Source organism: Anolis sagrei, chromosome Y (genome assembly GCF_037176765.1).
Source record: "Anolis sagrei isolate rAnoSag1 chromosome Y, rAnoSag1.mat, whole genome shotgun sequence".
In the NCBI taxonomy this organism is placed as follows: domain Eukaryota; kingdom Metazoa; phylum Chordata; class Lepidosauria; order Squamata; family Dactyloidae; genus Anolis; species Anolis sagrei.
Genome location: NC_090035.1, coordinates 81,832,901 through 81,963,009, shown reverse-complemented (window position 1 = coordinate 81,963,009; position 130,109 = coordinate 81,832,901). Strand labels below are relative to the sequence as shown.

The window sequence follows — 130,109 nt, the reverse complement described above, 5'->3', positions numbered from 1 at the left end:
CCAGGCCTTTGGGCACTCTGGCAATTAAATCAGACAACCAGGCGAGTAAGACCAATAGGATTGATGAAGTGGAACGTAAAACTAGATCTATGAGTAGCGAACGCTGACCATGGAAGAGGAGAAATTGGGTTTGTATTTGGTTTTATTGATTTTATTGATTTTATGGTTATAATGCATGAATTGTTGTCAACTGTGAATTGATGTAATTTTGTGTATGATTGTTTTATGATGCAGGCATCAAATTGTGCCTTTGCCTTTGTAAGCCGCCCTGAGTCCCCTTCGGGGTGAGAAGGGCGGGGTAAAAGAACCCCAAATAAATAAATAAATAAATAAATAGTCTGTTGGAGCTAGGTGTGAATGTTTGATTAGCATTTGATTGCCTGGCAGTGCCTGGAGCAATTTTTTGTTGAGAGGTGATTAGATGAAGTCAGCCATAGCAGAGCACCTGATGAACCAGCCTGGACACAGCATTTTATTGGAGAACACAGAAATGCTGGACCACTCTCACAACCACCATGTAAGACTACACAGAGAAGCCACTGAAATCCACAAGCATGTGGACAATTTCAACAGAAAGGAGGAAACCATGAAAATGAACAAAATCTGGCTCCCAGTATTAAAAAAAACTCTAAAATTAGAACAGCACAACAACAGAGAGGAAACAAACAAGGACATCAAATCACCTCTCAACAAAAGATTGCTCCAGGCACTGCCAGGCAATCAAATGCTAATCAAAGTGATCAGTTGAAACATTCACATTTAGCTCCAGCAGACAAGAGTCCTTTGTCCCACCCAGGTCATTCCACAGATATATAAACCCATTGTCCTACTTCCAACAGACCTCACTACCTCTGAGGATGCTTGCCATAGATGCAGGCGAAACGTCAGGAGAAAATGCCTCTAGAACATGGCCATATAGCGCGAAAAAAACCTACAACAACCCAGTGAAAGCCTTGGACAGTAGGTTGAATTGGTTGCAACTCAATGAGAGATTGAGTGAAAGCCTTGGACAGTAGGTTGAATTGGTTGCAACTCAATAGAGCAAAAGTGGGGTGTCCTGCAACAACAACGTTCTTGCAGTTCATGTTTTTATGGTAGAACCAATTAGGAAATGATATTTATAACCCAGGAGGAAAAATCGTCTTACATAGAGGCAGTGAAAATATTTCTGCGCTGACGAATTGCCTTCTGCACAGAAAATGCTGTTTTTGGAGGAAAAACCCACCACGCAAATTTTCTGCAGAATACGACCTGCACATTTTCTGCAGCAAACGTTCCCAAAGAAAGACTTTCTTGTTGTTCTTGATATTATTATTATTATTATTATTATTATTATTATTATTATTATGTTCACATAAAATGCAGTTTTTGGAGGAAAAACCCACTACGCAAATTTTCTGCAGAATACGACCTGAATTGCACATTTTCTGCAGGAAACGTTCCCAAAGAAAGACTTCCTTGTTTTTGGCATTGTTGTTGTTATTATTGTTGTTGTTGTTATTATTATTATTATTATTATTATTATCTGCACATAAAATGCAGTTTTTGGAGGAAAAACCCACCACGCAAATTTTCTGCAGAATACGACCTGCACATTTTCTGCAGCAAACGTTCCCAAAGAAAGACTTTCTTGTTGTTGTTGTTGTTGTTGTTGTTGTTGTTGTTGTTGTTATTTTCTTCACATAAAATGCAGTTTTTGGAGGAAAAACCCACCACGCAAATTTTCTGCAGAATACGACCTGCACATTTTCTGCAGCAAACGTTCCCAAAGAAATACTTTCTTGTTCTTGGTGGTGTTGTTGCTGTTGTTGTTGCTGTTGTTATTATTATTATTTTCTGCACATAAAATGCAGTTTTTGGAGGAAAAACCCACCACGCAAATTTTCCGCAGAATACGACCTGAATTGCACATTTTCTACAGCAAACGTTCCCAAAGAAAGATTTTCTTGTTTTTGGCATTGTTGTTGTTATTATTGTTGTTATTATTATTATTATCTGCACATAAAATTCAGTGTTTGGAGGAAAACCCCACCACGCAAATTTTCTGCAGAATACGTCCTGACTTGCACATTTGCTGCAGCAAATGTTCCCAAACAAAGACTTTCTTGTTTTTGGCATTGTTGTTGTTGTTATTGTTGTTGTTATTATTATTATTATTATTTTCTTCACATAAAATGCAGTTTTTGGAGGAAAAACACACCACGCAAATTTTCTGCAGAATACGACCTGAATTGCAAATTTTCTTCAGCAAACGTTCCCAAAGAAAGACTTTCTTGTTCTTGGTGTTGTTGTTGTTGTTGTTGTTATTTTCTGCACATAAAATGCAGTTTTTGGAGGAAAAACCCACCACGCAAACGTTCTGCAGAATACGACCTGAATTGCAAATTTTCTGCAGCAAACCTTCCCAAAGAAAGACTTTCTTGTTATATTTGGCCAGGACTTGATTGGAAAGGGAAGAGTGGGATGTCTTAATCTGGATTAGATCAACTCAAGTCTTTCTCCTTCCAGATTGCCACAAATGCCGTTTCCGCAACCTGCCCTGATCCTGGGTTCGAATTACCTCCAGTTCCCCCTCGGACGAATCTTCCGCGGCAGAAGGAGATGCCTTTGCCCAACCCAGACTATCAGGTGAGTTCAACCCTAGCCACAGCTGGCTCAATGCTGTGAAATCCTGGGAGTTGTAGTTTCACTAAGAGCACATCTACACGGATAGATTGACATGGCTTGAAATGCCATGGCACCATGCTATGGAATCCTGGGAGTGGGAGCATCTTTGGTCGAGAAGACCTTGTGAAACTACAACTCCCAGGATTCCCAGCATCAAACTGCATTCATTCTACATTGCGGATGCAGAATGAATTTTGGATGTGTATTGACAGTGATGTATCCTTCTTCAAGCCATGAGGCAGGGAAGAAATAGGGTATTATTATTATTATTATTATTATTATTATTAAACCTTGCAGGCGGGTAAAAATAATATTATTGTTATTGTTGTTGTTTTTATTCAACCTTGTTGGCAGGTTACAAATTATTATTATTATTATTATTATTATTAAACCTTACTGGTGGGTAACAAATGATGTCGTTGTTGTTATTGTTGTTGTTGTTATTCAACTTTGTTGGCAGGTTACAAATTATTATTATTATTATTATTATTATTATTATTATTATTAAACCTTGCAGGCAGGTAAAAATAATATTGTTATTGTTGTTGTTATTCAACCTTGTTGGCTAGTTACAAATTATTATTATTATTATTATTATTATTATTATTATTATTAGTATTATTAAACCTTGCTGATGGGTAACATATTATTATTATTATTATTATTATTATTATTATTATTATTATTATTATTCCTGGCTCGCTCCCATCCTCATATTATGCACCAAGTTTGCAAATCAAGCGAATGAAAGAGTTCAAGAAGCGTTAGTTTCAATTGCTCAACCATTTGCAGTGTTAGAAATTTGAGGAGGGATATATAGTTCAATGGGGGGAGGAAGAAGAATCCTAATTTAGAGCAGGAAGTCTCCCCTATTTGTTTATCTCCACTGCAAAATGGATGGAGTTTGGCATCACTTGAATCACCATGGCTGAAGGCTATGGGACCATGAGAGTTGTAGTTTGCACTAATTGGCCTTGCCAACTTACAATTCTGGGAAAAGGCCTCTGTCCCTCCCATAACATCATTTCTCATGCACCTGCTTTTCCTTTCCTTGTCTCTAAGGCCTCTATTCCTCCCATAACATCGTTTCTCATGCACCTGCTTTTCCTCTCCTTATCTCTAACCCTCTGGGAAAAGGCATCTGTTCCTCTCATAACATCGTTTCTCATGCACCTGCTTTTCCTTTCCTTATTTCTAACCCTCTGGGAAAAGGCCTCTATTCCTCCCATAACATTGTTTCTCATGCACCTGCTTTTCCTTTCCTTATTCCTAACCCTCTGGGAAAAGGCTTCTATTCCTCCCATAACATCATTTCCCATGCACCTGCTTTTCCTTTCCTTATCTCTAAGCCTCTGGGAAAAGGCCTCTGTCCCTCCCATAACATCATTCCCCATGCACCTGCTTTTCCTTTCGTTATCTCTAAGCCTCTGGGAAAAGGCCTCTATTCCTCCCATAACATCGTTTCTCATGCACCTGCTTTTCCTTTCCTTATCTCTAAGCCTCTGGGAAAAGGCATCTGTTCCTCTCATAACATCGTTTCTCATGCACCTGCTTTTCCTCTCCTTATCTCTAAGCCTCTGGGAAAAGGCTTCTATTCCTCCCATAACATCATTTCCCATGCACCTGCTTTTCCTTTCCTTATCTCTAAGCCTCTGGGAAAAGGCCTCTATTCCTCCCATAACATTGTTTATCATGCACCTGCTTTTCCTTTCCTTATCTCTAAGCCTCTGGGAAAAGTGAGTTGGTCTTTGTTGCATGCCCTGTCTCCACAACTCCAAGCACCTTGAATCGTAGAATCATAGAGTTGGAAGAGACCTGCCAAGAAGCGGGAAAATCATTCAAAGCACTCCCAACAGATAGCCATCCAGCCTCTGTTTAAAAGCCTCCAAAGAAGGAGCCCAGACAAACATTTGCTTCCCACATTTCCCGCAGCCGTCACTTCTGGCAGACTCTCATGGGAACTAATATTGCTTTCTCAAGTCTCTTTGGAAGCTTTTAAACAGAGGCTGGATGGCCATCTGTCAGGGGTGATTTGAATGCAATATTCCTGCTTCTTGGCAGAATGGGGTTGGACTGGATGATGGCCCAGGAGGTCTCTTCCAACTCTTTGATTCTTTGATTCTATGATTCTAACTGCCAGGAGATTCCAAAACAACTCCCTCCAGGCCACTTCTATCCTCCTCCGGGCCCTCCAACTCTATCCCATCATCCCCTTCCGAGCACTCAGAATCTAACCAGACTATAACATTGACTACTTCATTTCCTTTGTCCAGAGTGACCCTTCTTCCGACTGGATCCGGAGTCGTCCTTTGCCGCGGCTTCCCCCAGATGGTCCATCGACATCGGTCCCTTGGGATGCCCCAGGACCGTCCCCGCTTTTGGGGACTCAACAGGAACCCCAAAACCTGAGCCGATGAGAGACGGACAGGTGACACAGACAGGTGAGGGGTCCCTTTTTCCAATCCATTGAAGAATCATTGGATCAATGTGGACGAAAGAAGTGTTATGCCATCCATATTGGACATCCACACATTTGCCGAACTGGACTGACGTTTGGAAATGGAGTATTGGTTTATTCAGGACTGAGCTTCCCGTATCGACAAAGGGAACGAAACGATGATCGTCTCTATTCCTCCCATAACATCGTTTCCCGTGCACCTTTATCTCACCGTCTCTTGTTTCTTTATCTCGCCGTCTCCAGACTTCTGGATAATGAAGGATTTGGGGAAAACCGGGGAAATCCCAAAATCCCTTCCAAGGAATCCTGTGGAATATGAAGGACTTCCAGGCCAAGAGTCATGTTGGAGGACCTTGAAAGGGCTTAGGTTGTCGGAAGAACCGCATCGCAAGGAAGGCATGCATGTTGCAAGGATTGTTTTTAGGAAATACATGCATGGGTTTGGCAATTGGGATAACACCACCATTGCAATGAAGTAGAGTTCCTCTCCGGATGACACGTGCCGTCATGATTTCACTGTCCGCATTTTCACATTTTTGTGCAAAATAGAAAATATTATTATTATTATTTTCTGGAGCATAACAACTACTTTCAAAGTAAGCACCACACTATTAAAAAGGAAATAACACTTTCAAACCAGAAACAGAATATTATTCAGATTTTGTGACTTACTTTATTTACTTACTTAGGCGATCCTTCATTGTCCGAGGATGATGGTCCTCCAATTTCGGTGTCCTGGGGGTGGGTCCGAAAGTGACTGTGGATCTCTATTCTTGACCTGCATCTTCTCCCGCAGTGAGGGCATCGGTTTCCAGGTGGAAGGCGGTCCCGGTCGGGGTTGGTTTGACACGCCTTCCTCTTGGCATGTTTGTCTCTTTTGCCCTCCATTCGTGCTACAGCACTGCTACAGCACTGCTGGTCACAGCTGACCTCTGCATCTTCTCCCGTAGTGAGGACATAGGTTTCCAGGTGGAAGCCAGTCTCGGTTGGGGTTGGCTTGACGTGCCTTCCTCTTGGCACGTTTCTCTCTTTCGCCCTCCGTTTCTGCCTCTTCAAATTCTACAGCACTGCTGGTCACAGCTGACCTCCAGCTAGAGCCCTCAAGAGCCAGGGCTTCCCAGTTCTCAGTGTCTTATTTACTTAGGCGATCCCTCATTGTCCGAGTAAGATTGTTCTCCAATTTCGGTGTCCTGGTGGTGTGTCCATAGGTGACTGTGGAGCCCTATTCTTGACCTGCATCTTCTCCCGCAGTGAGGACATGGGTTTCCAGGTGGAAGGCGGTCCCGGTTGGGGTTGGTTTGACCTCCACCTTCCTCTTGGCATGCTTCTCTCTTTCGCCCTCCATTCGTGCCTCTTCAAATTCTGCAGCACTGCTGGTCACAGCTGACCTCCAACTGGAGCGCTAAAGGGCCAGGGCTTCCCAGTTCTCTGTCTATGCCAGAGTTTTTAAGGTTGGCTTTGAGCCCATCTTTCAATCTCTTTTCCTCTCCTCCAACATTCCGTTTTCCATTCTTGAATTCAGAGTAGAGCAACTACTTTGGGAGACAGTGGTCGGGCATCCAGACAACGTGGCTGGTCCAGTGGAGTTGATGGCGGAGGACCAACGCTTCAGTGGTGGTGGTCTTTGCTTCTTCTTCCAGCACACTGACATTTCCCTGCTTGTCTTCCCAAGAGATTTGTTTTTTTAGGTAATCCTTGATTCGGTGTTATCCAATAAGTAAGTCTGTCCATACTCATTCTTTCTAATATCTTGTATTGCAAATCTTCAAATGTAGGCCCTCCATTCATGCCTCTTCAAATTCTGCAGCACTGCTGGTCACAACTGACCTCCAGCTGGAGCACTCAAGGGCCAGGACTTCCCTGTTCTCGGTGTCTATGCCAGAGTTTTTAAAGGTTGGCTTTAAGCCCATTTCTTTTCCTGTACACCAACATTACGTTTTCCGTTCTTGAGTTCGGAGTAGAGCAACTGCTTTGGGAGACGGTGATCTTTGGGCATTCGGACAATGTGTCCGGTCCAGCGGACTTGGTGGCGGACGACCACCGACGACAATGCTGGTGGTCTTTGTTTTGTCCAGCATGCCAATATTTCTCTGCTTGTCTTCCCAAGAGATTTGCAGGTTTTTCCAGAGGCAGCGCTGATGGAATCGTTCCAGGAGTTAGTTGCATGTGACATCTGTAGACAGTCCATGTCTCGCAGGCATATAGCAGGGTTAGCAGGACAATTGCTTTATCAACAAGCCCCTTGGTCTCCCTACGGATGTCCCGGTCCTCAAATACTCTCTGCTTCATTTGGAAAAAATGCTGCACTCACAGAGCTCAGGCGGTGTTGCATTTCAGTCTCAATGTTGACATCTGTAGACAGTCCACGTTTTGCAGACATATAGCAGGGTTGGCAGGACAATTGCTTTATCAACAACCCCCTTGGTCTCCCTACGGATGTCCCGGTCCTCAAACACCCTCTGCTTCATTTGGAAGAATGCTGCACTCGCAGAGCTCAGGCGGTGTTGTATTTCAGTGTCAATGTTGACTTTGGTGGAGAGGTGGCTGCCAAGGGAGCCGAAATGGTCCACATTTTCTAATGTTACACCATTAAGCTGTATCTCCGGCATTGGAGAGGGACTGGCCGGTGACTGCTGGAAGAGCACTTTGGTTTTCTCAATGTTCTATGACAGGCCGAGCTTCTCGTATGCTTCTGTGAAGGTGTTTAGAGTGGCTTGTAGGTCTTCTTCTGAATGCGCACAGATGACTTTGTCATCAGCATATTGGAGTTCTATAACAGATGTTGTTGTAACCTTGGTTTTGGCTTTCAGTCTGCTGAGGTTGAATAGCTTGCCATCTGTCTGATAGATGATTTCCACTCCAGTGGGAAGCTTCCCATCAACAAGGTGAACTCTCATAGCGATGAAGATGGAGAATAAAGTTGGGGCAATAACACATCCCTGTTTGACACCTGATTCCACCTTAAATGGGTCACTTTGGGAGCCATTGCTGTCCAAGACTGTTGCCATCATGTCATCATGGAGGAGCCGCAGGATGTTCATAAATTCGTAAGGGCACCCGATTTTTTGGAGGATGGTCCAGAGAGCGCTGCGATTCACTGTGTTGAATGCCTTTGCAAGGTCAATGAATGCCATGGACAGAGGTTGGTTTGGTTCCCTGCATTTTTCTTGGAGCTGTCCTGCAGTGAAGATCATGTCCACGGTTCCTCTGGAGGGGCGGAAGCCATTCTGGGATTCTGGGAGTCAAAATAATTGTTACTAGCCATCCCCTACCATGCGTTGCTGTGGCCCACATGTGGGTTCTGTGTGGGAGGTTTGGCCCAATTCTATCGTTGGTGGGGTTCAGAATGCTCTGTGATTGTAGGTGAACTATAAATTCCAGCAACTACAACTCCCAAATGTCAAGATTCTATTTTCCCCAAACTCCACCAGTGTTTACATTTGGGCATATTGAGTCTTCTTATCGAGTTTGGTCCAGATCCATTGTTTGAGTCCACAGTGATCTCTGGATGGAGGTGAACTACAACTCCAAAACCAAAGGACATTGACCACCAAACCCTTCCAGTATTTTCTGTTGGTCATGGGAGAACTGTGTGCCAAGTTTGGTTCAATTCCATCGTTGGTGGGGATCAGAATGCTCTTTGATGGTCCGTGAACTATAAATCCCAGCAACTACAACTCCCAAATGACAATAAATATTTTTTTTGAGTGAAGAACATACATTGGGTTGTTAGGTGTCTTGTGTCCAAATTTGGTGTCAATTCGTCCAGTGGGTTGTGAGTTCTGTTAATCCCACAAACGAGCATTACATTTTTGTTTATATAGATAGACTAGCTGTGCCCTGCCACGCGTTGCTGTGGCCTATAGTAAAACTTATCAAAGTTGAGGTAGATATCTGGACTATTATGAAAGAGAGGTCCCTACCTATTCCTTACCCCCTTTTTCTTCCCCTTTCTCTCCTTTCTTCCTTCTCTCCCTCTTTCTTTCTTTCCTTCTTTCACTCCTTGGTTTCATCCTTCTCTCTTTCCTTCATTCCCTCCCCCTTTCTTCCTTTGCCTTTCTTCCCTCCCTGTTTGCTTCCTTCTTTCACTTTTTATTTCCTTTTATTTCACCACCATCATAACAATAACAATAATGCAATGCATTGCCTCTGGGACCTGACACCTCTCCCATTCCCCCTCAAAGGGTCTCAGAGGAAGAATAATAGCATCATCATCATAATAATAGAAATCACAACCTTTACCCGCCACGTGTTGCTGTGGCCAATCTTCCCTCTTTCTCTCCTTCTTTCCCTCCCTCCGTCCCTCCGTCCCTCCTTCCTTCCTTCCTTCCCATCTTTCCTTCTCCTCTCCTTTCTCTATCTCTTTCCTTCCTTCCCCCTTTTTCTTTCTCTTCTGCTGTCTCTCTTTTCTTTCCTTCCATCTTTCCTTTTCTTCTTCCTCTAACTTTCCTTCCTTCCCCCTTTTTCTTTACCTCCCTTTCTCTTTCTTCCTTCTTTCCTTCCTTCCTGTCTTTCCTAGATTTTGACAGGGCGGGAAGGGGCGGGGTGGGGTTTGGAGGTGGCCTGAAGTAAAAGGAGGTAAGATTGGGGCAGGGGAGTGATGGAGCGTGGGGTTGCGTGTGTGTGTGCGGCGGCGGGGGGAGTGATGGAGCCTGGGGTTGTGTGTGTGTGTGCGGCGGTGGGGGGAGTGGGGTTGCGTGTGTGTGTGCGGCGGCGGGGGGAGCGGGGTTGCGTGTGTGTGCGGCGGTGAGGGGAGTGATGGAGCGTGGGGTTGCGTGTGTGTGTGCGGCGGCGGGGGGAGTGATGGAGCGTGGGGTTGCGTGTGTGTGTGCGGCAGGGGGTGTGTGGAGTGGGCATGGTTTCCGCAGAGGGAACGTTGGCCGGAAGGCCATGTGCGCGCACGATGGAACTTGCGGCTGGGCGCCAATGCGCATGCTCAGTTGTTTTGCCGTTTTGTGAGTGTGTTGTGTTGTTTTTCATTTTGAGTAGATATGTTTGTACCTTGTGGGTTGTGTTATGGGCACAGGGATTTTGGTTAAGTTTCGTTGGGGGATTTTTGAGTTTTGTTGTTTTGCCGTTTTGTGAGTGTGTTGTTGTGTTGTTTTTCATTTTGAGTAGATATGTTTGTACCTTGTGGGTTGTGTTATGGGCATGGGAATTTTGGTTAAGTTTCGTTGGGGGGTTTTTGAGTTTTGTTTCCTTGTTGGATGCCCCTAACAAATTTATATATATAGATTTGTCCTCAATTAGATGAAGTTCTCGCTTTGACCTGCAGGTGGCGTTTGTGGTCCAGGAACTGAAGCTTCAAGTTCACATTTCCTCTCTAATTCCTCCCTTAAACTTGGAACCAAACAAATCAACCTGATTCCCTCTTGATGGTGATGATGGATGTTAATGAATGCAAGGGAGGGAGAGTTGAAAGTGTTGGGGCCCAAGCTAGGAGATGTCTGAAAAATTCATCCCTATGAAAAATTCATAAAGAAACACTTTTTTTTTTACATTATCTTCCAATAGGATCACTGTGTTCTTTTATGCAGACTTTGAAATATATTTTTTCTGTTTCTAAGGATTGCATAAAGTCCTTTCTGCATCCAGATTGAAAGGTGCAAGTCTCCCCAACGATCTCCCATCCTGCCCAGTTGGGAAAGGAAGCAAGACTAGAATGACGATCACATTACCCATCTTCGTTACTTACTTAGGGGATCCCTCATTGTCCGAGTAGGATAGTCTTCCAGGGTCGGTCAATAGGTGGCTGTGGAGCCATATTCTTGATCTGCATCTTCTCCCGCATTGAGGACATCGGTTTCCAGGCAGAAGGTGGTCCCAGTTGGGGTTGGCTTGACATGCCTTCCTCTTGGCACAGTTCTCTCTTTCGCCCTCCATTCGTGCCTCTTCAAATTCTGCAGCACTGCTGGTCACAGCTCACCTCCAGTTGGAGCGCTCAAAGGCCAGGGCTTCCCAGTTCTCAGTGTCTATGCCAGAGATTTTAAAGTTGGCTTTGAGCCCATCTTTCAATCTCTTTTCCTGCCCACCAGCATTCATTTTTCCATTCTTGAATTCAGAGTAGAGCAACTGCTTTGGGAGACGGTGGTCGGGGATCCGGACAACATGGCCGGTCCAGTGGAGTTGATGTTGGAGGACCATTGCTTCAATGCTGGTAGTCTTTGCTTCTTCCAGCACACTGATGTTTGTCCACTTGTCTTCCTAAGAGACTTGCAGGATTTTCCGGAAGCAGTGCTGATGGAATCGTTCCAGGAGTTGCATGTGACGTCTGTAGACAGTCCACGTCTCGCAGGCATATAGCAGGGTTAGGAGGACAATAGCTTTATAGACAAGCCCCTTGGTCTCCCTACGGATGTCCCAGTCCTCAAACACTCTCTGTTTCATTCGGAAAAATGCCGCACTTGCAGAGCTCAGGCGGTGTTGTATTTCAGTGTCAGTGTTGACATCTGTAGACAGTCCATGTTTTGCAGGCATAGAGCAGGGTTGGGAGGGGAATAGCTTTATAGACAAGCCCCTTGGTATCCCTACGGATGTCCCGGTCCTCAAACACTCTCTGCTTCATTCGGGAAAATGCCGCACTTGCAGAGCTCAGGCGGTGTTGTATTTCAGTGTCAATGTTGACTTTTGTGGAGAGGTGGCTGCCAAGGGAGCGGAAAGGGTCAACATTTTCTAATGTTATACCATTCAGCTGTATATCTGGCATTGGACAGGGGTTGGTTGGTGACTGCTGGAAGAGCACTTTGGTTTTCTCAGTGTTCAATGACAGGCTGAGCTTCTCGTATGCTTCTGCGAAGGTGTTGAGAGTGGCTTGTAGATCTTCTTCTGAATGCGCACAGATGACGTTGTCATCAGCATACTGGAGTTCTATAACAGATGTTGTTGTGACCTTGGTTTTGGCTTTCAGTCTGCTGAGGTTAAATATCTTGCCCTCTGCCCGATAGATGATTTTCACTCCGGTTACCCATCATCCACTAGTGCAGTGTTTCTCAATCTGGGGGTCAGGACCCCTGGGGAGGTTGCGAGGGATTTTTAGTGGGGCCGCCATAGACCATCAGAAAACATATATTTCTGATGGTCTTAGGAACCCCTTTGTCAGAGAAGGCTGAAGATCTCTCCGCCTTGTTAGAAGATGCAGGTACCTGATATACTTTCTATCCCCAATTATGGATGGAAGGAGCATCCAGAGCTCGGGGAAGCTATGGACTACACAACCCAAAATCCACTAAGCTTGAACTTCCAAAGCCTTTGGGAAAGGTGCCCTTTTTGGACTGTCCCTCCCAGAATCCCCCACATATTGGATTCCCATTCCCAGTATCCTCCTTATATTTATGTATTCAAACTATGGTCTCATTCCTCCCAGGACTTTGAAACCATTGGGAACAGCGTTTTTTTGGACTGCAACTCCCAGCATTCCCTATGCATTTTGGTAACCTTTACTCCCAAATGATGCGAGCGAGGACTTCCAGAGCAGGAGTGTCTCTTCCAGCTATGCTTCCCAGGGATTCTGGGAATGGCAGTCCAAAAGGATGGCCAAGGAATTTGGTTTCAGAGGAAGGGACCTCCATTGCTGAGTCTTCCCGGCCTAAGAAGTCCCTATGACATCCATGGAGTGGGTCCCATAAGTCAACATGAGAGCATTGATCGTTCCCGGAAGAGGAGCTGAGCTCAGCCGTCCTTCTGGAGCCACTTCTTTTCCCCAAAGGCAACAGATCAATACATTCCTCCATTCAATTAAGCATTACGCATCTTTGGGTGATAGGACAGCCGTGAACAGAAACCTGGCCCTATATGGCGTTGTGGGACATGGCGTGGTGGGTATGTTTTCAGAGGGGAATAGCTGGTTTTGGGTGCCTCTTTCAGGGTCTTCTCAAGGTGCGTTCCTCTTCTGCATTTCCCTAGGTCTTGTATATTATCCTTAACCTCAAGGATCTCACACCAGAAGCGACTTACAGTTTCTCAAGTCGCTCCTGACACGAGAAGAAAATCTCAAGGGGATTCTCTACTTTCCAAATGCATGTCCCTTCCTTTGAGCAACTGCTAGATGACCTCAAGGGGACCTCCACTTTCCAAATGGATGACCCTTCCTTAAACCACTGTAGATGACCTCAAGGGAACCCTCTACTTTCCAGATGAATAGCCACCTCAAGGGGACCCTCTACTTGCCAGATGAATGACCCTTCCTTTGATCCACTGCTAGATGACATCAAGGGGACCCTCTACTCTCCAAATGGACGACCCTTCCTTTGAACCACTGCTAGATGTCCTCAAGGGGACCCTCTACTTTCCTGATGAATGGCCCTTCCTTTGAACCACTGCTAGATGATCTCAAGGGGATCCTCCACTTTCCAAATGGATGCACCTTTCTTTGAGGCACTGCTAAATGACCTCAAGGGGACCCTCCACTTTCCAAATGGATGACCCCTCCTTGAACCACTGCTTGATGACCTCAAGAGGACTCCTATCTTCCAGATGAATGTCCCTTCCTTTGAGGAACTGCTAGATGACCTCAAGGAGACCCTCCACTTTCCAAATGAATGACCCTTCCTTTGAGCCATTACTAGATGACCTCTACTTTCCAAATGGACAACCCTTCCTTTGAACCACTGCTAGATGACCTCAAGGGGACCCTCCACTTTCCAAATGGACAAACCTTCCTTTGAACCACTGCTAGATCACCTCAAGGAGACCCTCTATTTTCAAGATGAGCCACTACTAGATGACCTCAAGGGGACCCTCTACTTTCCAGATGAATGGCCCTTCCTTTGAACCACTGCTAAATGACTTCAAGGGGACCCTCTATTTTCCAGATGAGCCGCTACTAGATGACCTCAAGGGGACCCTCTACTTTCCAGATGAATGACCCTTCCTTTGAACCACTGCTAGATGACCTCAAGGGAACCCTCTACTTTCCAAATGGACAACCCTTCCTTCAACCATATCTAAATGACCTCAAGGAAACCCTCTATTTTTCAGATGAATGGTCCATCCTTTCAGTCACTGCTAGATGGCCTCAAGGGTGCCCTCTACATTCCAAATGGACAACCCTTCCTTGAGCCACTGCTAGATGACCTCAAGAGGACTCCTATCTTCCAGATGAATGTCCCTTCCTTTGAGGAACTGCTAGATGACCTCAAGGAGACCCTCCACTTTCCAAATGAATGACCCTTCCTTTGAGCCATTACTAGATGACCTCTACTTTCCAAATGGACAACCCTTCCTTTGAACCACTGCTAGATGACCTCAAGGGGACCCTCCACTTTCCAAATGGACAAACCTTCCTTTGAACCACTGCTAGATCACCTCAAGGAGACCCTCTATTTTCAAGATGAGCCACTACTAGATGACCTCAAGGGGACCCTCTACTTTCCAGATGAATGGCCCTTCCTTTGAACCACTGCTAAATGACTTCAAGGGGACCCTCTATTTTCCAGATGAGCCGCTACTAGATGACCTCAAGGGGACCCTCTACTTTCCAGATGAATGACCCTTCCTTTGAACCACTGCTAGATGACCTCAAGGGAACCCTCTACTTTCCAAATGGACAACCCTTCCTTCAACCATATCTAAATGACCTCAAGGAAACCCTCTATTTTTCAGATGAATGGTCCATCCTTTCAGTCACTGCTAGATGGCCTCAAGGGTGCCCTCTACATTCCAAATGGACAACCCTTCCTTGAGCCACTGCTAGATGACCTCAAGAGGACTCCTACCTTCCAGATGAATGTCCCTTCCTTTGAGGAACTGCTAGATGACCTCAAGGAGACCCTCCACTTTCCAAATGAATGGCCCTTCCTTTGGACCACTGCTAGATGACCTCAACGGAACCCTCCACTTTCCAAATGGACGACCCTTCCTTGAACCACTGCTAGATGACCTCAAGGGGACCCTCCACTTTCCAAATGGACAACCCTTCCTTGAACCACTGCTAGATGACCTCAAGGAGACCATCTACTTTCCAGGTGGACAACCCTTCCTTGAACCACTGCTAGATGACCTCAAGAGGACCCTCCAATTTCCAAATGGACAACCCTTCCTTGAGCCACTGCTAGATGACCTCAAGAGGACTCCTACCTTCCAGATGAATATCCCTTCCTTTGAGGAACTGCTAAATTACTTCAAGGGAACCCTCTACCTTCCAAATGGACAACCCTTCCTTCAACCATATCCAAATGATCTCAAAAGAACCCTCTATTTTCCAGATGAATGGTCCATCCTTTGAGCCACTGCTAAATGACCTCAAGGGGACTCTCCACTTTCCAAATTGATGACCCTTCCTTGAACCACTGCTAGATGACCTCAAGGGACTCCTACTTTCCCATTAATTGTCTTTTTTTTTGAGCCATTGCTAGAGAGGGCCCCTCTCCTTTCCAAATCAATGGGCTTTGTTGACGTTATATATGGTTTTGCACATCTCCGTGAATCTTCTTCATGCGTAAAGAGGGTCCTTAGTGTATATACATAGTTCATAATACATAGAAAGAGGGTCCAATAGTGCTGAAAAAGGAGCAAGGCTCAAGGGCAAGGTCAACTCCCCCCAAGCCAAGAAATACACACACCCCCACCCCATTTTGCATGGCAGTTTTGGCCTCTTTCTGCCATGGCTTTGTTCAGATGTGGGCCAGGAGGAAGCAGGAGGAAGACGAGGATGCTTGTTTCCACGGCAACGGAGGAAGCCTTTTACTTGATGGGTTGGCAAAGGGGGTGGTGGCACTGCCTGGGGGTACGGCAACACCACACCGAGGAGAGTCACTGAGGGGGAAAGATGGGGTTTGACAGAATTAGGGGGCTAGTGAATAGGCAAAGGCTGCCATGCACAAAAGGCAGCCTGCGGCAGAGTGCCACTTCCAGCGCACACGCTTCCATGCGACCCCCATTGAGACCCCCACTGCCTTTCCCCACCCAGACCCCCTCGCTCTCTGCTTGCATCAAAATCATGCTGTGTTTGGACATATAAACAAATCCAGTTTGGTACCTGAACCTGTTCAGGACCTGGATCCGACAGGTGGGTTTCCTCAAGGGGTCCCTCTACTTTCCTAATGAATTACCCATTATTTGAGATACTGCTAGATGACCTCAAGGGGTCCCTCTACTGTCCATTATTTGAGATACTTCTAGATGACCTCAAGGGGTCCCTCTACTGTCCATTATTTGAGATACTTCTAGATGACCTCAAGGGGTCCCTCTACTGTCCATTATTTGAGATACTTCTAGATGACCTCAATGCGTCCCTCTACTGTCCATTATTTGAGATACTTCTAGATGACCTCAAGGGGTCCCTCTACTGTCCATTATTTGAGATACTGCTAGATGACCTCAAGGGGTCCCTCTACTGTCCATTATTTGAGATACTGCTAGATGACCTCAAGGGGTCCCTCTATTGTCCATTATTTGAGATACTGCTAGATGACCTCAATGGGTCCTTCTACTGTCCAAATAGATGGCTACTGTTAGATGACCCCAAGGGACCTCTCTACTTACAAAATGAATGGTTGAGCCACTTCTAGATGACCTCAATGCATCCCTCTACTGTCCATTATTTGAGATACTGCTAGATGACCTCAAGGGGTCCCTCTACTGTCCAAATAGATGGCCACTGTTAGATGACCCCAAGGGACCTCTCTATTTACAAATTGAATGGTCCTTCCTTTGAGCCACTACTAGATGACCTCAAGGGGTTCCTCTATTTTCCATTATTTGAGATACTGCTAGATGACCTCAAGGTATCCCTCTACTGTCCAAATAGATGGCCACTGTTAGATGACCCCAAGGGACCTCTCTATTTACAAATTGAATGGTCTTTCCTTTGAGCCACTACTAGATGACCTCAAGGGGTTCCTCTATTTTCCATTATTTGAGATACTGCTAGATGACCTCAAGGTATCCCTCTACTGTCCAAATAGATGGCCACTGTTAGATGACCCCAAGGGACCTCTCTATTTACAAATTGAATGGTCTTTCCTTTGAGCCACTACTAGATGACCTCAAGGGGTTCCTCTATTTACCATTATTTGAGATACTGCTAGATGACCTCAAGGTATCCCTCTACTGTCCAAATAGATGGCCACTGTTAGATGACCCCAAGGGACCTCTCTATTTACAAATTGAATGGTCCTTCCTTTGAACCACTACTAGATGACCTCAAGGGGTTCCTCTATTTACCATTATTTGAGATACTGCTAAATTATCTCAATGGGTCCCTCTACTGTCCAAATAGATGGCCACTGTTAGATGACCCCAAGGGACCCCTCTACTTACAAAATGAATGGTCCTTCCTTTGTTACACTGCTAGATGACCTCAAGGGGATCCTCTATTGTCCATTATTTGAGATATGGCTAGATGACCTCAATGGGTCCCTCTACTGTCCAAATAGATGGCCACTGTTAGATAACCTCAAGGGAACCCTCTACTTACAAAATGAATGGTTAAGCCACTACTAGATGACCTCAAGGGATCCCTCTATTGTGTATTATTTGAGATACTGCTAGATGACCTCAAGGGGTCTACTGTCCAAATAGATGGCCACAGTTAGATGACCCCAAGGGATCCCTCTATTTACAAAATGAACGGTCCTTCCTTTGAGCCACTACTAGATGACCTCAAGGGGTTCCTCTATTGTCCATTATTTGAGATACTGGTAGATGACCTCAATGGACCCCTCTACTGTCCAAATGGATGGCCACTGTTACATGACCCCAAGGGACCCCTCTACTTACGAAATGAATGGTCCTTCCTTTGAGCCACTACTAGATGACCTCAAGGGGTTCCTCTATTGTCCATTATTTGAGATACTGCTAGCTGACCTCAATGGGTCCCTCTACTGTCCAAATAGATGACCACTGTTAAATAACCACGAGGGACCCCTCTACTTACAAAATGTATGGTCCTTCCTTTGATCCACTACTAGATGACCTCAAGGGACCCCTCTAGTTTCTAAACCAGTGGTTCTCAACCTGGGGTCCCCAAATGTTTTTGGCCTACAACTCCCAGAAATCCTAACAATTGATAAACTGGCTGAGATTTCTGGGAGTTGTAGGCCAAAGACATCTGGGGACCCCAGGTTGAGAATCACTGTTCTAAACGAACGAGCCATTTCTAGATGACCTCTAGGGGTCCCTCTATTTTCCAAATGAATGGTCTCTCCTGTGAGCCACTACTAGATGACCTCAAGGGACCCTTCTAGGTTCTAAGCAAATGGGCTTTCTTTTGAGAGAGTTCTAGATGACCTCAAGGGGTCCCTCTATTTCCAAATGAATTGTCTTTTCTTTGAGCCACTACTAGATGACCTCAAGGGACCCTTCTAGGTTCTAAGCAAATGGGCTTTCTTTTGAGCCACTTCTAGATGACCTTGAGGGGTCCCTCTGTTTTCCAAATGAATTGCCATTATTTGAGATACTACTAGATGACCTCTACTGTCCAAATAGATGGCCACTGCTAGATAACCACGGGGGACCCCTCTACTATCAAAATGAATGGTCCCACCTTTGAGCCACTACTAGATGACCTCAAGGGACCCCTCTAGTTTCTAAATGAATAGCCTTTCTTTTGAACCACTACTAGATGACCTCAAGGGGACCCTCTATTTCCAAATGAATTGTGTTTTCTTTGAGCCACTTCTAGAAGATCTCAAGGGACCCCTGTAGTTTCTAAACAAATGGCCTTTCTTTGGAGCCACTTCTGGATGACCTTAAGAGGTCCCTCTATTTTCCAAATGAATGGTCCTACCTTTGAGCCACTACTAGATGACCTCAAGGGACCCCTCTACACAAATGGTCTTTCTTTTGAGCCACTTCTAGATGACCTCAAGGGACCCCTCTATTTTCCAAATGAATGGTGCTACCGTTGAGCCACTACTAGATGACCTCAAGGGACCCCCTCTAGTTTCTACATGAATGGTCTTTCTTTTGAGCCACTTCTAGATGACCTCAAGGGACCCCTCTATTTTCCAAATGAATGTTCCTTCCTTTGAGCCACTGCTACATGGCTTCAAGAGAGTGCTAGATGACCACAAGGAACCCTTCTACTTATAATAATAATAATAATAATAATAATAATAATAATAATAATAATAACTTTATTTTTTATACCCTGATTCCATCTCCCCGAAGGGACTCAGGGCAGCTTACAGATTTTCCAAATGAATTGTCCTTCCTTTGAGACACTGCTAGAGGACCTCAAGGGGCCCGTCTGGCTTCCAGGTGAATTGTCTTTCTTTCGAGTCAGTGTTAGATGACCACAAGGAATCCCTCTACTTTCCAAAGAAATGCCTCTTTCTTTAAGACACCGCTAGATAACATCAGAGGGCCCTTCTAGTTTCCAAATGAATGACCCTTCTTTTGAGTCAGTGCTAGATGACCTCAAGGGAACCTTCTACTTTCCAAATAAATTGACCTTTATTTGAGCCACTGCTAGATAACTTCAAGCGCCCCCTCCTGTTTCCAAAAGAAGGACCCTTCTTTTGAGCCACTGCCAGATGACCTCAAGGGTCCCCTCAAGATGAATGGTCCTTCCTTTGAGGCACTGCTAGATGACCTCAAGAGGTCCCTCTACTTTCCAAATGGATGGCCCTCCCTTCGAGCCACTGCTAGATGACCTCAAGGGTCCCCTCTAGTTTCAAGGTGAATGGTTCTTCCTTTGAGCCACTGCCAGATGACCTCAAGGGTCCCCTCTAGTTTCAAGATGAATGGTCCTCCCTTTGAGCCACTGCTAGATGACCTCAAGGGTCCCCTCTAGTTTCAAGATGAATGATCCTTCCTTTGAGCCACTGCCAGATGACCTCAAGGGTCCCCTCTAGTTTCAAGGTGAATGGTTCTTCCTTTGAGCCACTGCCAGATGACCTCAAGGGTCCCCTCTAGTTTCAAGGTGAATGGTTCTTCCTTTGAGCCACTGCCAGATGACCTCAAGGGTCCCCTCTAGTTTCAAAATGAATGGTCCTCCCTTTGAGCCACTGCTAGATGACCTCAAGGGTCCCCTCTAGTTTCAAGATGAATGATCCTTCCTTTGAGCCACTGCCAGATGACCTCAAGGGTCCCCTCTAGTTTCAAGATGAATGGTCCTTCCTTTGAGCCACTGCCAGATGACCTCAAGGGTCCCCTCTAGTTTCTAAACAAATGGCCTTTCTTTGGAGCCACTTCTGGATGACCTCAAGGGTCCCCTCTAGTTTCAAGATGAGTGGCCCTCCCTTCGAGCCACTGCTAGATGACCTCAAGGGTCCCCTCTAGTTTCAAGATGAATGGTCCTCTCTTCGAGCCACTGCTAGATGACCTCAAGGGTCCCCTCTACTTTCCAAATGAATGGTCTTTCCTTTGAGCCACTGCTAGATGACCTCAAGGGCCCCCTCTAGTTTCTAAATGAATTGCCTTTCTTTTGAGCTACTACTAGATGACCTCAAGGGGACCCTCTATTTCCAAATGAATTGTGTTTTCTTTGAGCCACTTCTAGAAGACCTCAAGGGACCCCTCTAGTTTCTACATGAATGGCCTTTCTTTGGAGCCACTTCTGGATGACCTCAAGGGACCCCTCTATTTTCCAAATGAGTCAATGCTAGATGACCACACGGGGCCTCTCTATTTCCCTAATAAATGGACATTCCGTAGCCAATGCTAGAGAACCTCAGGGGACACCTCTACTTTCCAAATGAATGGTCTTTCCTTTGAGCCACTGCTAGATGACCTCAAGGGTCCCCTCTCCTTTCCAAATAAATCCCTTTGAGTCACTGCTAATAATTTTTTTGCCATGTCAGGAGCGACTGCAAGTCGCTTCTGGTGTGAGAGAATTGGCGGTCTGCAAGGACGTTGCCTGGGGATGCCTGGATGTTTGATGTTTTTACCAGCCAGCAGAGATCACTCTGCTGGCTGTTGTATTGGATCACACGTCGGATACATCCATATTATTATTATTATTATTATTATTATTATTATTATTATTATTATTATGCCTTTCCACAGCAAGCTGGCTTCAGGAAAGGCAAAAGCTGCACATCGCAAATACTGAACCTGACTCAGCACATAGAAGATGGCTTTGAAAGGCAGCAGATCACAGGAGCTGTCTTCATAGACCTGTCAGCAGCGTATGTTACTGTGAACCACCGCTGCCTCCTCCTGAGAAAAATGTATAGTATCACAAAGGACAACCACCTCACCCGCCTCATAGGAAACCTGCTACAAAACAGGAGCTTCTTTGTTGAGTTCCAGGGCCAGAGAAGCAGATGGCGGAAACAGAAGAACGGCCTGCCTCAGGGGAGCGTGCTTGCTCCATCCATGTTCAACATCTACACAAATGACCAGTCACTGCCAGAAGGGACAGAGAGTTTCATCTATGCTGATGATCATGCCATCACCGCCCAAGCAGGGAGCTTTGAGATGGTTGAACAGAAGCTCTCCAAAGCTCTAGGTGCTCTAACTGCCTATTACAGGGAAAACCAGCTGATCCCTCATCCATCTAAAACACAGACATGTGCCTTTCACCTTCAGAACAGAATAATCCGAGCTCTGAGGATTATTACCTGGGAAGGAATCCCCCTGGAGCATTGCAGCACAACCAAATACCTGGGAGTCACTCTGGACTGTGCTCTGACCTACAAGAAGCACTGCCTGAACATCAAGCAAAAAGTGGGCACTAGAAACAATATCATACGAAAGCTGACTGGCACAACCTGGGGATCACAACCAGACACAATGAAGACATCTGCCTTTGCGCTATGCTACTTTGCTACTGAGTATGCATGCCTGGTGTGGAACACATCTCACCACGCTAAAACAGTGGATGTGGCTCTTGATGAGACATGCCGCATCGTCACGGGGTGTCTGCGCCCTACACCACTGGAGAAATTACACTGCTTAGCCGGTATTGCACCACCTGACATCCGCCGGGAAGTAGCAGCCAATAGTGAAAGGACCAAGGCAGAGACATCTCCAGCTCATCCCCTGTTTGGGTATCAGCCAGCACGTCAACGACTTAAATCAAGAAATAGTTTTCTAAGATCTACAGAGACACTCGCTGGAACACCCCAGCAAGCGAGAGTCCAAAAGTGGCAGGCTCAAACCCAGCACCTCAATCCATGGGTGATACCAAATGAGAGACTCCCCCCTGGGCACACAGAAGACTGGGCGACTTGGAAGGCGCTGAACAGACTGCGCTCTGGCACCACGAGATGCAGAGCCAACCTCAAGAAATGGGGCCACAAAGTGGAATCCTCGGCATGCAAGTGTGGAGAAGAGCAAACCACTGACCACCTGCTGCAGTGCATCCTGAGCCCTGCCACATGATGCACCAGGGAGGACCTTCTTGCGACAACACCAGAGGCACTCCAAGTGGCCAGAGACTGGTCAAAGGACATTTAATCAGCTACCAAGTTTGCAAAAAAAAAAAATTAAATCTATTTGTTTGTTTTGTTCTGTTAGAAATGTAATACAATGTTCTGGTTGCGGATGACACGATAAATAAATAAATAAATTTATTATTATTATTATTATTATTATTATTATTATTATTATTATTATTTTAATGTATATTTATTTATACCCTGCTTTTTCTCTCCCCCAGGAGAGAAATCCACAATTTGCAGCGTTGGGAAGCATTAAATAAATGCTCTCAATGCATGCAATCAAAACATCCATAGGGCTTGGCATTGCTTCCTCTGCACCCCAAACAGGAGCAGCCAGTTGCTAGGAAACTCCCGCTTGGAAGGAAAAGCCAGGCTCCAAAGGGAAGGAAATGCATCCAGCCCTTTCCGCCCCATAATAGAGCCAGGCCCAACTTTGGCACACAGCTGCCCTCGGACATTAGGAATAGCCAGCCTCTGGGGAGCCATGCGCGGCACACGCCCAATGCATGTAAAAATAAGCTTTTCGGGGTGCGTCTACACTGCAGGATTAAGGCAGTTTGACATCACAGTTTGGCATCAGGGTGACTTTCTTGACAGCGGAATGGACGACCGTAGTCTCTTCCTTTGGAGGTATTCCAAACTGAAGTTAGATGAGCCTCTCTCAGGATTGCTTCATTAAGGTCTCCCTTTATGACAGAATGAGGCTGGACTAGATGACCTTTGGAGGTCCCTTCCCACTCTAGCAGGTTATGGACTGCCTTGGAGGGCAATGGATTCTCCTTCTTTGGAAGTCTTTTAAACCAAGGTTAGATGGGCCTCTTTCCAGAGTGTATTATTATTATTATTATCATCATCATCATCATCATCATCATCATCATCATCATCACCATCATCCTTAGAGTCCGTTCCAACTAATGGACTATGGAGATCAATAGACTCTTCTTCTTTGGAGGTCTTTCCACCCAAGTTGGATGGGCCTCTTTCAAGAGTGCTTTACTGTGGACTAGATGACCTTTAGGGGTCCTTCCCACTCTAGCAGGTTATGAACTGCCTTGGAGGGCAATGGATTCTCCTTCTTTGGAAGTCTTTTAAACCAAGGTTAGATGGGCCTCTTTCCAGAGTGTATTATTATTATCATCATCATCATCATCATCATCACCATCATCCTTAGAGGCCTTTCCAACTAATGGACTATGGAGATCAATAGACTCTTCTTCTTTGGAGGTCTTTCCACCCAAGTTGGATGGGCCTCTTTCAGGAGTGCTTTACTGTGGACTAGATGACCTTTAGGGGTCCTTCCCACTCTAGCAGGTTATGAACTGCCTTGGAGGGCAATGGATTCTCCTTCTTTGGAAGTCTTTTAAACCAAGGTTAGATGGGCCTCTTTCCAGAGTGTATTATTATTATTATTATCATCATCATCATCATCATCATCATCATCATCATCACCATCATCCTTAGAGTCCGTTCCAACTAATGGACTATGGAGATCAATAGACTCTTCTTCTTTGGAGGTCTTTCCACCCAAGTTGGATGGGCCTCTTTCAAGAGTGCTTTACTGTGGACTAGATGACCTTTAGGGGTCCTTCCCACTCTAGCAGGTTATGAACTGCCTTGGAGGGCAATGGATTCTCCTTCTTTGGAAGTCTTTTAAACCAAGGTTAGATGGGCCTCTTTCCAGAGTGTATTATTATTATCATCATCATCATCATCATCATCACCATCATCCTTAGAGGCCTTTCCAACTAATGGACTATGGAGATCAATAGACTCTTCTTCTTTGGAGGTCTTTCCACCCAAGTTGGATGGGCCTCTTTCAGGAGTGCTTTACTGTGGACTAGATGACCTTTAGGGGTCCTTCCCACTCTAGCAGGTTATGAACTGCCTTGGAGGGCAATGGATTCTCCTTCTTTGGAAGTCTTTTAAACCAAGGTTAGATGGGCCTCTTTCCAGAGTGTACTATTATTATTATTATTATTATTATTATTATTATTATCGTCATCATCATCATCATCATCCTTAGAGTCCTTTCCAACTAATGGACTATGGAGATCAATAGACTCTTCTTCTTTGGAGGTCTATCCATCAAAATTGGATGGGCCTCTTTCAGGAGTGCTTTACTGTGGACTAGATGACCTTTAGGGGTCCTTCCCACTCTAGCAGGTTATGAACTGCCTTGGAGGGCAATTGATTCTCCTTCTTTGGAAGTCTTTCAAACCAAGGTTAGATGGGCCTCTTTCCAGAGTGTATTGTTATTATTATTATTATCATCATCATCATCATCATCATCGTATTATTATTATCATCATCCTTAGAGTCTGTTCCAACTAATGGACTATGGAGATCAATAGACTCTTCTTCTTTGGAGGTCTTTCCACCCAAGTTGGATGGGCCTCTTTCAAGAGTGCTTTACTGTGGACTAGATGACCTTCTGACTCTAGTGGATTGTGGACTCCCTTGGATGACAATGGACACTTCTTCTTTGAAGATGTCAGAAACCGAGGTTAGATGGGCCTCTTTCAGGAGTGCTTTTGTTATGTTTTCCAGCATTGAGTTGGACTTAATAAATATCGCAATAATAATAATAATAGACCCTTGGGATACCTACTCTAGTGGATTATGGATGGCAATAGATTCTCTTTCTTTGGAGACTTTTCAAATGGATGTTCGATGTGCCTCTTTTGAGAATGCTTTAGTTGTGGACCAGATGACCTTTGTGGGTCGTTTCTGACTCTAGTGAATTGGGAGGCAATGCACTCTCCTTTGCATGTCATTCAAACCCATGTTCAATGAGCCTATTTCCAGAGTGCTTTAGTTGTGGACTATATGACCTTTGGGGGTCCCTTCTGACTCTAGTGGATTATGGACTTCCTTGGAAAACAATGCACTCTCCTTTGAATATCTTTCAAATCCAGGTTAGATGAGCCTCTTTCTGGAGTGCTTTAGTTGTGGACTAAATGACCTTTGAGGGTCCCTTCCAACACTAGTGGATTATGGACTACCTTAGAAGGCAATGCACAATGAGCCTTTTTCTGGAGTGCTTTAGTTGTGGAGCAGATCACCTTTGGGGGACCTAACTAGTTTATTATGGACAACCTTGGAAAATAATGCACTCTCCTTTGCATGTCTTTCAAACCCAGGTTAGATGAGTCTCTTTCTGGAGTGCTTTAGCTGTGGACTAGATGACTTTTGGAGGACCCTTCTAACTAGTGGATTATGAACTACCTTGGAAAACAATGCACTCTTCTTTGAATGTCTTTCAAACCCATGTTAGATGAGCCTTTTTCTGGAGTGCTTTAGTTGTGAACTAGACAGAGGCGGCCCTAGGTAATTTTCAATGGTAAGCAAACAGTATTTTGCCCCCCCCCCCCCCCAACCAATCATTGATATATATTTTCTGTTCGTTGTGGAAGTTCTGTATGCCATATTTGGCTCAGTTCCATCATTGGTGGAGTTCAGAATGCTCTTTGATTGTAGGTGAACTATACATCCCAGTAACTACACTTGCCGCACTTGCTCCCTTGCCTGGCCCGCTTTGGGTCCGGAGGCGTGCCTGAAGACCCCGGCGTGTGCGCCAAAAGTCACCTCTTCTCCTGACTTTCTCCTCAGCCATTGGGACCAAGAGTGAGAGAGAGAGGTGGAGATGCCCACCTTTCCTGAAGGTAGGCGCAAAAACAAAGGAGGGAGCGGAGGTGGGAGATACCTCCAGCCGGAGGGGCTCTCTCTCTCTCTCTCTTCTCCTGACTTTCTCCTCAGCCATTGGGACCAAGAGTGAGAGAGAGAGGTGGAGATGTCCACCTTTCCTGAAGGTAGGCGCAAAAACAAAGGAGGGAGCGGAGGTGGGAGATACCTCCAGCCGGAGGGGCTCTCTCTCTCTCTCTCTTCTCCTGACTTTCTCCTCAGCCATTGGGACCAAGAGTGAGAGAGAGAGGTGGAGATGTCCACCTTTCCTGAAGGTAGGCGCAAAAACAAAGGAGGGAGCGGAGGTGGGAGATACCTCCAGCCGGAGGGGCTCTCTCTCTCTCTCTCTTCTCCTGACTTTCTCCTCAGCCATTGGGACCAAGAGTGAGAGAGAGAGGTGGAGATGTCCACCTTTCCTGAAGGTAGGCGCAAAAACAAAGGAGGGAGCGGAGGTGGGAGATACCTCCAGCCGGAGGGGCTCTCTCTCTCTCTCTCTTCTCCTGACTTTCTCCTCAGCCATTGGGACCAAGAGTGAGAGAGAGAGGTGGAGATGTCCACCTTTCCTGAAGGTAGGCGCAAAAACAAAGGAGGGAGCGGAGGTGGGAGATACCTCCAGCCGGAGGGGCTCTCTCTCTCTCTCTCTTCTCCTGACTTTCTCCTCAGCCATTGGGACCAAGAGTGAGAGAGAGAGGTGGAGATGCCCACCTTTCCTGAAGGTAGGCGCAAAAACAAAGGAGGGAGCGGAGGTGGGAGATACCTCCAGCCGGAGGGGCTCTCTCTCTCTCCTCCTGACTTTCTCCTCAGCCATTGGGACCAAGAGTGAGAGAGAGAGAGGTGGAGATGCCCACCTTTCCTGAAGGTAGGCGCAAAAACAAAGGAGGGAGCGGAGGTGGGAGATACCTCCAGACGGAGGGTCTCTCTCTCTCTCTCTCTCTCGGTCCCAATGGCTGAAGAGAAAGTCAGGAGAAGAGGCGACTTTAGGTGCACACGCTGGGGTCTTCAGACACGCCTCCGGACCCGGAGTGGGCCAAGCGCGGCGGCTCCGCCCCTTGGCCCACCCGCGGATTGGGGAGAGGAGAGGAGGCGGGTGGAGCGCAGGGGGATTGGGAAAGGGAGCCGGTCATGGGGAAGGGATCGAACACGGAGAACGATTGAGTGCCGGCTCTGCTCACGCACACGGTGGCCGGATGGGGCAGGAACGAGAGGGGCGAGGCGGGGTTCAAGGGTCCGGCCCCTTTGGGAAGAGGATCGCCCAGCAGCGAGGCAAGAAAGCCGAGGCACCCCCTGGACTGCTCGGGCTGTTGTGAGCCGAGGGGGCGCTCCTCACGTGGCGGTCAAGGGGCATTTACAGAGGCAATTTTGCGCCCCTGGCAAAAAAAAGTGTTCTGCGACCGCTTACTTCGCGTAATGGATGAGCCGCCCCTGGAACTAGATGACCTTTGGAGACACCCCCCCCCCCGCTTCCAACTGCTGCTTCTGTGCTCCTCTGTCTCCGACAAGGCCAATGCACCGAGTGGGATCTTTGCAGGGGGACTTCTCCTGCGTGGGTTGCTCCTTGTCTCCGCGCCGGCCTCCTCCTCGCTGCAGAGTGCGTCCTTTCCTTTGGGCCAAATGTGCCGAATCCTTGGCTGGAGTCCTGGGGCTGCACTCAGCACAAGGCGAGGCCGCGCTCGTTCTTTTGTGTCTTACATTTCCTAACAATCATCCGGGGAGCCGGAGCCTTGTAAATAATGCACAAACATTTATGATCTCGGCTTTCGCGGCGTTCAATAATGCAGCCGCTGTGTGTAATCTGCAATGTGAGACCTTATAAGTGAATATATATATATATGCACTCAAAAGGAAAAGAGCCAGACAGCGCTTGCCAGGAAACAAGTGTGAAAACTTCAGAGTTCTTTTCCCAGGAGGAAATGCAAAGCCAAGGATGGAGATGCAGGGAAATGGACAGGATGATGCTGAACGGCTTGTCTTCGACGCTGTGGTTGCACTTGAACTCCTATGGCTCAAGGCTATGGAATCCCAGGATATGTAGTTTAGCCTCTTAGCAAAGTACAACTCACAGGAAGTCATAGCATCGAACCAAGGCCGTTGAAGTGGTGCCAAGCGGCATTGATTCTGCAGTGTGGAATGGATGCAACAAAAGACATTGGATCACCTTGGACACATATAGGTCTCCTTCTTGAGACTGATATCATTAGGCCTTGAAAGCTAAGCAGGGACAGCCCTGGTTGGCGTTTGGATGGGAGACCGCAAGGGATACCATCACATATTTCAGAGGAAGAAACTGCAAAAATCATATTTTTATATAGTTCTGGCCATCTCGGAGAGCTCTTTCCATGCCATTGCTAAACCTGGAATGGATTCTCCATCCCACTGAAACAAGCTAAGCAGGGACAGCCCTGGTTGGCATTTGGATGGGAGACTACAAGGGATGCCATGCCATATTTCAGAGGAAGAAACTGGCAAAAATCTTGGTTCTATATACTTTCGGCCACCTCGGAGAGCTCTTTCCGTGCCATTCCTAAACCTGGAATGGATTCTCCATCCCACTGAAACAAGCTAAGCAGGGACAACCCTGGTTGGCATTTGGATGGGAGACTGCAAGGGATGCCATGCCATATTTCAGAGGAAGAAACTGGCAAAAATCGTATTTCTATATAGTTTGGGCCACCTCAGAGAGTTCTTTCCGAGCCATTCCTAAATCTGGGATTCTCCGTCCCGCTGGAACCAGCTAAGCAGGGACAGCCCTGGTTGGCATTTGGATGGGAGACTGCAAAGGATACCATTCCATATTTCAGAGGAAGAAACTGGCAAAAATCTTATTTCTATATAATTTCGGCCACCTCAGAGAGCTCTTTCCAAGCCATTCCTAAACCTGGAACGGATTCTCGGTCTTACTCAAACACGCTAAGCAGGGACAGCCCTGGTTGGCATTTGGATGAGAGACGGCAAGGAATACCATGCCATATTTCGGAAGAAGAAACTTCAAAAATCTTATTTCTATATACTTTCGGCCACCTCAGAGAGCTCTTTCCGAGCCATTCCTAAACCTGGAAAGGATTCTCTGTCCCACTGAAACGTGCTAAGCAGGGACAGCCCTGGTTGGCATTAGGATGGGAGACCACAAGGGATCCCATGCCATATTTCAGAGAAAGACACTGGCAAAAATCCTATTTCTATATAGTTTCAGCCACCTCGGAGAGCTCTTTCCAAGCCATTCCTAAACCTGGAACGGGTTCTCCATCCCACTGAAACAAGCTAAGCAGGGACAGCCCTGGTCGGCATTTGGATGGGAGACCGCAAGGGATACCATCCCATATTTCAGAGGAAGAAACAGAACGGAATATACCGCTTGCCTTTTTGTACTTAACGGCGCAGGATGCCAGGTGAAGGAGCAAGTTGGCCACTTTACGTCATGGGGAAGAAATAGCAACGCAGCTGCTGGGATGACTCAACCCAACCAGAGAGGGGCGTTGGGCCCATTTTGGAGGAAATGTTGAAGGATGCCGTGATTCATAAAAGTTTCCAAAAGGAAGTCTTGTAATTGGGAACTTCCGGAAAGGGATCTGCAAAGGATGGGAAAGGGAGAGACCGAGGCATGGAGGGTTTGAGATTCCCCAGCTTTTCCAAAAAATAAAGGCAAATGCAACATGGGGTGTGTTTGCACCAGGCGTGTGCCAACTTGGGCCTTCCTCCAGATGTTTTGGAGGTCAACTTGAGTCCTCCAGATGTTTTGGACTCCAACTCTCACCATTCCTAACAGCCCCAGGCCCTTCCTTTTCCCCCTCAGCCACTTAGGTAAGAACACCTCAGCAAGCAAGAGTCCAAAAGTGGCAGGCAAACTTGGGCCTGCCCTCCAGGTGTTTTGGACTCCAACTCCCACCATTCCTAACAGCCCCAGGCCCCTTTCTTTCCCCCCTCAGCCGCTTAGGCAGGAACACCTCAGCAAGCAAGAGTCCAAAAGTGGCAGGCAAACTTGGGCCCTCTCTCTGGGTGTTTTGGACTCCAACTCCCACCATTCCTAACAGCCCCAGGCCCCTTTCTTTCCCCCCTCAGCCGCTTAGGCAGGAACACCTCAGCAAGCAAGAGTTCAAAAGTGGCAGGCAAACTTGGGCCCTCCCTCTGGGTGTTTTGGACTCCAACTCCCACCATTCCTAACAGCCCCAGACCCCTTTCTTTCCCCCCTCAGCCACTTAGGCAGGAACACCTCAGCAAGCAAGGGAGTCCAAAAGTGGCAGGCAAACTTGGGCCTGCCCTCCGGGTGTTTTGGACTCCAACTCCCACCATTCCTAACAGCCTCAGGCCCCTTCCTTTCTCCCCTCAGCCACTTAGGCAGGGACACCTCAGCAAGCAAGAGTCCAAAATTGGCAGGCAAACTTGGGCCCTCCATCCGGGTGTTTTGGACTCCAACTCCCACCATTCCTAACAGACTCAGGCCCCTTCCTTTCCGCCCTCCGCCACTTAGGCAGGAACACCTCAGCATGCAAGAGTCCAAAAGTGGCAGGCAAACTTGGGCCCGCCCTCCGGGTGTTTTGGACTCCAAGAACTCCCAATTGCTCCAAATGGAGAGCGGATAGAAATAGATTTATTTTGATCTCAAAATCCCGAGCAATTATATATATATATATATATATATATATATATATATATATATATTCTGGAAAGGAGAGAATCAAATAATCCTAGAGTTGGAAGAGACCTGCCTTTTCCTTCCTCCGAAATTTGGCATGGTATCTCTTGCGGTCTCCCATCCAAATGCCAACCAGGGATGTCCCTGCTTAACTTGTTTCAGTGGGATGGAAAATCCATTCCAGGTTTAGGAATGGCTCGGAAAGAGCTCTCCGCGGTGGCCAAAACTATATAGAAATAAGATTTTTGCAGTTTCTTTCTCTGAAATAAGGCATGGTATTCCTTGCGGTCTCCCATCCAAATGCCAACCAGGGCTGTCCCTGCTTAGCATATTTGAGTAAGACAGAGAATCCATTCCAGGTTTAGGAATGGCTTGGAAAGAGCTCTCTGAGGTGGCCGAAACTATACAGAAATATGATTTTTGCCAGTTTCTTCATCTGAAATATGGCATGGTATCCCTTGCGGTCTCCCATCCAAATGCCAACCAGGGCGGTCCCTGCTTAGCTTGTTTCAGCGGGACGGAGAATCCGTTCCAGGTTTAGGAATGGCTTGGAAAGAGCTCTCTGAGGTGGCCGAAACTATATAGAAATAAGATTTTTGCAGTTTCTTTCTCTGAAATAAGGCATGGTTATTCCTTGCAGTCTCCTATCCAAATGCCAACCAGGGATGTCCCTGCTTAGCTTGTTTCAGTGGGACGGAGAATCTGTTCCAGGTTTAGGAATGGCTCGGAAAGAGCTCTCTGACGTGGCCGAAACTATATAGAAATAAGATTTTTGCCAGTTCCTTCCTCTGAAATATGGCATGGTATTCCTTGTGGTCTCCCATCCAAATGCCAACCAGGGGTGTCCCTGCTTAGCATGTTTCAAAGGGACGGAGAATCCGTTCCAGGTTTAGGAATGGCTCGGAAACAGCTCTCTGAGGTGACCGAAACCATATAGAAATAAGATTTTTGCAGGTTTCTTCCTCTGAAATATGGCATGGTATTCCTTGCGGTTTCCCATCCAAATGCCAACCAGGGCTGTCCCTGCTTAGCATGTTTCAAAGGTACGGAGAATCCGTTCCAGGTTTAGGAATAGCTCGGAAACAGCTCTCCAATGTGGCCGAAACCATATTAATTCAACAGTATAGAATGCACCCAGAATGGACCATCCTTTGGACGTTAGGACTACATTTCTTGGTTTTGCAAATTTAATTCCTTGGTTTTGCAAATTCTGCAAATCCAGCAGGCTGGGCGAACGGAGGGCCAAAAATAGGTCCCATCGTAAAAGACGGGAGCCGGCTTTCTGACTACCTTGTAAGGCTAAAAACGAAATATGCAAGCAAAATAAAAATAAATGGGAAACGGAGCCAAGTCTTCTCCAAGTTTCCTTTCCCAAGAAGAAAGAATGCGGGAACATCTGCAAAAATATCCGATGCTAAAAGGAGATGTTTTGGTTGCACTTACACTGCAGAACGAATGCTGTTTGGCACGGCTTGAACTGTCAAAGGCTCCGTGCGATGGTAATCCTGGGAGTTCTAGTTTTCCAACGTCTCGAAGCTTTGCTGCTGAAGAGTGCAAACTTACTTATTTACTTACTTGGACGATCCCTCGTTGTCCGAATAGGATAATCCTCCAGGGTGTTTCCATAAGTGACTGTGGAGCCCTCTTCTTGACCTGCATCTTCTCCCACAGTGAGGGCATTGGTTTCCAGGTGGAAGGCGGTCTCAGTCGGGGTTGGCTTGATGCGCCTTCCTCTTGGCATGTTTCTCTCTTTCACCCTCCATTCATACCTCTTCAAATTCTGCAGCACTGCTGGTCACAGCTGACCTCCAGCTGGAGAGCTCAAGGGCCAGGGCTTCCCAGTTCTCAGTGCCTATGCCAGAGATTTCAAGGTTGGCTTTGAGCCCATCTTTCAATCTCTTTTCCTTCCCACCAACATTCTGTTTTCCCTTCTTGAGTTCGGAGTAGAGCAACTGCTTTGGGAGACGGTGGTCGGGCATACGGACAACGTGGCCGGTCCAGCGGAGTTGATGGCGGAGGAGCATCGCTTCAATGCTGGTGGTCTTTGCTTCTTCCAGCACGCTGACATTTGTCTGCCTGTCAAGAGATTTGCAGGATTTTCTGGAGGTAGCGCTGATGGAATCGTTCCAGGAGTTGCATGTGATGTCTGTAGACAGTCCACGTTTCGCAGGCATATAGCAGGCTTGGGAGGGCAATAGCTTTATCAGCAAGCCCCACTTGGTCTCCCTACAAATGTCCCAGTCCTCAAACACTCTGTTTCATTCAGAAAAGCTGCACTCACAGAGCTCAGGCGGTCAGTATTTCAGTGTCAGTGTTGACGTCTGTAGACAGTCCACGTTTCGCAGGCATATAACAGGGTTGGGAGGAGAATAGCTTTATAGACAAGCACCTTGTTCTCTCTACGGATGTCCCAGTCCTCAAACACTCTGTTTCATTCAAAAAAGCTGCATTCGCAGAGCTCAGGCAGTGTTGTATTTCAGTGTCAGTGCGGACATCTGTAGACAGTCCACGTTTCGCAGGCATGTAGCAGAGTTGGGAGGGGAATGGTTTTATCAACAAGCCCCTTGGTCTCCCTATGGATATCCCGATCCTCAAACACTCTCTGTTTCATTCGGAAAAGCTGCACTCACAGAGCTCAGGCGGTGTTGTATTTTCAGTGTCAGTGTTGACCTCTGTAGACAGTCCATGTTTTGCAGGTGTATAACAGGGTTGGGAGGACAATAGCTTTATAAACAAGCCCCTTGGTCTCCCTACGGATGTCCTGGTCCTCAAACACTCTCTGCTTCATTCGGAGAAATGCTGCACTCACAGAGCTCAGGCGGTGTTGTATTTCAGTGTCAATGCTGAGTGTGGAGAAGTGGCTGCCAAGGGAGCGGAAATGGTCCACATTTTCTAATGTTACACCATTAAGCTGTATCACTGGCATTGGGGAGGGGATGGCTGGTGACTGCTGGAAGAGCACTTTGGTTTTATCGATGTTCAATGACAGGCTGAGTTTGTCGTATGCTTCTGTGAAGGTGTTTAGAGTGGCTTGTAAGTCTTCTTCTGAATGTGCACAGACGACATTGCCATCAGCATACTGGAGTTCTATAACAGATGTTGTAACCTTGGATCTATTCCTTGAAAATGGATAGTCATCGTAAGACTGGGCCTTGTAATGACCAGCAAGCTTCTTCTGAATGCGCACAGACAATGTTATCATCAGCATACTGGCAATCTATAACAGATGTTGTTGTAACCTTGGATCTATTCCTTGAAAATGGATAGTCATCGTAAGACTGGGCCTTGTAATGACCAGCAAGCTTCTTCTGAATGTGCACAGACAATATTATCATCAGCATACTGGCAATCTATAACAGATGTTGTTGTAACCTTGGATCTATTCCTTGAAAATGGATAGTCATCGTAAGACTGGGCCTTGTAATGACCAGCAAGCTTCTTCTGAATGTGCACAGACAATGTTATCATCAGCATACTGGCAATCTATAACAGATGTTGTTGTAACCTTGGATCTATTCCTTGAAAATGGATAGTCATCGTAAGACTGGGCCTTGTAATGACCAGCAAGCTTCTTCTGAATGTGCACAGACGATGTTATCATCAGCATACTGGCATTCTATAACAGATGTTGTTGTAACCTTGGATCTATTCCTTGAAAATGGATAGTCTTGGAAAGACTGGGCCTTGTAATGACCAGCAAGCTTCTTCTGAATGTGCACAGACGATGTTATCATCAGCATACTGGCAATCTATAACAGATGTTGTTGTAACCTTGGATCTATTCCTTGAAAATGGATAGTCATCGTAAGACTGGGCCTTGTAATGACCAGCAAGCTTCTTCTGAATGTGCACAGACGATGTTATCATCAGCATACTGGCATTCTATAACAGATGTTGTAACTTTGTATCTATTCCTTGAAAATGGAAAGACTGGGCCTTGTAATGACCAGCAAGCTTCTTCTGAATGTGCACAGATGACGTTGTCATCAGCATACTGGAGTTCTATAAGAGATGTTGTTGTAACCTTTCAGTCTGCTGAGGTTAAATGAGGAAACTACAGTTCCCAGGACTCCATAGCCTTGCACCATTGAGGTCCTACTGGGGTCGGTCTGCAAAACTAGGAAAACTACAACTCCTGGAATGACAAAAAAGCAAAAAATACTCCCAAAGGCAGGCAGAAGTTACAATATTTTCCTTTTAATTGCTAATGTACAGTGTAATCCGGGGGACAAAAGGGCAGCAGGCAGTAGACATGTCCGAAGGGGGCAATGGAGCTATGGCATCGGATTTGGGGGTTATTATGGGGTGCCAACTGGCCGAGGCTCTCGGTGGGCCTTTGCATGGAAGCAAAAGGGGTCTCCAGAGGTCATCTAGTCTCATTACTTTCCCTGAAAATACTATTTTTTGCACAAATTATTCTGCAAGCCACCTGTGCCATAGCTCCAAAGCCTCGCCTCGTTTTCCAAGATGCAACACCATTAAATATACCACGTTTTTTTTAAAAAAAAAATCATAAAAAGTCCCCCCCCCCCAAAAAAGCCAGTGTCTTGACCAGACAAGTGCAAGGAGAAAATGAAAGGAGTGGGCAAAGGAAGACACCGCAGGCCAAAGCCCCCGCGAGACGCCGTCCAGGACGGACACACACACACAAAAATAGGCCATATTGAGAGAGATATAGATCGACGGAGGGGGAAACAAACCCATACAGTTCCATGGAGAGAGCGTCAAAATAAGGGCTGTGCCACCCCTTGAAAGGTGGGCATCACCCCAAAAGGGACACAAGGAAAGGACCTGAAGGCAGAGCGAAGCGGCCGCCTCAAAGGGAAGGAAGGCAGTGGGGAAAACCTGAGCTGAGGATAAAATATCAAGAGAAAAGAAGGGAAAGAAAGAGAAGATGAAAAGGAAGGAAGGAGATGGAAGAAGGGAAGGAACGGAGGGAATGAAAGAGAAGGCAAAAGGGAAGGAAGGGAGGGAGAAAAGAAGGGAAAGAAAGAGAAGATGAAAAGGAAGGAAGGGAAAAAAAGAGAAGATGAAAAGGAAGGAAGGAGATGGAAGAAGGGAAGGAACAGAGAGGAATGGAAGAGAAGGCAAAAGGGAAGGGAGGGAGAAAAGAAGGGAAAGAAAGAGAAGATGAAAAGGAAGGGAGGGAAAGAAAGAGAAGATGAAAAGGAAGGAAGGAGATGGAAGAAGGGAAGGAACAGAGAGGAATGGAAGAGAAGGCAAAAGGGAAGGAAGGAAGAAAAGAAGGGAAAGAAAGAGAAGACGAAAAGGAAGGAAGGAGATGGAAGAAGGGAAGGAACAGAGAAGGCAAAAGGGAAGGGAGGGAGAAAAGAAGGGAGAGAAAGAGAAGTTGAAAAGGAAGGAAGGAGATGGAAGAAGGGAAGGAACAGAAGGGAATGAAAGAGAAGGAGGGATAGGGAAAAGGTCAGGGAGGGAAGAAGAGAAAGAAAGAGAAAACAAAAAGGAAGGTGATAGAAGAAAGGATGCAGAAAGAAAGGAAGGGATGGAGGGAAGGGAAGGAAAGAAGGAAAAAATTAGAGGAAGAGAGGAAGAGAGGAAGAAAGGAAGGGAAAAGGTTGGGGGAAGGAGAAATATAGGAAGGAAAGGTGAGAGAAGAAAAAAAGAAAAGAGGGAAGGAAGGAAGGAAAAAGAAGGAAGCAAGAAAAGAAGGGAAAGAAAGAGAAGGGGAAAAGAAAGAAAGGTAATAGAAGAAAGGAAGAAGGTGGGAGGGACTGAAGGGAAATGAGAGAAGGAGGAAAAGGAAGAAATTGGAGGAAGGAAGGAAGGAAGGAAGGAGAAGGAAAAAAAGGAAGCAAGAAAAGAAGGGAAGGGAAGAAGGCAAAAAGGAAGAAAGGAGATAGAAGAAAGGAAGAAGGTAGGGACTGAAGGAAAGTGAGAGAAGAAAGGAAGGAGGGAAAGGAAGAAAAGGGAGGGAAGAAGGAAGGAGAAGGAAAAAGGAAGGGAAGGAGGAGGAAAAAAGGAAGGAAGGAAGAAAAGGGAAGAGAAGGCAAAAAGGAAGAAAGGTGATAGAAGAAAGGAAGAAGGTGGGAGGGACTGAAGTAAAGTGAGAGAAGAAAGGAAGGAGGAAAAGGGAGAAATGGGTAGGAGGAAAAAAAGGAAGGGAAGGAGAACAGAAAAAAGGAAGGAAGGGAAAGAAGGGAAGGAAAGAGAAGTCAAAAAAGAAGGAAGAGAAGGAGGAAGGGAAGAAAAGAAGGATAATGAAATATCTGAGACTTTCTAGAAGTCCTGCCCCTTTTCTGAGGAAGCCTTGACTTCTTGGGCCTGGGAACATAGAATCCTAGAATCCTAGAGTTGGAAGGGACCTGGTGGGCCATCCAGTCCAACCCCATTCTACCAAGAAGCAGGAAAATCATGTTCAAAGCACCCCTGACAGATGGCCATCCAGCCTCTGCTTCAAAGCCTCCAAAGAAGGAGTTTCCACCAAACTCCCAAGTGTGAATTTCCACTTGGGGAGGGATGTTGCAGCATCCCTCCCCAAGCCAACAGAAACCAAAAGCCTTTCTCTTGTGCGCAATTGCGCTGTAACAGCATTGTGTGGAAGGAAGGAACTGAGGTCTGGCAAGTGCGCATGGCAACATCATCAGGAGAAACAGGGGAGGCCGGAGAACAGCAAATGCAGGCGCATAACAGGGATGTTTGAGTGGCACAACGGAACATGTTTACATTTGGATACATGCAAGTGGAAAGGAAGCCTCCAATCCTCCTCCATGAAACTTGTGCACGGACGAATCCTGTGCATTCATGACATCGATGCATTGGGTTGGTGTGAGTATTCCGGGCTGTGGCCATGTTCCAGAAGCATTCTCTCCTGACGTTTCGCCCACATCTATGGCAGGCATCCTCAGAGATTGTGAGGTCTGTTGGAAACTAGGCAAGCGGGGTGGATATATCTCTGGAATCGTGTCCAGGGTGGGAGAAGTCTGTGCGTTGTTGGGGTGGCAAGGCAACCGAGGGATTGGCAACGAGGGGAAGCGGTCGAAGGAGAGGGCACGGGACCAAAAACAAATTCGTCTGGCATTTTTAAGAGGAGGGAGGCGGCTCCGAACCCCGCCCTCCAGCACCCAAAGTCTGGACGTGCGGACGTTGAGTTTGCGCCCGAGGAGGAAGCCAAAGAGGGCTTGGCCACCGTTCCCCGTTTTGGCATCGTCGTCGTCTTCTTCCTCCAAGATGGACGTTGGGCCCGGCGCCGAACGGAAAGGAGAGAGAAAGAAGAGAGAGAAAAAAGTTCTTCTATTCTCAGCACTGGGAGGAAAAGAAAAGAAAAGAAAGAAGGGGTTAGGAAAAGGAAAGAGGAAGAGAACATATTACACGATGTAACAAAATTGGAAACTTTTTCTGTTCCTGGTTTGAAAGACTTATCTATATAAATAAAAAGGTAAAAAGCAAAAAAACCAACATTACAATATTCATGCTTATCTTCTTACCTAACTGGATTTACCTATTCCTTTAAAGTGCTTTTTACTTAGATGCTTTTTACTTATCTATATAAATAAAAAGGTAATGTTCAATGTATTGTCGAAGGCATTACGAAAGGTAATGTTCGTTTGTGGGATTAACGTGACTCAAAAACCACTGGACGAATGGACACCAAATTTGGACACAAGACACCTCTCAGGCCAACGAGTGACCATCACGCATAAAAACACGGAAAAACACAGCGGAAGGGATTTAAAAAGCCAAAAAAAGAAAATACATTACAATGTTCATGCTTATCTTCTTACCTAATTGGATTTAATTATTCCTTTAAAGTGCTTTTTACTTAGATGCTATTTACTTATCTATGTATATAAATAAAAAGGTAATGTTCGTTTGTGGGATTAACAGAACTCAAAAACCACTGGATGAATGAACACCAAATCTGGACACAAGACACCTCTCAGGCTAACAAATGACCATCACTCATAAAAACACTGAAAAACACAGCGGAAGAGACGTAAAAAGCCAAAAAAAGGAGAGAAAATACATTACAAGGTTCATGCTTATCTTCTTACCTAATTGGATTTGCCTATTCCTTTAAAGTGCTTTTTTACTTAGATGCTTTTTACTTATCTATATAAATAAAAAGGTAATGTTCATTTGTGGGATTAACAAAACTCAAAAACCACTGGATGAATGGACACCAAATTTGGACACAAGACGCCTCTCAGGCCAACAAGAGACCATCACGCATAAAAACACAGAAAAACACAGCGGAAGGGATTTAAAAAGCCAAAAAAAGAAAGAAAATACATTACAATGTTCATGCTTATCTTCCTACCTAATTGGATTTACCTATTCCTTTAAAGTGCTTTTTACTTAGATGCTTTTTACTTATCTATATAAATAAAAAGATAATGTTCGTTTGTGGGATTAACAGAACTCAAAAACCACTGGACGAATTGAGACCAAATTTGGACACAAGACACCTCTCAGGCCAAGTGACTATCACTCAGAAAAACACTGAAAAACACAGCGGAAGAGACTTAAATAGCCAAAAAACAACAACATTACAATGTTCATGCTTATCTTATTACCTAATTGGATTTACCTATTCCTTTAAAGTGCTTTTTACTTAGATGATTTTTACTTATCTATATAAACAAAAAGGTGATGTTCGCTATGGGATTAACAGAACTCAAAAAACACTGGACGAATGGACACCAAATTTGGACACAAGACACCTCTCAGGCCAACGAGTGACCATCACGCATAAAAACACGGAAAAACACAGCAGAAGGGATTTAAAAAGCCAAAAAAAAGAAAATACATTACAATGTTCATGCTTATCTTCTTACCTAATTGGATTTACCTATTCCTTTAAAGTGCTTTTTACTTAGATGCTTTTTACTTATCTATATAAATAAAAAGGTAATGTTTGTTTGTGGGATTAACAAAACTCAAAAACCACTGGACGAATTGACACCAAATTTGGACACAAGACATCTCTCAGGCCAACAAGTGACCATCACTCATAAAAACACAGCGGAAGAAACTTAAAAAGCCAAAAAAAGAAAATACATTACAATGTTCATGCTTATCTTCCTGCCTAATTGAATTTACCTATTCCTTTAAAGTGTTTTTTTAGATGCTTTTTACTTATCTATATAAACAAAAAGGTAATGTTTGTTTGTGGGATTGACAGAACTCAAAAGCCACTGGACGAATGGACACCAAATTTGGACACAAGACACCTCTCAGGCCAACGAGTGACCATAACTCAGAAAAACAATGAAAAAAACTGAAAAACACAGCAGAAGGGACTTAAAAAACCAAAAAACAAAAATTACATTTGCTGTGACATATTGTGCTTTTGTGTCAGTAAAGTAATAATACATTTCCATGGTTGAAGAAGGATTTGAATGTCAATGAAGAGGATATCATCATCATCATCATCATCAATAATAATAATAATAATAAATTTCCATGGTTGAGATGGAACTTCAATGTTAATGATGAGGATGACAATAATAATAATAATAATAATACATTTCCATGGCTCAAGAAGGATTTGTATGTTAATGAAGAGGACATCATCAATAATAATAATAATAATAATAATAATAATAATAATAATAGTTTTCCATGGTTGAGATGGAATTTCAATGTTAATGATGAGGATGACAATAATAATAATAATAAATTTCCATGGCCGAAGAAGGATTTGTATGTTAATGAAGAGGACATCATCATCAATAATAATAATAATAATAATAATAATAATAATAATACATTTCCATGGCTGAGATGAAATTTCAATGTTAATGATGAGGATGACAATAATAATAATAATACATTGCCATGGCTGAAGAAGGATTTGAATGTTAATGAAGAGGACATCATCATCATCATCAATAATAATAATAATAATAATAATAATAGTTTTCCATGGTTGAGATGGAATTTCAATGTTAATGATGAGGATGACAATAATAATAATAATAATAATAATAATAATAATAATAATAATAAATTTCCATGGCTAAAGAAGGATTTGAATGTTAATGAAGAGGACATCATCATCAATAATAATAATAATAATAATAATAATACATTTCCATGGCTGAGATGAAATTTCAATGTTAATGATGAGGATGACAATAATAGAGGACATCATCATCATCATCATCCATAATAATAATAATAATAATAATAATAATACATTTCCATGGCTGAAGAAGGATTTGAATGTTAATGAAGAGGACATCATCATCATCAATAATGATAATAATAATAATAATAATAATAATAATAATACGTTTCCATGGCTAAGGAGGGATTTATAGGATAAAAGTCCCAAGCATGGAAAATGTAGCCAGACGAAGCATCGTTTGGAATCAAGTTATAGAATAGCATAGCATAGCATCATAGAGTTGGAAGAGACCTGGTGAGCCATCCAGTCCAACCCCATTCTGCCAAAAAGCAAGAAAATCGTGTTCTAATCACCCCCAACAGATGGCCATCCAGCCTCTGTTTAAAAGCCACCACACTTTGAGGCAGAGAGTTCCACCACTGAACAGCTCTCACAGTCATAGAATCATAGAATCATAGAGTTGGAAGAGACCTGGTGGGCCATCCAGTCCTACCCCATTCTGCCAAGAACTGGGACAATCGCATTCAGAGCACGACCGGCAGTGCAAAAGCTGCCACTGTTGCAACTGAAGTGAAATCCGGGCACTACAAAATCCCCAGCAAGTAGTCCCAAAGTGTGGGCAAAGCTTGCCCTGAGGACTACAGCTCCCAGAATCCCTCAGCGATTGTAACCCCTCCTCTTCCTGCTCACCTCGTTGGTGCCTCCTCCACCACCGCCTCCCCCTCCGTGGCTCAGGAGCCCCGTCTGTTCGTTCCGTCTGTCCGTCTTCATCTCCACCACCGTGTCATCGGGGTTCCCCTCTTTGGGCGTCCTGGAAAGGGGTGGAAAACGGGGTCATCTCAGGCTGCATCCACACTGGGAAATGGAGTCTGAGTCTGAATACACCCAGATCGGATCTGTGTCTATTCAGACTCAGACTCCATTTCAGAAACAGTATGCTTTTAGAAGACTATAGAAACAACAGGCTTTAGAAAGACAGAGACTCTATTAGACTCTCAGAACAGAGAGATGCTTGAGTCCCTTTAGGGAGATAGGGCGGTCTATAAATAATAATTATAATAATTATAATAATTATTATTATTATAGAGTTTGTACTGCTGGACGTGCTCTTTGTGCCCAGCGGGAAGCCAGGGTGCCTCAAGTGAGAGGCCCTAAGGATTTTCCTATACAGAGTCTTTAGAAGCTTGAAAGATTTAACAAAGTCCTTTATTATTGCTTAGGTCTTCAACAAATTAAACAAATGCTTCTCAGATCTTCAACAGGTCAAACAAATGCTTCAAGGCTTTGAATCAACTGGTGGCTTTCTTAATCTTGTCCACAAGGGACAGGCAAATGGCTTCGTGAACTGTTTCTTTTCTTTAACAAGGAAAACCCTTTTTAACCCCTCCTTGGGCAATCTACTTTCTAAATTTTGCTGGTGTGGGCTCTACTCCCGGCTCCAAACTGAAGAAGAATGCTGCACTTGCAGAGCTCAGGCAGTGTTGTATTTGGAATCGTTCCAGGAGTTGCGTGTGACATCTGTAGACAATCCACGTTTCACAGGTGTATGGCAGGATTGGGAAGACAATAGCTTTATCTACAAGCTCCTTGGTTTCCCTACGGATGCCCCAGTCCTCAAACACTCTCTGCTTCATTCGGAAGAATGTTGCACTTGCAGAGCTCAGGCGGTGTTGTATTTGGAATCGTTTCAGGAGTTGCGTGTGACATCTGTAGACAGTCCACGTTTCACAGGTGTATGGCAGGATTGGGAGGACAATAACTTTATCAATAAGCTCCTTGGTTTCTCTACGGATACTCCGGTCCTCAAACACTCTCTGCTTCATTCAGAAGAATGTTGAACTTGTAGAGCTCAGGCAGTGTTGTATTTGGAATTGTTCCAGGAGTTGCGTCTGATGTCTGTAGACAGTCCACGTTTCACAAGTATATGGCAGGATTGGGAGGACAAAAGGTTTATCGACAAGCCCCTTGGTCTCCCTATGGATGTCCTGGTCCTCAAACACTCTCTGCTTCATTCGGAAGAATGTTGCACTTGCAGAGCTCAGGCGGTGTTGTATTTGGAATCATTCCAGGAGTTGCGTGTGACATCTGTAGACAATCCACGTTTCACAGGTGTATGGCAGGATTGGGAGGACAATAACTTTATCAACAAGATCCTTGGTTTCCCTACGGATGCCCCGATCCTCAAACACTCTCTGCTTCATTCGGAAGAATGCTGCACTTGCAGAGCTCAGGCGGTGTTGTATTTGGAATCGTTCCAGGAGTTGCATGTGACATCTGTAGACAGTCCACATTTCACAGGTGTATGGCAGGATTGGGAGGATAATAGCTTTATCGACAAGCCCCTTGGTCTCCCTACAGATGTCCTGGTCCTCAAACACTCTCTGCTTCATTCAGAAAAATGCTGCATTTGCAGAGCTCAGGCAGTGTTGTAATTGGAATTGTTCCAGGAGTTGCGTCTAATGTCTGTAGACAGTCCACGTTTCACAGGTGTATGGCAGGATTGGGAGGACAATAGCTTTATCAACAAGCCCCTTGGTCTCCCTACGGATGTCTTGGTCCTCAAACACTCTCTGCTTCATTCAGAAAAATGCTGCACTTGTAGAGCTCAGGCGGTATTGTATTTGGAATTGCTCCAGGAGTTGCGTCTGATGTCTGTAGACAGTCCACGTTTCACAAGTGTATGGCAGGATTGGGAGGACAATAACTTTATCAATAAGCTCCTTTGTTTCTCTACGGATGCTCCGGTCCTCAAACACTCTCTGCTTCATTCGGAAAAAATGCTGCACTTGCAGAGCTCAGGCAGTGTTGTATTTGGAATCGTCCCAGGAGTTGCGTGTGACATCTGTAGACAGTCCACGTTTCACAAGTGTATGGCAGGATTGGGAGGTCAATAACTTTATCGGCAAGTCCCTTGGTCTCCCTACGGATGTCCCGGTCCTCAAACACTCTCTGCTTCATTCGGAAGAATGTTGCACTTGCAGAGCTCAGGCGGTGTTGTAGTTGGAATCGTCCTAGGAGTTTCGTGTGACATCTGTAGACAGACTACGTTTCACAGGTGTATGGAAGGATTGGGAGGACAATAGCTTTATTGACAAGCCCCTTGGTCTCCCTACGGATGTCCCGGTCCTCAAACACTCTCTGCTTCATTCAGAAAAATGCTGCACTCGCAGAGCTCAGGTGGTGTTGTATTTCGGTGTCGATGTTGACTTTGGTGGAGAGGTGGCTGCCAAGGGAGCGGAAATGTTACACCATTAATCTGTATCTCTGGCACTGGAGAGGGATTGGCTGGTGACTTCTTCTGGAAGACCACTTTGGTTTTTTCGATGTTCAGTGACATACTAATGCCATGGGTATCCCAAAAGTCAGCATGTAGACCAGTCAAGGCTTTGTAGATTCTCCAGCTGGAGTCCTTTGGAACTGTTTTCCCCCGGAATTTCGTAAGAAACGACGCTTCTCTACAGGTGGAGCTGATTCACGTCCTGTAGCTAAGCTTCCAACTGTAAGACTGAGCTAAGATGGCTCCCTTTCCTTCCTGAACCCTGGGGAAAGGGGTGGAACTAAAAAAACCCAATGATGATAGGCAGGTGGCTGCAAACCAAGGGAAGCCACCTTATTGCAAAATGCTTGGAACTTTGGAATACATGCAAATACTCAAAGAAAGGAAAGGAAGTTGGAGCTCCTGGTACAGCTGTACCAGCACAATGCCTTTCCAAATGGTTTTCCCAAATGGTAGTGAATGCCATTTTCCAAAAGTCCAAATGCATTTAGCATTGCACTCATCCTATTTTTAAGTGGTCTTAGAATCATAGAATCCTAGAATCCTAGAGTTGGAAGAGACCTCGTGGGCCATCCAGTCCAACCCCATTCTGCCAAGAAGCACTAATATTGCATTCAAATCACCCCTGACAGATGGCCATCCAGCCTCTGTTTAAAAGCTTCCAAAGAAGGAGCCTCCACCACACTCCGGGGCAGAGAGTTCCACTGCTGAACGGCTCTCACAGTCAGGAAGTTCTTCCTCGTGTTCAGATGGAATCTCTCTTGTAGTTTGAAGCCATTGTTCCATTGCGTCCTAGTCTCCAAGGAAGCAGAAAGGAAGCTTGCTCCCTCTTCCTCCCTGTGGCTTCCTCTCACATATTTATACATGGCTATCATATCCCCTCTCAGCCTTCTCTTCTTCAGGCTAAACATGCCCAGCTCCTTAAGCCGCTCCTCGGAGGGCTTGTTCTCCAGACCCTTGATCTGCTCTCCCTCCTCCCCGTGGCTTCCTCTCACATATTTATCCATGGCCCTCATCATGTCTCCTCTCAGCCTTCTCTTCTTCAGGCTAAACATGCCCGGATCCTTAAGCCGCTCCTCATAGGGCTTGTTCTCCAGACCCTTGATCATTTTAGTCGCCCTCTTCCTCTGGACACATTCCAGCTTAGAGTCAATATCTCTCTTGAGTTGTGGTCTTATCCGTTTAGGAATCTGCTGGGCACTTTCCCTGCTAAGCAAATTGGGTCTTTGGGGTGTAATAAGCATTGATTGATTGACAGGACAAGGAGGTGGGGGGTCAGGGGTTTCATGGCACTCACAAGGACCTCTTCTCTCCGCTGCCGCAAGGAAGCTGTCCTCGCCGCTGCATGAAGTAGAAGAATCCGACGATGAGCAGCAAGAGCAGGACGCAGACGCAGACCGCAATGACCGCCACCGTGCTGCCGCCTTGGCCCTCCTCGCCGTCCACTGTTTGGGGAGAAAGGCGACCCATGAAAACAAAGGACACACGATCCCAACATCAGCTCCTATTTCGGTGCATTGGCTGAAATGCACCCAGCCGTTTCTCGAGACCCACCTGTGCGAAGTTCGGGGTTTCCTACGGCAGCATGCACGAGACGGGGAAAAGCAGTTAATGGACCAAATCATTAAATCCATCCATCCTATGCCCAGATTTGGCCAAAGGGGCCAAACCTACCCACGGTCCAGATTTGAAAAGGGAAGAGGATGAGAGGATGGGCAGAAAAGAAAGAAGGAAGGAGGTTGGAAGGAAAGAAGAAAAGGAGTAGGCTAAAAGGAAGGAAGGAAGGAAGGAAGGAAGGAAGGGAGGGAGGGAAGGAGTGAGGGAGGGAGGGAGGAGAGAAGGAAGGAAGGAAGGGGAGAAGGAAAGAAGGAGAGAAATCATTGAGAAGCTAAGTCAATACATAGTTTGGAAAGAAGGAAGGTAGATAGGTAAGGGAGAGAGGGAGAGAGGTTAGGAAAGAAGGAGAGAAGGAAGGAAGGAAGGAGAGAAGGAAAGGAAAAATCAGAGAAGAAAAGAAGGGCAGAAGGGCGGAAGGGCGGAAGGGCGGAAGGGCGGAAGGAAGGAAGGAAGGAAGGAAGGAAGGGGACAAAAGAAACAAGAAAGGAAACAGGTAGATCAGAAGGAAGGAATAGTCTGTGAAGAGGAAGGAAGGAAAGAAGAAAATGAGGAGTTTGGTTGGAAGGAGAGAAATAAAAGCTTGAAAGAAAGAAGGAAGGAAGGGCAGAAGGAAAAAAGAAAAGAAGAAAAGAGGTAGGCTAGAAGGCAGGGAGGCAGGCAGGCAGGCAGGAAGGAAGGAAGGAGACAAAAGAAACAAGAAAGGAAGCAGGTAGATTGGAAGGAACAGTCTGTGAAGAGGAAGGAAGGAAAGAAGAAAAGGAGGAGTTTGGTTGGAAGGAGAGAAATAAAAGCTTGAAAGAAAGAAGTAGATAGGTTGGAAAGGGGAAAGAGGGAGGGAGAGAGAGAAAGGAAGCAAGGAAGGAAGTAGGTAGGTTGGAAGAAAGGAATAATTTGTGAAGAACAGGGAAGGAAGGAAAGAAGAAAAGGAGGAGGAGGAAGGTTGGAAGGAGGGGAAGAACAGTTTGGAAAGAAGGAAGGAAAGAAGTAGGTAGGTTGAAAGGGGGAAACAGGGAAGGAAGGTAGGAAGGAAGGAAGGAAGGAAGGAAGGAAGGATGGATTTTGGAAAGAAGGAAAGGGAGAGCGAGGAATTTATTTATTTATTTATTTGTAGTGTCTGTATCTGTGCTCTGTTTTCTCTCTTTCTCAAAGAGACTCAAAGTATCTAATAAATTGAAATGACACAATGTCTACATTAAAAACCAAAAAGTATGTAAACATTGAAATAGAATTAAATATAGGGCTTATTTAAAAGATAAATAATTTAAAAGATATATAACTCATAAAATCATTAAGAAGGTTAATTGGTAGGTAGTTTGGAAAGAAGGAAGGTAGGTAGGTAGGTAAGGGAGGGAGTTTAGGAAAGAAGGAGAGAAGGAAGGAAGGAAGGAAGGAAGGAAGGAAGGAAGGAAGGAAGGAAGGAAGGGGAGAAGGAAAGAAGGAAAGGAAAAAGTTGAGAAGGAAGGAAGAAAAGAAAGAAGGGAGGGAGAGAGGGGGGGAGAAGGAAAGAAGGAAAAAAAGATGAGAAGGAAGGGCAGAAGGAAAGGAGAGAAGGAAGGAGGGAAAGTAGGAGAGAAATCATTGAGAAGGTAAGTCAATACGTAGTTTGGAAAGAAGGAAGGTAGGGAGAGAGAGAGGTTAGGAAAGAAGGAGAGAAGGAAGGAGAGAAGGAAGGAAGGAAGGAAGGAAGGAAGGAAGGAAGGAAGAAAAGAAAGAAGGAAGGGAGGGAGGAAGGAGAGAAGGAAAGAAGGAAGGAGTGATATAGAGAAGAAAGGAAAGGAAAGGAAAGGAAAGGAAAGGAAAGGAAGGAGGGAGGGGGGGAAGGAGGAAGGAAGGAAGGAAGGAAGGAAGGAAGGAAGGAAGGAAGGGAGGGAGGGAGGGAGGGAGGTGGACTAAGGACTTACCTGCAGGTCCCGGGGAAGATGGTTGTGTTGGGGAAACTATGGGGAGAAATGGATGCATTAGGGTTGTTTTATATGATGGTGGCAAATGGTTAAGCCCTCCCTTCCATGCAGTGTGGTCCTCATCCTGATCTCCCCCCATCCGAAATCCCATCCACATTAAACAGCAATGGTTAGCTTCACCCTGCATGCAGTTTGTTTATAAAGCAAGCATGGGCCAACTTCAGCCCTCTAAGTGTTTTGGACTACAACTCCCACAATTCCAAAACACGCAGAGCCCAAGTTGGTTGGTATAAAGTCTTGCTTGCAAGTGAAACTTGGGGACAGAAATCAGACCGAACCTTCCTTAAAGGAGCCAAAGGACAACAGATCCCATGCTCCCCTTCCATGCCACTCACCCTTCTCGAACTGGAAGGTCTGCTTGTCCGAACCGTGTTTGTTCTGGGCCCAGCAGGAAACGCCGCTCTGAACCAGTTCAGGTGTCACTTCCACCGACAAGGTGTTTGCAGAGAGTTCCTGGGAAAAGATGCAAAGGTCTTTAAGGCCTTGCATGGTCTGGGGCCGATGGACCTGAGGGACCGCCTCACCCCCTCCCAACCCCAGAGATCCCTCCGTTCTGAGGACCAAGATCTGTTGGAAATTCCCAGTGTCAAGACCTTGTGCCTAACAGCAACCAGGCGCAGAGCCTTCACAGCAGTGGCACCATCGCTCTGGAATACTCTGCCACCTGAAGTCCGTGCCTTGCGGGACTTACCAGCTTTCCGCAGGGCTTGTATGACATACCTGTTTCGACAGGCCTTTGATCTTTGATATTGTTGTTTTTAAATTGTTTTAAATTGTCTTAGATTTTTGCCTATTCTTGTAAGCCGCTCCGAGCCCGAGGGGAGTGGCGGCATATAAGTTTGAATTATAAATAAATAAATAAATAAATATTTTAGGGGTGTATTTTGCACTGTATTTCATAATCTGGTTTTCATGCATTTGCCTGTTTGTCCTGTATGGTAAAACTGTATAGTCTAAGCATTAAATAAACTACTACTATGATTAGAAGGTGTAAAATTACTACTGTTAATCAGGGGCTTTATATACCAATAGTTATGCTTTATATACCAATACTTATGCAGGCCTGGGCAAACTTTGGTTCTCCACGTGTGTTAAACTCCAACTCCCAGAATTCCTGACAGCCTACTGGACAATCGATCTATTCCTTGAAAATGGATAGTCTTGGAAAGAGTGGGCCTTGTAATGACCAGCAAGCTTCTTCTGAATGTGCACAGACGATGTTGTCATCAGCATACTGGCGTTCTACAACAGATATTGTTGTAACCTTGGATCTATTCCTTGAAAATGGATAGTCTTGGAAAGGCTGAGCCTTGTAATCACTAGCAAGCTTCTTCTGAATGTGCACAGACGACATTATCATCAGCATACTGGAGTTCTATAACAGACGATGTTATCATCAGAATACTGGCATTGTATAACAGATATTGTTGTAACCTCGGATCTATTCCTTGAAAATGGATAGTCTTGGAAAGGCTGAGCCTTGTAATCACTAGCAAGCTTCTTCTGAATGTGCACAGACGACATTATCATCAGCATACTGGAGTTCTATAACAGACGATGTTATCATCAGAATACTGGCATTGTATAACAGATATTGTTGTAACCTTGGATCTATTCCTTGAAAATGGATAGTCTTGGAAAGACTGGGCCTTGTAATGACCAGCAAGCTTCTTCTGAATGTGCACAGACCATGTTGTCATCAGCATACTGGCATTCTATAACAGATGTTGTAATCTTGGATCTATTGCTTGAAAATGGATAGTCTTGGAAAGACTGGGCCTTGTAATGACCAGCAAGCCAACTTATCTGCCATTTGATATTTCTTCCAAAAGTAGGATGCCCAGTCTCCCAGTATCCCGGACTAACTGGCATCATGCACCATTGCCAGTCTACTTGTTGGTCCAAGACTCACCTCTCCAGTGACGCTCCACCGGATCTCCGGTTCAGGATGGCCCAAAACGGAACAGGTCAGCTCTACCACTTGGCCAATGGTTTGGTAATGGGTGACCGATTGGTGTTGCTCCATCTCTGGTTTCCCTGGTTAGAAGAGGAGGAAGTCAGGACACAAACACAACCAGGACTGCTACTGAATAAACTTGGTTTATATCCCACCACCATAATAATAATAAGCAATAAACAAAAACAATAAATACAATACAATTAATATAAATCAGATATAAACAATAACCAATAAAGAGTAACACACAAGAATTAAAAAACCTATGGCTGGGCCAAATGTAGTAGTGAAAAAATTAAAAAAATTAAAAAAAATTAAAAAAAATAAAATTTAAAAATTTAAAAATTTAAAAAACTAAAAACTAAAAATTTAAAAAAATTAAAACATTAGATTTAAAAATTTAAAAATTTAAATTTAAAAATTTAAAAAAATTAAATTTTAAAATTTTAAAAAATTTAAAAAATTTAAAAATTAAAAAAAATTAAAATTTAAAATTAAAAAAATTAAAAATTTAAAATTTTAAAATTTAAAAAATTTAAAAATTTAAAAAATAAACGCTGGGCATCTCCCCCAAAGGAACTCCAGGCAGCTGTAAAAAGCACTCCAGGGTGCACATATAATATACAACAGGTAAAAACGGTACATGGGTATAAAATAAGTCAAGTAAAAGGGTAACAACAACAACCCCTGTCAACATATATAGCCAATAATTCCATAGCAGCCAGCCCTGGCAGTTAGAAGTGGTGCCAAACTGCGTTCATTCTGCAATGTGCATCCATCCAGAGAGATAGAAAGCCAGGTTTAGCTGAGGGTCCAAACTTTTTGCATCCAAACTTTGCTCCTTACCTTCCACCACAACCTGGACAGTTTGTTCTTTTACCAAACCGGGGATGCTGGAGATGGCAGCCTTGCAGGAGTAGGTCCCTGCCATTTGGTAGGTCAGGGAATCCAGGGTCAAAGTGGCACCTTTCCCGACCTCTTCCTCCCCCTGCAAACGGAAAACAGGAAGACAGGCAGGGCCTTCTTGGTGGTGGCTCTTACATTTTGGATCTCCAGACTAGGAAGCCTCCTTCCTGCTTTTGGATCTTTACAAATGTCTACTATGTCATCAAGGGAGAGGAAGTGGGTTAAGGTTAGGGAGGAAAAGAAGCTTTGAATTTGTTACTAGCTGTCCCTTGCCATGCGTTGCTGTGGTCCATTCTGTGTATATGTGTTTTGTATGTGTATATATAATGGAGCACCAAATTTGATTGGGGATTCTGGGAACTATAGTCCAAACTTGGAGATGGGACTTTGAGGACATGGGAGCTAACTTTGGAAACACTGCAGCACCAATGTTGATTGGGGATTCTGGGAACTATAGTCCAACTTGGAAATGGGACTTTGCGAACATGAGAACTAACTTTGGAAACCATGGAGCACCAATGTTGATTGGGGATTCTGGGAACTATAGTCCAATCTTGGAGATGGTACTTTGAGAACATGGAAACAAACTTTGGAAACATTGGAGCACCAATGTTGATTGGGGATTCTGGGAACTATAGTCCAAACTTGGAGATGGGACTTTGAGGACATGAGAACTAACTTTGGAAACATTGGAGCACTAATGTCGCTTGGGGGATTCTGGGAACTACAGTCCACAAACTTCCCTAAACTTTGGAGATGGGATTTGGGGGACCCTATGCTCACCTTCTTCCAGGACAATTCGGGCGTCCTGGATCCGCTTCCGGAGCAAGTCAATTCGACGTTTCCGCTCACGTTGGCCACCGCCATCTTGCCTGGAGTCACAACAACTGGGTCCAGGTCTGGAGAGGGTGGAAATGGGGTGGAAAGCGGAATTATATTTCATGTTTAAAATGTTAATCTGTTCGATTATATTGTACATAGTCAATTAGACAATGGGAAAACAACATTCTTCTGCATATGAAAGAAGAATATGTTAAAGGTAATATATATATATGTCTACTAGCTGTACCCGTCATGCATTGCTGTGACCAACCTTCCCTCTCCTTTCTTTCTTTCCTTCCTTCCCTCCCTCCCTCCTTCCTTCCTTCCTTCTTTCCCTCCCTCTTTCCTTCTTTCCTTCTCTCCTTCCTTCCTCCTTCCCTCCATCTTTCTTTCTTTCTTTCCTTCCTTCCTTCCTTCCTTCCTTCCTTCTTTCCCTCCTTCCTTCCCTCCTTCCTTCTCTCCTTCCTTCCTTCCTTCTCTACTTCCTTCCTTCTTTCCCTCCCTCCCTTCTTCCTTCTCTCCTTCCTTTCCTCCTTCCTTCCCTCTCTCCTTCCTTCCCTCCCTCCCTCCTTCCTTCGTTCCTTCCTCCTTTCCTTCCTCCCTTCCTTCCTTCCCTCCCTCCTTTCCTTCCTTCCTTCCCTCTCTCCCTCCTTCCCTCCCTCCCTCCCTCCTTCCCTCCCTCCTTCCTTCCCTCTCTCCCTCCTTCCCTCCCTCCTTCCTTTCCTTCCTTCCTTCCTTCCCTCCCTCCCTCCCTCCTTTCCTCCTTCCTTCCCTCTCTCCCTCCTTTCCTCCCTCCCTCCTTCCCTTCCTTCCTTCCTTTCCTCTCTCCCTCCTTCCCTCCCTCCCTCCTTCCTTCCTCCCTTCCTTCCCTCCCTCCCTCCCTCCTTCCTTTCCTCCTTCCTTCTCTCTCTCCCTCCTTCCCTCCCTCCCTCCTTCCCTTCCTTCCTTCCTTCCTTCCCTCCCTCCCTCCTTCCTTCCCTCTTTCCTTCCTTCTATCCCTCCCTCCCTCCTTCCCTCCTCCCTTCCTTCCCTCCCTCCCTCCCTTCCCTCCTTCCTCCCTTCCCTCCTTCCTCCCTTCCCTCCTTCCCTCCCTCCCTCCTTCCCTCCCTCCTTCCTTCCCTCTCTCCCTCCCTCTTTCCTTCCTTCCTTCCTTCCTCCCTTCCTTCCTTCCGTCCGTCCATCCGTAACAGCGTAACATAATGGCATAAGAAAGTGGGGTTAAATTGAGGATTTGGCTCCTGAACGTCTATGGGTTTCTCCCCGCTGGGCCACTCACAGTGGACGAAGATGTCGGCCTCCTTCTCCAGGTCCACTTCGGGCGGGCTGTCGAAGTCCAGCACTTGGCACCGGTACGTCCCGCTGTCGGCTTTGGTGACGCGGCGGAGGCGGAGGACACCATCCGGGTTGGAGCCCATGTCGCGCTGGACTTCTCCCTTTTCGGACGTCTGGATCCAACGGGTGAAGACGGACAGAGAACCAAAGAAGAAAGAGCGAAAGGAGCCCAATCAACACTCAAACATCTACTGCCAAACCAGAACCCAACACATAGGAGCCAGACTACAAAACAAAAGGAAATCTGTATTGTCGAAGGCTTTCATGGTCGGAATCATTGGGTTGTTCTAGGTTTTTTCCGGGCTGTATGGCCATGTTCTAGAGCAGTGGTTCTCAACCTGGGGGTCGGGACCCCTGAGGGGGTCACTGGGGGTGTGAGAGGGGTTGCCAAAGACCATCAGAAAACACAGTATTTTCAATTGTGTAGGAAGTTTGGCCCCATTCTATCATTGGTGGGGTTCAGAATGCTCTTTGATTGTAGGTGAACTATAAATCCCAGCGACTACAACTCCCAAATGTCAAGTTCTATTTCCCCAAACTCCACCAGTGTTCACATTTGGGCGTATTGAGTATTTGTGCTAAGTTTGGTCCAGATCCATCATTGTTTGAGTCCACAGTGCTGTCTGGATATAGGTGAACTACAACTCCCAAATTCAAGGTCAATGCCCACCAAACCCTTCCAGTGTTTTCTGTTGGCTATGGGAGTTTTGTGTGCCAGGTTTGGTTCAATTCCATCATTGGTGGAGTTCAGAATGCTCTTTGATTGTAGGTAAACTACAACTCCCAAATGACAAAATCAATTTTTTGAGTGATGGTCACTCCATGGGTTAGTAGGTGTCTTGTGGCCAAATTTGGCGGCAATTCGTCCAGTGGTTTTTGTGTTATGTTAATCCCACAAACAAACATTACATTTTTATTTATATAGATACCATCTGACAGATGGTCACGATTCAAGAAAAGAAGGTCTTCCAATGGTCACCTCCAAATCTCTGCAGTGCGGAAGGGCGAGAGATGGGAAAATGACCATTTGCTTGGATTGCCTTGCAAATTCCTAGAGACTGACCATTCCCCGCCCCTGACTGTCTAGTTATGAGTGCAACATTATGGGGTCTGAATGTCCAGGATTTGGTCAAAGCCCACCAACCCAAACTCATGGCAGACATGTTTGGTGAGGAGACCAAGCAAAGTCTTCTCGGTCGTCGCTTCTAGGCTGTAGAAGAAGATGTCACATCTTTGGTGGATCTGCCACAAAGGATTTTGTCTCTTTCATCTTCTCCAAGTGTCCTTGGAGACAGATTGGACCAAGAGAGGACCCTCCCCCAAGGATTTCCAAGCTCAGGTGGGCCCAGGTAGGCAAAGGACACCTGTGGTACCTGTACTTTGAGGATGTCACGTCTTTGGTGGATCTGCCACAAAGGACTCCCTCTCTTGCATCTTCTCCAAGTGTCCTTGGAGACAGATTAGACCAAGAGAGGACCCTCCCCCAAGGATTTCCAAGCTCAGGTGGGCCCAGGTAAGCAAAGGACACCTGTGGTACCTGTACTTTGAGGATGTCACGTCTTTGGTGGATCTGCCACAAAGGACTCCCTCTCTTGCATCTTCTCCAAGTGTCCTTGGAGACAGATTAGACCAAGAGAGGACCCTCCCCCAAGGATTTCCAAGCTCAGGTGGGCCCAGGTGAGCAAAGGACACCTGTGGTACCTGTATTTTGAGGATGTCACGTCTTTGGTGGATCTGCCACAAAGGACTCTGTTTCTTGCATCTTCTCCAAGTGTCCTTGGAGACAGATTAGACCAAGAGAGGACCCTCCCTCAAGGATTTCCAAGCTCAGGTAGGCCCAGGCAGGCAAAGGACACCTATGGTACCTGTACTTTGAGGATGTCACATCTTTGGTGGATCTGCCACAAAGGATTCCATCTCTTGCAACTTCTCCAAGTGTCCTTGGAGACAGATGAGACCAAGAGAGGACCCTCCCCCAAGGATTTCCAAGCTCAGGTAGGCCCAGGTAGGCAAAGGACACCTGTGGTACCTGTACTCTGAGGATGTCATGTCTTTGGTGGATCTGCCACAAAGGACTCTGTTTCTTGCATCTTCTCCAAGTGTCTTTGGAGACAGATTAGATCAAGAGAGGACCCCCCACCCCTCCAAGGATTTCCAAGCTCAGGTGGGTCCAGGTAGGCCAAGGACACCTGCATTACCTGCACTCTGAAGAAGAAATACTCGGGTGGTGGAGAGCCATCAGCCTGGCAGTGGAACTCCACGTCGTCGCCTTCCTTGATCAGCTCCGGAGAAGCCAAAGAGAACTGGACGTTCTCGGTGTAGTCTGAAATTGAAAGGAAAAGAGCATCATCAAGAGATCCCTCCAAGTCTGTTTCTGTGGCCCTCAAGATGCCCAAACCACCCATTTTCTAGCCAAGGAGGAAGGAAGGGGAAAGGAAGAGAAGGGGGAAGAGAAGGAAGAGAGGAAGGAAAAGGAAGAGAAGGGGGAAGAGAAGGAGGAGAGGAAAGAAAAGGAAGAGAAGGGGAAGAGAAGGAGGAGAGGAAGGAAAAGGGAGAGAAGGGGGAAGAGAAGGAGGAGAGGAAAGAAAAGGAAGAGAAGGAGGAAGAGAAGGAGGAGAGGAAGGAAAAGGGAGAGAAGGGGGAAGAGAAGGAGGAGAGGAAGGAAAAGGGAGAGAAGGGGGAAGAGAAGGAGGAGAGGAAGGAAAAGAAAGAGGAGGGGAAGAGAAGGAGGAGAGGAAGGCGAAGGAGCAGTTGAAGGAAAGGAAGAAGGAAGTGAAGGAGAAGATGGAAGGGAACAAAAGAAGCAAAGAAAAAAGGAGAATTTGAGGAAAAAGGAAAAGAAGGAAGGGACCAAGACAGAGGGGAGAGAGGAGAAGTTGAAAGAAAAGAAGGAAGGAAAGAAAGAACTAAAAGGAGGAAGAAGAGAGAAAGGAGAAGGAGGAGAAGTTGAAGAAAAGGAGAAGGAAGGGTTAAAGAAGGAGGAGAGAAAGGAGAAGTTGAAAGAAAAGAAGGAAGGAAAAACTAAAAGGAAGAAAATGAGAGAAAAGAGAAGGAGGAGAAGTTGAAGAAAAGGAGAAGGAAGGGATCAAGAAGGAGGAGAGAAAGAAGGAGAAGTTGAAAGAAAATAAGGAAGGAAAGAAGAACTAAAAGGAAGAAAGGAGGGAAAGGAGGAGGAGGGGAGGAAGAAAGGAAGAGAAAGAGAAGTTGACAAAAAGGAGAAGGAAGGGAACAAGGAAGGGGGAGAAAGGAGAAGTTGAAAGGAAGGGAGGGAGGGAAGGAGGGAAGGAGGAAGAGGGGAGAAAGGGGAAGGAGAGGAGGAAAAGGAGAGAAGGAGAAGTTGAAGGAAAAGGAGAAGAAGGAAGGGAAGGAGAAAGTAGAGAGGAAGAAGATATGAAGAAAGAGACGTTGAAAAAAAGGAGAAGAGATCAAGAAGGAGGAGAGAAAGGGGAAGGAGAGGAAGAAAAAGAGAAGAAGTTGAAGGAAAAGGAGATGAAGAAAGGGAAGGAGAAAGTGGAGAGGAAGAAAATAAGATAAAAAGGAGAAGTTGAAAAAAGGAGAAAGAAGGGATCAAGAAGGAGGAGAGAAAGAAGGAGAAGTTGAAAGAAAAGAAGGCAAGAAGGAAAGGAAGGAGGAAGAAGAGAGAAGGGGAAAGGAAAGAAAGAAAAAGAGAAGAAACTGAAGAAAAAGGAGAAGAGAGAAAGAAAGAGAAGCTGAAAGATGAGGGAGAGGAGAGGAAAAGAAAGGTAAGAGGAGAATTAGAAGAAGGAAGGGAAGGAGAAAGAAGAGAGGAAGAAAAGAAGAGGAGGAGGAGGAGAAGTTGAAGAAAATGCAAAGAAGGAAGTGATCCAGAAGGAGAAGTTGAAAGAAAAGAAAGAATGGGTGAAGGAGGAGGAGAGAAAGAAGGAGAGGAAGAAAAGTTGAAAAAAAAAGGAGAAAGAAGAAATCAAGAAGGAGAAGTTGAAAGAAAAGAAAGAGTGGGTGAAGGAGGAGGAGAGAAAGAAGAAGGAGAGAAAGAAAAGAGTAGGAGAAGTTGAAGAAAAAGGAGAAGAGAACAAGAAGCAGGAGAGAAAGAAGAAGTTGAAAAATGAGAAGAAGGAAGAGAAAGAGGAAAAGGAGAAGAGGAAAGAGGGGAGAAAGGGAAAGAAAACAAACAACAAAAGGGAAGCAAAAAGACGAGAGAAGTTAAGTGAAAAAGTGGGAGGGAAAGGAAAAGAAAACAGAAGGGAAACCCTCCCTAAACCGTCAATTCCAGGCAGTTAAAGTGGAATGAAAGTGCTCCAAATGTGTAGTGTGGAAAGGCGGCTGAATGTAAGGATAATCTTACAGTGCAGCGTGACCTGGAAGGGCTCCGTCTCGGCGCTGCCGCTCTTCCCTTGCGGCATGGAGTAGTTGACTTTGCACCGGAAAGCGGACTCCTTGTCCTCCTTCTTCAGGTGCATGTACAGAGTGCTGGAGACGGAGAAGAGGCCCGAGGTTTCCTTCACCGTCCGCGAAACCACATACAACACTGGGGACGAAGGGAGAGGCAGGGTTCAAATGCAACAACAACAACAACAACAACAACAACAACGGAAGTCATGCTCCCCATGCTCCATTCCACTTTGGTTAGACCACACCTGGAATATTGTGTCCAATTCTGGGCACCACAATTCAAGAGAGGTATTGACTCTAAGCTGGAATGTGTCCAGAGGAGAGTGACTAAAATGATCAAGGGTCTGGAGAACAAGCCCTATGAGGAGCGGCTTAAGGAGCTGGGCATGTTTAGCCTGAAGAAGAGAAGGCTGAGAAGAGATATGATAGCCATGTATCAATATGTGAGAGGAAGCCACAGGGAGGAGGAGGGAGCAAGCTTGTTTTCTGCTTCCCTGGAGACTAGGACGCAATGGAACAATGGCTTCAAACTACAAGAGAGGAGATTCCATCTGAACATGAGGAAGAACTTCCTGACTGTGAGAGCCGTTCAGCAGTGGAACTCTCTGCCCCGGAGTGTGGTGGAGGCTCCTTCTTTGGAAGCTTTTAAGCAGAGGCTGGATGGCCATCTGTCAGGGGTGATTTGAATGCAATATTCCTGCTTCTTGGCAGAAAGGGGTTGGACTGGATGGCCTATGAGGTCTCTTCCAACTCTTTTATTCTATGATTCTATGATGCAACTAGCTCTCCGTATCCATGAATCCCGCATCCAAAGATTCAATCATGCACAGCCTGAAAGTATTCCAAAGACGTGCAAACCTATCAATGGCATTGATATACGAGATGCCATTGCCTGTCCTGGGACTTGAACATCCTGGAACCAAACCAAGGCTCTGTTACAATAGATAGACATATATTCTCATTGTATATTTTTGTATATCCTGGGCCCGGTCCTGTTCAACATCTTTATTAATGACTTAGATGAAGGGATGGAAGGCAGGATCATCAAGTTTGCAGATGACACCAAATGGGGAGGGAGAGCCAATACTCCAGAGGACAGGAGCAGGACTCAAAGGGATCTGGACAGATTAGAGAGATGAATGGCCAAAACTAACAAAATGAAGTTCAACAGGGACAAATGCAAGATACTCCACTTAGGCAGAAAAAAACGAAATGCAAAGAGACAGAATGGGGGATGATGCCTGGCTCAAGAGCAGTGAAAAAGATCTTGGAGTCCTCGTGGACAACAAGTTAAACATGAGCCAACAATGTGATGTGGCAGCAAAAAAAGCCAATGGGATTTTGGCCTGCATCAAGAGGAGCATAGTGTCTAGATCTAAGGAACTCATGCTCCCCACGCTCTATTCCGCTTTGGTTAGACCACTTTACCTGGAATATTGTGTCCAATTCTGGGCACCACAATTCAAGAGAGAGATTGACAAGCTGGAATGTGTCCAGAGGAGGGCGACTCAAATGATCAAGGGTCTGGAGAACAAGCCCTATGAGGAGCGGCTTAAGGAGCTGGGCATGTTTAGCCTGAAGAAGAGAAGGCTGAGAGGAGATATGATAGCCATGTATAAATATGTGAGAGGAAGCCACAGGGAGGAGGAGGGAGCAAGCTTGTTTTCTGCTTCCTTGGAGACTAGGATACGGAGCAATGGCTTCAAACTACAAGAAAGGAGATTCCACCTGAACATGAGGAAGAACTTCCTGACTGTGAGAGCCGTTCAGCAGTGGAACTCTCTGCCTCGGAGTGTGGTGGAGGCTCCTTCTTTGGAAGCTTTTAAACAGAGGCTGGATGGCCATCTGTCAGGGGTGATTTGAATGCAATATTCCTGCTTCTTGGCAGAATGGGGTTGGACTGGATGGTCCAGGAGGTCTCTTCCAACTCTAGGATTCTAGGATTCTATGATTCTACAAGGCATCTTACCTTTGTTGTGTTCTGTGGAGGGATTGAGGAGGCGTCCATCCTTATACCAGCTGATGGTTGGAACCGGGTGGGCATTTTTGCTGGTGCAAGTAGCAATCTGGGAAGGAGGAGTTCAGAGTGTTCTTAGATTGCAGATGAATCCCAGGACGTACAACTCCTATAAATCATGGTGAATTCTCCCCAAACCTTTTTAATATGTTCCGTTGCAGATTAGTTTCTCTGTTTTGCTATGTGCCATAGAATAGAATAGGAAAGGGGTATGGGAGAGGCAGTGGGCTGGGTCATGCAAATTCCACACCAATGGGGTGTCTGTGGTGGAGGAAACACATTAAATCTAGGATGAAATGGTCCCAGTTTGAAAGCCTTCACTTGGGTGGTGGGCAACTTGGTGCTTATGGAGGATACTGGCATGGCTCTTGGACATGTTCATGGCACTCACTATAGCCTGCAATGTCATTGAAGGAAGGGCCTTTGGTGCCTCCTGAGTAGTGGGAGCTATGGCTGTTTGTGGAGGCGGGAGCTTGTATGTGTAAGTGGACACCCCAAGCACACACACACATGCATATTTTCACTTTTATTATGTACATGGATGGATGGTTAGATGGATGGATGGATGGATGGATGGATGGATGGTTGGTTGGTTGGATGGATGGATGGATAGATCAATGGATGGATGGATGGATGGATGGTTGGATAGTTGGATGAATGGATGGATGGATAGATAAATGGATGGATAGATAGTTGGTTGGATGGATGGATGGATGGATGGATGGATGGTTAGATGGATGGTTAGATGGATGGTTAGATGGATGGATGGATGGATGGTTAGATGGATGGATGGATGGATGGATGGTTAGATGGATGGATGGATGGTTGGATAGATGAATGGATGGTTGGATGATTGTGGATAGATGGATGAATGGTTGGATGGATGGATGGATGGTTAGATGGATGGATGGATATATGGATGGTTGGATGAGTGGGTGGATGGATGGATGGTTGGATAGATGAATGGATGGTTGGATGGATAGTTGGATAGATGAATGGATGGTTGGATGGATTGTTGGATAGATGGATGAATGGTTGGTTGGTTGGATGGATGGATGGATGGATGGTTGGATAGATGGATAGATGGATGGTTGGATAGATGGATAGATGGATGGGTGGATGGATGGTTGGATAGATAGATAGATGATAGATAGATAGATAGATAGATAGATAGATAGATAGATTTATATCCTGGTTTATCTTTCTCTCGAAGACTCAAAATGGCTTAAAGGCACCCAGCAGCAATTTTACACCTTTTGTGCCACTGAGAAAAGAAAGCTACCTTCTCCAATATTCTGCAGTCCTCATTAATGTATGAAAATTATGCAAATACACCTATCTTTTGATGCAAAATGGTTATATCCATACTCCTTGGACAGAACGGTAAGGAATGACAAAGACTCGAACCATCCTCTCAAGAGTTACCAGCGGAAACATGAGGACTAGAAGCCTGATATTATATTTAAAACATTAAATGTGGGGATAATAATGACGAAAACGGAAGGTTAAGGTCTTCACCTCTGAAGCAAATTCTTCGGTCACAGAAAGGGTCGCCGTGTTCTTCTGGACCTCCGGAGGTTCGGGCGAATCTGCGGAACAGATGGACATTTCATCAGAGATGTTGAGAGGGAAGCAAAAGGGAAGCAACGTTGAGGGTCTGGGGCATCAAGTCAATTGGCAACACGAAGGCACATACATTCATTATTCTTAATGGACACGATCCCTATGTTGGGAATCATATTTTTCAACCTGGGAGTGAAAAATGACGAATGTTCATTCCATACTTCGCTTCCAAGGGACCACGCTTTTTTGCATTTGCAAACTGTGCCAAACGATTGGGAATGCAAACAGGATCTCAGCTGTGTTTGTCTCCAAGGCAAAAAAAAAAGGGAAGCTTGCGGAAATTTCCGCTCGCAGATAAAGAGACAACCCCATCTCCGTATTGCTTCAGGAATCTCCCTTTACGCAGAACCAATATTGGTCTTTGGGAAGTTGGCTTGCTGATAAGGCCTTTGTGTTTGGAGAGAGGCGGATTTCGCATTTTCTCCATTGTTTCTGTGCTGTTTATCACCGTCCTACCTGCTTCCCAGCCTTGAGACTGCCATATATATGTAGAAAATAGATAAAAAGTCACATGGTCAGTATTTTCTCAGTTCTGTTTATGAGATCCATCCTCTCTTCTTCCTGATAATATTTTCTTATATATTCGCTAAGGAGCAAATGCAAAACTCCAGCCGTTTCTTTAGGTGCAGAAAGTGTTGCTTCCTGTTTGGAAAATGCCGTTTTCGCTGCAAAACCTGCTTCCTGCAAATTGTGTGCAGAATAAATTGCAAACAGGCTACCAAAGCAGTGTGGCTTTTCTAGCAAAATGGAGCAAATTGCAGACATTATGCAATGTGGAGCAAATTGTGCAAATTGTGTGCAGAATAAATTGCAAACAGGCTTCCAAAATGGTGTGGGTTTTCTAGAAAAATGGAGGAAATTGCAGACATTATGCAATGCGGAGCGAATGCAAAACTCCAGCCATTTCTTTTGGTGCAGAAAGTATCGCTTCCTGTTTGCAAAATGCCATTTTCGCTGCAAAACCTACTCTGTGCAAATTGTATGCAGAATAAGTTGCAAACAGGCTTCCAAAACGGTGTGGGTTTTCTAGCAAAATGGAGCAAATTGCAGACATTATGCAAAATGGAGCAAATTGCAGACATTATGCAATGCAGAGCGAATGCAAAACTCCAGCCGTTTCTTTCGGTGCAGAAAGTGTTGCTTGGAAAATGCCGTTTTCGCTGCAAAACCTGCTCTGTGCCAATTGTGTGCACAATAAATTGCAAACAGGCTTCCAAAACCGTGTGGGTTTTCTAGCAAAATGGAGCAAATTGCAGACATTATGCAATGCAATGGAGACACTCGAGCCTTTGTTCCTGGATGACTCTTCTCCAGGTGTTTTGCTCCAGGCGGAGGGAAAGCAGCTTTTTTACAGGTAGGCAAATTACTGTTGCCAGGTGGAAAAAAAACATGGCCGTGGAAAATGAGATTCAGACAAAAAAATGATGGAAATATTTATTGCAAGGGTGCAAATGCTGTTGGGCTGCATATCCTGTTAGAGCTAGCAGAAGAATCACGGAAGCACTGAATAATGGGCTCTGGAGTCACCGATAAAAAGCAGGTTTCAGCTTTACTTGAGCAGTTCATAAATCCAACACACACCATCAGCGAACAGACGCAAAGAACCCAAACTGAAAGAGATAGACACTAAAGACAAACTGCAGCTGGAAAGGGGTTATCTCTGACACTCCCTAATTCTGCACACAGCAAGAACTCAGGGTCACATTCTCACAGCTCTTTTGTGTAAACATACATCCTGGCAATACAATTCTATTACAGTCTATTACAATCACAATCCTATCACATAAAATTGCATTTAAACATACACCTTACATAAATCATACACTGACAATTCCCCCTCTTTAAATGTAATTTTCTGTCCTTACTATATGCAAGACTACTTATAGTCTTAACCACCATAACAGCGTAACCTCTATAAGTAACATTCATTTGTTATCTTAACTACTTATAACATTATTTATCAAACCCAGACAACAGTATACAGCCAATAGCCAGGAATGCTGGGAGTTGCAGTAAGAATACAGGCAGTCCTCAAGTTACGAACAAGATAGGATTCTGTATGTTTGTTCTTAAGTTGAACTTGTATGCGAGTTGGAACAGGGACATTTTATAAATGTAACTCCAGCCATATAGACATATATATGTGTTAGCTTTGGATAGTATAGAGAAGGGGTCTCACCGAAGACCTTGAGCTGGGTCACTCCCACGTCGGTCCCCGAAGAGGTGGTCACCTGGCAGAGGAACTCCCTCTCGTCGCCCACCTCGGCCGCCCGGATGACCAGGCTGTGCTCGGCGTCCATGGAGACCCGGTCCTTGTACTCCGTCCCGACGTCCACCCCTTGCTTCCCACGCTCATCGTACGCTATGCGCTGCTGCGTCCGGTTCTGTCCGTCTGGAGCAGAGACGTGAAAAGCATTGGTTTTTATAATAGCAGGGAAGAAAGTGGGGGGTTCTTACAACACTTCAGCAGCCTTTAATAAGAGTTGTTGTTATTATTATTGGAATCAAGCAACCAGCTTGTCAATATCTCTCTTGAATTGTGGTGCCCAGAATTGGACACAATATTCCAGGTGTGGTCTAACCAAGGCGGAATAGAGCATGGGGAGCAGGACTTCCCTGGACCTAGACACTAGGCTCCTCTTGATGCAGGCCAAAATCCCGTTGGCTTATTTTGCCGCCGCATCACATTAGCATGTTGTCCACGAGGACTCCAAGATCTTTTTCACACATCATGCTCTCAAGACACGAATTTGCTAGAAACTTTGCTGAATAGTAATCTGTGAAGTGACTTTGGCCGAATACTCACAATGAACCACTCCACCAAGACGGAGCCGTCCCCGTCGCTCCCTGTGTGGCTGCACAACATGGACACGTCTTGGCCCAAAAGAGCTTCAATGACCACCGGGACGGACACTCGGACTTCGGACCGGCATTCTGGAGGAGAAAAGAAGGAGAGATTGGGTTATATTTTTCCCACAAAGAAGAAGAGGAAACGGGATGCTATCAAAATATCTAGAGGAACGTCCAAAATGTGTCATCCAAGATTATTAAATAGGCATTGGATCTCTCTGAAGGGCTTTAGCTATGGATGAAGGGTTGGACTAGATGATGGATGGATGGTTGGATAGATGGATGGATGGATGGATGGATGGTTAGATGGATTGATTGATGGATGGACGGATGGATGGATGGTTGGATAGATGGATGGATGGATGGATGGATGGATAAATGGAGGGAGAGAGGGAGGGAGGGAGGGATGGTTGAATAGCTATGGATGAAGGGTTGGACTAGATGATGGATGGATGGATGGATGGATGATGGATGGATGGATGGTTGGATGGATGGTTAGATGGATTGATTGATGGATGGACGGATGGATGGATGGATGGTTGGATAGATGGATGGATGGATGGATGGATAGATGGATAAATGGAGGGAGGGAGGGAGGGAGGGAGGGAGGAATGGTTGGATAGCTATGGATGAAGGGTTGGACTAGATGATGGACGGATGGATGGATGGATGGATGGATGGTTGGATAGATGGATGGATGGATGGTTAGATGATTGATTGATGGATGGACGGATGGACGGATGGATGGATGGATGGATAAATGGAGGGAGGGAGGGAGGGAGGGATGGTTGGATAGCTATGGATAAAGGGTTGGACTAGATGACTCTTCAGTGACCGTATAATGCTCTTTCCAATGACATTATACATGCTGTGTCGTTGGATCCTGAGGCATTCAAATACAGCCATGAAGTGGATGGCTTGCTTGCAAGTGGATGATAAGGAGTCCCTGCACTTTCCTTTTCAACTAAGCTGCCCAGGCGCTGAGCTCCCAGCAAGAAATGGGCGATAGGAGCGGCCGACCGCTGATATTTTTAGCCAGGAAAGAGGAGACGGGGCTGGAATTTGGAAGGGTGAGATAGCCCTTGGAACGGCACAACTCAGCAGGGTCGAAATGCTTCGAATTCTGCAAGGAGATGAGAGATTCAGGCTGGATCTGCATTATATGGCCAGGGGAGTAGACCCATGCCATGCTGTTCAGTGCAAATCATAGGCATGATAGGGTTCTGCACTGACCACATAGTGCAATTCCAAACTGCATTTTATATAATAGGTAAAGGTTTTCCCCTGACATTAAATCCAGTTGTGTCCGACTCGCGGGGTTGGTGCTCATCTCCATTTCTAAGCCAAAGAGCCGATGTTGTCCAGAGACACCTCCAAGGTCATGTGGCCATAGGCATGACTGCATGGAGGTTCGAATCTGGGGAGCAGCGTGAGCTCCCACTGTTAGACCCAGCTTCTGCCAACCTAGTAGTTTGAAAACATGCAAATATGAGTAGAACAATAGGTACCACTTCTGTGGGAAGGTAATGGTACTCCATGCAGTCATGGGATGCTTAGGTCTGAATCCGCATGCTCAAAGCCCTGGTTTACCAATATACGTACATAGCCCGACACTCAAACCATTGCCTCTCCTAGGATTTTCATGTCTGGCTTTTTTACCAACCAAGTTGGAACCCCCGGTGGCGCAGTGTGTGGCAGGACTGAAGACCGACAGGTCGCAGGTTCGAATCCAGGGAGAGGCGGATGAGCTCCCTCTATCAGCTCCAGCTCCTCATGTGGGGACATGAGAGAAGCCTCCCACAAGGATGATAAAACATCAAATCATCCAGGCGTCCCCTGGGCAACGTCCTTGCAGACGGCCAATTCTCTCACACCAGAATTCAAGAGAGATATTGACAAGCTGGAATGTGTCCAGAGGAGGGCGACTAAAATGATCAAGGGTCTAGAGAACAAGCCCTATGAGGAGCGGCTTAAGGAGCTGGGCATGTTTAGCCTGAAGAAGAGAAGGTTGAGAGGAGACATGATAGCCATGGAGACTAGGACGCAATGGAACAATGGCTTCAAACTACAAGAAAGGAGATTCCATCTGAACACGAGGAAGAACTTCCTACTGTGAGAGCCGTTCAGTAATGGAACTCTCTGCCCCGGAGTGTGGTGGAGGCTGCTTCTTTGGAAGCTTTTAAACAGAGGCTGGATGGCCATCTGTCAGGGGTGATTTGAATGCAATATTCCTGCTTCTTGGCAGAAAGGAGTTGGACTGGGTGGCCCATGAGGTCTCTTCCAACTCTTTGATTCTATGATTCTATGAGAAGCAACTTGCAGTTTCTCAAGTCGCTCCTGACACAACAACAACAACAACAACAACAACAAAAACCCAACCAAGTTGGCCATTGCCTTTGTCTGAATTTGATAGGATTCGAACCCTGCTCCTCCAAGGTCCCAACCCAACACTCAACATACTCTGCCACATTGTATTTCTCCCAAAGAGGAGAAAGCAGTGTTTAAGGGTATGTGTTGATGTTACTGTTTTCGTGTTTGCACAACACAAAAGATAAGAAACTATGTTAACTTTGAAAATTAGACTTTGGGAGGTTCCTTTTTGGCCTTGAATATAGTCTTGCAGGATACACCTTTCTGTGAATTGCAATCCAATCCAACACCGAGGCAATTTCCTAAGCCATGTAACATCCTTTTGGACTTTGTGGCTACCAGGCTTTCTGCCGGCCTCATTTGCAGTCCGAATGCGCCTCTTCTTGGCATGGCATCTTTCCCAAAGAACTCCACGTTTGCCTCTCATTTGGGGCACCTTCTCCGCACGGCTCCTTTTCCAGAGAATTGCCCTTTTTTGGTTCTAACTTTGGGCACCTTCTACTTTTCTAGAAAATTGCAATTTCGAATTTTACTTTGGGCACTTTCTTGGAATTGCCTCTTTCCCACAGAATCGTATTTTTGCTTCTAACTTTGGGCACCTTCTGTATGGTTCTTCCAACTCTAGGACTCTATGCGTCTCTGATTCAATGACCTTCTTGGCATTGACTCTTTTCCAGAAAATTGCAATTTCGCCTTTAAATTTGGGCACCTTCTTGGCACAGCTTCTTTCCAATGAACGGCATCCTTGCACCGAACTTTGGGCACTTTTCTTGGCTCGGCTTGTTTTCTTGACAATGACATTTTGAATCTAACTTTGGGCACCTTCTTGGCATGGCCTGTTTTCCAGAGAAAACAAATCTGGGGAGATGGGTGCGCTCCCGCCGTTAGCTCCACCTTCTGCCAACCTAGCAGTTCGGAAACAGGCAAATGTGAGAAGATCAATAGGTACCACTTCGGCAGGAAGGTAACGGCACTCCATGCAGTCATGCCGGCCAATTGACCTTGGAGGTGTCTATGGACAACGCCGGCTCTTTGGCTTAGAAATGGAGATGAGCACCACCTCCCAGAGTCGGACACGACTGGACTTAATGTCGGGGGAAACCTTTATTTTTACCTTGGGCACCTTCTAGGTCAGGCATGAGCAAACTTGGGCCCTTCAGGTGTTTTGGACTTCAACTCCCACAATTCCTACTTGCTGGCAAAAGGTTAGCCATAGCTTCTGCCAACCTAGCAGTTCGAAAACATGCAAATGTGAGTAGATCAACAGGTTCTGCTTCAGCGGGAAGGCAACAGCGCTCCGTGCAGCCAGTAGGCAGGAATTGTGGGAGTTGAAGTCCAAAAAGTTTGCCCATGCCTGTTCTAGATATTGCCTATTTCCTAAAGCAGCGGTTCTCAACCTGGGGGTCGCAACCCCCAGGGGGGTCGTTTGGCCATTTTGGAGGGGTTGTGAGGCCGCCTCCTTTGACCCCACCCCCAAGGGCGTGGGCCAGGTGAGGGCTCCTTCATGCAAGGCCTGGCCTTGCACAAAGCCTCTCTCGCCTGCCTCGCACTCTTGAAATGTGAAAACACATCCTGCATATCAGATATTTACATTACGATTCGTATCAGTAGCAAAATTACAGTTATAAAGGAGGAACGAAAATAATTTTATGGTTGGGGTCACCACAACATGAGGAACCATGTTTAGGGGTCACGATGTTAGAAAGGTTGAGAACCACTGTCTTAAAGGATCACACTTTAGCATGTTCCCACACTTTGGGAACCTTCCTGGCATGGCCTTCTTTTAAAGCATTGGTTCTCAACCTTCCTAATGCCACGACCCCTTAATACGCTTCCTCATGTGATGGTGACCCCCAACCATAAAATTAGTTCCATTGCTACTTCATAAATGTCATTTTGCTGCTGTTATGAATGTAAATATCAGATATGCAGGATGCATTTTCATACACTGGACCAAATTCGGCACAAATACCCAATACACCCGAATTTGAATACTGGTGGGATTGGGGGAGGGTATTGATTTTGTCATTTGGGAGTTGCTGTTGCTGGGATTTATAGTTCACCTACAATCAAAGAGCATTCTGAACTCCACCAACAATGGAATTCAACCAAACTTGGCACACCGCTCTCCCATGACCAACAGAAAATACTGGAAGGGTTTGGTGGGCATTGACCTTAAGTTTTGGGAGTTGTAGTTCACCTACATCAAGAGAGATGGATCTGGACCAAACAATGATGGATCTGGACCAAACTTGACACAATGATGGATCTGGACCAAACTTGACACAATGATGGATCTGGACCAAACTTGACACAAATACTCAATAAGCCCAAATGTCAACACTGGTCGAGTTTGGGGAAAATAGACTTTGACATTTGGGAGTTGTAGTTGCTGGGATTTATAGTTCACCTACAATCAAAGAGCATTCTGAACCCTACCAACGACAGAATTGGGCCAAACTTCCCACACAGATCCCCCATGACCAACAGAAAATACTGTGTTTTCTGGTGGTCTTTGGTGACCCCTCTGGCACCCTCTCGCGACCCCCTCAGTGGTCCCGAACCCCAGGTTGAGAAACACTGCTCTAAAGCATTACACTTTTGCATCTACCTTTGAGCACCTTCTTGGCCTGGCCATTCTCTAACTACACTTTTGCATCTACCTTTGGGTACCTTTTGCATCTTTTGCATCTAACTATAGCCATCTTCTTAGAATCGCCATCTCCATAAGGAATTACCCTTTTTCCTAGTTCCACCAGACCTCACTACCTCTGAGGATGCTTGCCAAAGATGCAGGCGAAACGTCAGGAGAGAATGCCTCTAGACCATGGCCATATAACCCGAAAAAACTACAACAACCCAATCACACTTCTGCTTCTAACTTTGGGCACCTTCTTAACATGACCATTCCCCTAAAGAATTACACTTTTGCACCTAACTTTGGGCACCTTCTTGGCATGATCTCTTTTGTTTCAAAAGCAATGCATTTCGGTCTCTAATTTTGGGCATCCTGAGGGGCAGCTTTTGGCCTTTCCGGTAGGTGCTTGAGACTAGGGCGGCCAATGTTTCCCTCGTCTCCTGAGACATTCTGCAAAAGCCCCCCTTTCCTCTGTGTGAACCAGCCCCTCTCCCTCTTCCTTGGGCATCCCAGCTGGTTCCCTGGCGCTGAGCGGTCTGTGGGCGCTTGGCCTTGCCAGAGACCCCCCTTTTCCGCCCATCTTGGAGATGAAAGCGAGCCCTCTCCCCGCACAGCCCCATTCGGAGGGGCTTATCCGGGAACAAAGCCCCCAGCGCCAGCCTGGAATCTCAAACAGCTGCTGCCTCGCCTCGCCGTGGGGCCTTTCATACGGCAGAGACCCCTGCAAACCCCGTGCCAAAGAGAGGCATTATTCCTCCCTCTCGCCCGCCCCCCTCCCCATATATTTAAATTCAGCATTGGCCTTAAGTGGGGCCAAAGGGAGATAATAACTGTCCGAGGTGGTTCGTCAGGGATGGAAAAGGGAGGGTGGGAGAGGGGTCCCCTTTTTGTTTAAGCAAATGAGAAAATTCCTACTAGGGATAAACAAAGGGGGATCCGAAAGAGGCCTTTTTGGGCATGCACCCTGGTTGGGGCAACAAGGGCATGCGTTTGGAGAAGGATGGAAGCATTGGTGTTAAAGTGGCTATCTCAACAACCGCAACAACATACATTATGGCTAATTATTACAGCAGCATTTCTCAACCTGGGGGTCAGGAATCCTGTCGGGGTCGCAAGGGGGTTTCAGAGGGGTCGCCATAGACCATCATAAAACATCTATTTCTGATGGTCTTGGGAACCCCTTTGGCAGAGAAGGCTGAAGATCATAGAATCCTAGAATCAAAGAGTTGGAAGAGACCTCCTGCGCCATCCAGTCCAACCCCATTCTGCCAAGAAGCAGGAATATTGCATTCAAATCACCCCTGACAGATGGCCATCCAGCCTCTGTTTAAAAGCTTCCAAAGAAGGATCCTCCACCACACTCCAGGGCAGAGAGTTCCACTGCTGAACGGCTCTCAAAGTCAGGAAGTTCTTCCTCATGTTCAGATGGAATCTCCTCTCTTGTAGTTTGAAGCCATTGTTCCATTGCGTCCTAGTCTCCAGGGAAGCACAAAACAAGCTTGCTCCCTCCTCCCTGTGGCTTCCTCTCACATATTTATACATGGCTCTCATCATATCTCCTCTCAGTCTTCTCTTCTTCAGGCTAAACATGCCCAGCTCCTTAAGCCGCTCCTCATAGGGCTTGTTCTCCAGACCCTTGATCATTTGAGTCGCCCTCCTCTGGACACATTCCAGCTTGTCAATATCTCTCTTGAATTGTGGTGCCCAGAATTGGACACAATATTCCAGGTGTGGTCTAACCAAAGCAGAATAGAGCATGGGGAGCATGACTTCCTTAGATCTAGACACTAGGCTCCTCTTGATGCAGGCCAAAATCCCATTGGCTTTTTTTGCCGCCACATCACATTGTTGGCTCATGTTTAACCCGTTGTCCACGAGGACTCCAAGATCTTTTTCCCACGTCCTGCTCTCGAGCCAGGCATTGTCCCGCATTCTGTATCTTTGCATTTCATTTTTTCTGCCAAAGTGGAGTATCTTGCATTTGTCACTGTTGAACTCTCCACCTGTCCTTCCCTTCCTTTTTGGAAACAGGGGGTGAATCCTCCCACCAAAAGCCTTCCTCTGCTGTGATTGGCCGACCTCTCAACCAAGGGGAGGGCTGTTTCTGAGACTCCAAGTGGGGAGGGAAGAGCAGGTGTGCTTGGCGCATGACAGCAGGGTGCGCATGTGCGGATGAGGAAGAGCGTGTTCGGCAGGAGGGAGGCTCACACCAGCGAGTCCCTTCAAGGCTTTGAATGAGATTTTCCTGCTTCTTGGCAGGATGGGGTTGGACTGGATGGCCCACAAGGTCTCTTCCAACTCTTTGATTCTATGCTTCTATAAGGCAATGGGTTTCTGTGTGGGAAGTTTGGTCCAATTCTATCGTTTGTGGATTTCAGAATGCTCTTTGATTGTAGGTGAACTATAAATCCCAGCAAGTACAACTCCCAAATGTCAAAGTCTGTTTTCCCCAAATACCACTAATGTTCACATTTTGGACATGCTGAGTATTCGTGCCAAGTTTGATCCAGATCCATCATTGTTTCAGAGTCCCCAGTGCTACAACACCAAAACTCAAGGCCAATATCCACCAAACCCTTCTAGTGTTTTCTGTTGGCTATGGGAATCTATGTGCCAAGTTTGGTTCAATTCCATCATTGGTGGAGTTCAGAATGCTCTTTGATTGTAGGTGAACTAGAAATCCCAAACTTAAAGTAAATTCCCACCAAACCTTTCCAGTATTTTCTGTTGGTTTTGCAAGTTCTGTATGCCAAGTTTGGTTCCATTCCATCGTTCGTAGAGTTCAAAATGCTCTTTGATTGTAGATGAACTACAAATCCCAGCAACTACCTCTCCCAAATGTCAAGCTTTATTTTCCCCAAACTCTGCCAGTGTTCACATTTGGGCATATTGAGTATTCGTGCCAAGTTTGGTCCAGATCCACCATTGTTTGAGTCTACATTGCTCTCTGGATGTAGGTGAACTACAACTCCCAAACTCAAGGTCAATGCCCACCAAACCCTTCCAATATCTTCTGTTGGTCGTGGGAGTTCTGTGTGCCAAGTTTGGTTGCATTCCATCGTTGGTGGAGTTCAGAATGCTCTTCGATTGTAGGTGAACTATAAATCCCAGGAACTACAACTCCCAAATGTCAAGGTCTATTTTCCCCAAACTCCACCAGTGTTCACATTTGGTCATATCGAGTATTCGTGTCAAGTTTTAGTTCTGATCCATCACTGAGTCCACAGTACTCACTGGATGTAGGTGAACTACAACTCCCAAACTCAATGTCCACCAAACAGTATTTTCTGTTGCTCATGGGAGTTCTGTGTGCCAAGTTTGGTTCCATTCCATCGTTGGTGGAGTTCAGAATGCTCTTTGATTGTAGGTGAACTATAAATCCCAACAACTACAACTCCCAAATGCCAAGGTCTATTGGTAGAGTTCAGAATGCTCTTTGATTGTAAGTTAACTATAAATCCCAGCAACTACAACTCCCACATGTCAGGGTCTATTTTCCCCAAACTCCACCAGTGTTCACATTTGGGCGTATTGAGTATTTGTGCCAAGTTTGGTCCAGATCCATCATTGTTTGAGTCCACAGTGCTCTCTGGATGTAGGTGAACTACAACTCCCAAACTCGAGGTCAATTTCCACCTAACTCAACATCAATGCCCACCAAACCCTTCTAGTACTTTCTGTTGGTCGCGGGAGTTCTGTGCACCAAGTTTGGTTCCATTCCATCGTTGGTGGAGTTCAGAATGATCTTTGCTTGCAGGTGAACTATACATCCAAGCAACTACAATGTCAAGGTCTATTTCCTCCAAACTCCACCATTTGGGAAAATTGAGTTTCCATGCCAAGGTTGGCCCAAATGCATCTCTGGATGTAGGTGAGCTACAACTCCAAATCTTTGATTGTAGGTGAACTATAAATCCCAGCAAGTACAACCCCCGCATGAACTCCACCAGTATTCAAATTTGGGCATGTTGGGTATTTGTAGTAGTCCAAAACACCTGGAGGGCCCAAGTTGGCCCATGCCTGCTGTAGAGTGGCTACACTTGAACCCCACTTAAACTGCCATGGCTCAAGGCTATCGAATCCTGGGAGTTGTAGTTCTACTCGGTCAAAGAGTGCTTTGAAAACTGAGATATCCAGCCTGCCTTTTAGGAGGGAGAAGTAAAAAGAAGTCTGGATGGAAGAAAATGGTGGCACAACCCCAAACAAGCCCCTACTGTTCCCTCTTCCGCACACGCCAAAACATGCCCGTGTAATGTGCCCCGGAGTTATCCAGCGTCTGGTGCCGAAACACGTTTTGCATTCCTCTGTTCTTTGCAAACCAGACTTTCCCTTCCGCTAAAACTCACTTTTTAAGGTATTTCCAATGAACTGAGAATGAATGTAGTTTGGCATCTCTCGAACCACTATAGCCCAAGGCTATGGAATCCTGGGAGTTATAGTTTTACTAATTGGCATCACTCGAATTGTCATGGCTCAAGGCTATGGAATCCTGGGAGTTATAGTTCTACTAAGGATGCATCTATACCTAGAATGATTGCAATTTGACTAGCTTGAACTGCCATGGCGCAAGGCTATGGAATCCTGGGAGTTATAGTTTTACCAAGGGTGCATCTATACCTAGAATGAATACAATTTGACCAACTTGAACTGCCATGGCTTAAGGCTATGGAATCCTGGGAGATATAGTTCTACTAAGGGTGCATCTATATCTAGAACGACTGCAGTTTGACCGGCTTGAACTGCCATGGCTCAAGGCTCGGAAACCTGGGAGTTATAGTTTTACTAAGGACACGTGTATACCTAGAATGAATACAAATTGATCAACTTGAACTGCCATGGCTCAAGACTATGGATTTATGTGAGTTATAGTTTTACTAAGGGTGAATCTATACCTAGAATGACTGCAGTTTGTCCGACTTGAACTGCCATGGCTCAAGGCTATGGAATACTGGGATTTATAGTTTTACTAAGGGCACTCTGGAATGAATGCAATCTGACATTGCTCAAACTTTGTTGTTGTTATTGGACCCAGCACCAGCTCTGTTGGGCAGGCAAGACCTTGGAAAACTATAACTTCCAAGAATCTGGGAGTTGTAGTTTCACTAAAAGCATTATTCATTTCATTGTTGTTATTGGACCCAGCAGGTGCACCTACACTGTCAAGTTAACACAGTTTGACACCACTTTATCTGCCATGGCTCAAGGCTATGGAATCCTGGGAGTTGTAATTTTACTAAGGGCAGATCTGCACTGTAGAATGAATGGAATCTGGCATCACTTAAACTGCCATGGCTCACGGCTACGGAATCCTGGGAGATTTAGTTTGGAAAGGCACCAGCTCTCTTGGGCAGGCAAGGTTAAAGACCTTGGAAAACTACAGCTCCCAGGAATCCATAGCATTGAGCCATATGGAGGTTCAAGTGGGATCAACTGCATTCATTGGACAGCGAAGACGAACCCTGACTTCCATAAACATCTCCAAAAGCCACATCTCCAAACAATTGCACTCAAAACACAAAAAGCCGGAGCAGAAGTGTTGCAAGATGCCTGCCGGCTGGAGCATCTCACACCCATCATGCACAAGGCTAAATTGTATGCAAATGGGGTTTAATTGCGCATAAATAACTCCAGCGGGTTCGCCAGCTTGCCACGCTCCACTTGGCGCGATTGCCGGAGCCGAACCCAGCCCGGTCTCAATTGACGGGAAGGCACGATTTGCATTCATCTGGCCCCGAAACCCAGGTGGCAAAGGGAGAAGAACCCAAAATGAGGCCATTAAAATCCCCGCATATTATGATCCGATCATGTCGCCGTCTCCATAATCAACGATAAACTGACATTTTCCGAAAGGCGTCGACTTAAGCTCAGTTAATGGATTGGAAATAAATATTGTCCTTTTCGATTTCGTTTTTCCCTTCCATTCCCTCTCCATCTGATTATTGTCATGCCATTATTATTATTATTATATATATATTAAAAAGTAATGTTCGTTTGTGGGATTAATTCAAAAACCACTGGACGAATTGACAGGGAATTTGGACACTCTACCCCTAACAGGCCGATGAGTGACCATCACTCATAACATCCCCCCCAAAAGTGGAAAGGACTTAAAAAACCCCAAAATGCTAAATGACAATACAGGAAAAAAGGGAAGAGGGAAGAAAGGAAGGAAGGAAGGAAGGTAGGAAGGAAGAAAGGAAGGAAGGAGGAAAGGAAGAAAGGAAGGAAGGAGGAAAGGAAGGAAGGAAGGAAGGAAGGTAGGAAGGAAGAAAGGAAGGAAGGAAGGAAGGAAGGAAGGAAGGAAGGAGGGAAGGAAGGAAGGAGGAAAGGAAGGAAGGAAGGAAGGAAGAGAGAAAGAAGGAAGAGAAGGAAGAGAAAGAAGGAAAGAGAAAAGGAAGCAAGGAAACAAAGAGCAAAGGAAAGAGAGAAGGAAGCATGGAAGTAACGAGGGAGGGAAGGAAGGAAGGAAGGAAGGAAGGAAGGAAGGAAGGAGGTAGAGAAGGAAGAAAGGAGAAAAGTAGGGATGAAAAGAAAAAGGGGGAAGGAAAGAAAGGAAGGAAGGAAGGAAGGAAGGATGAGAAAAAGAAGGAAGAGAAAGAAGAGAAAGAAGGAAAGAGAAAAGGAAGCAAGGAAACAAAGAGCAAAGGAAAGAGAGAAGGAAGCATGGAAGCAAAGAGGGAAGGAAGGAAGGAAAGAGGTAGAGAAGGAAGGAAGAGAAAAAGAGTGATGAAAAGAAAAAGGGGGAAGGAAAGAAAGAAAGAAAAAAGAAAGGAAGGAAGGAAGGAAGGAAGGAAGGAAGGAAGAAAAAGAGAAAGGAGGAAGAGAAAGAAGGAAGAGAAAGAAGAGAAAGAAGGAAAGAGAAAAGGAAGCAAGGAAACAAAGAGCAAAGGAAAGAGAGAAGGAAGCATGGAAGTAACGAGGGAAGGAAGGAAGGAAGGAAGGAAGAAAAGAGGTAGAGAAGGAAGAAAGAGAAAAAGAGTGATGAAAAGAAAAAGGGGGAAGGAAAGAAAGAAAGGAAGGAAGGAAGGAAGGAAGGAAGAATGAGAAAAAGAAGGACGAGAAAGAAGGAAGAGAAGGAAGAGAAAGAAGGAAATAGAAAAGGAAGCAAGGAAACAAAGAGCAAAGGAAAGAGAGAAGGAAGCATGGAAGTAACGAGGGAGGGAAGGAAGGAAGGAAGGAAGGAAAGAAGGAAGGAAGGAAGGAAGGAAGGAAGGAAGGAAGGAAAGAGGTAGAGAATGAAGAAAGGAGAAAAGGAGGGATGAAAAGAAAAAGGGGGAAAGAAAGAAAGAGGTAGAGAAGGAAGGAAGAGAAAGTAAGAAAAAATGAAAGGAAGGAAAGAGGTAGAGAAGGAAGAAAGGAGAGAAAGAGGGAGTGAAGGAAAGACAAAAATATGGATGGAAGCAAAAAATGAAGGAAGGAAGGAAAGAGGTAGAGAAGAACGGAAAAAAAGAGCGATGAAAAGAAAAAGGGGGAAAGAAAGATGGAAACAAAAGGTGAAGGAAGGAAGGAAGGAAAGAGGTAGAGAAGGAAGAAAGGAGAAAAAGAAGGAAAGAAGGAAAGACAGATGTATGGATGGAAGCAAAAAGTGAAGGAAGGAAGGAAGGAAGGAAGGAAGGAGGTAGAGAATGAAGAACGGAAAAAAGAGCGATGAAAAGAAAAAGGGGAAAGAAAGAAAGAAAGAAAGAAAGAGGTAGAGAAGGAAGGAAGAGAAAGTAAGAAAAAAGGAAAGGAAGGAAAGAGGTAGGGAAGAAAGAAAGGAGAGCAAGAGGGAGGGAAGGAAAGTAGGAAAGAGAAATATGGATTGAAGCAAAAAGCGAAGGCAGGAAAGAAAGAGGTAGAGGAGGAAGAAAGGAGAAAAGGAGGGATGAAAGGAAAAAGGGGGAAAGAAAGAAAGAGGTAGAGAAGGAAGGAAGAGAAAGTAAGAAAAAAGCAAAGGAAGGAAAGAGGTAGAGAAGGAAGAAAGGAGAGCAAGAGGGAGGGAAGGAAAGAAGGAAAGGCAGAAGTATGGATGGAAGCAAAAAGTGAAGGAAGGAAGGAAAGAGGTAGAGAAGGAAGAAAGGAGAAAAGTAGGGATGAAAAGAAAAAGGGGAAAGAACGAAAGAGGTAGAGAAGGAAGGAAGAGAAAGTAAGAAAAAAGGAAAGGAAGGAAAGAGGTAGAGAAGAAAGAAAGGAGAGCAAGAGGGAGGGAAGGAAAGAAGGAAAGGCAGAAGTATGGATGGAAGCAAAAAGCGAAGGAAGGAAGGAAAGAGGTAGAGAAGGAAGAAAGGAGAAAAGGAGGGAGGAAAAGAAAAAGGGGAAAGAACGAAAGAGGTAGAGAAGGAAGGAAGAGAAAGTAAGAAAAAAGGAAAGGAAGGAAAGAGGTAGGGAAGAAAGAAAGGAGAGCAAGAGGGAGGGAAGGAAAGAAGGAAAGGCAGAAGTATGGATGGAAGCAAAAAGCGAAGGAAGGAAGGAAAGAGGTAGAGAAGGAAGAAAGGAGAAAAGGAGGGAGGAAAAGAAAAAGGGGAAAGAACGAAAGAGGTAGAGAAGGAAGGAAGAGAAAGTAAGAAAAAAGGAAAGGAAGAAAAGAGGTAGAGAAGGAAGAAAGGAGAGCAAGAGGGAGGGAAGGAAAGAAGGAAAGAGAAATATGGATTGAAGCAAAAAGCGAAGGAAGGAAGGAAAGAGGTAGAGAAGGAAGAAAGGAGAAAAGGAGGGATGAAAAGAAAAAGGGGGAAAGAAAGAAAGAGGTAGAGAAGGAAGGAAGAGAAAGTAAGAAAAAAGGAAAGGAAGGAAAGAGTTAGAGAAGGAAGAAAGGAGAGAAGGAAGGAGGGAAGGAAAGACAGAAATATGGATGGAAGCAAAAAGCGAAGGCAGGAAGGAAAGAGGTAGAGAAGGAAGGAAGGAGAAAAGAAGGGATGAAAAGAAAAAGGGGGAAAGAACGAAAGAGTTGCAACAGATTTTCTTTGCTTTTCTCGGCGCAGTTGTGTACAAATAGGGGAATGAAGCCTTGAGTCCGTAGCGGCCAGTTGTCTCCATTTAATCCCATCCCCATAGCTGCGTGTGTGGGCAAACAAGAGACCCTGAAATGCATTTTTTGCACCGTTCCGGCTTTGCAAAACGAGACTTGGGAAAGCTCTTTTCTTCCCTTTCAAACCATCTTTTGCAGTTCCTAGGTTGGGAATTGCACTCTGCACATGCTTGGGAGCACTCTCTTTTCTTGCCAACCTGAATTATCAAGGGATGTTAAAGGGGAAAGAGCTTCAAGCATAGTGGCTCCATTCACAAGTTGCAACGATGCCTTTGGATGGCAGCAGCTATGATGATAAGCACACACAAAGAGCAGCAGAAGCACATGTTGCTACTAGAGGTTTACAACAGGCTTTTTCTAAGTAACAGTGGGGATCAGAACCATTTCTGTTACAGCTGCTTCAAGTTAGATGGGTGTGTTATCAACTAGGTTTGTGAGCTTTGAGCTTTGCATTTGGCTTAGCTCGATGGCTCTGTTGCTGGGAGCGGTTATGCAGCATCCTGAATCTGAAGCCATTTGGAATGCCAAGGAAGACTGCTTATCTATGCAAAGGACATTATTCTGTTAACTAAGTAGAGATGTATTGTCGAAGGCTTTCATGCTGGACCACTCTCACAACCACCATGTCAGACTACACACAGAAGCCATTGAAATACACAAGCATGTGGACAATTTCAGCAGAAAGGAGGAAACTATGAAAATGAACAAAATCTGGCTACCAGTATTAAAATTACAACAGCACAACAACAGAGAGGAAACAAACAAGGACATCTAATCACCTCTCAACAAAAGTTTGCTCTCGGCAATGTCAGGCCATTATATGCTAATCAAGGTGGTCAGTTGAAACATTCATGCCTAGCTCCAGCAGACAAGAGTCCTTTGTCTCACCCTGGTCATTCCACAGATATATAAACCCTTTTCCCTAGTTCCAACAGACCTCACTACCTCTGAGGATGCTTGCCATAGATGCAGGCGAAATGTCAGGAGAGAATGCCTCTAGACCATGGCCATATAGCCTGAGAAAACTACAGCAACCCTAAGTAGAGATGGTTTAACAGAAGCTCTGGGTGCTCTTACTGCCTATTACAGACAAAACCAGCTGATCCCTAATCCATCTAAAACACAGACATGAGTTTTTCACCTTAAGAACAGAGAAGCATCCTGAGCTCTGACGATTACCTGGGAAGGAATCCCATTGGAGCATTGCAGCGCACCCAAATACCTGGGAGTCACTCTGGACCGTGCTCTGACCTACAAGAAGTACTGCCTGATCATCAAGCAAAAAGTGGGTGCTAGAAACAATATCATAAGAAAGCTGACTGGCACAACCTGGGGATCACAACCAGACACAGTGAAGACATCTGCCCTTGTGCTATGCTATTCTGCTGCTGAGTATGCACGCCAGGTGTGGAACACATCTCACCACGCTAAAACAGTGGATGTGGCTCTTGATGAGACATGCCGCACCATCATGGGGTGTCTGCGCCCCACACCACTGGAGAAATTACACTGTCTAGCCGGTATTGCACCACCTGACATCCGCTGTGAAGTAGCAACCAATAGTGAAAGGACCAAGGCAGAGACGTCTCCAGCTCATCCCTTGTTTGGGTATCATCCAGCACGTCAATGACTGAAATCAAGAAATAGTTTTCTAAGATCTACAGAGACACTCACTGGAACGCCTCAGCAAGCGAGAGTCCAAAAGTGGCAGGCTCAAACCCAGAACCTCAACCAATGGCTGATACCAAATGAGAGACTCCCCCCTAGGCACACAGAAAACTGGGCAACTTGGAAGGCGCTGAACAGACTGCGCTCTGGCACCACGAGATGCAGAGCAAACCTCAAGAAATGGGGCCACAAAGTGGAATAATCCTTAACATGCGAGTGTGGAGAAGAGCAAACCACTGACCCCCTGCTGCAATGCACCCTGAGCCCTGCCACATGATGCACCATGGAGGAGCTTCTTGCAGAAACACCAGAGGCACTCCAAGGGGACAGAGACTGGTCAAAGGACATTTAATCAGGTACCATGCTTGCAAACTTTGTGTTTTGTCTGTTTGCTTGTTTTGTTCTGTTAAAAATGTAATACAAATGTCTGGTTGCTCCTGAAGAGGGCAATTCTGTGTTCGCAATCGATTCAGAAAGACGATTCGGATAGGACCTCATTTTTAATGTTTTTTAAAATTTGGGGAGCCGAGTCTTTCCTCTTTATGTTGAAACTGAAATCGTCTTGGTATTTTTGGTCCAACTCGCAAAGCTTTGGTATCGAAACCCAGGAGGATAGATTACACAATGTAACACAATTTTTGGTTCCTGGGTTATCAGTGTCATTTCCTAATTGGTTCTATTATAAACACACGGGGAAGGTTGATTAAACTGCGCAAACTTTGTTTCTGCGGGCGGGACATCCTGCAATAGCACGTTTTGCTCTAGCTTTTCAATGAATCTCTCCTAACAGAGTCTCAACCCATTCAACATCAAAGCTAATGAAGAGGACCAATTGCAACATTCACCCTTGCCTCCAACAGACAAGAGTTCTTTCTCCCACCCTGGACATCATTCCAGAGGAAAATAAACCCCACTTGCCTAGTTTCCAGCAGACTTCACAACCTCTGAGGATGCCTGCCATAGATGTGGGTGAAGCTTCAGGAGAGAATGCTTCTGGAAAAAACTTTGAAGGCCATTCAAAGCGAATCAAGGTGCTCAATTGCAACATTCACACTTGGAGTCCTCGTGGACAACAAGCTGACTCTAAGCTGGAATGTGTCCAGAGGAGGGTGACTAAAATGACCAAGGGTCTGGAGAACAAGCCCTATGAGGAGCGGCTTAAGGAGCTGGGCATGTTTAGCCTGAAGAAGAGAAGGCTGAGAGGAGATATGATAACCATGTATAAATATGTGAGGAGGGAGCAAGCTTGTTTTCTGCTTCTCTGGAGATTAGGACACAATGGAGCCATGGCTTCAAACTACAAGAAAGGAGATTCCATCTGAACATGAGGAAGAAGTTCCTGACGGTGAGAGCCGTTCAGCAGTGGAACTCTCTGCCCCGGAGTGTGGTGGAGGCTCCTTCTTTGGGAGCTTTGAAACAGAGGCTGGATGGCCATCTGTCAGGGGTGATTTGAATGCAATATTCCTGCTTCTTGGCAGAATGGGGTTGGACTGGATGATTGCCCATGAGGTCTCTTCCAACTCTAGGATTCTAGGATTCTATGACTTGCCTCCAACAGGCAAGAGTTCTTTCTCCCACCCTGGACATCATTCCACAGGGAAATAAACCCCACTTGCCTAGTTTCCAACAGATTTGACAACCTCTGAGAATGCCTACCATAGATGTGGGTGAAACTTCAGGAGAGAATGCTTCTGGAACATGGCCAGGCAGCCTGGAAAACTCTCAGCAACCCTGTGATTCTGGCCATGAAAGTCTTCGACAACACAGAGAAGGGAAAGGATAGCAGGAAATTGAGTTTCTTAAGCCCTTGTCTTAAACCTGGGAAGCCCCCCACCCCCATTGTTGCCAATGGGCCGGATTGAAAATGAATCGTTCAGCTTTCCAGATCGAAAACATATTTCTGCCCTCCTGAATTTGAGAGGCTCCCAAAAACAGATTGAGGCCCTCACTGAGATCTGGGACACCAAAACGTATCAACAGAGAGTAAACAATCAGGCACATCTAATCACCTCTGTGAACCACTGCTGCCTCCTCCTGAGAAAAATGTATAATATCACAAAGGACGACCACCTCACCCGCCTCATAGGAAATCAGCTACCGAACAGGAGCTTTTTTGTTGAGTTCCAGGGCCAGAGAATCAGATGGCGGAAACAGAAGAACGGCCTGCCTCAGGGGAGTGTGCTTGCTCCATCCATGTTCAACATCTACACAAATGACCAGCCACTGCCAGAAGGGACAGAGAGCTTGATCTATGCTGACGATCGTGCCATCACCGCTCAAGCAGGGAGCTTTGAGATGGTAGAAGAGAAGCTCTCCGAAGCTCTAGGTGCTCTTACTGACTACTACAGGGAAAACCAGCTGATCCCTAATCCATCTAAAATACAGACATGTGCCTTTCACCTTAAGAACAGACAAGCATCCCGAGTTCTGAGGATTATTACCTGGGAAGGAATCCCACGGGAGCATTGCAACATACCCAAATACCTGGGAGTCACTCTGGACCATGCTCTGATCTATAAGAAGCACTGCCTGAACGTCAAGCAAAAAGTGGGCACTAGAAACAATACCATATGAAAGCTGACTGGCACAACCTGGGGATCACAACCAGATACAGTGAAGACATCTGCCCTTGCGCTGTGCTACTCTGCTGCTGCGTATGCATGCCCAGTGTGGAACACATCTCACCACACTAAAACAGTGGATGTGGCTCTTAATAAGACGGAGTGTCTGTGCCCTACACCACTGGAGAAATTACACTGCTTAGCCGGTATTGCACCACCTGGCATCCGCCGGGAAGTAGCAGCCAATAGTGAAAGGACCAAGGCAGAGACATCTCCAGCTCATCCCCTGTTTGGGTATCGGCCAGCACGTCAATGACTTAAATCAAGAAATAGTTTTCTTAGATCTACAGAGACACTCGCGGGAACACCTCAGCAAGCGAGAGTCCAAAAGTGGAAGGCTCAAACCCAGCACCTCAATCCGTGGGTGATACCAGATGAGAGACTCCCCCCTGGGCACACAGAGGACTGGGCGACTTGGAAGGCACTGAACAGACTGCGCTCTGGCACCACGAAATGCAGAGCCAACCTTCAGAAATGGGACTACAGGGTGGAATCCTCGACATGCGAGTGCGGAGAAGAAGAGCAAACCACTGACCACCTGCTGCAATGCACCCTGAGCCCTGCCACATGCATCATGGAGGACCTCCTTGCGGCCACACCAGAAGCAACTCCAAGTGGCCAGATACTGGTCAAAGGACATTTAATCAACTACCAAGCTTGCAAACTTTGTGGGTTTTTTCTGTTTGTTTGTTGTGTTTTGTTAGAAATGTAATACAATGTTATGGTTGCTGATGACATGATTAAAAAAAATCACCTCTCAACAAAATATTCCCCCAGGCACTGCCAAGCCATCAAATGCTAATTAAGGTGGTCACTTGAAACATTCACACCTAGCTCCAGCAGACAAGAGTCCTTTGTCAAACCCCGGTCATTCCACAGATATATAAACCCAACAGACCTCACTACCTCTGAGGATGCTTGCCATAGATGTAGGCAAAACGTCAGGAGAGAATGCCTCTAGAACATGGCCATATAGCCCGGAAAAACCTACAACAACCCAGGATCAAGGTTTACCCGAACTGCACCAGCCTAGTTACAGAGTGTTTTTGGTCCTTGGTATCAAAACCCAAGAGGTTAAAATTTGTCCTCATGACAAATCCATACAATTGTCTTCACTTCCAGGGGAGTGGGATTCGAACTCAGGGGGGGGGGGGGCGTCCATCCAAAGCACGGTCCGGAAACCCCTCCACTTATTCCTCCCTGCCTTGTCGCATCTCCTTTGAAGCGCCGTCTCAGTCCCGGACGGAGGGGAGAAAGGGAGGGTCCCACTTGGGATGGAGACCCTCGGCACAAAAGATGCCCGGCGGCCACATCTGAGCCCCTCCGCTCGTCCGTCTGGACGCCGGCCAAGGCGGAGTGACAGATTAGCCTCATTAGCCGGAGTCCCCTCGCCGTGGGGACGCCGCGATTGACAGCTGGGGCTAAAACCACAGGCCGGCAAGGCAGACCCCCTCCCCATGCGCGCCCACTGCCTCACAAGCCCCCGCCAGACACTCAGGCCAAAGAAGGACGGATTAAGGGCGACTGTCCAATCGCATCACCTCTGGGTTCTTCCGAGATTGGGGAGCCTCAAAAGGGATGGAGAGGCATCTCTACTGTAAGCTGAACGCAATGTTTACAAGATCTTGAAGCACCTCTATACGTTGGCATCGCTTCAAAGGCTGTGGCGCAATGCAATGGGATCCCGGGATACGTAGTTTTGCAAGGTCCTCATACTTGTCTGCCAAGGAGTGGTGGTGCCTCGCCAATCAACAAAGATTACATTATTATTATTATTATTATTATTATTATTATTATTATCTAACGAGTACAGTTTGGCATCGCTTCAATGGCTGCGGCACAATGCAATGGGATCCCGGGATACGTAGTTTTGCAAGGTCCCCGGCCTTGTCTGCCAAGGAGTGGTGGTGCCTCGCCAATCTACAAAGATTACATTATTATTATTATTATTATTATTATTATTATTATTATCTAATGAGTACAGTTTGGCATCGCTTCAGCGGCTGCGGCGCAATGTAATGGGACCCCGGGATACGTAGTTTTGCAAGGTCCCCGGCCTTGTCTGCCAAGGAGTGGTGGTGCCTCGCCAATCTACAAATATTACATTATTATTATTATTATTATTATTATTATTATTATTATCTAATGAGTACAGTTTGGCAGCACTTCAATGGCTGAGACACAATGCAATGGGATCCCGGGATACGTAGTTTTGCAAGGTCCCCGGCCTTGTCTGCCAAGGAGTGGTGGTGCCTCGCCAATCTACAAAGATTACATTATTATTATTATTATTATTATTATTATTATTATTATTATCTGATTTGTCGTCGATCCACTTCTTTTTTCTTTCCTTTCTTTCCTTCCCTTTCTTCTCTCTTTTCTTCCCCCTTCCATTTCTTCCTTTCTTCTCTCTTCCCTTACTTTCATCCTTCTCTTCATTCCTTTTCGTCTTTCCTTTCTTCTCTCTTTCCCTCCTCCTTCACTTCCTTTCTTCCTTCCTTGTTTCTTTCCTCCTTCCTTCCTTCCCTTTTTCCTTCCGTCCATCCTTCCCTTCCACCCTTTTGTCTATCCTTCCTTCCCTTTCATCCTTTCTTCTCCCTTTCCTTCCGCCCTATCTCTCTCTTTCACCTTCCATTCATCCCTTCCTCCCTTTCGTCTTTCCTTCCTTCTCTCTTTCCTTCCTCCTTCCCCTCCTTCCATCCTTCGCTTCCTCCCTTCCCCTTTTCCTTCCTTCTTCCCTTCTTTCAATCCCTTCTTTCCTTCCCTCCCTTTCATCCTTTCTTCTTTTTTCCTTCTCCCTTCCATTTCTTCCTTCTTTCTCTCTTCCCTTCCTTCCTTCCTTCCTTCCTTCCTCCCTTCCCCTTTTCCTTCTTCCTTCCCTTCCTTCCATCCTTCCCTTCCACCCCGTTGTCTTTTCTTTCTTTTCTTTCATCTTTCATCCTCGTTCTTTTCTCCTTACCTCCCTCTTTCTCCTTCCATCCTTTTCTTCCTCCCTTTTGTCCTTCCTTCCTTCTCTTTTTCCTTCCATCCTTCCATTCCTTCCTTCTCTTTTTACTTCCTCCTTCCCTTCCTTCCATCCTTCCCTTCCACCCTTTTGTCTTTCCTTTCTTTTATTTCATCCTTCCTTACTACTCTTTCCTTCCTCCTTACCGCCCTTTTTCCTTCCATCCTTTTCTTTCTCCCCTTCATCCTTCCTTCTCTCTTTCCATCCTCCTTCCCTTCCTTCCTTCCTTCCTTCCTTCCTTCCTTCCTTCCTTTCTTCCTTCCTTCCATCCTTCTCCTCTTCTGTCCTTCTCTTTTTCCTTCACCTTTCCCTTCCTTCTGTCCTTTCTTTCCTTTCATCCTTCCTTCTCTTTCCTTCCTCCTTACCTTCCTCTTTCTCCTTCCATCCTTTTCTTCCTCCCTTTCATCCCTCCTTCCTTCTCTCTTTCCATCCTCCTTCCCTTCCATCTTTCTCCTCTTCTGTCCTCTTTTTCCTTCCTCCTTCCCTTCCTTCCATCCTTCCATCCTTTTTTCTTTGCTTTCTTTTCTTTCGTCCTTCCTTCTCTTTCCTTCCTCCTTACCTATCTCTTTCTCCTTCCATCCTTTTTGTCCTTCCTTCCTTCTCTCTTTCCATCCTCCTTCCCTTCCTTCCTTCCATCCTTCTCCTCTTCTGTCCTCTTTTTCCTTCCTCCTTCCCTTCCTTCCATCCTTCCATCCTTTTTTCTTTGCTTTCTTTTCTTTCGTCCTTCCTTCTCTTTCCTTCCTCCTTACCTACCTCTTTCTCCTTCCATCCTTTTTGTCCTTCCTTCCTTCTCTCTTTCCATCCTCCTTCCCTTCCTTCCTTCCACCCTTCTCCTCTTCTGTCCTCTTTTTCCTTCATCCTTCCCTTCCTTCCATCCTTCCCTTCCACCCTTTCGTCTTTCCTTCCTTCCCTTTCGTCCTTCCTTCCTTCTCTCCTTCCTTCAGCAGGAGGGCCGAAGTTTGCCCATGCCTGCTTTAAAGAATGCATCTCGATACTGCTGAATGAATGCAGTTTGGCACCACTTTTAATGCCTTGGCTCAATGCTATGGAGTTGTTGGGTTTGCGATTGGGTGATTCCCTAGCTGTCTTGACTCAAGACCTTGTAAAACTGCAAATCCCACGATTCCATTGCATTGAGCCGTGGTGGTTCAAGGGACATCAAACTGCATGCTTTCTTCAGCAAGGTTGGTGTGAGATTCTCATCATAGGTCAAGGTGAAAAAAAGGAAGTCGAAACGAGATGCCCGGAAACATTGAGGAAACACAACAACGTTTTGGTACACAAAACAATGACAACACTCCGGTGTTGTGAAAACTCTTTGCAGGGGAAACACACACAATTTCCCACCGTATTCATCCGCCTTGATATTCTGCGTGGAAGGGCCCTTAGACTGCCATGGCTCAATGTTATGAGATCCTGGGAGTGGTAGTTTTACAAGGTCTTGAGGCTTCTCTGGAATAGTTGTGGACCGCTTTAACACAGCAACGGCTCCATGTTACGAGACCCTGGGAATTGTAGTTTTACAAGGTTTTGAGGCTGCTCCGGAATAGTTGGGGACTGCTTTAGCACAGCAACGGCGCCATGTTACGAGACCCTGGGAGTTGTAGTTTTACAAGGTCTTGAGGCTTCTCTGTAATAGTTGGGGATTGCTTTAACATAGCAATGGCTCCATGTTACAAGACGCCAGGAGTTGTAGTTTTGCAAGGTCTTGAGGCTTCTCTGGAAGAGTTGGGCACCGCTTTAGCACCGCAACAACTCCGTGTTACGAGACCCTGGGAGTTGTAGTTTTACAAGCTCTTGAGGCTTCTCTGGAATCGTTGGGGACCGCTTTAACACAGCAAGGGCTCCATGTTACGAGACCCCCCGGAGTTGTAGTTTTACAAGGTCTTAACACTTCTCTGGAAACTCCATGTTACGAGACCCTGGGAGTTGTAGTTTTACAAGGTCTTGAGGCTTCTCTGGAATAGTTGGGCACCGCTTTAACACAGCAACAACTCCATATTACGAGGCCCTGGGAGTTGTAGTTTTACAAGGTCTTGACGCTTCTCTGGAAACTCCATGTTACAAGACCCTGGGAGTTGTAGTTTTACAGGCTCTTGAGGCTTCTCTGGAATCGTTAGGGGCCGCTTTAGCACAGCAACGGCTCCATGTTACGAGACCCTGGGAGTTGTAGTTTTACAAGGTCTTGACGCTTCTCTGGAAGCGTTGCAGACCGCTTTAACACAGCAACGGCTTCATGTTACGAGACCCCAGGAGTTGTAGTTTTACAAGGTCTTGACGCTTCTCTGGAAACTCCATGTTACAAGGCCCTGGGAGTTGTAGTTTTACAAGCTCTTGAGGCTTCTCTGGAATAGTTGGGGACTGCTTTAACTCAGCAATGGTTCCATGTTACGAGACTCCGGGAGTTGTAGTTTTGCAAGGGCTCTGGCTTTCTCCAGCCCAAGAGTGCAAACTACAACTTCCAGGATTCCATTGCAGTTAAAGGTGGTGCCAAACTGCATTGACACATTTAGAGAAGGCTCTAAATGGTGATAATTCTTTTCTGCCAGATGCAAAAAGCGCTGTTCTTCCCTCGTTCTCCCTGATGCATATTTAATGAGCGAGCAAACTTTCTGGTAAGTGACTAATTTGGGAGGACGTTGGGAGGAATGGGGTTCGTTGCAGCTTAATAAGGGAGAGCCAAGGCTTAATGCATCTAGCACACGCCAGGAGTCAAGGCAGCTTCGGAAACCGCAAGGCCGACTCTCCTTTCCGCCGTCCATTAAAATTACTCAATTTATGGACGGATTCTTAATTGATTAAGTCTTGCCGGCCCGGGGTTGATGGGATCCGATCCGCCGATGGGCGGAAGAGCCGTCCTGGGTCAATTTATAACGCAATTTGCAAAAGGTTCCTCTTTTAATGAGGGAGCGGGGGGACTATCGGTCCAAAAATGACTTATTGAGACTATAAATCCCAAAATCCTAGGCGGAAAAGACTCAGGGCCTTGGAAAACTACAATTCCCATGATTCGATCACATTGAGAAGTTAAAGTGATGCCAAACTGCAGTATAGATGCACCTAGAAGAGGCTCAAGGCCTTGGAAAACTACAACTCCCAGGGTACTATAGCATTGCACCACTGACTTATTAAAGTGGTACCAAACTGCATTCACTCTATGCGGTATAGATGCGTACAGAGGAGGCTCAAGACCTTGGAAAACTATAACTCCCAGGATGCTAGCAAGGGGACTATTGGTCCAAAAATGACTTATTGGGACTATAAATCCCAAAATCCTAGGCAGAAAGGACTAAGAGCCTTGGGAAACTACAATTCCCATGATTCGATCACATTGAAAAGTTAAAGTGGTACCAAACTGCATTCCCTCTGCAGTATAGAAGAGGCTCAAGGCCTTGCAAAACTACAACTCCCAGGGTTCTATAGCGTTGCACCACTGACTTATTAAAGTGGTGCCAAACTGCATTCACTCTATGGTATGGATGCATACAGAGGAGGCCCAAGACCTTGGAAAACTATAACTCCCAGGATGCTAGCAAGGGGACTATTGGTCCAAAAATGACTTATTGGGACTATAAGTCCCAAAATCCTAGGTGGAAAAGACTAAGGACCTTGGAAAACTACCAGGGTTCTATAGCGTTGCACCACTGACTTATTAAAGTGGTGCCAAACTGCATTCACTCTATGGTATAGATGCATACAGAGGAGGCTCAAGACCTTGGAAAACTATAAATCCCAGGATGCTAGCAAGGGGACTATTGGTCCAAAAACGACTTATTGGGACTATAAATCCCAAAATCCTAGGCGGAAAAGACTATGGACCTTGGAAAACGACAACTCCCAGGGTTCTATAGCATTGCACCATTGACTTGTTAAAGTGGTCCCAAACTGCATTCACTCTATGATACAGACGCGTACAGAGGAGGCTCAAGGCCTTGGAAAACTATAACTCCTAGGATGCTATAGCATTGTACCATTTACTTATTAAAGTCATGCAAAACTGCATTCATTCTGCAGTATAGATGCACCTAGAAGAGGCTCAGGGCCTTGCAAAACTACAACTCCTAGGATTCTATAGCACTGCATCACTGACTTATTAAAGTCATGCCAATCTGCATTTGTTCTGCAGTATAGATGCGTCCAAAGGAGGCCCAAGACCTTTGAAAACTACAACTCCTAGTCCATTACGCCACTGACTTATTAAAGTAGTGCCAAACTGCATTCATTCTGCAGTACAGATATGCTTAGAGGAGGCTCAAGACCTTGGAAAACTACAACTCCCAGGACTCTATAGCATTGCACCATTGACTTATTAAAGTAGTGCCAAACTGCATTCCCTCTGCAGTACAGATGCATGCAGAGGAGACCCAAGACCTTGGAAAACTATAACTCCCAGGATTCTATTCCATTGTACCATTGACTTATTAAAGTGGTGACAAACTCCATTCCCTCTACAGTACAGATGCATCCAGAGGAGACCCAAGACCTTGGAAAACTACAACTCCTAGGATGCTATAGCATTGCACCATTGATTTATTAAAGTGGTGCCAAACAGCATTCCCTCTGCTGTATAGATGCACCTAGAAGAGGCTCAAGGCCTTGCAAAACTACAACTCCCAGAATTTTATAATACTGCACCACTGACTTATTAAAGTGGTGCCAAACTGCATTCGCTCTGCAGTATAGATGCGTCCAGAGGAGACCCAAGACCTTGGAAAACTATAACTCGTAGGATGCTATAGCATTGTACCATTGACTTCTTAAAGTGGTGCCAAACTGCATTTGTTCTAGCTCTGATGAATTCTGAGGAAGAGAAACACCTTGGAAAACTACAACTCCCAGGATTCTACAGCACGGCACCACTGACTTATTAAAGTGGTGCCAAACTGCATTCGCTCTGCAGTATAGATGTGTCCAGAGGAGGCCCAAGACCTTGAAAAACTATAATTCCCAGGATTCTATAGCATTACCCCACTGACTTATTAAAGTGGTGCCAAACTGCATTCGCTCTGCAGTATAGATGTGTCCAGAGGAGGCCCAAGACCTTTCAAAACTACATCTCCCAGGATTCTATAGCACTGCACCACAGTTGTAGTGCTATAGAATATACAAGTATACAATTCAGGTCATTGATTCCAAAGTTTTCTGAACATAGGCTGGATGGCCATCTGGCTAGAAGGTTTCAGCTGTGTCTCCCTGCTTGGCAGAATTGGGTCAGACTAGATGGTCTTTGGGAGCTCCCTCCGATGCTCACATTCTCTCGTCTCTGCTTGATAGAGCATCGGTCAAGCAATAAAAAGGTCTGGAAACCGCTGTCTCAGGCCTTTTGTTTGGCTGTAGACGCCGGTATAGATTTTGCAAAATCAAAGAGAGACGCCTCCTTCCTGAGCGCAAAGTGGTCCCTGAAGAGATCCGGATACGATTTCATGCCGCGGAAGAGACACAGGTTGGAAGCAGGTTCAAGTCCAGACACGGCAATGGCATTGGCTTCGTCAGAAGGGCCATCACCAAGACTATTCATCAATGGGGATAATGAGATCTAAAACATCTCTAGGTATCTCCAGCTTATGGTCATCTAAAACATCTCAAGGTATCTCCAACCAATGGTCATCTAAAACATCTCAAGGTATCTCCAACTTATGGTCATCTAAAACATCTCAAGGTATCTCCAGCTTATGGTCATCTAAAACATCTCAAGGTATCTCCAGCTTATGGTCATCTAAAACATCTCAAGGTATCTCCAGCTTATGGTCATCTAAAACATCTCAAGGTATCCCCAACTTATGGTCATCTAAAACATCTCAAGGTATCTCCAGCTTATGGTCATCTCAAACATCTCAAGGTATCTCCAGCTTATGGTCATCTAAAACATCTCAAGGTATCTCCAACTTATGGTCATCTAAAACATCTCAAGGTATCTCCAGCTTATGGTCATCTAAAACATCTCAAGGTATCTCCAGCTTATGGTCATCTAAAACATCTCAAAGTATCTCCAACTTATGGTCATCTAAAACATCTCAAGGTATCTCCAGCTTATGGTCATCTAAAACATCTCAAGGTATCTCCAGCTTATGGTCATCTAAAACATCTCAAGGTATCTCCAACCTATAGTCATCTAAAACATCTCAAGGTATCTCCAGCTTATGGCCATCTAAAACATCTCAAGGTATCTCCAACTTATGGTCATCTAAAACATCTCAAGGTATCCCCAACTTATGGTCATCTAAAACATCTCAAGGTATCTCCAGCTTATGGTCATCTCAAACATCTCAAGGTATCCCCAACTTATGGTCATCTAAAACATCTCAAGGTATCTCCAGCTTATGGTCATCTCAAACATCTCAAGGTATCTCCAGCTTATGGTCATCTAAAACATCTCAAGGTATCTCCAACTTATGGTCATCTAAAGCATCTCAAGGTATCTCCAGCTTATGGTCATCTAAAACATCTCAAGGTATCTCCAACTTATGGTCATCTAAAGCATCTCAAGGTATCTCCAGCTTATGGTCATCTAAAACATCTCAAGGTATCTCCTGCTTATGGTCATCTAAAACATCTCAAGGTATCTCCAGCTTATGGTCATCTAAAACATCTCAAGGTATCTCCAGCTTATGGTCATCTAAAACATCTCAAGGTATCTCCAGCTTATGGTCATCTAAAACATCTCAAGGTATCTCCAGATTATGGTCATCTAAAACATCTCAAGGTATCTCCAACTTATGGTCATCTAAAACATCTCAAGGTATCACCAGCTTATGGTCATCTAAAACATCTCAAGGTATCTCCAGCTTATGGTCATCTCATAGAATCCTAGAAGAGTTGGAAGAGACCTTGTGGGCTGTTGTTACTGCTTTCCTCTCTTGACCCAAAGCAACAGTCCAAAGTGGCCAAAACTCAGGCCCCTGGACCCAACTTGGATCATAATATTTGAGTTGTTGTTTCTGCTTTCCTCTTGACCCAAAGCAACAACAGTCCAAAGTGGACAAAACTCAGGCCCCTGGACCCAGCTTGGACCATAATATTTGAGTTGTTGTTGTTGTTGCTGTTGTTGTTGTTACTGCTTTCCTCTCTTGACCCAAAGCAACAGTACAAGTCTAAACAGTCCAACCAGACACAGTGAAGACATCTGCCCTTATGCTGAGCTACTCTGCTGCTGAGTATGCATGCCCAGTGTAGAACACATCTCAACACGCTCAAACAGTGGATGTGGCTCTTAATGAGATATGCTGCATTATCACGGGGTGCCTGCGCCCTACACCACTGGAGAAATTACACTGCTTAGCCGGTATTGCACCATCTGACATCCGCCGGGAAGTAGCAGCCAACAGTGAAAGGACCAAGGCAGTGACATCTCCAGCCCATCCCTTGTTTGGGTATCACCCAGCACGTCAACGACTTAAATCAAGGAATAGTTTTCTAAGATCTACAGAGACACTCGCTGGAACACCTCAGCAAGCGAGAGTCCAAAAGTGGCAGGCTCAAACCCAGCACCTCAATCCATGGGTGATACCAAATGAGAGACTCCCTCCTGGGCACACAGAGGACTGGGTGACTTGGAAGGCGCTGAACAGACTGCTCTCTGGCACCACGAGATGCAGAGCCAACCTCAAGAAATGGGGCCACAAAGTGGAATCCACGACATGCGAGTGTGGAGAAGAGCCAACCACTGACCACCTGCTGCAATGCAACCTGAGCCCTGCCACATGCACCAGGGAGGACCTCCTTGCGGCAACGCCAGAGGCACTCCAAGGGGACAGATACTGGTCAAAGGACATTTAGCCAACTACCAAACTCACACATTTTGTATTTTGTCTGTTTGTTTGCTTTGTTCTGTTAGAAATGTAATATAATTTGACTGGTTGTCCTGACACAACAAATAAATAAGTCCAAAGTGGCCAAAACCCAGGCCACTGGACCCACCTTGGATCATAATATTTGAGTTGTTGTTGTTGTTGTTGTTGTTGCTGCTGCTGCTTTCCTTCCTTGACCCAAAGCAAGAGTCCAAAGTGGTCAAAACACAGGCCCCTGGACCCACCTTGGATCATAATATTTGAGTCGTTGTTATTGTTGTAGTTGTTGTTACTACTTTCCTTTCTTGACCCAAAGCAAGAGTCCAAAGTGGCCAAAACTCAGGCCCCTGGACCCACCTTGGATCATAATATTTGAGCTGTTGTTGTTGTTGTTACTACTTTCCTCTCTTGACCCAAAGCAACAACAGTCCAAAGTGGCCAAAACACAGGCCCCTGGACTCAGCTTGGACCATAATATTTGAGTTGTTGTTGATGTTGTTGTTGTTACTGCTTTCCTCTCTTGACCCAAAGCAACAGTCCAAAGTGGCCAAAACACAGACCCTGGACCCAACTTGGACCATAATATTTGAGTTGTTGTTGTTGTTGTTGTTGTTACTGCTTTCCTCTCTTGACCCAAAGCAACAACAGTCCAAAGTGGCCAAAACACAGGCCCCTGGACCCAACTTGGATCATAATGTTTGAGTTGTTGTTGATGTTGTTGTTGTTACTGCTTTCCTCTCTTGACCCAAAGCAACAGTCCAAAGTGGCCAAAACACAGACCCTGGACCCAACTTGGACCATAATATTTGAGTTGTTGTTGTTGTTGTTGTTGTTACTGCTTTCCTCTCTTGACCCAAAGCAACAACAGTCCCAAGTGGCCAAAACACAGGCCCCTGGACCCAACTTGGATCATAATGTTTGAGTTGTTGTTGATGTTGTTGTTGTTACTGCTTTCCTCTCTTGACCCAAAGCAACAGTCCAAAGTGGCCAAAACACAGACCCTGGACCCAACTTGGACCATAATATTTGAGTTGTTGTTGTTGTTGTTGTTGTTGTTGTTGTTGTTGTTGTTGTTACTACTTTCCTCTCTTGACCCAAAGCAACAACAGTCCAAAGTGGCCAAAACTCTAGTTCCTGGACCCAACTTGGATCATAATGTTTGAGTTGTTGTGTTGCTGCTGCTGTTGTTACTGCTTTCCTTCCTTGACCCCAAAGCAGCAGTGGCCAAAACCCAGGATCCTGGACCCAACTTGGATCATAATATTTGAGTTTTTGTTGTTACTGCTTTCCTCTCTTGACCCAAAGCAAGAGTCCAAAGTGGCCAAATCACAGGCCCCTGGACCCACCTTGGATCATAATATGTGAGGTTTCAGCCTGTTTGGTTTTATGGACAGGAAGATTCATAAATATTTTAGAAACCAATCTCTCGTTTCGCCTCGAAAGCTCTTGGAGCAAAGCGCAGAATCTGGCCGCAACGAAACAATCAAAACCCACAAAGAATAACCATTAAAAATAATAAAAAAAACACACTCCAGAAACAAGTCAGATAAAAGGCACCTCGGAGGATAAATATAAACCCCGGAAACGAGTCTCCGAATGGCATCGAAACACCATTTTAAAAGGAGCCAAGGCACCACTTTTAGTGCCAAGGCACTGGAGAGAAGGCTCAAGACCTTGGGAAACTACAACTCCTACGGTTTTGTAGCATAGCATAACCAAAGTGGTGCCAAAGTGCATTAATTTCGCCCATGTAGATGCATTTCAGGGAGGAAAGGGTTACGAAGCGGCAGAGAAAAAGGGAACAGGTGCCGTTCAGCCGAGGAACAGCTGTGCCGGCCAATAACCGAGAAGAGAAGAAAGGAGACGGCGCAACCCAGGAATCGAAAGACACGGAGGGGAAAGAGGAAGCCAACCGCTCCATCTACACTGGCTATTTAATGCAGTTCCAAACCAGCTTTAAGCTGAGTTGGTCAGGCTACAAACTCCCACAAAAGTGTGCAAAAGAAAGCCCTTAATGTGATTTGTGCCGTGAAACTAGAGCCAGGATTTCGTCTGCGCAATGAAAGCACTTTCTTCAAGATCGGTTTGAAACTGTATTAAATTATCAGTGTAGATAGGGACCCAGAAGAAGATTCACCAAACCCAGCCTCTGCATCCAATGCCATTCTTGGGCTGGATCTACATTGCCATCATTGCACCACTACCTTCCCGCAGAAGAGGTACCTATTCATCTACTCACATTTGCATGTTTTCAAATTGCTAGGCTGGCAGAAGCTGGGGCTAACAGTGGGAGCTCATGCCGCTCTCCGGATTCAGACCTGCCGGCATTGTCCAAAGTCATGTGGCCGGCATGACTGCATGGAGCACCATTACCTTCCCGCCGGAGAGGTACCTATTCATCTACTCACATTTGCATGTTTTCGAATTGCTAGGTTGGCAGAAGCTGGGATCTAACAGCGGGAGCTCACCCCACTCCCTGGATTCAGACCTGCTGGAATCGTCCATAGACACCTCCAAAGTCATGTGGCCGGCATGACTGCATGGAGCACCATTACCTTCCCGCAGAAGAGGTACCTATTCATCTACTCACATTTGCATGTTTTCGAATTGCTAGGTTGGCAGAAGCTGGGGCTAACAGCGGGAACTCATGCCGCTCCCCGGATTCAGACCTGCCGGCATTGTCCAAAGTCATGTGGCCGGCATGACTGCATGGAGCACCATTACCTTCCCGCCGGAGAGGTACCTATTGATCTACTCACACTTGCATGTTTTCGAATTGCTAGGTTGGCAGAAGCTGGGGCTAACAGCGGGAAGTCATGCCGCTCCCCGGATTCAGACCTGCCGGCATTGTCCAAAGTCATGTGGCCGGCATGACTGCATGGAGCACCATTACCTTCCTGCCGGAGAGGTACCTATTGATCTACTCACATTTGCATGTTTTCCATTTGCTAGGTTGGCAGAAGCTGGGGCTAACAGCGGGAGCTCACCCCACTCCCCGGATTTGAACCTGCGGCCTTTCGGTTAGCAAGTTTAACAGCTCAGCAGTTTAACCCACTGCGACACTGGGGGCTTCGGCATAACCACATGTGTATTTATGCACAACCACATAAATACACATGTACACACACAAAACACATATACACAGTCCCCATAAAAGCCCAAGCAAGGGTTTGAAGGCAAGACGTGTCACCCAAACGCTGTTTACAGAAAATACACGAGCCAACCAAGGGAAGAGCGGAAGGGAAGGAAGCCAAGCGGGGAAGGCTTTTCCAGGGCGGCAGGAAGAGCGGCGGAGAACAATAGTCCAAAAAGGAAGAGCCCGTTGGCGGAGAAGGGCTCAAGGCACCTGCAAGGATGGAGAGAGTCTTCCAAAGTTGGCAGAAGGCAGAGACACGGCGAGAGTTTGGAAACCTTTGCAAAAAACCCTGGTTGGGGATTATGGGACTTGTAGTCCAAAAGGTGTGCCTAAACTGTAGAATGAGCGCAGTTTGAGACTACTTTCCCTTCCATGGCTCAATGTTATTGAATCCCAGGAGTTCTAAGGGTCCACCTGCAGCTCGACCCTATTTGAACTCCATGTCATGGATATCCTAGGAGTTGTAGTTTTGCTAAGGGTCCAGCAACAGGATGCAACTTGACTCTATTTGAACTCCATTTCATGAATATCCCAGGACTTGTAGTTTTACTAAGGGTCCAGCAACAAAATGCAGCTTGACCCTACTTGAACTCCATGCCATGAGTTGTAGTTTTACTAAGGGTCCAGCAACAGAATGTAGCTTGATCCTACTTGAACCCCATGTTGTGGCTATCCTGGGAATTGTAGTTTTACTAAGGGTCCAGCAGGAGGATGTAACTTGACCCTACTTGAATTCAATGCCACGGATAGCTTAGGAGTTGCAGTTTTACTAAGGGTCCAGGAACAGGATACAACTTGACCCTACTTGAACTCAATGGCATGGATAGCTTGGGAGTTTTAGTTTTACTAAGGGTCCAGCAACAGGATGCAGCTTGACCCTACTTGAACTCCATGTCATGAATATCCTAGGAGTTGTAGTTTTACTAAGGGCCCAGCAACAGAATGCAGGTTGACCCTACTTGAACTCCATACCATGGATATCCCAGGAGTTGTAGTTTTACTAAGGGTCCAGCAACAGAATGCTGCTTGGCTCTACTTGAAGTCCATACTGTGGATATCTTGGGAGTTATAGTTTTACTAAGGGCCCAGCAACAGAATGCAGGTTGACCCTACTTGAACTCCATACCATGGATATCCCAGGAGTTGTAGTTTTACTAAGGGTCCAGCAACAGAATGCTGCTTGGCTCTACTTGAAGTCCATACTGTGGATATCTTGGGAGTTATAGTTTTACTAAGGGCCCAGCAACAGAATGCAGGTTGACCCTTCTTGAACTCCATTTCATGAAGATCCCAGGAGTTGTAGTTTTACTAAGGGTCCAGTAACAGAATGCACCTTGATCCTACTTGAAGCACCTGTTGTGGCTATCCTAGAAATTGTAGTTTTACTAAGGGTCCAGCAGGAGGATGCAACTTGACCCTACTTTAACTCCATGCCATGAATATCCTAGGAGTTTTAGTTTTACTAAGTTTTCAGCAACAGAATGCAGCTTGATTTTATACTTGACCTCCATTTCGTGGATATCCTGGGAGTTATAGTTTTACTAAGGTTTCAGCAACAGGAGTCACCGATAGGCTGAGAAATATAGTAAATATAGTATAAATACAACTTGACCCTACTTGAACCCCATAGCATGGATACCCGGGAGTTGTAGTTTTGCTAAGGGTCCAGCAACGGGATGCAAGTGTGACCCTACTTGAACTCCATTCCATGGATCATAGAATCCTAGAATCAAAGAGTTGGAAGAGACCTCCTGGGCCATCCAGTCCAACCCCATTCTGCCAAGAAACAGGAATATTGCATTCAAATCACCCCTGACAGATGGCCATCCAGCCTCTGTTTCAAAGCCTCCAAAGAAGGAGCCTCCACCACACTCCGGGGCAGAGAGTTCCACTGCTGAACGGCTCTCACAGTCAGGAAGTTCTTCCTCATGTTCAGATGGAATCTCCTCTCTTGTAGTTTGAAGCCATTGTTCCCTTGTGTCCTAGTCTCCAAGGAAGCAGAAAACAAGCTTGCTCCCTCCTCCTCCCTGTGGCTTCCTCTCACATATTTATTCATGGCCCACATCATATCTCCTCTCATCCTTCTCTTCTTCAGGCTAAACATGCCCAGCTCCTTAAGCCACTCCTCATAGGGCTTGTTCTCCAGATCCTTGATCTGCTCCCTCCTCCCATGTGGCTTCCTCTCACATATTTATACATGGCCCTCATCATATCTCCTCTCATCCTTCTCTTCTTCAGGCTAAACATGCCCAGCTCCTTAAGCCGCTCCTCATAGGGCTTGTTCTCCAGACCCTTGATCTGCTCCCTCCTCCCATGTGGCTTCCTCTCACATATTTATACATGGCCCTCATCATATCTCCTCTCAGCCTTCTCTTCTTCAGGCTAAACATGCCCAGCTCCTTAAGCCACTCCTCATAGGGCTTGTTCTCCAGACCCTTGATCTGCTCCCTCCTCCCATGTGGCTCCCTCTCACGTATTTATACATGGCCCTCATCATATCTCCTCTCAGCCTTCTCTTCTTCAGGCTAAACATGCCCAGCTCCTTAAGCCGCTCCTCATAGGGCTTGTTCTCCAGACCCTTGATCATTTTAGTCGCCCTCCTCTGGATATCCCGGGAGTCATAGTTTGCGAAGACAACAGCACTCTCAAGCAGAGAAGGCTCAAGACCTTGGGGAACGACAACTCCCAGGATTCGACAGCATTGAGACGTGGCAATTGGAGGGGCATTAAACTGCATTAATTACACACTGCGGATGCAAACTAAATGTATGCACCTCTAACAACCAAATGACTTTAGGCTAAATGTATAATAATGAGGTGTTCATGAAATATTTTATTTTATGCACAACTTGATGCACATCGCATTTTGATGATTTCTATAGTATTTTTTCTGGGTGAAGGATGCAATTTTCCAAGCTCGAAAAAAGATGGGAAGGTGAGGGCAAAAATCCCAAGGAATCCCAGATGCGTCTTTTCCATAACGTCTCAAAAAAGGAAAAAGCCGCCCTTTATCAAAACAGACCCAAGACTAATTCCGATCAAAGCCAAGGACGGGCGCTTCCTCCCAATCCAGGAAAAGGGAGACTTTCCTTCGGTTGCTGGTGTTGTTGTTGCAGTGTGTCGACAAGTCAGGACTGACTCATGGAGACTTGAAGGTGACACTATTGTGGGATTGCTTTGAGGCCGAGAGAGTGTGACTCACCCAAGGTCACCCACTGAGTGGAGATCCGAACTCAATTCTCCACAGTCCAATGGTCAAGCCACTATTGGGGGCATCTACACTGTAGAATGAATGCAGTTTGAACCTACGTGAGTTGCAAAAGCTCACTGTGATAGAAATTATAGTTTGCAAACTGTAATTCCCTGGGAGTTTTAGTTTGCAAACTGTAAGTCCCTGGGAGTTGTAGTTCTAAACATAATTCCCTGAGAGTTGTAGTTTGCAAAACCATAATTCCCTGGGAGTTGTAGTTTGCAAACTGTAATTTCTTGGGAGTTGTAGTTCTAAACATAATTCCCTGGGAGTTGTAGTTTGCAAAGTGTAATTCCCTGGGAGTCATAGTTTGTAAACTGTAATTCCCTGGGAGTTGTAGTTTGCAAACCGTATTTCTCTGGGAGTTATAGTTTCCAAACCGTATTTCTTTGGGAATTGTAGTTTGAAAAGTACAAGTCCTTGGGAGTTGTAGTTCTAAACGTAATTCCCTGGGAGTTTTAGTTTGCAAATTGTAATTCCATGGGAGTTGAGTTGTAGTTTGCAAAGTGTAATTCTCTGGGAGTCGTAGTTTGCAAACTGTAATTCCCTGGGAGTTGTAGTTTGCAAACGGTAATTATCTGGGAGTTATAGTTTGTAAAGTGCAATTCCTTGGTAATTGGGAGTTTGCAAACTACAACTCTGGGAGTTGTAGTTTGCAAATCGTAATTCCCAGGGAGTTGTAGTTTGCAAACTGTAATTCCCTGGGAGTTGTAGTTTGCAAACTGTAATTCCCCGAGAGTTGTAGTTTGCAAACGTAATTCCTTAGGAGTTGTAGTTTGCACAACTCCCAGGATGCCATTGCATCCCATTACGTGGGGATCAGGATGCATTCGTTTTGCAGTGGAGATGCACCTTAGTCAAACTACAACTCCCTTGAGTCCATTGCATTGCATCACTGCAGTCCAAACTGTATTCATTCTGCTGTGTAGATGGATCTTAGTAAAACTATAGTTCCCATTATTGAGCCGTGGCACTTCAAGCAGGCTCAAACTGCATAGTTTTGAATATGTTTATATATGGATTTTAACCAAAATGTTTTGTTTTAATACTAAGGATATTTAATTATGTTTTAATATTTGCAGTGTGGCAACACCTTAGTGAAACTACAACTCCCTAGAGTCCACTGCATTGAGTCACCGCAGCTAAAAGTGGGGTCAAACTGTACTCATTGTCCTGCGTGTTCCAAGTTGTGCGGTTTTATGATCCGAAGAAAGTTTGCCTATATAAGGAACAAAAGGAAAGGTCTTAAAGGAGGGCCAGATCTGGGCAGGAACTGGAGTCATATCCTGGTTTAGCTTTTGGGAAAATAATAATAATAAAAAGATGATAAAGGCTTGCTGTGAGTCTTCTGGGCTGAATGGCCATGTTCTAGCAGCATTCTCTCCTGGCATTTTGCCTGCATCTGAATGTGTGCATACACACACATATATGCATACCTGTGGAATAATGTCCAGGGTGGGAGAAAGAACCCTGGTCTCTTTGAAGAAAGTGTAAATGTTGCAATGAGCCAGCTTGAATAGCACTGAGTAGCCATGAAGCTGCAAAGTCAATGAGTGAGAGTATCTGCATATAGTGAAGCAAGCCTGTGGAATAATGTCCAGAGTAAGAGACAGAACCCTTGTTTGTTTGAAGCAAGTTTGAATGTTGCAATGAGCAAGCTTGAATAGCACTGAGTAGCCTTGCAGCTGTAAAGTCAATCAGTGAGGGTATCTGCATATAGTGAAGCAAGCCTGTGGAATTATGTCCAGAGTAAGAGAAAAAACCCTTGTTTGTTTGAAGCAAGTGTAAATGTTGCAATGAGCCAGCTTGAATAGCATTGAGGAGCCTTGCAGCTGTAAAGTCAATCCATGAGGGTAGCTGAATAGAGGCAGTGAAGCAAGCGTAGTGTATATATCCCCGTGGAATAATGTCCAGGATTGGAGAAAGAACCCTTGTATGGACATTATTCCACAGGTATGTATACACTCCTCTTGCTTCACTACCTCTATGCAGACACCCTCACTGATTGACTTTGAAAACTTCATGGCTACTCAATGCTAATCAAGGTTACTAATTGCAACATTCAGATTTGCTTCAAACAGATAAGGCTTCTTTCTCCCACCCTGGACGTTACTCCACAGGCATATATACACTCCACTTGCTTCACTCCCTCTATCCAGATACCCTCACTGATTGACTTTGCAAACTTCATGGCTACTCAATGCTATTCAAGTTTACTCATTGCTTCAAACAGGCAAGGGTTCTTTCTCCCACCCTGGACATTATTCCACAGGTATAGATACACTCCACTTGCTTCACTGCCAACAGAACCTCTGTGCAGAGATACCCTCACTGATTGACTTTGCAAACTTCATGGGTAAAGCTTGCTCATTGCAACATTCACACGTGCTTCAAACAGACAAGGGTTCTTTCTCCCACCCTGGACAACATTCCACAGGGATATATACACTCCACTTGCTTCACTATCCTTATGCAGATACCCTCACTGATTGACTTTGCAAACTTCATGGCTATTCAATGCTAATCAAGGTTACTAGTTGCTTCAAACAGGCAAGGGTTCTTTCTCCCACCCTGGACATTATTCCACAGGTATATACACTCCATTTGCTTTACTACTTCTATGCAGATACCCTCACTGATTGACTTTGCAAATTTACCATCGCTGAAAACAGACCAAGGTTATATAGCATTGAATAGCACTGAGTCGCCATGAAGTTTGCAAAGTCAATCAGTGAGGGTATCTGCATAGATACACTTCCCAAACAGAAGATGCAACATTCAGGCAACAGAGGACAGGATGCTTCACGGATTGACTTTGCAGCTTCATGGCTACTCCATGCTATTCAAGCTTGGTCATTGCAACATTCAAACTTGCTTCAAACAAACAAGAGTTCTGTCTCTTACTCTGGACATTATTCCACAGGCTTGCTTCACTATATGCAGATACCCTCACTGATTGACTCTGCAGCTTCATGGCTACTCAATGCTATTCAAGCTTGCTCATTGCAACATTCACACTCGTTCCAAACAGACCAGGCTTCTTTCTCCCAACCTGGACTCACAGCAACCCAGGGATTCTGGCCATGAAGGCTTTTACCAACACAAAGGTACCCTTCCGCTCTGCAAATCCCAACTGCTCTCTCTGCTTCCCTTTGGGGAGAGAGAGAGAGGCCTGCAAGGTCTCCAGCAATGCCCTCCTCTCCTTGGCAAGGGCTGCCCAGATCTCGTGGGAGGCTCCCGGAGGGGAGAGAGAGAGGGAATTCCAGCTATGTGCCACCCTCTTTGTTCTCCTTGCTTTCAAAGAAGGAGGAACAGGCTCTCGAGTTGTTCTGAGGAAGGCCGTGGAGGAGACACACACGATTCACGGGAACACGCCGCAGAAGAGCAAGACCTCCCAACGTCTCCGGAACAATCGGAATTTTGCAGAAAATGTTGCAAAAGGGAGGAAAAGGCATGGAAGTGTCATTGTTGTCAAGGCCAAGTCACAGAAGTTTGGCTCATTATTTTCTGACAGTTGGGTTCAGCATCATAGAATCATAGAATCATAGAATCAAAGAGTTGGAAGAGCCCTCCTGGGCCATCATCCAGTCCAACCCCATTCTGCCAAGAAGCAGGAATATTGCATTCAAATCACCCCTGACAGATGGCCATCCAGCCTCTGTTTAAAAGCTTCCAATGAAGGAGCCTCCACCACACTCCACAAGGGGCAGAGAGTTCCACTGCTGAACGGCTCTCACAGTCAGGAAGTTCTTCCTCATGTTCAGATGGAATCTCCTCTCTTGTAGTTTGAAGCCATTGTTCCCTTGCGTCCTAGTCTCCAGGGCAGCAGAAAACAAGCTTGCTCCCTCTTCCTCCTCCCTGTGGCTTCCTCTCACATATTTATACATGGCTATCATATCTCCTCTCAGCCTTCTCTTCTTCAGGCTAAACATGCCCAGTTCCATAAGCCGCTCCTCATAGGGCTTGTTCTCCAGACTCTTGATCTGCTCCCTCCTCCCTGTGGCTTCCTCTCACATATTTATACATGGCTATCATATCTCCTCTCAGCCTTCTCTTCTTCAGGCTAAACATGCCCAGTTCCATAAGCCGCTCCTCATAGGGCTTGTTCTCCAGACTCTTGATCTGCTCCCTCCTCCCTGTGGCTTCCTCTCACATATTTATACATGGCTATCATATCTCCTCTCAGCCTTCTCTTCTTCAGGCTAAACATGCCCAGTTCCATAAGCCGCTCCTCATAGGGCTTGTTCTCCAGACTCTTGATCTGCTCCCTCCTCCCTGTGGCTTCCTCTCACATATTTATACATGGCTATCATATCTCCTCTCAGCCTTCTCTTCTTCAGGCTAAACATGCCCAGTTCCATAAGCCGCTCCTCATAGGGCTTGTTCTCCAGACTCTTGATCTGCTCCCTCCTCCCTGTGGCTTCCTCTCCCATATTTATACATGGCTATCATATCTCCTCTCAGCCTTCTCTTCTTCAGGCTAGACATGTCCAGTTCCCTAAGCCGCTCCTCATAGGGCTTGTTCTCCAGACCCTTGATCATTTTAGTCGCCCTCCTCTGGACACATTCCAGCTTGTCAATATCTCTCTTGAATTGTGGTGCCCAGAATTGGACACAATACTCCAGATGTGGTCTAACCAAAGCAGAATAGTGGGGTAGCATTACTTCCTTAGATCTAGACACTAGGCTCCTCTTGATGCAGGCCAACATCCCATTGGCTTTTTTTGCCGCCAGATCACATTGTTGGCTCATGTTTAACTTGTTGTCCACGAGGACTCCATCATTATTGTTGTGGTTGTAGTTTGATTTGCAGCTTACACAAGAGATAAAAGTGGGAAGTAATAATAACAATAGTAGTAGTAATAATTATATAGCGCCACTTTGCATCTCAAGCAAGAGATGAAAGCAGTAATAATAGCAATGCTCAGCATTATGTGTGTGTGTGTGTGTGTGTATGTATGTATGTAATGTTTGTTTGTGGCATTAACAGAACTCAAAAACCACTGGACAAATTGACACCAAATTTGGACACAAGGCACCTAACAACCCAATCTATGTCCTTCACTCAAAAAAAAAAAGATTTTGTCATTTGGGAGTTGTAGTTACTGGGATTTATAGTTCACCTACAATCAAAGACTATTCTGAACCCCACCAACGATGGAACTGAACCAAACTTAGCACACAGAAAATACCACACAGTTCTCCCATGACCAACAGAAAATACTGGAAGGGTTTGCTGGGCAGTGTCCTTTGGTTTTAGAGTTGTAGTTCACCTACATCCAGAGATCACTGTGGACTCAAACAAGGATGGATCTGGACCAAACTACACAAATACTCAATATGCCCAAATGTGAACACTGGTGGAGTTTGGGGGAAATAGAATCGTGACATTTGGGAGTTGTAGTTGCTGGGATTTATAGTTCACCTACAATCAGAGAGCATTCTGAACCCCACCAATGACAGAATTGGGCCAAACCTCCCATACAAAACCCCCATGTGGGCAACAGCAACGCATGGCAGGGGATGGCTAGTATATATATCATTTTGCATCTCAAGCAAATATGAAAGTCGGAAATAATAATAACAATAGTAGTAATATTAAGGCTCGGCATTATTTTATATCACCACTTTGTATCTCAAGCAAGAGATGAAAGCAGTAATAATAGTAATGCTCAGCATTATATATGTGTGTACATATCAAGGTGAAAGAAGAAAGCGCAAAAGCTGGGTTGCAGCTAAACATAAAAAAAAACCCCAAGATGATGGGAACAAGAATGATTGACAACTGGGAAATAGAGGGAGAAAACGTGGAGGCCGTGACAGGGTTTGTATTTCTAGGCGCAAAGATGAGTGCAGATGCAGACTGTGGCCAGGAAATCAGGAGACGCTTCCTTCTTGGGAGGAGAGCAAGGTCCAGTCTCGATAAAATAGTGAAGAGTAGAGACATCAGACTGGCCACCAAGATCCATTGCCTAGTCCAAGCCATGGTCTTCCCTGTAGTCACCTACGGATGTGAGAGATGGACCTTCGGGAAGGCCGAGCGAAGGAAGAGAGATGCTTTTGAGCTGTGGTGCTGGAGGAAAGTGCTGAGAGTGCCTTGGACTGCGAGAAGATCCCACCAGTCCATCCTCCAGGAAAGAAAGCCCGACTGCTCACTGGAGGGAAGGAGACGAGAGGGAAAGCGGAAGTCCTTTGGCCACATCATGAGGAGACAGCAAAGCTTGGAGAAGACAATGATGCTGGGGGAAATGGAAGGCAAAAGGAAGAGGGGCCGACCAAGGGCAAGGTGGAGGGATGGCATCCTTGACGTGACTGGACTGACCTTGAAGGAGCTGGGGGTGGTGGCGGCCGACAGGGAGCTCTGGCGTGGGCTGGTCCAGGAGGTCACAAAGAGTCGGAAACGACTGAATGAATATTTTATTTATCATGTCATCCGCAACCAGAACATTGTATTACATTTCTAACAGAACAAAACAAACAGATTAAAAAAAACAAACACAAATTTTGCAAGCTTGGTAGCTGGTTAAATGTCCTTTGACCAGTATTTGGCCCCTTGGAGTGCCTCTGGTGTTGCCGCAAGAAGGTCCTCCATGGTGCATGTGGCAGGGCTCAGGGTGCATTGCAGCAGGTGGTCAGTGGTTTGCTCTTCTGAAATGTGTCCAGAGGAGGGCGACTAAAATGATCAAGAGTCTGGAGAACAAGCCCTATGAGGAGCGGCTTAGGGAACTGGGCATGTTTAGCCTGAAGAAGAGAAGGCTGAGAGGAGATATGATGAGGGCCATGTATAAATATGTGAGAGGAAGCCACAGGGAGGAGGAGGGAGCAAGCTTGTTTTCTGCTTCCCTGGAGACTAGGACGCGAAACAGTGGCTTCAAACTACAAGAGAGGAGATTCCATCTGAACATGAGGAAGAACTTCCTGACTGTGAGAGCCGTTCAGCAGTGGAACTCTCTGCCCCAGAGGGAGTGTGGTGGAGGCTCCTTCTTTGGAAGCTTTTAAGCAGAGGCTGGATGGCCATTTGTTAGGGGTGATTTGAATGCAATATTCCTGCTTCTTGGCAGAATGGGGTTGGACTGGATGGCCCATGAGGTCTCTTCCAACTCTTTGATTCTATGATTCTACACACTCGCATGTTGAGGATTCCACTTTGTGGCCCCATTTCTGAAGGTTGTCTCTGCATCTCGTGGGGCCAGAGCGCAGCCTGTTCAGCGCCTTCCAAGTCGCCCAGTCCTCTGTGTGCCCAGGGGGGAGTCTCTCATTGGGTATCAGCCATTGGTTGAGGTGCTGGGTTTCAGCCTGCCACTTTTGAACTCTCGCTTGCTGAGGTGTTCCAGCGAGTGTCTCTGTAGATCTAAGAAAACTATTTCTTAATTTAAGTCATTGACATGGTGGCTGATATCCAAACAGGGGATGAGCTGGAGATGTCCCTGCCTTGGTCCTTTCACTATTGGCTGCCACTTCCCGGCGGATGTCAGGTGGTGCGATACCGGCTAAGCAGTGTAATTTCTCCAGTGGTGTAGGGCGCAGACACCCTGTGATAATGCGGGATGTCTCATTAAGAGCCACATCCACTGTTTTAGCGTGGTGAGATGTGTTCCACACTGGGCATGCATACTCAGCAGCAGAGTAGCACAGCGCAAGGGCAGATGTCTTCACTGTGTCTGGTTGTGATCCCCAGGTTGTGCCAGTCAGCTTTCGTATGATATTGTTTCTAGCACCCACTTTTTGCTTGATGTTCAGGCAGTGCTTCTTGTAGGTCAGAGCACGTCCAGAGTGACTCTCAGGTATTTTGGTGCGCTGCAATGCTCCAGTGGGATTCCTTCCCAGGTAATAATCCTCAGAGCTCGGGATGCTTGTCTGTTCTGAAGATGAAAGGCGCATGTCTGTGTCTGTATATGTATGTATGTATGTATGTATGTGTCTGTGTGTGTGTATAAACCATCCTGAGTCACCTAAGGGCTGAGAAGGGCAATATATAAATATAATAAATAAATAATAGTCTGTGTGTGCTCGTGTGCCTTGCTCTGAAGCTGAGAGAGTGTGACCTCCAAGAAAAGGTTGAGTGAAGAGAGAAAAAGTGAAGAGGGAAAGGTATAAAGGAAGGGAAGAGAAAGGATGGGGGGAAAGAGAGGGAAGAAAGGAAGAGAGAAAGAGAGAGAGAAAGGCAACCTTCATCTCGTAGTAGTAGTATTATGATGATTATGATTAATACCCTACTTAATCTCTCCAGAAAGAGACCCAAAGCAGCTTCTCTGTTTATGTTTCCCCCATTCGAACCCTCTGGTTTTCCCTCTCCTCCTCCGTCTCCATTTTCTCCCACTCCCTTCCTCTCCTTCCTTCTCTCCTTCTTTCCTTCCTTCGGTGTGCCTTGTCCCCCGTTGTCGGCCGCATTGTGCTCCTCCAGCCAAGCGTGTAAACCTCTCCAAATCGCCGAGAAGAAATTAATGATTTCTCTCCTGTCTCGCTCTCTCTCCGAACACGGAAAGCCCGGCTCTCCCTGGACAAAAGGCCTTGGCTTTGAATCCCTGAGGTCTTGCGAAGGATGATGGGAGTAGCAGTCCAAAAAGGGAGTCCAAGAGGGCTGGGAATGCACCCCAAGGGATATTTCAATTCTGAGCCTTCCTTGCCTATGAAAACTCACGAGACTTGAATGTGCAAGATTGCACACAAGTTCTGACCCCAAATACTAAAAACTAGAACTTCCAAAGTGTGGGGAAAGGGGGTCTTTTGGGACTGCAATTCCCATCATCCCCGTATAGCCTCACCTTGGTCCCTTTCCTCCAAATACAAGAGAGTAGAATGTCTAAACCATGTGGAAATACACGAGAGGAGGTTCCACCTGAACATGAGGAAGAACTTCCCAACTGTGAGAGCTGTTCAGCAGTGGAACTCTCTGCCCCGGAGTGTGGTGGAGGCTCCTTCTTTGGGGGGTTTGAAACAGAGGCTGGATGACCATCTGTTGGGGGTGCTTTGAATGCAATTTTCCTGCTTCTTGGCAGAATGGGGTTGGACTGGACGATGGCCCAGGAGGTCTCTTCCAACTCTAGGATTCTATGATTCTATGATGTTTCTGACTGTGAGAGCTGTTCAGCAGTGGAACTCTCTGCCCCAGAGTGTGATGGTGGCTCCTTCTATGGGGGCACTGAAACAGAGACTGTGAGAGCCGTTCAGCAGTGGAACTCTCTGCTCCGGAGTGTGGTGGAAGCTACTTCTTTGGAAGCTTTTAAGCAGAGGCTGGATGGCCATTTGTCAGGGGTGATTTGAATGCAATATTCCTGCTTCTTGGCAGGGGGTTGGACTGGATGGCCCATGAGGTCTCTTCCAACTCTTTGATTCTATGATTCTATGAGATGGCCATAAGTTGGAGATACCTTGAGATGTTTTAGACGACCATAAGCTGGAGATACCATGAGATGTTTTAGATGACCATAAGCTGGAGATACCTTGAGATGTTTTAGACGACCATAAGCTGGAGATACCATGAGATGTTTTAGATGACCATAAGCTGGAGATACCTTGAGATATTTTAGATGACCATAAGCTGGAGATACCTTGAGATGCTTTAGATGACCATAAGTTGGAGATACCTTGAGATGTTTTAGATGACCATAAGTTGGAGATACCTTGAGATGTTTTAGATGACCATAAGCTGGAGAAACCTTGAGATATTTTAGATGATCATAAGCTGGAGATACCTTGAGATGTTTTAGATGACCATAAGCTGGAGATACCTTGAGATATCTTTGATGGCTTCAATAGTTTCAAACTACAAGAAAGGAGATTCCATCTGAACACGAGGAAGAACTTCCTGACTGTGAGAGCCGTTCAGCAGTGGAACTCTCTGCCCTGGAGTGCGGTGGAAGCTCCTTCTTTGGAAGCTTTGAAACAAGGAAGCTGGATGGCCATCTGTCGGGGGTGCTTTGAATGCAATTTTCCTGCTTCTTGGCAGAATGTGGTTGGACTGGATGATAGCCCACGAGTTCTCTTCCAACTCTAAGATTCTAAGATACCATTAGCTATAGATGCTGGTGAAACATCAGGAGAGAATGCTACTGGAACATAGCCAGATGGGCAAAAAAATCTCACAGTAACCCAGTGATTCCGGCCACAAACACAAAAGCCATTGACTTGGAAGTTCTCTTCTTTCCTTTCGTGCCAAGAAAGTTTTCCCAGACATGCCATCTTCCCGTGCCCTACTTGGAAGCCACCCGCTCCCTTCCCCCTCGGTTGCTTAATTGGCCGGCTTCGTTAAAGGCTGCCCCCTTCCCCTCTTCGCCCAAAGACGGGCATGGCGGAGGGACCGGCCGATCCGCAGAGCCTATTTCCAGACCAAGGCTGGGCTGGGGGCTCTTTTTTTAGCTTCCCCGGGGATTTGGGGCCCAGAAGGGCTCCGGCTATTCATAGCCAGGCATTCGGTTCTCAGAGTTCCTGACGGATGGATGGATGGATAGAAGGCTGGGAAGGGGGTTCCGCTCTTGGGTTCCCACTCTGCAGAGTTCTATGAGCTCCAGAGAACACGCATGCATGCTCCTGTGCAAATCCAGGAACGGCACATGCAATTGAGGTGTGCAATTTAAGTCCGGCGCATGCATTCTGCAAGTGAGAGAATTGGCTGTCTGCAAGGATGTTGCCCAGATATATCGATTATTATTATTATTATTATTATTATTATTATTATTATTATTAGTGTCAGGAGCGACTTGAGAAACTGCAAGTCACTTCCTGTGTGAGAGAATTGGCCGTCTGCAAGGATGTTGCCCAGATATTTCGGTTATTATTATTATTATTATTATTATTATTATTATTATTATTAGTGTCAGGAGCAACTTGAGAAACTGCAAGTCATTTCCTGTGTGAGAGAATTGGCCGTCTGCAAGGATGTTGCCCAGATATTTCGATTATTATTATTATTATTATTATTATTATTATTATTTGTGTCAGGAGCGACTTGAGAAACTGCAAGTCACTTCCGGTGTGAGAGAATTGGCCGTCTGCAAAGATGTTGCCCAGATATTTCGGTTATTATTATTATTATTATTATCATTATTTGTGTCAGGAGCGACTTGAGAAACTGCAAGTCACTTCCGGTGTGAGAGAACTGGCCGTCTGCAAGGATGTTGCCCAGATATTTCGATTATTATTATTATTAATATTATTATTATTATTTGTGTCAGGAGTGACTTGAGAAACTGCAAGTCGCTTCCAGTGTGAGAGAAGTGGCCGTCTGCAAGGATGTTGCCCAGATATTTCGATTATTATTATTATTATTATTATTATTAGTGTCAGGAGCGACTCGAGAAACTGCAAGTCACTTCCGGTGTGAGAGAATTGGCCGTCTGCAAAGATGTTGCCCAGATATTTCGATTATTATTATTATTATTATTAGTGTCAGGAGCGACTTGAGAAACTTTTGGTGTGAGAAAATTGCCCGTCTGCAAGGACGTTGCCCAGATGTTTAAATGTTTTACCATCCTTGTGGGAGGCTTCTCTCATGTCCCCGCATGGGAAGCTGGAGCTGACAGAGGGAGCTCATCCACGCTCTCCCCAGATTCGAACCTGCGACCTGTCAGTCTTCAGTCCTGCCAGCACAAGGGTTTAACCCATTGCGCTACTGGGGGCACCTTATTATTGTTGTCGTCGTCGTCGTCATTATAACTGAAATCCCTTTTCCCAAAGTGGCTCATAGGTGATCCTTGGACAAGCCACTCTCTCTCAGCCTCAGAAGAAAGCAAAGACAGGTTCATTGCAGAGTCAACGCAATTTGAAAACGACTTAAAGGCGCACAACAACAAGGCCAAAACGAGGACCCTGACTATGTCTCAGAAGCCTCTTGGAAGCCAGGGTTGATCATGGCTTGGAAAAGGCACACCTGCTTTTCCAACGTCTCGCTGTTGCATTTTGCCTTGGCTGCCGTTTCAGAGCGTTTTCCTCCCTATGCGGCCCCTCATTCCCCTCCCTTTGCCTCTTGCTTGGGCTTGGAGGGCCCCCCAAAGTGGCCAGACCGGTTTCGGTCTATTTTCCTCGTCTCTCTGGATACCTAAAAGGCACCATTCTTTGCAAACGGCAGCCGGAAAGGGAGAAGAATACACAAGGACCGACCTCCCAGGGCAGACAGATTTAATTGCATATGAAACTATCCCAGCAGCAATCTTGGACTGCTCTGAGCTACTTTGCAAGGGGCATCTACAAGGCAGGATTCATCCAGTTTGAGACCACTCAGGGGAGCGTGTTTGCTCCATCCATGTTCAACATCGACACAAATGACCAGCCATTGCCAGAAGGGACAGAGAGTTTCATCTATGCTGATGATCGTGCCATCACCGCTCAAGCAGGGAGCTTTGAGATGGTAGAACAGAAGCTCTCCGAAGCTCTAGGTGCTCTTACTGTCTACTACAGGGAAAACCAGCTGATCCCTAATCATATATCATATATATAATATCACAAAGGACAACCACCTCACCCGCCTGATAGGAAACCTGCTACAAAACAGGAGCTTTTTTGTTGAGTTCCAGGGCCAGAGAAGCAGATGGCGGAAACAGAAGAGCGGCCTGCCTCAGGGGAGCGTGCTTGCTCCATCCATGTTCAACATCGACACAAATGACCAGCCACTGCCAGAAGGGACAGAGAGTTCCATCTATGCTGATGATCGTGCCATCACCGCTCAAGCAGGGAGCTTTGAGATGGTTGAACAGAAGCTCTCTGAAGGTCTAGGTGCCCTTACTGCCTATTACAGGGAAAACCAGCTGATCCCCAACCCATCTAAAACACAGACATGTGCCTTTCATCTCAAGAACAGAGAAGCATCCCGAGCTCTGAGGATTATTACCTGGGAAGGAAGGAATCCCACTGGAGCATTGCAGCGCACCCAAATACCTGGGAGTCACTCTGGACCGTGCTCTGACCTACAAGAAGCACTGTCTGAACATCAAGCAAAAAGTGGGCGCTAGAAACAATATCATACGAAAGCTGACTGGCACAACCTGGGGATCACAACCAGACACAATGAAGACATCTGCCTTTGCGCTATGCTACTCTGCTGCTGAGTATGCATGCCCAGTGTGGAACACATCTCATCACGCTAAAACAGTGGATGTGGTTCTTAATGAGACATGCCGCATCATCACAGGGTGTCTACGCCCCACACCACTGGAGAAATTACACTGCTTAGCTGGTATCGCACCACCTGACATGCGCCGGGAAGCAGCAGCCAATAGTGAAGGGACCAAGGCAGAGACATCTCCAGCTCATCCCGTTTGGGTATTGGCCAGCACGTCAACAACTTAAATCTAGAAATAGTTTTCTAAGATCTGCAGAGACACTCGCTGGAACACCCCAGCAAGCGAGAGTCCAAAAGTGGCAGGCTCAAACGCAGATACTAAAGGAGAGACTCCACCCTGGGCACATAGAGGGCTGGGCAACTTGGAAGGTGCTGAACCGACTGCACTCTGGCACCACGAGATGCAGAACCAACCTTCAGAAATGGGGCCACAAAAGTGGAATCCACGACATGCAAGTGTGGAGAGGAGCAAACCACAGACCACCTGCTGCAATGCACCCTGAGCCCTGCCACATGATGCACAAGGGAGGACCTCCTTGCAGCAACACCAGAGGCTCTCCATGTGGCCAGATACTGGTCAAAGGACATTTAATCCACTACCAAGCTTGCAAACTTTGTGGGGTTTTTTCTGTTTGTTTGTTGTGTTCTGTTAGAAATGTAATACAAAGGTATGGTTGCTGATGACAGGATTAAAAAAAAATCACCTCTCAACAAAAGATTCCCCCAGGCACTGCCAAGCCATCAAATGCTAATTAGGTGGTCAGTTGAAACATTCACCCCCTAGCTGCAGCAGACAAGAGTCCTTTGCCCCACCACTTGCTCTGCAATATAGTCACAGGAGTTTCTCCTTGGCTACGTCAGAGTGTAGGGCCTTCTTCCCAAAATTGGCTTCCGAACTGATATTATCTGCCGAGATTAGCATCCCAGCACATGCCGGAGGGGCAAAATAATCTCTTTTGAGGCATCTCAATCGGAGAAGCACACTGGAGATATAACAAGACATAACGCATTCTGGCAGGCCTAGGACCACATGCGGAGAGGGCCATCTGTGGACTTCTCCCACGGCCGGGGAGCTCTCCGTATCACATCTGCAACCCGGCCGTAATTTGGAGACATGGGAGAAGAATAAAGATCCTGGGAGACAAAGACTTGGAAAAGCCAGTGTGATCCCAGGCTGCATCCAAAGAAGAATAGGATAGAGGGACGTCCTAGTCGCACACGCTTCTGCCTTGTAATAATAACCACCACGTGTCCAGTTCTGGGCAGAACCATTCAATAACACTAGGCAATGTCAGCTGTGTTCCTGGGTTATCAATACAATTTTCTAATTGGGTCTACCAGACTGTCTTTGTGGAAGCAATATCCTGCAGCATTATGATTATATGTATGTATGTATGTGTGTGTATGTATATGTGTGTGTGTGTATAGAATCATAGAATCCAAGAGTTGGAAGAGACCTCCTGGGCCATCATCCAGTCCAACCCCATTATGCCAAGAAGCAGGAATATTGCATTCAAATCACCCCTGACAGATGGCCAGCCAGCCTCTGTTTCAAAGCTTCCAAAGAAGGATCCTCCACCACACTCCGGGGCAGAGAGTTCCACTGCTGAACGGCTCTCACAGTCAGGAAGTTCTTCCTCATGTTCAGATGGAATCTCCTCTCTTGTAGTTTGAAGCCATGGCTCCATTGCGTCCTAGTCTCCAAGGAAGCAGAAAACAAGCTTGCTCCCTCCTCCTCCCTGTGGCTTCCTCTCACATATTTATACATGGCCCTTATCATGTCCCCTCTCAGCCTTCTTTTCTTCAGGCTAAACATGCCCAGCTCCTTAAGCCGCTCCTCATAGGGCTTGTTCTCCAGACCCTTGATCCTTTGAGTCGCCCTCCTCTGGACACATTCCAGCTTGTCAATATCTCTCTTCAATTGTGGTGCCCAGAACTGGACACAATATACCAGGTGTGGTCTAACCAAAGCGGAATAGAGCATGACTTCCCTAGATCTAGACACTATGCTTCTATTGATGCAGGCCAAAATCCCATTGGCTTTTTTGCCACCACATCACATTGTTGGCTCATGTTTAACTTGTTGTCCACGAGGACTCCAAGATCTTTTTCACACGTGCTGATCTCAAGCCAAGCGTCCCCCATTCTGTATCTTTGCATTTCGTTTTTCCTGCCAAAGTGGAGTCTCTTGCATTTGTCCCTGTTGAACTTCATTTTGTTAGTTTTGGCCCATCATCTCTCTAATCTGTCAAGATCGTTTTGAATCCTGCTTCTGTCCTCTGGGATGTCCTAGGTGCACACACTTCTGCCTTGTAATAATAACCACCACGTGTCCAGTTCTGGGCAGAACAATTCAATAACACTAGGCAATGTCAGCTGTGTTCCTGGGTTATCAATGCAATTTCCTAATTGGATCTATCATAAAAACATGGGGAAAATGAATAAATTGCCCAGACTTTATCTTTGTGCAATATCCTGCAGCATTATTGTATGATTCTATGTATGTATGTATGTATGTATGTATACACACACACACACATATATCTATCACACTACTAGCTGTACCCACCACACATTGCTGTGGCCAACCTTCCCACCCTCTTTCTCTCCTTCTTTCCCTCTTTCCTTCCTTCTCTCCCTCTTTCCTTTCTTCCTTCCCTTTTTTCTTTCCTTTTCTCCTTCCTTCTCTACCTCTTTCCTTCCTCCCCCTTTTTCTTTTCCTTCCTTTTTCTCTCCTTTCTTCCTTCTCTACCTCTTTCCTTCCATCCTTCACTTTTTTCTTCTATTTTTCCTTCCCACATTCCCTCATTCCTTCCCTCCCTCTCTCTCTCCTTCTTTCCCTCCTTCCTTTGCTCCCTCTTTCCTTACCTGTCTCTCATTCTTTCCCTCCTTCCTTTGTATTATAGTATAATAATTATGTCTCTTCCAACTCTAGGATGCTATGACTTTCCTGAAAACAAGCCCTTCCAGCACAGGAGTTGGACTGGATGACCTTTAGGGGTCCCTCCCAACTCTAGGATTCTATGACTTTCCTGCAAACAAGCCTTTCCTGTGTGTAGAGTTGGAATGGATGGCCTTTAGGGGTCCCTCCCAACTCTAGGATTTATGACATTCCTGCAAATAAGCACTTCCTGCTCAGGAGTTGGACTGGGTGGCCTTTAGGTGTCCCTCCCAACTCTAGGATTCTATAACATTCCTGCAAACAAGTACTTCCTGCATGGGAGTTGAGAATGGATGGCCTTTAGGTGTCCCTCCCAACTCTAGGATTGTATGCCTTTCCTGCAAACAAGCCTTTCCTGCACATGAGTTGGACTGGATGGCCTTTAGGTGTCCCTCCCAACTCTAGGATTGTATGACTTTCCTGCAAACCAGCCTTTCCTGCACATGAGTTGGACTGGATGACCTTTAGGGGTCCCTCCCAACTCTAGGATTTATGACATTCCTGCAAACAAGCACTTCCTGCTCAGGAGTTGGACTGGGTGGCCTTTAGTGGTCCCTCCCAACTCTAGGATTCTATGACTTTCCTGCAAACAACCCTTTCCTGTGTGTAGAGTTGGAATGGATGGCCTTTAGGGGTCCCTCCCAACTCTAGGATTTATGACATTCCTGCAAATAAGCACTTCCCACACAGTAGTTGGACTGGGTGGCCTTTAGCAGTCCCTCCTAACTCTAGGATTTTATTACTTTCCTGCAAACTGGCCCTCCCTGCACGGGAGTTAGACGAGTTTCCTGCAAACAAGCTTTTCCTGCATGGAAGTTGAGGATGGATGGCCTTTAGGTGTCCCTCCCAACTCTAGGATTTTATTACTTTCCTGCAAACTGGCCCTCCCTGCACGGGAGTTAGACTGGGTGCCCTTTAGGTGTCCTTCCTAACTCTAGGATTCTATAACTTTCCTGCAAATAAGATCTCCTTGCAGGAGCTGGGCTGGATGGCTTTTAGGGGTCCCTCCCAACTCTAGGATTTATGATATTCCTGCAAACAAGCACTTCCTGCATGGGAGTTGAGAATGGATGGCCTTTAGGTGGTCCCTCCCAACTCTAGGTTTATATGACTTTCCTGCAAACAACCCTTTCCTGCATGGGAGTTGAGAATGGATGGCCTTTAGGGGTCCCTCCCAACTCTAGGATTTATGACATTCCTGCAAATAAGCACTTCCCACACAGTAGTTGGACTGGGTGGCCTTTAGCAGTCCCTCCCAACTCTAGGATTTTATTACTTTCCTGCAAACTGGCCCTCCCTGCACAGGAGTTAGACTGGAGTTTCCTGCAAACAAGCCTTTCCTGCATGGAAGTTGAGAATGGATGGCCTTTAGGTGTCCCTCCCAACTCTAGGATTTTATTACTTTCCTGAAAACTGGCCCTCCCTGCACGGGAGTTAGACTGGGTGCCCTTCAGGTGTCCCTCCCAACTCTAGGATTGTATGACTTTCCTTGCACAGGAGTTGGACTGGGTGGCCTTTAGGGGTCCCTCCCAACTCTAGGATTCTATGACTTTCCTGCAAACAACCCTTTCCTGCATGGGAGTTGAGTATGGATGGCCTTTAGGTGTCCTTCCCAACTCTAGGATTGTATGAGTTTCCTTGCACAGGAGTTGGACTGGATAGTCTTTAGGGGTCCCTCCCAACTCTAGGATTTTATGACTTTCCTGCAAACTGGCCCTTCCTGCACAAGAGGTTGACTGGATGGCCTTCAGGGGTCCCTCCCAACTCTAAGGCCAAGAAAGGAGCTGTTCTTGCAGCAGTGGATTGCAAGACTCTGGGAAAAGCTAACGCAGGAGACCTGGAATGCGGGAGGCGAGGGCTGAGCAAACAACCAGCTGGGACATGTTTGGGTAAGGAGAGCCACCCTCCCAAGGGCTTCTCCTTCTTCTCCTTCTTTGAGATGGGGAGACAGGGCCCGGGGGACTGGAGTGTGATTTACACCAGCGGCACCTCCTCCTTCTCCTCCAAGCTCCATTCCACCCAAAGCCTCATTCCTCTCTCCCACACCCCACACGCAACACTTTGGCATCCAAAGGCCATCATCATCATCATCCACTTCGCTGTGAACCCAGCGGATAAACATCCTCCCTTTTTCTGATCTGTTTGTGCCAGCCTCTGGCAGCATCTGCAAAACACTGAGCCAGAATAGGACATGACCCACCTTCTGGAAAGGAGGGAAGAGGAAGTCCAGTTCTGTTCTAGGAAATACAGTTTGGGGAAATTGTAGTGGCGGCACCTTCCGAACTAATTCCCACGAAACTTTTGGAAATTATAAGGAACTCTGTCAAACTTTGGGTGCACGCTGTATCCAAATGGTTTGAGGAGTTGAGAGTGGATTTGGAGACCAAAAGTGGCATTAATGCAAGTCATAGTTTTGCAAGGACTTGTGCGCCACCATGGCATTAATGCAAATCATAGTTTTGCAAGGACTTGTGCACCGCCGATCTACAACTCCCAGTTTTCCACGACATTGAGCCACTTTGAGTCTTCTTCGGAAGAGATAGAGCAAGGTATAACTAAATAAATGATGTTGATTAAAGCAATGCCAAACGGTGTTCATTCTATAGTGTAGATGTACTCAGAGAAGGTGAAAGACCTTGTAAAACTACAATTCCCAGATTTTCATAGTACTTAGTCATTAAAGCAGTGCCAAACGGTGTTCATCCTATAGTGCAGATGTACCCAGAGAAGGCAAAAGACCTTCTAAACTACAACTCCCAGGGTTTCATAGTAGTTAGTCATTAAAGCAGTGCCAAATGGTGTTCATTATATAGTGCAGATGTACCCAGAGAAGGTGAAAGACCTTGTAAAACTACAACTCCCAGGGTTTCATAGTACTTAGTCATCAAAGCAGTGCCAAACAGTGTTCATTCTATAGTGCAGATGTACCCAGAGAAGGGGGGGAGACCTTGTAAAACTACAACTCCCAGGGTTTCATAGTACTGAGTTACTAAAGCTGTGCCAAGCGGTGTTCACTCTACAGTGTAGTTGCACCCAGAGAAGGCAAAAGACCTTGTAAAACTACAATTCCCAGGATTTCATAGTACCTAGTCATTAAAGCAGTGTCAAACGGTGTTCATTCTACAGTGTAGATGTGCCCGGAGAAGGTGAAAGACCTTATAAAACTACAACTCCCAGGGTTTCATAGTGCTGAGTCGTTAAAGCTGTGCCAAACGGTGTTCATCCTATAGTGCAGATGTACCCAGAGAAGGCAAAAAACCTTATAAAACTACAATTCTCAGGGTTTCATAGTACTTAGTCATTAAAGCAGTGCCAAACGGTGTTCATTCTATAGTATAGATGTGCCCTGAGAAGGTGGGAGACCTTGTAAAACTACAACTCCCAGGGTTTCATAGTGCTGAGTCGTTAAATCAGTGCCAAACGGTGTTCATTCTATAGTGCAGATGTACCCAGAGAAGGTAAAACTACAACTCCTAGGGTTTCATAACAGCTAAATTAGTGCCAAGCTGCATTGATCCTACCCAGTAGATGTGCCTGTAGGAAGGCACCTTTGAGACCAATCCATTTCTTGATAAGTCATGAAATGCAAAATCAACATTCGAACTTCAGGTGCACACTGTATACACACATTGGAACGAAGAGTGAAACCGGATACCCAAAGTGACCATTGTGTTATGAATGCTAATCACAAACATTCAACCGAGAGTTAAGAAAGACAGTTTGCTACAATGACAACAAGGGAGCACAAAGCTCCGGTGGAAGCTGGCTGGGTGGGTGCCCAGCGCTCAGAGTTGGAAGCCGGCCCGTTTCTCGTTTCTGGGAGCAAGAGGTGCTCTCACGTTCAGCCCGGAACGAAAGCCGCACCCTTTGGCCCTCCCCTTGGAGGTGTACGCTGTGGTCCAGGTATGAGGAACTCTGCACAAACCTACCCAAACTCTCCAAAGGACACTCGAGCCTGGCATTCCGAGAAACCCTCCAACGCAGGAATGTTCGGAAGGATTAGTGACTTCATAACAGGTTTTATAATCCAGGAGTAAAAAGTTTGGAAGAAGGAGGGCTTCCCGGCAAAGAGAAGGTCTGGAGATGAATCATGTTTGCAGAAGAGCAAGTCCAAAAGCAAGTGATTATTCTGCATTACTTCACTTGAAATAGTTCAACCTAGTTTTCCTCAACCTTCCTAATGCCGTGACCCCTTAACATGACAACATGTTGTGGTGAAACCCCAACCATCAAATTATAGACCAAATTTGGCACAAACACCTGATACACCAGAATTTGAATACTGGTGGGGTTGGGGGGGTATTGATTTTGTCATTTGGGAGTTGTAGTTATTTATTTATTTATTTATTTATTTGGGGTTCTTGTACCCCGCCCTTCTCACCCCGAAGGGGACCCAGGGCGGCTTACAACTGCAAGGCACACTTAGATGCCTGCCACACAAAACAATCATCACAAAAGTACAACAATTCAAATTACCCACAATTCAGGCCATTATCCCAATAAAATCAATAAAATGATAAAATCAATAAAAAACAATACAAAACTAATTCTTCCTCCTACCCATCAGTGTACACTAACTCAAAGATCTGTTTTTGATTCCACTTCGACAATCCTGCTGATCTTACACATCTGATTGTCTTATTTACTACTACTACTAAGGAGGCCGTCGAAGTCCTGAACCGGTGCCTGGCCGCTGTAATGGTCTGGATGAGGGCGAACAAACTGAAACTAAATCCAGACAAGACAGAGGTACTCCTGGTCAGTCGCAAGGCCGAACAGGGTATAGGGTTACAGCCTGTGCTGGATGGGGTCGCACTCCCCTTGAAGGCGCAGGTTCGCAGCTTGGGTGTGACCCTGGACTCGTCGCTGAGCCTGGATCCCCAGGTTTCAGCGGTGACCAGGGGAGCATTTGCACAGCTTAGGCTCGTGCGCCAGCTGCGCCCGTACCTCGGGAAGTCTGACTTGGCCACGGTGGTACACGCTTTGGTCACATCCCGCCTTGACTACTGCAACGCTCTCTACGTGGGGCTGCCCTTGAAGACGGCCCGGAAGCTCCAGCTAGCCCAGCGCGCGGCAGCCATGTTGTTAACAGGAGCAGGGCGTAGGGAGCACACAACGCCCCTGCTGTCCCAGCTCCACTGGCTGCCGATTCGCTACCGGGCCCAATTTAAGGTGCTGGTACTATCCTACAAAGCCCTAAACGGTTCCGGCCCAAAATACCTTGCAGACCGCATCTCGGCCTACGAGCCCACGAGGACCTTGAGATCATCCGGGGAGGCCCTTTTCTCGGTCCCGCCTGCCTCACAGGCACGCCTGGCGGGGACGAGGGAGCGGGCCTTCTCGGTGGTGGCCCCCCGGCTGTGGAACGCCCTCCCTGCTGAAGTTAGACAGGCGCCATCCCTTATGGCCTTTCGTAAGAGCCTGAAAACATGGCTTTTCGAGTTGGCCTTCAACTGAGTGCCATTTCATTGGTAATGTTGGTAATGATGACCGGAATGGACCACGACTATGAGACTGTTATGACCCCATGATACGACGAAGCGGATTTTTAGTTTAAGTATATGTTATGTAGTAGTAGTATTGTTGTGTACTGTTTTGATAATTGTAAACTGTCTTTTCTATGTTGTTGTTCACCGCCACAAGTCGCCCTAGGGCTGAGAGTGGCGGTAAATAAGTGCAAGTAATAAATAAATAATAAATAAATTATTTAATTGCCCGGTTGCCCAAAGGCCTGGTTTCACAACCATGTCTTCACCCTCCTCCTGAAGGAGAGGAGGGATGGTGATGCTCTGATTTCCCCCGGGAGTGAGTTCCACAGGTGAGGGGCCACCACTGAGAAGGCCCTGCTCCTCGTCCCCACCAGCCTCACTTGTGACAGTGGTGGGGTCGAGAGCAGGGCCTCCCTAGATGATCTCAAACTCCGAGGTGGGACGTAAAGGGAGATACGTTCGGACAGATACACTGGACCGGAACCGTACAAGGTTTTGTAGGTCAAAACCAGCACCTTGAATTGTGCTCGGAATTGGATCGGCAGTGGAGCTGACACAACAGGGGGGTGGTATGCTCCCTGTATGTCGCTCCAGTGAGCAATCTGGCTGCCGCTCGCTGGACTAGTTGAAGTTTCCGAACAGTCTTCAAGGGCAACCCCACGTAGAGCGCGTTGCAGTAGTCTATTCGGGATGTAACAAGAGCATGGACCACCGTGGCCAGATCAGACTTCCCAAGGTACGACTTCCCAAGGTAGTTGCTGGGATTTATAGTTCACCTACAATCAAAGAGCATTCTGAACTCCACCAACGATGGAATTCAACCAAACTTGGCACACAGAACTCCCATGACCAACAGAAAATACTGGAAGAGTTTGGTGGACATTGATGTTGAGTTTCGGGAGCTGTAGCTCATCTACATCCAGAGATCTGGGCCCAACTTGGCTCAAATACTGGAAGAGTTTGGTGAGCACTGATGTTGAGTTTTGGGAGCTGTAGTTCATCTACATCCAGAGATCTGGGCCCAACTTGGCTCAAATACTGGAAGAGTTTGGTGAGCACTGATGTTGAGTTTCGGGAGCTGTAGTTCATCTTCATCCAGAGATCTGGAACCAACTTGGCTCAAATACTGGAAGAGTTTGGTGAGCACTGATGTTGAGTTTCGGGAGCTGTAGTTCATCTTCATCCAGAGATCTGGAACCAACTTGGCTCAAATACTGGAAGAGTTTGGTGGGCATTGATGTTGAGTTTTGGGAGCTGTAGTTCATCTACATCCAGAGATCTGGACCCAACTTGGCTCAAATACTGGAAGAGTTTGGTGAGCACTGATGTTGAGTTTCGGGAACTGTAGTTCATCTACATCCAGAGATCTGGACCCAACTTGGCTCAAATACTGGAAGAGTTTGGTGGGCATTGATGTTGAGTTTCGGGAGCTGTAGTTCATCTACATCCAGAGAGCACTGTGGATCTGGACCCAACTTGGCTTGAATACACAAAATGACTCAAACAATGATGGATCTGGACCAAACCTGGCACAGATACTCAATAGGCCCAAATGTGAACACTGTTGGAGTTTGGGGAAAATAGACTTTGACATTTGGGAGTCGTGGTTGCTGGAATTTATAGTTCACCTACAATCAAAAAGCATTCTGAACTCCACCAACAATGGAATTGAACCAAACTTGGCACACAGGACTCCTATGATCAAGAGAAAATAGTGGAAGAGTTTGGTGGCATTGATCTTGAGTTTCGGGAGCTGTAGTTCAGCTACATCCAGAGAGCACTGTGGATCTGTACCCAAATTGGCATGAATCCTCAAAATGCCTCAAATGACTCAAACAATGATGGATTTGGACCAAACGTGGCACGGATACTCAATAGGCCCAAATGTGAACACTGCAGTCCCTTCCCATCATAGCACATCATCCTGGCCATGAGTCACTTAAGACGGACCGACTCACTGCTGAGACATTCAGATCCAGGAAAAGAGGTGATGCCAGGCATTGGAGGAGAAGAGCGAGCGGCACCTATTTGGCACAAGACTGCAGACAGCAAAATGATGGAGTTATGGGCAAGATCTCAAATTGAAACCATGATATGGGAGTGCTTTGGTTGGGCATTCCTGCCTGGCAAGGGGCCCGACTGGATGCACCTCTCTCCATCACATATACCCCTCTATTCTGCCTTGGTTAGACCACATTACCTGGAATATTGTGTCCAATTCTAGGCATCACAATTGATGACAGCAACAACAATAACAACAGCAACAACAGCAACAACAACAAATGAAACAGTTAGACCACACCTGGAATCACACTGTGTCCAATTCTAGACATCACAATTGACAATGGCAACAACAACAATAACAGCAACAACAACAAATGATATGGTTAGACCACACCTGGAATCACACTGTGTCCAATTTTGGGCATCACAATTGAAGGGAGATATTGAGAAGCTGGAATGTGTCCAGTGGAGATAATCAAGGGTCTGGAGAACAAGCCCTATGAGGAGCGGCTTAAAGAGCTGGGCATGTTTAGCCTGAAGAAGAGAAGGCTGAGAGGAGACATGATGAGAGCCATGTATAAATATGTGAGAGGAAGTCATAGGGAAGAGGGAGCAGATCAAGGGTCTGGAGAACAAGCCCTATGAGGAGCGACTTAAGGAGCTGGGCATGTTTAGCCTGAAGAAGAGAAGGCTGAGAGGAGACATGATGAGGGCCATGGAAAAATATGTGAGAGGAAGCCACAGGGAGGAGGGAGCGAACTTGTTTTCTGCTTCCCTGGAGACTAGGATGCAGAACAAAGGCTTCAAACTACAAGAGAGGAGATTCCACCTGAAGGCCATGTATAAATACATGAGGGGAAGTCATAGAGAAGAGGGAGCGAACTTGTTTTCTGCTTCCCTGGAGACTAGGATGCAGAACAAAGGCTTCAAACTACAAGAGAGGAGATTCCACCTGAAGGCCATGTATAAATACATGAGGGGAAGTCATAGAGAAGAGGGAGCGAACTTGTTTTCTGCTTCCCTGGAGACTAGGATGCAGAACAAAGGCTTCAAACTACAAGAGAGGAGATTCCACCTGAAGGCCATGTATAAATACATGAGGGGAAGTCATAGAGAAGAGGGAGCGAACTTGTTTTCTGCTTCCCTGGAGACTAGGATGCAATGGAGCCATGGCTTCAAACTACAAGAGAGGAGATTTCATCTGAATATGTGGAAGAACTTCCTGACTGTGAGAGCCGTTCAGCAGTGGAACTCTCTGCCCCAGAGTGTGGTGGAGGCTCCTTCTTTGGAAGCTTTGAAACAGAGGCTGGATGGCCATCTGTCGGGGGTGCTTTGAATGCAATATTCCTGCTTCTTGGCAGAATGGGGTTGGACTGGATGATGACCCAGCAGGTCTCTTCCAACTCTAGGATTCTAGGATTCTTTGACTGTGAGAGCTGTTCAGCGGTGGAACTCTCTGCCCTGGAGTGTGGTGGAGGCTCCTTCTTTGGAGGCTTTTCAATAGAGGCTGGATGGCCATCTGTTGGGAGTGCTTTGAATGTGATTTTCCTGCTTCTTGGCAGAATGGGGTTGGACTGGATGGCCCAACTCTGTGATTTTAGGATTCTATGAAGATATCAATTGAAAAACATGAAATGGGAGTGCTTTTGTTGGGCATTCCTGGGGCCCAACTAGATGTCCTCTATGTTCCCCTATCATTTGTAAAATTCTATTAACAATCAATATGTTTATGGTGCCCGCCAAAGGCCACAACAAAAAGCTACAAAGGGTACAGAACAGAACATCTGAAATTATTTTTGAAAGTACAGAAGGCACTGACCCAGTCATTTCCAAGCTCACGTAAACAATAACAAGCATTAGAGTTACAGGTAAGTTTTTTTGACGGCATGAAATTTGATTATTCCTGAGCAAAAAAGGAAGACAAAGGAGGAAAAAAATGGGGAAACTTTGGCACCAAAGTGCCAAATGCTGGACCAGTCTAACAACTACTATGTCAGGCTACACAGAGAAGCCATTGAAATCCACAAGCATGTGGACAATTTCAACAGAAAGGAAGGATATTGGGTTTATATATCTCTGGGAGAAAGAACTCTTGTCTGTTGGAACTAGGTGTAATTGTTTCAATCAGCCACCTTGATTAGCATTTGATGACCTGACCGTTTTTTAGGTGTGGCTTGTTCATGCCTGGGGGAATCTTTTGTTGAGAGGTGATTAGCTGTCCCTGGTTGTTTCTTGTCTGGTGTTCCCCCCTTTTTTAGAGTTGTTCTTTATTTACTGTTATAATTTTAGAGTTTTTTAATACTGGTAGTAAGATTTTGTTCATTTTCATGGTTTCCTAGTTTCCAACAGACCACACAACCTCTGAGGATGCTTGCCATAGATGCAGGCGAAACGTCAGGAGGGAATGCTTCTAGGACATGACTATATAGCCCGAAAAACCTACAACAACCCATTGTATTCTAGAAGTATTCTCCCCTGACGTTTCAAAGGATCCCCCCAGGCAGTAAGATGCCACACCTTGAAACTGCTAGGCCATCAAATGTTTACTCTCTGGAGTTTCCCTGTGTTTGAGTGTTGTTTTACTGTTATAATTTTAATTGTATAATTTTACTGTTATAATGCCAGGCCATTAAATGCTCATCAAGGTGGCCAATTGAAACATTCACACCTAGCTCCAACGGACAAGAGTTCTTTCTCCCACCCTGGATTTTCCACAGTACAAACCCAATTTTCCTAGTTTCCAACAGACCTTACAACCTCTGAGGATGCCTGCCAGAGATGCAGGTGAAATGTCAGGAGAGAATGCTTCTGGAACATGGCCATACAGCCCAAAAAACCTACAACAACCCAGTGATTCCAGCCATGATAGCCTTCGACAACGGTGACTACTGGATGGCATATGTTCTGTATCAGAAACTAGAGCTGATGTGGTCTATCCTATTTCAATCTCTTGGAGAGAGATTGGAAAAGAATGGGCGAAACGCAAGGAAAGCAGACATTTCTCCCAACAGACACACAACAACAAAGAGAGGAGCCTTTTCCCTTGAGGCTGCAAATGCGGGAAAAAAAGTCCGAAGGAACAAGGCTCTCTTGGGGAGAGGAGTGAGGCTGCAAAGTGAGGGAGGAGATGCTGAGAAAAGGAAATACGGCTCCGGCCCAGCTTACTTGTCCAAACGTATCTCCCTCTATGTTCCGCGTCGTAATTTAAGATCCGCCGGGGAGGCCCTGCTCTCAGTCCCACCAGCTGCACAAATGCGTCTAGTGGGGAAGAGGGACAGGGCCTTCTCAGTGGTGGCCCCCCGCTTATGGGATTCACTCCCCAGCGATATCATATCGACCTCCTCCCTCCTTTCTTTTGGGAAAAAAACTAAAATCGTGGTTTTGGGCCCAGGTCTTTGGCTAGTAAAACTACAGCTCACAAGATTCCATAGCATTGAGCCACAGCAGTCCAATTACACAATGTTGATGCACCCTTAGTGAAACTACAACTCCCAGGATTCCTGAGATGCAGCAGCTCAAGTGCACTGAGATGCAGCAGCTCAAGTGGTGCCAAACTGCACTCATTCCACAGTGTCGGTGCACCATTAGTGAAAATACAACTCCCAGGATACCATAGCATTCATTGAGCAACAGCAGCTCAATTCCACAGTGTCGATGCACCCTTAGTGAAACTACAACTCCCAGGATTCCATAGCACTGAGATGCAGCAGCTCAAGGGGTGCCAAACTGCATTCATTACACAGTGTTGGTGCACCCTTAGTGAAACTACAACTCCCAGGATACCAAAGCATTGAGCCACAGCAGCTCAATTCCACAGTTTAGTGGGCGTTGACCTTGAGTTTGCGAGTTATAGTTCACCTACATCCAGAGAGCACTGTGGAATCAAACAATGATGGATCTGGATCAACTTGACACAAATACTCCATATGCCCAAATATGAACACAAATGGAGTTTGAGGGAAACAGATCTTGGCATTTGGGAGTTGTCGTTATTGGGATTTATAGTTCACCTGCAATCAAAGAGCATTCTGAACACCACGAATGACAGAATTGGGGCAAACTTCCCACACAGAACCCCCATGACCAGCAGAAAATACTTAAGGCCACCCAGTCCAACTCCCTTCACCGGGGCAAGAAAACATAATCAAAGCCCTCCTGACAAAGGGCCATCCAGCCATAGATATAGATACAGATATATGATTCACACAGAGAGAGAGAGAGAGAGATAGTATCCTAGATTTGAAAGGGACCCCTAAAGAAGGACTATGATATGTTGCATATCCCAGAGTAGGCAAACCAGACACTCTCCACATCCACACTGACAAAGAAACAGCAAGAAATACTGTTTACCTATAAACAAAGAAATTACATATATTAGAAACCAACTATTACTTTATTTTCCAGATCACCAGACTGGGTCACAGCAACGCGTCTATATAAATAAAAATGTAATCTTCGTTTGTGGGATTAACAGAACTCAAAACCCACTGGAGGAATTGACACCAAATTTAGACACAAGACACCTAACAACCCAATGTCTGTCCTTCACACATAAAAACACAGCAGAAGGGACTTAAAAAGCCCCAAAAATTTAAATGATGAAAAGCTAAATGACAATACAGAAAAAAGGAAGAAAGAGGGAGGGAAGAGGGGAGAAAGAAAGAAAGAAAGAAAGAAAGAGAGGGAAAGAAAGAAGGAAAGGGAGAAGGAAGCATGGAAGCAAAGAGAGAAGGAAGGAAGAGGTAGAGAAGGAAGAAAGGAGAGAAAGAGGGAGGGAAAGAAAAAGGGGAAGGAAAGAAAGTTAGAGAAGGAAGGAAGGAGAGAAGGAAAGAAAAAAGGGAAAGAAGGAAGGAAAGAGGGAGCGAAGGAAGGGGGAAAGATGTAGAGAAAGAGGGAGAGGAGAGAAGAAGGAAAGAGAGAAGAAAGAAAAGAGAGACAGCAGAAGAGAAAGAAAAAGGGGGAAGGAAGGAAGGAAGGAAGGAAAGAGGGAGTGAAGGAAGGGGGAAGATGTAGAGAAAGAGGGAGGGAAGGAAAGAAGGAAAGAGAGAAGGAAGAAAAGAGAGACAGCAGAAGAGAAAGAAAAAGGGGAAAGGAAGGAAGGAAAGAGGGAGGGAAGGAAGGAAAGAGAGAAGGAAGAATGGAAACAAAAAGCGAAAGAGGGAAGGGAAGAGGTAGAGAAGGAAGAAAGGAGAGAGAAAGGGAGGGAAAGAAAGAAGGAAAGGGAGAAGGAAGCATAGAAGCAAAGAGAGAAGGAAGGAAGGAGGTAGAGAAGGAAGAAAGGAGAGAAAGAGGGAGGGAAAGAAAAATGGAAAAGGAGGGAAAGTTAGAAAAGGAAGGAAGGAGAGAAGGAAAGAAAAAAAGGAAAGAGGAAGCGAAGGAAGGGGGAAGATGCAGAGAAAGAGGGAGGGAGGGAAAGAAGGAAAGCGAGAAGGAAGAAAAGAGAGACAGCAGAAGAGAAAGAAAAAGGGGAAAGGAAGAAAGGAAAGAGGGAGGGAAGGAAAGAGAGAAGGAAGGATGGAAACAAAAAGCAAAGGAAGGAAAGAGGTAGAGAAGGAAGAAAGGAGAGAAAGAGGGGAGGGAAAGAAAGAAGGAAAGGGAGAAGGAAGCATGGAAGCAAAGAGAGAAGGAAGGAAGGAGGTAGAGAAGGAAGAAAGGAGAGAAAGAGGGAGGGAAAGAAAAAGGGGGTAGGAAGGAAAGTTAGAAAAGGAAGGAAGGAGAGAGGGAAAGAAAAATGGGAAAGAAGGAAGGAAAGGGAGTGAATGAATGGGGGAAGATGTAGAGAAAGACGGAGGGAAGGAAAAGAGGAAAGAGAGAAGGAAGAAAAGAGAGACAGCAGAAGAGAAAAAGGGGGAAAGGAAGGAAAGAGAGATGGAAGGAAGGAGAGAAGGAAAGAAAAAAGGGAAAGAAGGAAGGAAAGAGGGAGCAAAGGAAGGAGGGAAGATGTAGAGAAAGAAGGAGGGAAGGAAAGAAGGAAAGAGAGAAGGAAGAAAAGAGACAGCAGAAGAGAAAGAAAAGGGGGAAAGGAAGGAAGGAAAGAGGGAGTGAAGGAAGGAGGGAAAGAAGGAGAGAAAGAGGGAAGGTTGGTCACAACAACGCGTGGCGGGTACAGCTAGTAATAAATAAATAATAATACATAACCTTCTGTCCCTAATATATATACACAGGTACCCCCCTAATGCACACAAAGAAGGGGGCTGCTTTTCCCACTTTGAGGAGGGGGCCCTGATCCTGAGAGGAAAAGCCCCCTCGCAGGTGCCAGAAGAGCCCCAGAAACAAGTGAAGAGAGAGAGAGAGAAGAGAGGAGTGGGTTTGGAGACGGGAGGGGGGACCTTGGAGTGGAAGGGGAGGAGCCCAAATTGGGGAGGGGGCAGAGCAGGTGAAGTTCTCAACGGGGAGGGAGGGGTTGGTTGGTGGTCTAGGGGGAAAATGAAGAGGGTCCCTTCATGCTTTAGGGGGCAAATGCCCCTCCATGGGAAGCCCCTCTCCCGTGCGCCTTAGGTCGGACTTTTGGGTTCCTTTTGGCTGCTAGGGCGCACAGAACAGTTTCCCTTGGAGAGGCTCCTGCGCCCCGGAGAGAGAAGGGATCCCCCCCCCCAAACTCCCCCAAATCCTCAAAGGAAGGGTCTTCTTTCCTTTCTTACCTGAGCAAGCCAGGAGCAAGACCCCCGCCCAAAGGAAGACCCCTCGCCAAAGAGGCGCCTTTGCAGAGCTGCGCGCCGGAGCCATCCCTGCGCCCTCGAGACTCTCTTCTCGCCTTCTCTCCTCTAAGGCTGGGAACTGAAGCCGCTGCTTCAGAGCAGACCCCCCCCCACTCAATGTCCCGCCCCCCGAGGCTCCTCCCACTCCCCCTCAAGACACGCCTCCCCTGGCTGGGGAAAAAAGAGAGAAGAAAAGGAGAGGCGGAGCAAAAAGAGAGAGAGGAAGGGGATCTTCTTCCCAGGGTCCCCAAAAGGGAACAAAGGGGATTCCCTTCCCAGGGAAGGAAAACCAAACCCAGGCCTCCTCCACAGCTCTTCCCAAACTCTTCTAAGGTTGGGTTTTCTCCTAAATTGAGCTGGAAACAAGGACACGCTTCCCTTTTTGGAAAACCTCTCCATAGACAGTTTTCATGGATTATCTTCATAGAATCCTAGATTTGGAAGAGACCTCCTGGGCCATCCAGTCCAACCCCATTCTGCCAAGAAGCAGGAATATTGCATTCAAATCACCCCTGACAGATGGCCATCCAGCCTCTGTTTCAAAGCTTCCAAAGAAGGAGCCTCCACCACACTCTGGGGCAGAGAGTTCCACTGCTGAACGGCTCTCACAGTCAGGAAGTTTTTCCTCATGTTCAGATGGAATCTCCTCTCTTGTAGTTTGAAGCCGTTGTTCCCTTGCGTCCTAGTCTCCAGGGAAGCAGAAAGGAAGCTTGCTCCCTCCTCCTCCCTGTGGCTTCCTCTCACATATTTATACATGGCTATCATATCTCCTCTCAGCCTTCTCTTCTTCAGGCTAAACATGCCCAGCTCCTTAAGCCACTCCTCATAGGGCTTGTTCTCCACACACTTGATCATT

At 45.9% G+C, this 130,109-nt stretch overlaps 1 protein-coding gene across 1 annotated transcript; it reads right to left on the bottom strand.

Annotated features, from left to right (window-relative positions):
• Positions 1-34,940: 34,940 nt before the first annotated feature.
• LOC132780038 (basal cell adhesion molecule-like) lies at positions 34,941-129,347 on the bottom strand. Its single transcript, XM_067461603.1, has 16 exons — positions 129,197-129,347; positions 63,539-63,670; positions 62,916-63,128; positions 60,632-60,702; positions 59,066-59,162; positions 57,050-57,232; positions 54,924-55,048; positions 52,670-52,838; positions 51,355-51,470; positions 50,512-50,653; positions 49,621-49,745; positions 48,044-48,161; positions 47,649-47,684; positions 45,428-45,575; positions 41,544-41,664; positions 34,941-38,026 (listed from the first exon to the last, which is right to left on the bottom strand). Exons 1-16 carry the CDS (start codon positions 129,279-129,281, stop codon positions 38,021-38,023), a joined length of 1,887 nt encoding a protein of 628 aa, XP_067317704.1. The 5' UTR covers positions 129,282-129,347; the 3' UTR covers positions 34,941-38,020.
• Positions 129,348-130,109: the final 762 nt, after the last annotated feature.

Excerpts from the sequence above, each read along its gene's own strand:
- LOC132780038 (XM_067461603.1), bottom strand. The coding sequence starts at position 129,281 with ATGGCTCCGGCGCGCAGCTCTGCAAAGGCGCCTCTTTGGCGAGGGGTC. Across the intron at positions 63,671-129,196 it reads CTTGCTCCTGGCTTGCTCAG|AATGCCGGTCCGAAGTCCGA; the intron begins GTAAGAAAGGAA and ends TTTCTCCTCCAG. Across the intron at positions 63,129-63,538 it reads GGTGGAGTGGTTCATTGTGA|ACGGACAGAACCGGACGCAG; the intron begins GTATTCGGCCAA and ends TCTCTGCTCCAG.